Source organism: Impatiens glandulifera, chromosome 7 (genome assembly GCF_907164915.1).
Source record: "Impatiens glandulifera chromosome 7, dImpGla2.1, whole genome shotgun sequence".
Lineage (NCBI taxonomy): Eukaryota > Viridiplantae > Streptophyta > Magnoliopsida > Ericales > Balsaminaceae > Impatiens > Impatiens glandulifera.
Window position 1 is genome coordinate 28,444,502 of NC_061868.1, and position 144,179 is coordinate 28,588,680.

At 31.2% G+C, this 144,179-nt stretch overlaps 8 protein-coding genes across 17 annotated transcripts; 2 read left to right on the forward strand and 6 right to left on the reverse strand.

The window, feature by feature from the left end:
- Positions 1-33,540: 33,540 nt before the first annotated feature.
- On the forward strand, positions 33,541-37,704 carry LOC124910772 (putative disease resistance protein RGA3). 2 transcript variants are annotated; one of them, XM_047451448.1, is made up of 3 exons: positions 33,541-37,033; positions 37,199-37,361; positions 37,581-37,704. In XM_047451448.1, the coding sequence occupies exon 1, from the start codon at positions 33,569-33,571 to the stop codon at positions 37,022-37,024; it is 3,456 nt and encodes a 1,151-aa protein (XP_047307404.1). In that variant the 5' UTR covers positions 33,541-33,568; the 3' UTR covers positions 37,025-37,033; positions 37,199-37,361; positions 37,581-37,704. The 2 variants fall into 2 exon arrangements, with proteins under 2 accessions (XP_047307404.1, XP_047307405.1); XM_047451449.1 differs by having other exon boundaries at positions 37,549-37,645.
- Positions 37,705-42,535: 4,831 nt separating this feature from the next.
- On the forward strand, positions 42,536-43,613 carry LOC124945200 (thioredoxin-like 3-1, chloroplastic). 2 transcript variants are annotated; one of them, XM_047485590.1, is made up of 4 exons: positions 42,536-42,940; positions 43,032-43,173; positions 43,250-43,267; positions 43,368-43,613. In XM_047485590.1, the coding sequence occupies exons 1-4, from the start codon at positions 42,612-42,614 to the stop codon at positions 43,479-43,481; spliced, it is 603 nt and encodes a 200-aa protein (XP_047341546.1). In that variant the 5' UTR covers positions 42,536-42,611; the 3' UTR covers positions 43,482-43,613. The 2 variants fall into 2 exon arrangements, with proteins under 2 accessions (XP_047341546.1, XP_047341547.1); XM_047485591.1 differs by having other exon boundaries at positions 42,543-42,940; positions 43,380-43,613.
- Positions 43,614-43,686: 73 nt separating this feature from the next.
- LOC124945198 (deoxyhypusine synthase) lies at positions 43,687-47,103 on the reverse strand. The gene is made up of 10 exons (XM_047485589.1): positions 46,956-47,103; positions 46,238-46,456; positions 45,997-46,051; positions 45,688-45,913; positions 45,411-45,578; positions 44,907-45,125; positions 44,545-44,631; positions 44,331-44,436; positions 43,981-44,216; positions 43,687-43,892 (listed from the first exon to the last, which is right to left on the reverse strand). Exons 4-10 carry the CDS (start codon positions 45,892-45,894, stop codon positions 43,806-43,808), a joined length of 1,110 nt encoding a protein of 369 aa, XP_047341545.1. The 5' UTR covers positions 45,895-45,913; positions 45,997-46,051; positions 46,238-46,456; positions 46,956-47,103; the 3' UTR covers positions 43,687-43,805.
- Positions 47,104-47,922: 819 nt separating this feature from the next.
- On the reverse strand, positions 47,923-49,865 carry LOC124910206 (putative B3 domain-containing protein At5g58280). 4 transcript variants are annotated; one of them, XM_047450817.1, is made up of 8 exons: positions 49,756-49,865; positions 49,360-49,527; positions 49,201-49,266; positions 49,016-49,111; positions 48,874-48,932; positions 48,605-48,770; positions 48,310-48,516; positions 47,923-48,221 (listed from the first exon to the last, which is right to left on the reverse strand). In XM_047450817.1, exons 2-8 carry the CDS (start codon positions 49,432-49,434, stop codon positions 48,063-48,065), a joined length of 828 nt encoding a protein of 275 aa, XP_047306773.1. In that variant the 5' UTR covers positions 49,435-49,527; positions 49,756-49,865; the 3' UTR covers positions 47,923-48,062. The 4 variants fall into 4 exon arrangements, with proteins under 4 accessions (XP_047306773.1, XP_047306772.1, XP_047306774.1 ...); XM_047450816.1 differs by having other exon boundaries at positions 49,734-49,854; XM_047450818.1 differs by having other exon boundaries at positions 49,360-49,519; positions 49,756-49,813.
- A 12,920-nt stretch (positions 49,866-62,785) lies between these two features.
- On the reverse strand, positions 62,786-63,946 carry LOC124909680. The gene is made up of 2 exons (XM_047450336.1): positions 63,577-63,946; positions 62,786-63,381 (listed from the first exon to the last, which is right to left on the reverse strand). Exons 1-2 carry the CDS (start codon positions 63,944-63,946, stop codon positions 62,786-62,788), a joined length of 966 nt encoding a protein of 321 aa, XP_047306292.1.
- A 7,440-nt stretch (positions 63,947-71,386) lies between these two features.
- Positions 71,387-75,948, reverse strand: LOC124944657 (sodium/hydrogen exchanger 1-like). The gene is made up of 15 exons (XM_047484969.1): positions 75,762-75,948; positions 75,287-75,580; positions 75,011-75,129; positions 74,184-74,281; positions 73,938-73,997; positions 73,810-73,856; positions 73,445-73,639; positions 73,183-73,229; positions 72,969-73,035; positions 72,753-72,853; positions 72,541-72,642; positions 72,302-72,440; positions 72,149-72,211; positions 71,992-72,075; positions 71,387-71,901 (listed from the first exon to the last, which is right to left on the reverse strand). Exons 2-15 carry the CDS (start codon positions 75,458-75,460, stop codon positions 71,551-71,553), a joined length of 1,647 nt encoding a protein of 548 aa, XP_047340925.1. The 5' UTR covers positions 75,461-75,580; positions 75,762-75,948; the 3' UTR covers positions 71,387-71,550.
- A 21,417-nt stretch (positions 75,949-97,365) lies between these two features.
- LOC124945015 (probable serine/threonine-protein kinase At1g54610) lies at positions 97,366-101,698 on the reverse strand. Of its 5 annotated transcripts, none has more exons than XM_047485377.1 (9): positions 101,406-101,698; positions 101,286-101,319; positions 100,766-101,207; positions 100,382-100,666; positions 99,961-100,278; positions 99,297-99,524; positions 98,271-98,371; positions 98,015-98,132; positions 97,366-97,913 (listed from the first exon to the last, which is right to left on the reverse strand). In XM_047485377.1, exons 3-9 carry the CDS (start codon positions 101,144-101,146, stop codon positions 97,752-97,754), a joined length of 1,593 nt encoding a protein of 530 aa, XP_047341333.1. In that variant the 5' UTR covers positions 101,147-101,207; positions 101,286-101,319; positions 101,406-101,698; the 3' UTR covers positions 97,366-97,751. The 5 variants fall into 5 exon arrangements, with proteins under 5 accessions (XP_047341333.1, XP_047341334.1, XP_047341332.1 ...); XM_047485378.1 differs by having other exon boundaries at positions 101,278-101,319; XM_047485376.1 differs by lacking the exon at positions 101,286-101,319.
- A 15,865-nt stretch (positions 101,699-117,563) lies between these two features.
- LOC124944861 (THO complex subunit 1) lies at positions 117,564-135,210 on the reverse strand. Its single transcript, XM_047485208.1, has 22 exons — positions 134,991-135,210; positions 133,915-134,001; positions 132,874-132,957; positions 132,062-132,136; positions 131,790-131,886; positions 131,088-131,233; positions 130,883-130,954; positions 127,934-128,006; positions 127,775-127,840; positions 127,626-127,672; positions 127,270-127,341; positions 127,053-127,178; positions 126,891-126,956; positions 122,896-122,937; positions 122,378-122,494; positions 122,177-122,259; positions 120,596-120,662; positions 119,985-120,056; positions 119,782-119,832; positions 118,823-118,882; positions 118,577-118,726; positions 117,564-118,093 (listed from the first exon to the last, which is right to left on the reverse strand). The coding sequence occupies exons 2-22, from the start codon at positions 133,915-133,917 to the stop codon at positions 117,845-117,847; spliced, it is 1,818 nt and encodes a 605-aa protein (XP_047341164.1). The 5' UTR covers positions 133,918-134,001; positions 134,991-135,210; the 3' UTR covers positions 117,564-117,844.
- Between the last annotated feature and the right edge of the window lie 8,969 nt (positions 135,211-144,179).

Below are 144,179 nucleotides of genomic sequence, written 5' to 3' on the forward strand. Positions count from 1 at the left end.
TATCAAATTCTGTTAATGTTCTTTCAGTTTGTTTTCTTCTTTTGTGTTTCTGTCAGAGTTTTTTCCCAACACAAACTATATTAATTTGGTCTATCGGCACAAAATTTTCTCGTTGCACTATTTTTTTCAATGTCAACATTGAGAAACTCCTTTACATCTATTTTGATGAAGCTCCATGTCAAAATATGCCCATAAATTTTCCTTAAAGAGTCATTCGATTAAATTGAATTATCGCAAAAACACTTAATTTTGAGGTCGTTGAGTTTGTACTTAATGAATTTGATCAACACTTTCTTGTTACTCTTGATTTCTTAACTTTATCATCAATATGAATAAAATCCTTATCAATTTCAAAAACATTTGAGATATAAATCAATTTCATCAATTGGAATTATTAATCTAAATCATTTTCAAATACAAAATCATTTCTCCTTCAAACTCAATATCCTCAATACACAATATTGCAGTCTCTTCTAAAGAAATATCTTTAACCTGTCATCATAAAAATTATAGTCATTAATAACTTATAATATTCAATGAAGTGGTAGCAACTAAATTCAAATAATAATTTATCTTATCTCAAAATACTTAATACAACATTAATATCAAGTCTTTGGACAATAATATTAATTGCTAATAGTATTTTAGTGTAATAATTAAACATTAATAATAATAGATGTCAAATAATCAATCTATCTTTGAATGGATTAATTATTCACATAAATAAGACTTTATAATTATTACATGTTTATCACCCCAAGTATTTATACAATTTCGTCAATTAATTAAAAGCCTTTGGTCCAAATAATATTATTATATTAATTACACAATACAACCATTCATAAATTTTCTTGAATTAATTTCAACAAACATTGTCACTTTGGTGATTATTTATATCAATTAATACAATCCAAATAATGAACAATAATATCATTATTTTGAATTTAAATGTCATATTATTATATATAACCCAAATTAATAATATATAATTTACATTTAATTTATTTTATTATAAGAAATAAAATTATACCAAAGAGAGTTACTTAGTATACTACAAATTATATATAAAAAATGAAATAAATAATAATTCTTAAAGATTTATTTAATCAAATTTCAAAAATCCTTATAGCCCAATACATGAGAATTTAAATTTCATTTTATTAATTCTAAATTTAAATAAAAAATTGATCGTAATTTTTTTAAATTCTCAAACAAAGAATATAATAAAATATTTTCTTAATTTAAAAATGTGATCCTTAATTCTCATAATTACTTAGTCAACATAAAGAATTTATTTATCAAATAACATCATAAATAATTGTACTATGTACTCAATTATTTGATAACATGCTTTTAAATAATCTATAAATAAATTCACACACATATATATGGTTGTTGAAATATCTATAAATTTAGAAATTTTTATATAATAATAATAGTGAAATAATTCCTCTTTAACTTAAAGAGAATCTAAATATTCATAAATCTAGGATCTTAATGGCATCAATGAATTATCATCTTTAGACATTCCTTAGAATGATTTTCTCTTTGTTGATGGGGACGTAAAGGAGAATTGTCCATACTTCAAATGGGGATCATTACTGTTACAAATAATCAACATTATGTTAGTTATTATAGTTTGATCATTTCTAATTTAAACCTTTCAATAAATTAAAAATGTTGTATCCTCACTTTATATTCATGACAAATATACTCATAAGTTATAAACTTAATTTCACATTATATTACATTATTTTGGTTTATATTAAATATGACATTTGCATAATTATTTATTATGTTAGTAATCTTATAAATTCCAACAAAATCTTGTGATGATTGTAAAATACTGATAGTGACATTTTTAGAAATAGCTAAATGGTTCACCACATGATCGTAGCTAACTATTGAATGTGTTTAGTTTTAGAAGGAAATTAGATTTTTTTAAGTCATCCCATGTACGAGGAAGATCATCAACATGTCAACAATCGATTATCATGATAATGAGAGTCATGATCATGAGGAGCTAAACAAAATGATTAATCCTGGGTGTGTCTTTGGTTTGGTTATGATTTTCGGTTTGACGTTGTTCTTCTTCAGGCTTTGGGCTGTTGATATCACAACTCCTTCCTATGAAGTTAAACTTTTTAGACGATTTTCATTTTCTTTTAAGTGGACTTGAGTTTTTTACTGGGATGAAGCTAGTGTTATTTTATATTAATTGATGAATTATTCTTTCTAGGATGCAGTTTGATCTTGTTAATAAAGAAGCAATGGACGAATCAATTGAATGGAGATGCAGAAGTTGAAAGGAGTTCCTGTTGGAATTATTTCCAATATTTGGGTACATATATAATTTAATAATTGTATATTAGTTGTTATCATAATAAAGATTAAAGCCCAAATAAAGTGATCTATTAAAGTATAAAGGTTATGGGCTTATTTGGACATCTATAATAAATATAGGGACATATTTGTGTAGAAGCAGAAATACTATTCATTATTTCGTTGATGGGCCGAATAATAAATGAGTATATTAGGGCTAGGTCCCCAACCCATATAGATAGCCAACCTATTTGTTTCTCTCATCGAACAATAAGGTTTATGTTCATCTCTCAAGAACACTAAAAAAGAAGGCTATCGATATAGGGTTGGAAGACTTAAACCCCACCCACATCTGACATTCCGATCCAGGTCCAGATCCAGAACAAGAAGATCCACATTCAGATTCAGGTCCAGATTCAAGATCAAGAGAAGATCAAGAAGAAGAGAATAACGAAGAACGACTTAATGAACCGTTCTGCATTCAAGATCTAGGTACGTTTCCGCAATTACAGGTTATCTCGATTTATCGACATAGAGTATATAGATTATAGACTTAAGGATTAAAGATCTAGACTAAAGATTCTAACAAGTGGTATCAGAGCCTCTCTATGTCGATCTATTGAGATTTAAGTTTATAAGAATTTTTAAGAATATGATTAGACATTTTTTTTGTTCTTGATCTAATTTGGCTAGTTATGTTCTTCATCTAATTTGGCTAGAACGGATAATGATAGAATGAATTAATGAATAGTAACAACAATATTTGATGTATATATTAATCTAAAATTTTGGATTAGATTAAAATAAAGAAAAGACATCAAGTATCTAAATAATTTTAGATATTCAGATTAATATATTTTGTTTAAAGAATTATGATTAAAGAATGGTTCATATTCTTTAATCAGATATAATATATGAATATTTAATTAATTAGAAAGATATAATAAAGAAGTTAAAATAAAGAACTGATCATATGTTATAAAGAAAGATATCAAATATTGAAAAGGATTTGTTAAAGAATATTTGTTAAAGCATGAGGAAGATGAACAGTTTAGAAACGATCTTTATTAAATTATATGTTATAGTAAAGAATTAAAGACTCTAGACATCTAAACGATTTTTCAGAAATAATAAACGGTTTTAGAATCATAAAGAATAAAGAAGATGGAAAAGTTTTATTTCAAGAATTGGATTTAATTATTAATTTGAAAATAATAATTCAAATTAATAACCTGAATTTAAGTCATAAAGAAAGAAATATATGGTAAAGAAGTTGAATTTGTTTTTAAAGAATTGGTGAAATTAATATCTATTTATTATTAATTAGATAATTAAAGAGATATTAATAAATATATTATATATATTTCGGTTATATATATATATTTTGAGTACGAATTAATTAAGGAAATTTGAATTTTAGAATAATAATTTATTAATATTCTAATTATATAATAATTATATAATTATATAAGTATGCAAGGAATTAAGGAATTCAGTTTTGGAATAATATTATAATTAATTTAAGGAATTAAAATAATAATAATAATATATATAAGGAATTAAGGAATTCAGTTTTGGGATAATAATTAATTATTATAATTAATTTAAGGAATTAAAATAATAATAATAATATATATAAGGAATTAAGGGATTCAATTTTGTTTTGGAATAATAATTAATTATTATAATTAATTTAAGGAATTAAAATAATAATAATTATATAATTATGTAAAGAATTAAAGAATTCAGATTTTAGAATAATAATTAATTATTATACTTATTATAATTAATTTAAGGAATTAAAATAATGATAATATTATTTTAATTAGTTAAAGATTGAATAAATATTTATTCCTGAAATAATTGTTAATGTATTAATACATTTATATACAATTAAGAATAAAGTAAAATATATTATGGAATTCTAGAATTTTAAAACTTTAATATATATCTATGATATAGGTTATGATTTGAGAATTAAGTAAAGAAAAATAGTTACTTATCATGTTTATAATCTTTTATAAATATTGATTACATTAAGTTTGTAATATATTTAATGAATTAGTATAAAAACGGATGTATCATCCATTTAATTTATGACTTAATTAATGTATGGAATATATTCAGAAATTAAGAAAAAGTCAATTTATATAAATATATTCAGAAATTAAGAAAAGACAAGAATAAAGAGATTATTATTTTATTAATAATAATAATTTACAATTAAAGAATAAATAAATATCAATAACTTATTTATCCAGAATTAAGTTATTTATTCAGAATTAATGAAATCAATTAACCTAATAATTGATAAATTTAGAATTTTGAGGAATCTGTGTAATTGATTATTTAATTATTTATTATATTTGGATGAATAATCAATAATGTTATATTACACATTTAAATATATATACATATTTCGGTCTTTATGTATATATTGTGTTGATTGATATTAAGAAATAATTGAGTGATTAGTAAAATCACAATTATTTGTTTTGTGTAACACATATGGAATTTATGCAATTTTGATACATAAAACAACATTCGGATTTTCGGTGTTAATAACACATTCAAAATTTGGTACAATTTTAGGTCCACTTAAATTTGTAATTATGCGGTTGTTAATCGGCCCAAAGGAAGGTTAATAATTGGTCGTATTGCAAATTTAAATAATGTACAAATTATTAATTTATAGAACATATTTGTTTTATAAGATTAAGACGGTTGTGTTTGTAACTATGCGATTATTAATCGGACAAAAGGAAGTTTAATAATTGGTCGAGTTACACACTTAAAGTATGTACATAAGTCATTAATTTATTAAATCAATTAATTGAAGCAACATCCTACCAAAGTAGGCTCTCTTGTGAAGGTTAATATGTTTTATAAATTAAGAAGGTAGTGTGTATGTATTTCATGCGGTTATTTAATCGGCCCAAAGGAAGATAAATAATTGGTCAGAATAACATTATGCACATGTGGTAATAAATATGTAACAATTATTCGGTGGGCCATGTGAATAATTGGAATATCCAAAGATAACCAATTATTTGACAGGACTTATTGTTAATATTTGATTACTACAAAAGAGTACCGTTTGCAAGTTAATATTTAATATCCAAAGACTAAATATTAATGTTGCGTTTGGTATCTTATGATGAGACGTACCATTATTTTGAATTTATGTGATTATTAAAATTTTGTGAGTATGGTTGTTCATTTGTTTTGTTATCTAATCAAGTTAACACTTCTGCTTATACGGATTATTTTTTTGTCAACATCTTAAGTTCATTTTATATGATATAATTTTTAAGACATATTTAGAATTTGTTGTATTTTTAAGAATTATATCTAAAATGGTTAAAATTGCTAAGGGTATTATTAGAATAAAGATTTCATAAATAATATATGTTTTATTTTGTTTCAAAAGTAATACATTAAAGTCAGAGTTACAATAATGTATTCTCATGCATCTAATTTGGATTTTCTTATTTACACTTAAGTTAATTGATGTGAATTGTAGTTGTCTAAAGGGAGACATAGTCTCTATATGAACTCACATCAATTGTGTGTAAGAAAAATAAAAGATTGAAACAAAAATAACATAAATAGTGTTCACTTAGCAAATACCTTAATACATAATAAAGAAATGAAGTTGTAAGAATTGTAGATATTGCACCTAAAAGAAAATTACTAAAGAAAGTGGTGCATAAAAGAATACATATTATAGTTTGTTTTGTTTGTTCTAAGAGTAATTTAACTTCAGTACTCATACACATTTAATGGTAACTTCAGTATTACTAAAGTAAATGTGTTGATGTACGGTTGAGTTAATTGTCAAAAGTCAATTGATGGTGAAAGAAACATCGGCGTGGGCATTGACAATTCATATTAAAGATGAAGAAATAAAGAATTACTTTAGATACTTTTTTTTTATTTGGAAACAAACATTTATGGAATATCTTCATGTAATTGATTCATTTGGAAGGAAGAGTTAAGAATTACAACTTATATATGGAATAAAGATTCAACTAAAACAACTAGTAAATTCTTTTGGGGTTGTCCAGTTAAGGTCAGACCTTATAGGTCTAAAGAAAATAAACTAGACTAAAGAATTTCTAGATGTTAATTATTGGATATTTTGAAAGAGCTAGAGATAAATTTAGTCTCATAAGTACTTCAAGATTAGCCTTGAAAATAAATATATATACATAATACTCCTTAAACAAGAGTTTAATGTATGCTCTAGATTATATGAATCAAGAAATTAAGAATATTTATGATGTTGGACAAATACTTGAAGGATCCTGGTTTGGATCATTAAGAAAGCAACCAAACAACTAATGTGATATTTTAAGAACAAAACATTGCATACTCATATAGTGAAATTGAATCGGATAGAGATCATTTGGTATATTGATTCGAATTTTGTTGGATACTAAAACAGTCGAAAATTCGTGCCACATCATTTTAGTTTAAAGAATTAATTTTTGGAAGAGTGTTAAGTAGACACTCGAATTATTTCAAGTTGATGGAAGAATTTATTAGGTGTTTTGTGGTATCCAATTAAAGAATCTGACTGCAAAATTTTGTCACGAGGTTGCAAATTATGAATGATATAGAAAGACCACTAAAGTTATTACGTGACAATAATTTGCAGTTCTTTTACTTTAATAGTAATATGAGTTTGACTAAGTCGAACTATTTGGAAAATAAAGAATTCAGAATGTTTATTTATCTATTGAGCATATTTGGACAAACTCTAAAATTACGGATCCGTTCTCTAAATATTTGCTATCCGAGGTCTTTCATGAACATATTGTTCATATGGATATTACATATTTAGATGATATACAGTTTTAGTGGGAGTTTGTATTGTGATGCTTGTATAGATACAATTTGGAATTTATGTGCACATTAAAGAATTAGTTTCTAAAGAAATTAAAGATTTAGTTTTTAAAGAAAATCAAGATTTTAAAGTTATTCAGATTGATCTCTATAAGGAATAAAGGAGGATCAGTTGGTATTAGACATGTTAAAGATCACACTACATGTTAATCCACACTACACACCCATGTTTAATCTATGTCATTTGATTGTATTGACATATGTGACTATTGAGGGTTTAGTTACGAATTAATGTAACAAAAACCGCTTTAATCCTATGTTGTTATAATTGATGGACGAGATTGATATAGATGTATTTGTAATGATAACAATATTTTGAGCTCTTAAGGTTATAATATACAATTGAAGGAAATATTATATGACCCAAGTGGGAGATTGTTGGAATTATTTCCAATATTTGGGTACATATATAATTTAATAATTGTATATTAGTTGTTATCATAATAAAGATTAAAGCCCAAATAAAGTGATCTATTAAAGTATAAAGGTTATGGGCTTATTTGGACATCTATAATAAATATGGGGACATATTTGTGTAGAAGCAGAAATACCATTCATTATTTCGTTGATGGGCCGAATAATAAATGGGTATATTAGGGCTAGGTCCCCAACCCATATAGATAGCCAGCCTATTTGTTTCTCTCATCGAACAATAAGGTTTATGTTCATCTCTCAAGAACACTAAAGAAGAAGGCTATCGATATAGGGTTGGAAGACTTAAACCCCACCCACATCTGACATTCCGATCCAGGTCCAGATCCAGAACAAGAAGATCCACATTCAGATTCAGGTCCAGATTCAAGATCAAGAGAAGATCAAGAAGAAGAGAATAACGAAGAACGGCTTAATGAACCGTTTTGCATTCAAGATCCAGGTACGTTTCCGCAATTACAGGTTATCTCGATTTATCGACATAGAGTATATAGATTATAGACTTAAGGATTAAAGATTTAGATTAAAGAAACTAACAGTTCCATGTGCATTAAGAAATTAATCGAGGTTTGTATCATCTCTTTAGTTACAAACTCCTAATTGTTTTTTCATTAATGTTGGACTATTCCATTTCCTAGGAAAATGATAGGAGATTCTTAGTATTACAAGTATTTTTGACTCAGTTCTAGTCTTTTAGAAAAGAAACTTATAACTTCAAAATTTATTTTTGCTAATACACTTGGGTTTTGTTGTTTACATTGGATTAAACAAATATTTGTTTTTCTCTTTAATTAAAATAAAATGGCTGATGAAAAGGAATTCAACTTTAAAAAGGATAATGGAGGAAAGTGGTGCTAATGTAAAAACGTTCTTTTAGTTTGGATCCATAATGATCAAAATGAAAGATATCAATAAATGGGAGATATCCCATATGAAAAATAAAAAATAATACTTTGCTTATCTAAAGATTAAACTATTATGATCTCCTTCATCAAAAATTTGTTTATGTTGATATATTTTCAAACAATGCATTTTTTTTAAAGAAAAGATAAAACAATTTCATTAACATGTTACAAAAAATAAGACATCATGAGGGAATAAATGTAAATAAAAAAATTAATAGAAGATGTTAGAAACAAACCTTAAATTGAAGTTATTTTTTTTTATGATTACAGTGAGACTTATTATTAACGAATTAGTCTCTACAGGAGGAGAGGAGAGATTTGGTTCTCTTATATTTTGAAAAGTTTTTATTTTGTTTTTAAAATATTCTATAATATTGATTCCATTTTTATTACCCATCATGATATAAAAGAGAGGACCATTAACTTTTTATGAATGTATAATAAAATATTTATTAACTATTAAACATTTATACATGGCAATTTAATTTTTCTATACAATTGTTGTCCATTTCTTGGTTCACATATGGCATGTGACAGCAGTTGTATACACTTTATTGTTTTTTTATTATACAAGTTCTTAAACTTTATTTTTATATTTTAAGGTCTTTAAAACTTTAAAAAGAATTAGAAAACTTTAGCTTAGACTAATATTTGTCTTGACAACCACTTTCTACATTGCAATTTATTTATTTTTAAAGAGTTTTTATCATTTTTGGTCCACGCGGCATCTAGTTCCATTAAATTGAAAAATAAATTAATATTTTTTATTGTTCAAGTTATTAAATTTTGTCTTTCTAAAAAAAAGTATTGTCTATTTCTTATTTATTGATTTGCGCCATATTTAAGTTAATTGAAATTTCAGACATTTTCTCTTAAATCTCACAATTAGCACTTCTTATTGTTAAAGTTATAAAAAAAGAGATTTTATTTTAACGATTTCAAACGTCGTTAACTTAATATCTAGATGGTATTTATTAATAAATAAAAGATCTATTTCAGTAATTTAACTACAAAAGGTTCTATTTACAACTGTTAAAATCGGCTGCGAAATTACTAATCATACTAATTGTAAATTTGGTCCCTAAAATCCATTGCAATTTAATTCGCAAAATCTGATACTCATTAGTAACATTGTTTTGTAGGTCTCAAGAAATGTTGTAAAATCATATACAAATGTTAACTATATATGGTAACATTTATAATTATTGTTTGTTACAAGTCAATTGTATTCATTTTATTAACAACTAAATTATTGTTATTTTTTTGGGGAAAAAAATTATAGTTATTTTATTAGACACTATGAGTAAATAAATGAAACAACTAATAAAATATAAAAAATATAATGTTAATATATGATTGTGAAAATAAGTTATTTGAGACAATTACACAAGTTTAGTAGACAAATTGAGCTAAACATAAATCTACAATGAAAACTAATGGACATGGTATACCTGATTAAACTTGAAAACGTCAACAAAGAGATTCCTCCTAAATTCCTAATATGACAAAAAAAAAAAATGTATTTGACCCGTTAACAATAATCGGTCTAACCCACCATCGGAGTTAAAATGACAAAAATAGTGTCTAAAAGAAGTTTTATTTTCATTTTGGGGTAATGTTAACTTCTAAATTAAAATAAAATTGTCGGTCTAATTCATTTATTCTAAACTTTTGACACTTTAGTTACGATTAACTAACGAGTTACCCATTTAATTTATTTTGTAATTAATATTTCTTGAATCCCATGTATTTAGGGATATATTTGATTTGATTATAAAGTAGGACGAATTTTGAAGCATATGAGGTTTTACTATTCCTTCTTAGAATGTGGATTTGCTTTCCTCTTGCTTAAATGACTTCATTTTTATTTTAAGAATGGACCATTTAAGTAAATTGATCACATGTCCCGGATTTCAAGTTTTAATATAATACAATCTAATTTTCTTTTGGTCAACAAGCTACTTGTATAAAGATCTATTTATTTTATTTTTGTCTTTACTACTAAAAAAAAAAAGTCACCAATAACTCAATTTTTCATAGCCACCCACCTACTAAATAAGATTATTTAAATAACCTCATGTTATTCAATTAACCCAAATCCAAAAAAACCTAAGGAATGTAGGATTGTTTTATACTTAAATGATCAGATTTATTGTATCAATATAATCATTTTCTAGTCTAGAGACAACAATAGGTGAATATCCCCAGACTCCTTGAGAGGTCTTGAGTTTGAGTCTGTCAGACGAAAAGTTCTGGATCTGATTAAATGGTTAAGTGTGTTTACAAGTTATATACTTACCCCTTGGAGGCATATATTTTTATTTTATCAACATAATAAAAAAAATTAATCACCAAAATAGTAAATGATTGAATCAATTTTAAGACTTATCGATTTATTAATATTTACTAGAATCTGTTTACAAATAACCAACATTATGTTAGTTATTATAGTTTGGTTATTTATAATTTAACCCCTTTATATTAAATATAAACTTTGCACAATTATTTATTATACTAGTGATCCTATAAATTCTAACAATCTCCCACTGGGTCACGTATATACAAAAATAAATGTATCAACCATAATGCGCCTGAAGTTTTATGTCATCTCAATCATATATTGTATAAACAATTTTATCAATTAATCATATCAATATAGTTCCAAAGAGTTTGTCATTGTATTTAAGCACGACTAGACCCAACAATGATCACATAAATCAATACAATTAATTGACAAATCATATTATGAATGTGAGGAATTAAAATTCCATGCACTGTGATCTTTTAATGTCAATTTTCAACTAGCCCTAATTGACATTAGTGAGATCATACTTTAAACATAATTATACAAAGTGTAATGAACTGAATAATAATTAATTTTTTATCAGAATAAAAGTTTCATAAATATCTATAAAATAACTAAACTGAAAGACAACCAAATTATAAACTCCCACTGAAGTTAGAGATCGTCGATCTCTACAACACTCATACGAGCAATATTTCATGAAAGACATTATGTGATAAACTCATTGTTAAGGGGTTTATAACCACAGAGTTTGTACATAAATATTTTATAGAAAACTTTCAACTTTGTATCATTTATTTCACAACAAAAAACTTTATTTCAATATCACCTAATTTGATGTCTAGTAACATGTTATAAATTCCACTGCAATAGTGGATGTCGTTGTAAGTATTTATTTGACATTTCTTCAAGAAATGACAAAAGCAGCTAGCAAAAAATATAACATGAAGTGTATTTCATACTGTATTGACATCCCGTAAGATTGGAGTTAGAATACCCAATGATCTCAAGACTATCTGACCTCCTAATTAGAAATGCCAATTAGGTATTCTCACTTTATATTCATTAAAATACACCCATAAGCCATAAACTTAATTTCACATCAGATCATATTATTTTGGCTTATATTAAATATGAAATTTTCACAATTATTTATTATACTAGTGACCTTATAAATTCCAACAATCTCCCAACTAGATCACGTATGTACAAAAATAAATGTATCATCCATAATGTAACTGAAGTTTTATGTGATCTCAATAATATGTTGTATAAACAATTTTATCCATTAATCATATCAATATAGGACCAAAGAGTTCTTCGTTGTATTGAAGCAAAACTAGACCGAACAGTGATCACATAAATTAATAAAATTAATTGACAAATCATTTCATGAATGTGAAGAATGGAAATTTCATGCACGACAATCTTTTCATGTCAATTTTCAACTGGTCTAACTTGACTTTAGTGAACTCATATTTTAAACATAATTATACAAAATATAATAAACTAAATAATACTTAATTTTTAATGAGAATAAAAACTTCAAATTTTTTTATAAAATAACTAAACTGAAAGACAACCAAATTACAAACTCCCACTGAAGTTAGAGATTGTCGATCTCTACGACACTCATATGAGCAATATTCTTATGAAATACATTAGGTGATAAACCCATTGTCAAGGAGTTTATAAACACATAATTTGTACATAAACATTTTATAGAAATATATCAACTTTGTATCATTTCTTTCCCAACAAGAAACTTGATTTTAATGTCACCTAATTTGATGTCTAGTAACATATCATAAATTTCGCTGCAATATTGGATGACGTTGTAAGTGTTTGTCTACACTTATTCAAGAAACGAAGAAACAAGCAAACGAAAAATATAATTTGAAGTTGATTTCATACTATTTTGGTATCCCGTAAGATCGAAGTCAGAATATCCAATGATCTCAAGACTATCCGACCTCCTAATTAGAAATGTCAATTAGGTATCCTTAATTTATATTCATAACTCATAAGTCATCAACTTAATTTCACATTAGATCACATTATTTTGGCTTATATAAAATATGACATTTGCACAATTATTTAATATACTAGTGACCCTATAAATTCTAACAATCTCCCACTAGGTCACGTATGTACAAAAATAACTATATCAACCATATTGCGCTTGAAATTTTATGACATCTCAATCATATGTTGTATGAATTTTTTTATCAATTAATCATTTCAATATAGGACCAAAAAAGTTCATCGTTGTATTTAAGCACAATTAGTTCCAACAATGATCACATAAATCAATATAATTAATTGACAAATCAATACATGAATGTGAGGAAAAAAATTCCATACATGGTGATCTTTTAATGTCAATTATCAACTGGTCATACTTGACTTTATTGAGATCATATTTTAAAGATAATTATATAAAATGTAATGAACTGAGTAATACTTAATTTTTATCAGAATAAAACATCATAAATATCTATAAAATAACTAAATTGAAAGACAACTAAATTATAAACTCCCACTAAAGTTAGAGATCGTAGATATTTACGATTAGGGGTGTAAACGAGTCGAGTCGAGCCGAGCACCATACTACTCGAACTCGACTCGAATTGTATTGTAAATACTCGAACTCAAACTTGATCGAGTACCAAAATATATATACTCGAACTCGGCTCGATTACAATTCGAGCTACTCGAACTTGAAAACTCAAAAAAAAAATTAATTAAAATTATATTTTACAACTAAATAATATTATGAAATAGTGAAGGGCTGAAGATAATGAATAAACTGTTTCATTAATAGTAAATCCAAAAAATAGATGCTTCAAGGTTTATTATGAAGAAAAAATATACTAGATAAAAGAATAAGAAGAGATATAGAAGTTTGACCGTTTGAAAATGAAAAGTGAAGAGAGATAGAAAGATTGAATAGAAAGAGAAGAGAGTGATGAGTTTGACTGTTGGAAATGGAAGGGTAGAAAACGGGAATGGGATGAGAAAACAAAGATATCAAGTTTGGTTGTTTGAGAATGGAATGAGAAGAGACCGGGGATTTGAGAATGAAAGTCTTGGAAGGCATAAGGAAATTAGTTTTTATTTTTATTTTTATTTTTTATATATATTTATATATATAATATATATTATATTTATATATATATAAAAATACATATAATATATATATATATATATAAATATATAATATATAATATATAATATATAAATTATAATATATAATATATAATATATAATATATAATATATAATATATAATATATAATATATAATATATAATATATAATATATAATATATAATATATAATATATAATATATAATACATAATATATAATATATAATATATAATACATAATATATAATATATAATACATAATATATAATATATAATATATAATATATTAACGAACTAATCAAACAACAAATATAAAGACTCGAACTCGGTCAAACTGAGTTCGAGTCGAGCTTTGACCGAACTACTCACGAACTACTTACGAACAACTTGACTCGTTTACAACCCTATTTACGACACTTATATGAGTAATATTCTCATAAAAGACATTAGGTGATAAACTCATTGTCAATGGGTTTATAACCACAAAGTTTGTATATAAATACTTTATAGAAATTTATCAATTTTGTATCATTTTTTTCACAACAAAAAAACTTTATTTCAACTAGTAAAATTTCCGATAAGAATAAAAAACAAAATAAATTAAAAAAATATAATAATATCTATTCAATGTTTAAAATTCTTAATAAATCACGAATAATATATTAAAATAAAAAAATATAACGCTCTCATTCCACATTTTATTAACTTTGGTAAAACAATTTATTTTCTCACATATTTTTTTCGAATTAATCTCTCATCTCGTGACTTTACACTTTCACTTTGTCAATCAAACATTTGATTCATATTTTTTAATAATTAACATCGTGACATCACACTTTGGTCAATCAAATATTTGATTCATATTTGTTTAACCACTTTCAAATGATATCAGTCTATTATCCATCGACAAACCACATCTCAATCACACTTGGTAAAAGATTGTACTTGTTTTGTTAGGTTGTAAGTTCGAAACATACAAATAACATTTTTAATTTTATTTTTAACCGTTTTAAATTTATGGACGGGTCAACCCACAATCCGATTCAAGTATCCATTTACTCTCACATATATATCTAAATTAACCACAGTTCTCGACCCGACAATCCAGACACTTTAAAAATTAAGCATCATTATATATATATATAGATTAGTTAGTTATAAATTTGAACTTTTATTGTTAAAACGTCTTGCATTCATCAAATTTGGTGTTGAATCTAAAATATAAAGTGTTGTTAGCTTAGTTGGTTAAAGGGTTGTACTTATTTTGTTAGGTTGCAAGTTCGAAACATATAAATAACATTTTTAATTTTATTTTTAACCGTTTTAAGTTTTTGGGCGGTTCAACCCACAATCCGACCCAAGTATCCATTTACTCTCATATATATATATCTAAATTAACCACAGCTCTCGACCCGGCAATACGGACACTTTAAAAATTAAGCATCATTATATATATATATATAGAGAGATTAGTTAGTTAAAAATTTGAACTTTTATTGTTAAAATGTCTCGCATTTATCAAATTTAGTGTTGAATCTAAAATACAAAGTGTTGTTAGCCTAGTTGGTTAAAGGGTTGTACTTGTTTGGTTAGGTTGCAAGTTTGAAACATACAAATAGCATTTTTAAATTTATTTTTAACCGTTTTAAGTTTATGGGCAGGTCAACCTACAATCTGACCCAAGTATCCATTTACTCTCACATATATATCCAAAATAACCACAGCTCTCGACCTGGCAATCCGGACACTTTAAAAATTAAGCATCATTATATATATATATAGAGAGAGATATCACCTAATTTGATGTCTAGTAATACGTCACAAATTCGACTACAATAATGGATGACGTTGTAAGTGTTTGTCTGACACTTCTTCAAGAAACGACAAAACCAGCTAGCGAAAAATATAGTTTAAAGTGGATTTCATACTATTTTGGCATCCCATAAGATCGGAGTCAGAATACCAAATGATCTTAAGACTATTCGACCTCCAATAAATGAGAATTTAATTCTTAATTCTTTTTAAATATCTGATAACAATGTCTACTTAATGTCAAACAAAATTTGTAGCAAACAAAATGTCGCCCACATAAACCATAAATAGACGTTTAATCACACTAAACTTGTGATACACAAATAATCAATTAAATTTACCTTGAAATCAAAAGAAAGAATTGTTATTTTGTGAAAGTTATGCTACAACTGACGAAACGCTTCTCCATAGATTAATTTATTTAATTTGTAAACCATATTAATTTAGTCTCTCGGCACAATTTTTTTTGCACTAACTTTTTTTTAATGTCATCATTGAGAAACTCCTTTACATCTATTTTTATGAAACTTCATATGAAAATATGCAACAAGTATCATAAATTTTCCTTAGAGAGTCATTCGATTAAACTGAATAGTCGCAAATACACTTGATTTTGAGGTTGTTGAGTTTGTACTTAATTAATTTGATCAACATTGTCTTGTTACTCTTAATTTCTTAACTTAATCATCAATAGGAATAAAATCCTTATCAATATCAAAGACATTTGAGATATAAATCAAAATCTACCTCAATAGGAATTATTGATCTAAATCATTTTCAAATACAAAATCATTTATCCTCTCAAACTCAATATCCTCAAAAACAATATTAAAAACTCTTTTAAAAAAATATCTTTAACTTGACATCATAAAAATTATAGCTCTTAATAATTTATAATATTCAATAAAGTAAGAAATTAAAAGGAATCAATAAACTCAAAGATCAAACAGTTGTAGAAGAAAACAAGAAGGATTCTGGGAAAAAGGAAAACAGTGAAGGAAAAAAAAGTAAAAGGAATCAAGGTGAAGAGGAAAAAAAAAATTTTGTAATGCGAAGGATCATGATGGAAAAGGAAGATGAACCTCAAGTTGTTGTTGAGGAAACTCAAGAGAAAGACACCCAGAATTTCACAACTGAAATAGAGAATTCAAAAGTCGATGAAGAAGATTCCAAAACTGATGTGGATTCTGAAGCTGAAGCCGAAGATAATGAAGACAAAAATACAGAAATTCAAGTTGAAGATAACAAAGGTAAAAGCCTTGAAATTCTCAGAAATAATTCTTTCTATCAAATCAGAACGGGCTCGTACAAAGAGAGAATTCAAAATGAGAAACAACAATACTCATCATCCTCTTCAATACAATCTCCTTACATCGTTAGAGGAAGAGGAAGAGGAAGAGGAAGAGGAAGAGGAAGAGGAAGAGGAAGAGGAAGAGGAAGAGGAAGAGGAAGAGGAAGAGGAAGAGGAAGAGGAAGAGGAAGAGGAAGAGGAAGAGGAAGAGGAAGAGGAAGAGGAAGAGGAAGAGGAAGAGGAAGAGGAAGAGGAAGAGGAAGAGGAAGAGGAAGAGGAAGAGGAAGAAGACCTCTCAATGAAGATAGATGGCATGCGAAAATCCCAGGCTGGGATAGTTAGGTTTGAATGTAGTCTTTTCTATTTGTAATCTCTGTTTTTTTAGAAAGTATGAATGCTACTAATTAGTTTTTTAAGGTCTTTTGATTGTCATCCTTAATCATAGCTAGGGTTTGTCTAACTTTGATTTCTGACCCTCCCACTTTTGGGATTTTAATGAAATGGTTTTAACCGTTTTCCCAAAAAAATATTCAATAAAGTAGTTGCTCGTATTTATAAACTTAAGTAGTAATTAAATTCAAATAATGATTTATCTCATCTCAAAATACTCAATACAACATTAATATCCAGTCCTTGAACAGTAATATTAATTGCTAAATTATTTTGGTGTAATAATCAAACATTAATAATAATATATGTCAAATAATAAATCCATCTTTGGATGGATTAATTATTCACATAAATAAGACTTTATAATTATTACATATTTACCATCACAAGTATTTATACAATTTCGTCAATTAATTATCAGTCTTTGGCCAAATAATATAATCACATTAATAACACAATACAACAATTTAAAATTTTATTGAATTAATTTCAACAAATATTGTCACTTTGGTGATTATTTGTATCATTCAATACAATCCAAATAATGAAAAATAATATCATTATTTTGAATTTAAATGTTATATTATTATATAGCTCAAATCAATAATATATAATTTATATTTAATTTATTTTATTATAAAAAATAAAATTATACCAGAGGCCAAATCTTAAATACCCAGAGTTGACTGGTGTAACTTAGTATGGTTCTCTAAGGCTATTCCAAGGCATGCTTTCATTCTTTGGTTGGCCATTAGAAAGAGATTAAGTACACAGGACAAACTCAAGCTTCAAGTGGGCAACTTTATTTGATAAAAGGTCTCTGTACACAAAGGTTCTGGTACCTGAATCGACCCTGATGTTGTAATGTTTGAAATTTACCTGAATTTGAAATTTGTAATGTTTCACATTAATTAAACAAAATAAAGAGAATTCCTTAGTATATTACAAATTATATAAAAAAATTAAATAAATAATAAATCTTCAAAAATTACCTAATCAAAGTCTAAAAATCCTTATAGCCCAATACATGAGAATTTAAATTTCTCTTTTTTTAATTCTAAATTTATTTTAAAAATTGATTGTAATTTTTATTTAATTTAAAAAATTTATCCTTAATTCTCTCACAATATATATTGAGAGAATCTAAATATCCATAATTATCTTGATAATTACTCAGAAAGAATTTATTTATCAAATATCATAAATCCTTGTATTATCGTACTTAAATTATTTGATAACATGATTTTAAATAATCTACAAATAAATTCATGCATATATATATATATGATTTTTGAAATATCCCTAAATCTTGGAATCTTTATATAATAATTGTTTAATAGTGAGAGATCTTTATATAATAATTGTTTAATAGTGAAAGAATTTCTCCTTAATTTTAAGAGAGAATCTAAATATTCATAAATCTATTAATTTAAAAATCCATAAATCTAATATCTTAATATACCAATTGTTAGAAATTGTGAGAAATTAAAATCTAAAGAATGTGGAAGGTACCTTAATTGTAATCATGAATATTCTCTTTCTTAAGAATGAAATTGTTCTTTAATCTTCTATTTCCTTAAATGGAATGGTTCTTCCAAATTGATGAGTGCATGAATGATTTTCTCTCTCTGTTGATGGGGACGCAAAGGAGAATTGTTCGTACTTCAAATGAGGACCATTACTGTTACAAATAACCAACCTTATGTTAGTTATTATAATTTGGTCATTTCTAATTTAGACCCTTCATAAAATTAGAAATGTCACTTAGGTATCCTCACTTTATATTCATGACAAATACACTCATAAGTCATAAACTTAATTTCACATTAAATCACATTATTTTAGCTTATATTAAATATGAAATTCACACAATTATTTATTATACTAGTGACCCTATAAATTCCAACAGAATCTTGTGATGATTATAAAATATTGATAGTGAAAATTCTAAATGTTTTGGAAGGAAATTATATATATTTTTTAATTCATCCCATGTACGAGGAAGATCATAACATGTCAACAATCGATTATCATGATAATGAGAGTCATGATCATGGAATGATCATGGAATGATCATGAGGAGCTAAACAAAATGATTAATTTTGGTTGTGTCTTTGGTTGTGGTTATGATTTTCGGTTTCACGTTGTTCTTCTTCGGGCTTTGGGTTGTTAATATCACACCTCCTTCCCCATGAAGTTGAACTTTTGAGACGATTTTCATTTTCTTTTAAGTGGACTAGAGTTTTTTACTGGGAGGAAGCTCGTGTTATTTTATATTAATTGATGAATTATTCTTTCTAGGATGCAGTTTGATCTTGTTAATAGAAAAGCAATTGATGAATCAGCCGAATGGAGATGAAGGTAAGATGAAGAAGTTGAAAGGAGTTCCATGTGCATTAGGAAATTAGATTTTTTTAAGTCATCCTATGTACGAGGAAGATCAACATGTCAACAATCGATGATCATCGTGATAATGAAAGTCATGATTATGGAATGATCATGAGGAGCTAAACAAAATGATTAATCTTGGTTGTCCCTTAGAGATTACGAAAAATATGTTTAATGCCATTTCAATGTCATCGAAGGGCAATAACTAAATTTTTCTAATAAATTTACAGCCAACGCAATATCTAGTCACGTGTTATTTGTAAGATACATTAAGTGCACCAATAACACTTAAATAAGGCACTTCAGGGCTAAGTTCTTCTTCATCTTCTTCTTTTGGCTTAAATGGATCTTTTACAGGATCAAGTACTCGGACGACCATTGGTGTACTTAGCGGATGAGCAAAATCCATCCGAAAATATTTCAATACCTTTTGGGTATAAGATGATTGATGGATGAACATTCCATTTTCCTAATGCTCAATTTGTAATCCAAGGCAAAATTTAGTTTTCCCAAAATCTTTGATTTCAAATTCCTTTTTCAAATATTCAATAGATTTTTGCAGCTCTTCATGAGTTCCAATCAAATTTAAATCATCAACATATACTACAATGATTACAAATTCAGATCCATTTTTTTTATGAAAACACATGGACAAAATGGGTCATTCACATAACATTTTTTAATCAAAATTTCACCAAGACGATTATACCACATTTGGCCAGATTACTGAAGCTCATACAATGATTTTTGCAATTTAATAGAGTAAAACTCTCTGGGATTTGATTTGCATAAATCAGACATCTTAAATCCTTCTTGGATTTTCATATAGATATCAGTTTTTAAAGAGCCATAAAGATAAACAGTTACGACATCCATTTATCTCATTTCAAGTTTTTCTCGTACTGATAGGATCACAAGATACTTGAATGTTCCCATCCATGACCAGGGAATATGTTTCCTCAAAATTAACTCCTGGTCTCTGGGAAAAACTTTGGGCTACAAGCCTTTCTTTGTATCTAAAAATTTCATTATTTTCATTTGTTTTTCTTACAAACACTTATCTGTAGCCAACTGGCTTTACATTTTCCGATGTTTAGACTATTGGGCCAAAATGTTAGAATTATCCTAATTAGATCCTAATTTAATGTGTGAGAAATTAAAATCTTAATGCGGCGGAAGCGTACCTTAATTAATCGCATGAATAGTGAATCTTTTGTTTCCTTAAACTTGGCATGGATTGAATGATTCTTTCCTTATATGGAATGGTTCTTCCATTTGATGAGTAAGTCAATAATTTTCTCTCTCTGTTGATGGGGACGCAAAGGGAGAATTGACGTTACTTCAAATGGGGACCATTACCGTTACATATAACCAACAATAAGTTAGTTATTATGGTTTGACAATTTCTAATTTAGCCCCTTCATAAAATTAAAAATGTCACTTAGGTATCCTCATAAAATTTCATTATTTTCATTTGTTTTTCTTACAAACACTTATCTGTATCGTCGTTGTATTTAAGCACAACTAGACCCAACAATGATCACATAAATCAATACAATTAATTGACAAATCATATCATGAATGTGAGGAATGAAAATTTCATGCAAGGTGATCTTTTCATGTCAATTTTCAACTGGTCCTACTTAACTTTAGTGAGATCATACTTTAAACATAATTATACAAAGTGTAATGAACTGAATAATACTTAAGTTCTGATCAGAATAAAAAACTTTATAAATATCTATAAAAAAATTAAACTGGAAGATGTCAAAATTACAAACTCCCACTGAAGTTAGAGATCGTTGATCTCTACAACACTCATACGAGCAATATCCTCATGAAAGACATTAGATGATAAACTTATTGGCATGAGGTTCACAACCATAGAGTTTGTACATATATATTTTATAGAAATTTATCCACTTTGTATCATTTATTTCATAAAATAAACTTGATGTCAAAATCACTTAATTTGATGCCTAGTAACATGTTATAAATTTCGCTGCAATAGTGGATGACGCCATAAGTGTTTGTTTGACACTTTTTTAAGAAATGACAAAACCAGCTAGCGAAAAATATTAACCGAAGTAGATTTCATACTATTTTGGCATCTCGTAATATCGGAGTCAGAATACTAAATGATCTCAAGACTTTCCGACTTTCTATATGTGAGCATTTAATTCTTAATTCTTTTCAAATATCTCGTAAGTATTGGCTACTTAATGTCAAGCAAAATTTGTGACAAACAAAATGTCATCCACATATAAAACCAAAAATAGACGTTTACTCCCACTGAACATGTGATACACAAATAATCAATTAAATTCACCTCAAAACCAAAAGAGAGAATTGTTATTTTGTAAAATTTGTGGTATCACTAACGAGACGCTTTTTTAAGTCTATAGATGAATTTCTTTAATTTGCAAACCATATTAATTTGGTCTCTCGACACAAAGTATTCTCATTGCACCAAATTGTTTTTCAATGTCTCTATTGAAACACCTCTTAACATCTATTATGGTGTATATCAAAATATGAAACGAGTACTATAAATTGTCCTTAAAGAGTAATTCAATTAAACTGGATTGTCATAAAGACACTTGATTTTGAGGTTGTTGAGTTTGTACTTAATGAATTTGATCAATATTGTCTTGTTACTCTTGATTTTTGAACATTATCATTAATATCAATAAAATCCTTATCAATGTCAAAAACACTTGAGATATAAATCAAATCTTCCACAATAAGAATTATTGATCTAAATCATTTTTAAAGACACAATCATTTCTCCCTCAAACTCAATATCCTCAAAAAAATATCGCAGTCTCATTTAAAAATAACTATCTTTATCTTGACATAATAAAAAATTATAGCCCTTAATCACTTAGAATATTTAATAAAATAGTTGCTCACATTTATAAACTTAAGTAACAACTAAATTCAAATAATGATTTATCCCATCTCAAAATACTTAATGCAACATTAATATCAAGTCTTTGGACAGTAATATTAATTGCTAATAGTATTTTGGTGTAATGATCAAACATTAATAATAAGACATGTCAAATAATCAATCTATCTTTGGATGGATTAATTATTCACATAAATAAGACTTTATAATTATTACATATTTATCATCACAAGTATTAATGCAATTCTGTCAATTAATTATCAGCCTTTGGACTAAATAATATAATCACATGAATTACACAATACTACCATTCAAAATTGTCTTGAATTAATTTCAACAAACATTGTCACTTTGGTGATTATTTGTATCAATCAATACAATCCAAATAATGAACAATAATATCATTAATTTAAATTTAAATGTTATATTATTGTATATAACCCAAATCAATAATATATAATTTTCCAAGAAACATATAATTTATTTTATTATAAAAAATAAAATTATACTATGCCAAATCTTACTTTGAAATTTGTAATGTCTCATTTTAATTAAATTAAATTAAATAATAAATCTTCAAGATTTATTTGACCAAATTTCAAATATTAGCCTAAATCCAATTATTAATTAATTTATTAATAATTATTAACCTTAATCTTTTAATCCTAAAATAAAGGATATAATTAAAATTTTTATTATATATTAATTTATATATATATATATATATATACTTAACCTTAAACATTATTCCTTAATTCTCTTCTCATTTATAATATATATTATATATTATTTAATTCCTTAACAACAAATATTAACCGTTAATCTAAAACGGTTAATTTAAAAAAAAAAGAAAAAAGAATTTCTCCTTTTAACGAGAAAATCTAAATTAAAACAGAGAATTTCTCCTTTTTAACGAGAAAATCTAAACCAATATCAACCGTAAATTTAAAACGGATAATTCCTCTTTAACGAGAAAATCTAAACTTTAAAACAGATAATTCCTCCTTTAACAACTTTAACGAGAATATCTAAACGAGAATCTAATTTATCCATAAATCTAGTAAACATTATTAAATAATATCATAAATCTTTATATTCTTTAATCAGTTATTCCATATTATTGGAAAAATCAATATATCCATATATTCCGAAATCAATATCCATATATTCCGAAATCAATATCCATATATTCCGAAATCATGAGAGAGAAAATTCGAATATTCATTTTATCTTAATCGTAAAATTCAAATATTCCTTAATTTATCGACTTCATAAAATTTAATCTAAATTCAAAACAAAATATATGAATTTAATGAAAGATATATCTTTCCGATTAAAATTTTCATAATCTAAGATATATATATATATGATTATCAAAATCAATATATTTGTTAATCCCAACAAAAATATATTTTTAAGTAATCTATAAATAAATTCATGCATATATATTCTTGAAATATACATAAATCTAGGAATCTTATATCTTAATGATAATTGCTTAACCTTAATCTATCTCAAGTCAATCTTGATGATATGTATAACGATTACTATTTAAATGTAAAATCTTTATATTATCATACTTTGATAACATGTTTGTAAATAATTTATAAATAATTCAAGCATATATATATATATATATAATCCGACTAACATACATGCTTTGAAATTATCTACAAATTCATAAATGAATGCATATATCATTCCAGAGAATCTAAATATCCCTGAATCTAGGGATCTTATCTTAATAATATAATAACTAGTCAAAATAGATAATTATAATATATCTTAAATCTATCGTAAATCTTAATTAATCTTAATTGATATATAATCATTTATATTTAACCAGACTTACCGAGAGAATCTAAATATCATAAATCAATAAATCTTTATATCAAATTAATATATATATATATATATATATATATATATATATATATATATATATATATATATATATATATATATATATTTCTAATAACATGCTTTTATTTTGATTATGAATTGCATTTTCATTCATATATCTACACCGATATAATTTTCTCACATAATTTAAATTAGGATGGCTCTGATACCAATTGTTAGAATTATCCTAATTAGATCCTAATTCAATATGTGAGAAATTATAATTTGAATGCGGCGGAAGCGTACCTTAATTAATCGCATGAATAGTGAATCTTTTGTTTCCTTAAACTTGGCATGGATTGAATGATTCTTTCCTTATATGGAATGGTTCTTCCATTTGATGAGTAAGTCAATAATTTTCTCTATCTGTTGATGGGGACGCAAAGGGAGAATTGACGTTACTTCAAATGGGGACCATTACCGTTACATATAACCAACAATAAGTTAGTTATTATGGTTTGACAATTTCTAATTTAGCCCCTTCATAAAATTAAAAATGTCACTTAGGTATCCTCACTTTATTTTCATGACAAATACACCCATAAGCCATAAACTTAATTTCACATTAGATCACATTATTTTGGCTTATATTAAATATGACACATGCACAATTATTTATTATACAAGTGACCCTAAAAATTCCAACAATCTCCCACTGGGTCACGTATGTACAAAAATAAATGTATCAACCATAATGCGCCTGAAGTTTTATGTCATCTTAATCATATGTTGTATAAACAATTTTATCAATTAATTATATTAATATAGGACCAAAGAGCTCGTCGTTGTATTTAAGCACAACTAGACCCAACAATGATCACATAAATCAATACAATTAATTGACAAATCATATCATGAATGTGAGGAATGAAAATTTCATGCAAGGTGATCTTTTCATGTCAATTTTCAACTGGTCCTACTTAACTTTAGTGAGATCATACTTTAAACATAATTATACAAAGTGTAATGAACTGAATAATACTTAAGTTCTGATCAGAATAAAAAACTTTATAAATATCTATAAAAAAATTAAACTGGAAGATGTCAAAATTACAAACTCCCACTGAAGTTAGAGATCGTTGATCTCTACAACACTCATACGAGCAATATCCTCATGAAAGACATTAGATGATAAACTTATTGGCATGAGGTTCACAACCATAGAGTTTGTACATATATATTTTATAGAAATTTATCCACTTTGTATCATTTATTTCATAAAATAAACTTGATGTCAAAATCACTTAATTTGATGCCTAGTAACATGTTATAAATTTCGCTGCAATAGTGGATGACGCCATAAGTGTTTGTTTGACACTTTTTTAAGAAATGACAAAACCAGCTAGCGAAAAATATTAACCGAAGTAGATTTCATACTATTTTGGCATCTCGTAATATCGGAGTCAGAATACTAAATGATCTCAAGACTTTCCGACTTTCTATATGTGAGCATTTAATTCTTAATTCTTTTCAAATATCTCGTAAGTATTGGCTACTTAATGTCAAGCAAAATTTGTGACAAACAAAATGTCATCCACATATAAAACCAAAAATAGACGTTTACTCCCACTGAACATGTGATACACAAATAATCAATTAAATTCACCTCAAAACCAAAAGAGAGAATTGTTATTTTGTAAAATTTGTGGTATCACTAACGAGACGCTTTTTTAAGTCTATAGATGAATTTCTTTAATTTGCAAACCATATTAATTTGGTCTCTCGACACAAAGTATTCTCATTGCACCAAATTGTTTTTCAATGTCTCTATTGAAACACCTCTTAACATCTATTATGGTGTATATCAAAATATGAAACGAGTACTATAAATTGTCCTTAAAGAGTAATTCAATTAAACTGGATTGTCATAAAGACACTTGATTTTGAGGTTGTTGAGTTTGTACTTAATGAATTTGATCAATATTGTCTTGTTACTCTTGATTTTTGAACATTATCATTAATATCAATAAAATCCTTATCAATGTCAAAAACACTTGAGATATAAATCAAATCTTCCACAATAAGAATTATTGATCTAAATCATTTTTAAAGACACAATCATTTCTCCCTCAAACTCAATATCCTCAAAAAAATATCGCAGTCTCATTTAAAAATAACTATCTTTATCTTGACATAATAAAAAATTATAGCCCTTAATCACTTAGAATATTTAATAAAATAGTTGCTCACATTTATAAACTTAAGTAACAACTAAATTCAAATAATGATTTATCCCATCTCAAAATACTTAATGCAACATTAATATCAAGTCTTTGGACAGTAATATTAATTGCTAATAGTATTTTGGTGTAATGATCAAACATTAATAATAAGACATGTCAAATAATCAATCTATCTTTGGATGGATTAATTATTCACATAAATAAGACTTTATAATTATTACATATTTATCATCACAAGTATTAATGCAATTCTGTCAATTAATTATCAGCCTTTGGACTAAATAATATAATCACATGAATTACACAATACTACCATTCAAAATTGTCTTGAATTAATTTCAACAAACATTGTCACTTTGGTGATTATTTGTATCAATCAATACAATCCAAATAATGAACAATAATATCATTAATTTAAATTTAAATGTTATATTATTGTATATAACCCAAATCAATAATATATAATTTTCCAAGAAACATATAATTTATTTTATTATAAAAAATAAAATTATACTATGCCAAATCTTACTTTGAAATTTGTAATGTCTCATTTTAATTAAATTAAATTAAATAATAAATCTTCAAGATTTATTTGACCAAATTTCAAATATTAGCCTAAATCCAATTATTAATTAATTTATTAATAATTATTAACCTTAATCTTTTAATCCTAAAATAAAGGATATAATTAAAATTTTTATTATATATTAATTTATATATATATATATATATATACTTAACCTTAAACATTATTCCTTAATTCTCTTCTCATTTATAATATATATTATATATTATTTAATTCCTTAACAACAAATATTAACCGTTAATCTAAAACGGTTAATTTAAAAAAAAAAGAAAAAAGAATTTCTCCTTTTAACGAGAAAATCTAAATTAAAACAGAGAATTTCTCCTTTTTAACGAGAAAATCTAAACCAATATCAACCGTAAATTTAAAACGGATAATTCCTCTTTAACGAGAAAATCTAAACTTTAAAACAGATAATTCCTCCTTTAACAACTTTAACGAGAATATCTAAACGAGAATCTAATTTATCCATAAATCTAGTAAACATTATTAAATAATATCATAAATCTTTATATTCTTTAATCAGTTATTCCATATTATTGGAAAAATCAATATATCCATATATTCCGAAATCAATATCCATATATTCCGAAATCAATATCCATATATTCCGAAATCATGAGAGAGAAAATTCGAATATTCATTTTATCTTAATCGTAAAATTCAAATATTCCTTAATTTATCGACTTCATAAAATTTAATCTAAATTCAAAACAAAATATATGAATTTAATGAAAGATATATCTTTCCGATTAAAATTTTCATAATCTAAGATATATATATATATGATTATCAAAATCAATATATTTGTTAATCCCAACAAAAATATATTTTTAAGTAATCTATAAATAAATTCATGCATATATATTCTTGAAATATACATAAATCTAGGAATCTTATATCTTAATGATAATTGCTTAACCTTAATCTATCTCAAGTCAATCTTGATGATATGTATAACGATTACTATTTAAATGTAAAATCTTTATATTATCATACTTTGATAACATGTTTGTAAATAATTTATAAATAATTCAAGCATATATATATATATATATATAATCCGACTAACATAACATGCTTTGAAATTATCTACAAATTCATAAATGAATGCATATATCATTCCAGAGAATCTAAATATCCCTGAATCTAGGGATCTTATCTTAATAATATAATAACTAGTCAAAATAGATAATTATAATATATCTTAAATCTATCGTAAATCTTAATTAATCTTAATTGATATATAATCATTTATATTTAACCAGACTTACCGAGAGAATCTAAATATCATAAATCAATAAATCTTTATATCAAATTAATATATATATATATATATATATATATATATATATATATATATATATATATATATATATATATATATATTTCTAATAACATGCTTTTATTTTGATTATGAATTGCATTTTCATTCATATATCTACACCGATATAATTTTCTCACATAATTTAAATTAGGATGGCTCTGATACCAATTGTTAGAATTATCCTAATTAGATCCTAATTCAATATGTGAGAAATTATAATTTGAATGCGGCGGAAGCGTACCTTAATTAATCGCATGAATAGTGAATCTTTTGTTTCCTTAAACTTGGCATGGATTGAATGATTCTTTCCTTATATGGAATGGTTCTTCCATTTGATGAGTAAGTCAATAATTTTCTCTCTCTGTTGATGGGGACGCAAAGGGAGAATTGACGTTACTTCAAATGGGGACCATTACCGTTACATATAACCAACAATAAGTTAGTTATTATGGTTTGACAATTTCTAATTTAGCCCCTTCATAAAATTAAAAATGTCACTTAGGTATCCTCATAAAATTTCATTATTTTCATTTGTTTTTCTTACAAACACTTATCTGTAGCCAACTGGCTTTACATTTTCCGATGTTTAGACTATTGGGCCAAAATACTTTTCTTTTATTCAGTGAATCTAATTCGGACTGAATTGCTTCTTTCCATTTTGTCCAATCATTTCTTTTCTGACATTCTTCAACTAATTTTGGCTCAGAATCCTCATCATTTTTTATTACATCAAGTGCAATATTATATGCAAATATATTATCAACTATAATCTCCTTTCGGTTCCAAGTTTTTCTAAAAGTTATATAAATGAAAGATATTTCAATAACTGCATTATCTTCTAGATGAATATTTTTAATCCTTTTCGATAACTCCATCTTCAGGGGATATATCTTTTCAAAGAACTTTTTCGGAGTTTTGATCATCTATTTGCACACTCCTTTTCTTTCTTAGATTTTTGTTTTTGTAACTTAAAGGTCTACCGCATTTTTTGCGTTTAGTAGATTCATTAGCACTTAGAATTTGTCCTTCATGGACATTCATTTTAGCTAGTGCATTTGTTGCCGCAATATAAGATTTTTTTAACTTTTGTAGCATCATTGAAAGCATCAGGTAATTGATTTACAATTCTTTGTAAATGTATAATTCTCTGAACTTCTAGTTCACATTGTTTTGTACGAGGATCACTGTTATCAAGTGGAATTTTCTACGAAATTTCTTTTTTCAGTTGATTATTGTCTCTCCTTAATGCCGGGAAGTGTGATTTGTCAAAAGGACAATCTACAAATCTCGTAGTGAATAAATCACCCGTAGTTGGTTCAAGATATTTAATAATTGAGGGTGATTCATACCCGACATAGATGTCCAACCTTATTTGAGGTCCCTTTTTAGTTCTATTAGGTGACATAATTGGTACATGAGTTGCACACCCAAAAAATTTCAAATAGGAAATATTTGGTTCATTTCTAGTTATAATTTGCATAGGGGAGTAGCTATGATAGCATGTTGGTCTTATTTTCAGAAGTGTTGTAGCATGCAATATAGCATGTCCCCAAGCAGAAATGGGGAGTTTTTATTTAATTAACATAGGTTTTGTAATTAATTGCAATCTTTTAATGAGTGATTCAGTTAGACCATTTTAAGTATGTACATGAGGAACATGATGCTCTATTGTAACTCCAATGGATGTACAGTAATCATTAAATGCATGTGATGTAAATTCTTCAGCATTATTAAGGCGTATTTTCTTTATTAAATAATCTGAAAATTGTGCTCGCAATTTAATAAATTGTGCAAGTAGTTTAACCAAAGCTAGATTGCGAGTTAACAATAAACAAACATGAAACCAGCGCGTTGATGCGACAATTAGTACTGTAAAGTACTTAAAAGATCCACATGGTGGATCAATTGGTCCACATATATTGCCTTGAATTCGTTCTAAAAATGTAGGAGATTCAACTCTCACTTTGGCTAGAGTTGGCCTGGTAATTAATTTTCCTTGAGAATAAGCAGCACATGTGAATTCATTTGAATTAAATATTTTCTGGTTTATTAGAGTATGGTCATTTGAATTTTCAATTATTCGCCTTAACATTATGCTACTAGGATGCTCAAGTCTGTCGTGCCAAATAATAAATTCATTAGTAGCCTTTAGACCTACTATATTATGTATTTCAGTCGCATATATTTTTTTGTATAATATAGGTCGGATGAGAAAGTACGTAGTTTTTCAAGTACCATTTTCTGGCCATCTATTATTTGAGTAATTAAGATATATTCATTTTCTTCTTCATTTTCCGTTTCAGTATGATATTCATTTTTCCGATTATCATTAAAACTTAGCAGATTTCTTCGAGCCTTGCTCGAGAATAAAGCATTCTCAATTGCAATTTTGGTTCCTTTAGGGAGAAATATAATTGTTTTGCCTGAACCTTTAATGCAATTGGCATTACCGCTTATGCTTTTTACCACGGTCTTTCCCATCTTAAGGTGGGAAAAAAAATTTTGCTTTTCAAAATATTGTGCGTTGTCCCACTGTCAATAAGGCAAATGTCGTCTTCAATTTTGGCATTCATGTCTTTTGTAAGACAAAAAGAAGGTAACACCAATATTAGTACAATATATATTATAGAAAATTACAATGTATGGGGTTTTGCCAAAAATATTATAAGTACATAAGCACAAATATATTAGAATTAACAGTCTAAATTATTCATTTAGATGCCATCAATGAAGTCATTGACTTCTAGATGCGTGATATATTTATTTAGGATGTCATCTCGGGTTGCCAGATTTGCTTCAGCTTCGACCCTTTCTCTTTTCTTCGAAGCCTGATACAATTCAGCTAAATGACTAGATGTGTGACAGACTCAGGCCCAATGACCCTTAATCCCACATCGATCACATGGTTCATCATTTTTAGGCCTAGGATTATACATTTGTTGAGGTCTATTTGACATATTATTATTCATTCGATTTTGATCAAAATGGTGCATGTTTTTGTAGTCATTTTTGCGTCCCCGGCCATGGTGTTGATTTCGGCCATGGTCAACACTAGTTGGTCGAGTTTCATGATTTCAGTGATGAGCTCGGAGCTCGGAGTATCTTTTGAAACTCCTTTCATGGTACTGTTATTGTAAGACCGTATTTGAGGCATGGAATGTAGAGAATGTCTTTTCTAGCATGTCTTTTTCAGTTATTTTTTCTCCACACAACTGGAGTTACGATGTAATTCTAAACATTGCGGAGTTATATTCTCAGACAGATTTAAAATTCTAGACCCTCAAACTGTGCCATTCACTCCGAGCTTTGAGTAGTACAATCATTCTAAGATGATCATATCTCTCTTTCAATTTCTGCCATATCTCTAGAGGAGATTCGAGTGTAACATATTGTAATTTAAGTGCTTCATCGATATGATGGCACAGGAAAATCATGACTTTTGCCTTTTCCTAGCTCGATGGCTTTTTATCGGGGACAATAGTTTCCTCTAATCCCATGGATGCAAGATGCTGATAATGTGTTGTAAAACAACGGACTATTAGCTAATAAAAATACTAAATAAGTAAATAGTTGGAGAATGATATTCAAATATAAACACAGTGCAGAGAGTGCAGAGAGTGCAGAGAGATTAAGAGAGAAAATTGAGAGATCTATATATTATCCATCATAGAAAAGCCTATTTATAAGGATGGAGGGTTACATACATATTGTCACATATATGCTCATGTGTTTGAGAAAAATTAACATCCACTTGTTAATATGTTGTTTCATAACAACATACATAATGACACATTAGTATACACTTGTAAGATACATTAGTATGTGTCATAATTAAATCATCACATGCAAATATTATTAACATCCACCTGTTATTCTCTTTATTTTATAACAGTAAAATCATATACAAATGTTAAATATATATATATATATATATATTAACATTTATAGTTATTTGTTTGTTACAAGTCAATTGTATTAGAGTTATTTCATTAGACCCTATGAAAGTAAATAAATGAAACAATTAATAAAAGATTAAGTTAATATATGATTGTAAAAAATAAGTTATTTGAGTCAATTAAACAAATTTAGTAGACAAATTGAGCTAAACATAAATGTATTTTTACTAAATTCCTAACATGACAAAAAAAAAAGTAAAATATGTATTTGACCGGACTCACAGTTCAAATGACAAAAATGGTTGCCTAAATGACAAAAATAGTGTCTATAAGAGGTTTCATTTTCACTTTGGGGATAATGTTAACTTCGTTCCTTCACAAATTAAAATAAAATTGTCGGTCTAATTCATTTATTCTTGACTTTGACACTAGTTACAATTAATGAGTTACCCATTTAATTTATTTTGTAAGTAATATTTCTTGAATTGCATGTATTTAGGGATATATTTGATTTGATTATAATGTAGGAGAATTTTGAACCATATGAGGTTTTACTATACCTTCTTAGAAAGTGAATTTGCTTTCCTTTTGCTTAAATGACTTCAATTTTATTTTATGAATGGACCATTTAAGTAAATTGATCATATGTCCCGGATTTCAAATTTTTATACATTACAATCTAATTTCTTTTGGTCAACAAGCCACTTGTATATAGATCTATTTATTTTATTTTTGTCTCTACTACTTGGCCCACAATTAAAAAAATACATAGTCAACACATGCTTACAAGTCAGAAAGTGCGGCCATTTTGTATGGATTGATTTGAACTTATTCTCAGATTTCATTTGAGAGAGAAATCACCATGGTTGATGCAGCTCTAATAAGAGGTTTGCTTTCAAACTTGGTACCTCTGATTAAGGATGAATTCTCATTGTTTTGGAGTTTTAAGAAGGAGGTTCAAAAGCTATCGAGCACGCTTTCTTCAATTTGTGTCGTACTTGAGGATGCAGAGAGAAAGAATGTGCAGGACAAGGACAAACAAACGGAAGATTGGCTGCGGAAACTCAAAGATGTGGCGTATGAGGTTCGAGTCATCATGGAAGACTGCACCTTTGAAGATCTTCGTCTTCAAGTCAACATGCGTAACTCTTCAACCCGGATCAAGGTAACCAACTCAATAATCCATCCTTTTAGCAGTACTTGGACACGTCTAAAAGTTGGTCACAAAATTAAGGATGTTCAAGAGAAGCTAGACCAAATTTCTTCAGAGCGCCAAAAGTTACATTTGCGTGAATCTATTCGTGACTCAAAAGTAGACAAGTTCACTAGTAGTTGGCGTGAAACCATGTCTCTTTCTAGTTGTAATCAAGTATATGGGAGAGATAAGGAGAAGAAACAGATTATTGATATTCTAGTCAATAATACATCTATGGCTTGTGTTGATAAAAAACTATCTGTTTTTCCCATTGTTGGAATTGGGGGTCTTGGTAAAACAACACTTGCTCAAATGGTCTTCAACGATGAGGAGATTTCTAAGCATTTTGAAACCAAAATATGGGTTTGTGTTTCTGAAGAATTTGATATTAAATTGGTGATCAAATCCATCATAGGAGCAACAAATGAAACTTCCTTAGAGATATTGCAGAAAATGATTCAAGATAGATTGAAAGGGAAAAGATATTTGATTGTATTGGATGATGTTTGGAATGAAAATGTTGATGCATGGGATCAGTTGAGATCTATATTAGATTGTGGGTCAAATGGTGCGTTCGTTCTTATCACGACACGTAAAAGAAATGTGGCAAGAATCATGGAAACGATTCAACATTTTCAGTTATCATTACTCTCTAACGATGATTGTTGGCTACTCTTTGAAGAGCGTGCATTTATGTGTGGAACACCAAAAACTCCAAACTTTGTTGATATTGGAAAAGAAATAGCAATAAAATGTAAAGGTGTTCCCTTAGTTGCCAAAACATTGGGAAGTCAATTGGGTTTCAAGAGTGACGTGAATGAATGGTGTGAAATAAGAGATAGTGAGATATGGGAGATGTCTCAAAATAAAGATTTCGATCTCTTATCTATTCTAAGGTTGAGTTACTATGACCTCCCTTATCATTTGAGAAGATGTTTTGTGTTTTGTGCTATATTTCCCAAAGATACTATAATTGAAAAGGAGAGAATAATTCAATTGTGGATAGCCCATGATTTAATTCATACGGTTAAAAATCAAGCAGTTGAAGATATTGGGAATACAATTTGGAAGGAGTTGTGTTGGAGATCCTTTTTTCAAGACGAGAAATTAGATTGGTCTGGACTTCATGAAATATGTAAGATGCACGATCTTATGCACGATCTTGCCCAATCTGTTATAAAAGATGAATGTTATACGTTGGATGCTAATAGCTCTCGTCATGTATCAGTAAAGGTTGAGGAATTTGTCAAAACATCAGTTCCTTCTCTTAAGAAATTTGGAGGGTTGCAATCAATAATGCTTTATGAAAATGTCTCAAAGGAAATATTGAGTGTCTTGAAGGAACTTCCGGCTTTACGTGTCCTTGAAGGCAATGTACAATATCAAGATTTGCGTTACGTGGGAAGTCTAAAATATCTTAGATACTTGTGCATTATCAATAGTGAGATAATAACATTGCCTAATAGTATTTGTGATCTCTTGAACTTACAGACTTTAAACCTCAATCATTGTCCTAAGCTTAAAAGTTTGCCGAGAAATACAAGGGACCTTATTAACTTGAGACATCTTCATTTGGCGAGTTGTTATGCATTAAAGTATATGCCTAAAGGGATGGGGCAATTGAAGCATCTCAAGACGTTAAGCTTGTTTGTGATAGGCAAAAAAGAGAGAGGCTGTCAACTAGATGAATTAAAAGAATTGGATATCCGTGGATCATTGAAAATGATGAACCTTGGAAGAGTTAGTGATGCATCTATTGCAAGAGGTGTAAGTATGGCTAAAATGTCGAGTATCAAAAAGCTGGAGTTGTTTTGGAGATCTAACGATGAAGTTGATGATAATGAGAGCAAGAGTACTAGAGATGAGAAAATTGGTGAAGCTCTAGAGGTTTCATCTGCAAGGCTGAAGATATTGGGAATGAGTGGTTACAAAGGTGTGAATCTCCCTAAATGGGTGGGAAAATCACATCCTTCTCTAACACGCCTTGAGCTTTGGGACTTGGACATTGTGAGTATTATTGCTAGTAGTAGCAATGACAATGAAATGATAGCACTATTCCCTTTGTTAGAGCAACTTTCAATTAGTAAGATGATGAATTTGAGTGAATTGGTGTCATCTAGCTGTTGGAGTACTGGAGCATTTCCTAATCTATGCACGCTGTATATATCTGATTGTCCAAATCTAGGGAGATTGCCGACTCATCTCAAAGCACTCAAACATGTAACCCTTGAAGGTGAATGTTCGGATGAATTGTTATATAGCATCGGGAATCTTACTCACACTCATCTCAGACTAATTGGATTAAATAATGATTTGGAGCACATATTCACAGTCAACAACATGAATGGAAATGAAGTAGTGTTATTCTCTTCATTAGAGGAACTTTTCATCAGTAAGATGATGAATTTGAGGAATTTGGTGTCTCCTACTATTCTTAGTCTCGGAGCATTCCCTAATTTATGCAAGATTGAGATACGTTGCTGCCCAAAGCTAGGGGCCTTGCCACCGCATCTCAAAGCACTCAAAGATGTAAGTGTTTGGGGTGAATGTTCGGATGAGTTGTTATATAGCATCTCAAACCTTAGTGCTCTCACTCAGCTCCATTTACAGGATATGGAAGAAAGAAGTGTTTTATTCTCAGCTGGTAATGAGATACCAACCTTTGCGGACAATAATAATGAAGCAATATTAGTAGGAGTATGCTCAACTTTCCAATCTCTTCAATCCCTGTCTATTTGGCACTGCTACAAGTTAAGGAGTTTGTTTGATGAGGGAATGATAATGCAAGAGACATTAAAGTTTAGTGCCTGCCAGAACCAACAAAAACATCATCATCTTCTCCAAGGACAAACAAAAAGAACAAGAGGTCTCATTAACTCTCTCACGGAATTGGATATTCGTTATTGCCCGGAGTTGATGATATCACTTGAGGAATTTGAAAATCTCAATATTAATAATTCACTACAGAGATTGTGTTTAAGACGTTGTACTAAGTTGGTGTCTTCAGAAGAAGCGGACGATTTTATCACACTCCTACGTTCCCTTCGAACAAGACTTGGTCGTGAGAAGTTCAGAATAGATACTCTATTGGAAGAGGAAGAGCAGAGCATAGTGGCCATATAAGAAAATTTGGTATGTAGCTAAACAATTACATTCTTCCATTGCAGAGCTCTGTTTCTATGAGTTCAGAGTAAATATTCTTCCATTGCAGAGCATGTGAACTCTTTTGATGGATTTTCTTACATTTAACTATAGTTTTCCTAGTTTTTTTGATAATGGAAAGAAAATGTGTATTAGGTGTTGTCCTAAGTTGGTGACTTCAGAAGAAGCGGAAGATTTTAAGGCATTCCTACGTTCCCTTCGAACCAGACTTGGTCGTGAGAAGTTCAGAGTAGATATTCTATTGGAAAAGGAAGAGGAAGAGAAAGAGCAGAGCATAGTTGCCATATAAGAAAATTTGGTATGTAGCTAAACAATTACATTCTTCCATTGCAGAGCTCTGTTTCAATGATTTTATTTTTATCATCAACATAATTCTAACTTTCTATCGCTTTAGGTGTTTCTTTCACCATCTTCTTTCCACTTTCGATTCCATTATATAATGTCATATTCACAATATAACATATGTTATAATGTCATATTCACAGTATAACATATGTTATATAATGTTTTGCATCAGGAAAATTCAGGAATCTTCTGCTGGTAGAAAGTGGAGAACTTATTGTTGATGCATCAAACTATGAATAATCGAGACAGATAAGCCAAATATTGTATAAAAGGATTTGATCTAATTTTCTTTGCACTTTTAATTTTATTTACATATTTGATTTGATGCATATATAATTAAATCTTTGTTGATCAGAAAATGTGTACAGTTTGGTGAGCTGTTATTGAGACTCTTGATTTATGTTTGATAGCCATGAATCTCTTACAACATCTAAAATTTATAGTTTTTAGATCTGTAAAAAAAACTGTTTATACTATTAGATCTTAAATGATTTGGGAGAACCTCAATGAATCTACATTCAAATGACATTTTAATGAATGAATATCTCAGTGCTTCAGATAATCCTCTTGTAACTCAAGATGATAGCTTTCTTAATAATTCTTAATGTCTAGACAATGACTCTCTCTTAGAGCTGTTTGATATAGGTTTTCTTTTTTGAAAATCTTCCTTTGATGAAAACAGGTAAATTATTTGGGTAAATGGATAGAGGATCTATTGCAGTATTTTAGTTAATGATTTGAAAAATAATAATTGATCTAGAACTTGAAACATATATAGGTTTGTCTTTCTGAAAATTCTTTTATCATATATAGTCTTCAAATATTACACTTTTCACTTTTCAATATCATATATACATTCAAATCTAACCTAATTGTTCAGCTTATTTGTGCAGGAAAACAATTATAGTCAAGAACAATGTCAAATTTCTGAAAAATCCAAATCTGTCAGTCTTAATAATAATAGAAATTGCAATGAAAAGAAAAAAGTATGTAGAAGACATAAGATAGATTTTAATGTGAAATCGAAGATGAGTTATAGATTTTGAAATGGTCTTAAAACTCTAAAGTGAGCTGCCATTGCTAGCCAATTCATTATAATTCAAAATTACACATATTTTTAGTACGCAATAGTGCAATAGTAAACTATGTATCCAAAGGCAACCATTTCCTAAATTGCTTTCATGGCAACAATCCACCTCCCTCCAATAACAACACAAATTCTGAATTCAGACTAAAACTCTCAAATCTTGGTTTGTGTTTAACCCACAATGTCTTTAAGTATTGATCATATAGAAATATTAAGAAACTATCCATAAATTTAGAAAATGAGACTAAGTTAAAGTTTCTAAAATTTTAAATATGATATCATCTGAATATGACAAAAAAATGTGTTTCAAATTATACATCATGTTAGGTTCACAATCAAATTTAGATACACCTTGAATATAAAAAACTTAACAAAGAAATAGGGAACATTAATGTTGCATGTCTAGTGATCAAGACATTGAACTCTAAATTCCCTGAGTTTAAGTCTTGGTGGGACCTTTTTTTTATAATCTTTTTGGAAAATGTCTCTTTACATCCGTGAATTGGGAGCGATTTTTCAAATCCATGGGGTTTCTTAATTTTCATGTGGAATAGAAAGAGATCAAGTAATTGGCGCTTATTAAAGCAAAGGGTACTCGGGTTTCTTCAAGTGTTTCTTCGCTACAATTGTGTATCACATTTGAATGGAGCGAAATTCACGAGCTTTAACAAGAGTTCGAAGCAAAGGGTACTCGATTTTCTTCGAGTGTTTCTTCGCTAAAGTCGCGATAAACTCTTTTTCGTTTGTTTGATATCCGATTGATTTTAATTTGGTATTTTTTTTTCTTCAAGTGGTTGTATGTTTCCATTTTTATTAGGGTAAAGGTTATTTGACTTAATTTCAAAACTCTATGTTTTGTTTTATTGTGAGTTTTTTTTAATAAATAACTTACTCGTTTTCTAAAAAAAGAAAGATTGAAATATTTTAAAACTACCTAATAAGACTAATCATAGAGACATTTTGAGTAAATATTTTATATTATTATTTTATTATTGTATTAGATAAAATTAGTATTTATTCAATTTAAAGCAATTTTTGAAGTGAAATAATTATTATTATTATAATTCATTCAACATTTTTCGATATGAATTATTCCATTTGAGATTTTACTCGGTTTAACGCGAATTAGATAGAGCTTTTATTTTTATCCCCTAACTTGATTTTGTCTAGAACACTAATAAACGCAATTAATATACACTAATCTTTTCCTCTTTGACTTCTTACTATCATTTATCGGTTAACCAATAATATCATTTCTTACCTAATAAATCTCTCATATTACTAATCTTGTGACCTCACTTCTGCACTTAGCCATCTCAACAGTACCAATATTTTTTACCATCATTTTTGACAAACCAACCATCTCATCATATCACAAACCTCTTAACTCTCACTTTTTTGTTAAAACAACAAATTCATTCATATATTTAACCATCAATATTTTTTGTTCTCCAATGAATATCTCAGTACTAATCTTTTGACCTCACTTTGAGTATTTTGTACCTCAACAATCTCATATCATTATTGCGACCTCTTTACCCTCATTTCAGCAAATCAACCACCAATCCAATTGACATCTCATTTTGTGACCTCACTTTTACACTTCAGTCAACCAACCATCTAAGTCACATATTTAACCACTAATATTTTTTTCTCAATGGACAACTCTTATTAATGTCTTTTATCCCTTACCAAACCAACCACCAAAATCTCAATTGATTTCTCCATCTCATGACCTCACACTTTCAAATGTCTCTTATCCCTCGGCAAATCAACCACCAATCCCAATCGATCTCTAATATTGTGATCTCACACTTCGGTCAATCAACATCTCATTCACATATATTTTTAACCATCAATCACAATCGACCTTTAATCTCGTGATCTTACAATCTTTTGTTATTGGATTCTTATCTTTTAGAACACTAACCACCAATCTCAATCTTACCGGTTTTTTATCCTTTGTCAAACTAGTTACTAATCTCATCGACCTCTCATCTAGTGACCTCATACTTTCACATGCTTCTAATCCCTCGACAAACCAACTACTAATCACAATTGACCTATAATCTCGTGACCCTACGATCTTTTGTTACCGACCTCTTATCCTTTGGCAAACCAATCACTAACTCCAATTGACATATCATCTCGTGACCTCATTTTTTCACACGCCTTTTATCTCTCTTCAAACCAACCACCAATTACAATGAACATCTTCATCTCGTGACATCACATTTTTACACGCCTCGTATCTCTTGGCAAACCAACCACTAATCTCAATCACACTTTCACACGCCTCTCTTATCTTTCGGCAAACCAACTACCAACCTAAATCAACCTTTTATCCCTCGATAAACGAACCTCCAATTCAAATGTTATTGGCCTTATTCATTGGTAAACCAATTACCAATCTCAATCGACCTCTTATCTCGTAACCTCACACTTTCACACTACATGTCTTTGATCCCTCAACAAACCAACCAAAAATCATAATCGACCTCTAATCTTATGACTTTACGATCTTTTGTTACCGAAATTTTTATCCATTTGTAAACCAACAACCAATCTTAATGTTAACGACATCTTATTTCTTGGAAAACCAACTACGAATCCAAATCACATTTCCACACGTCTCTTATTTATCAATAACTCAACCGTCAATCTCAATTACACTTTCACACACCTCTTATCCCTCGGCAAATAAACCACCAATCTCAATCTACCTCTAATTTTATCACCTCATGATTCTTTATTATTGGTCTTTTATCCCTTAATAAACCACATCTCAATCACACTTTCACAAGTATCTTATCTCTTGACAAACAAACTCTCAATCTCAATCACACTTTCACATGCCTCTTATCCATCGGTAAATCAGCTACCAATTCCAATCATATTTTCATACGCCTCTTATCCCTCGGAAAACCAACCACCAATCTCAATCAAATTTTCAAACGCCTCTTATTCATCAGAAAACCAACCACCAATCTCAGTCACAGTTTCACACGCCTCTTATTCTTCAGTAAACCAATCACCAATCTCAATCATAGTTTCACACGCCTTTTATCTTTCAGCAAACCAACTACCAATCTAAATCGACCTCTAATCTTGTGACCTCACTATCATTTGTTATTGGTATCTTAGCTCTCGACAAACGACATCTCAATCACACTTTCACGCGTCTCTTATCCCTAGGAAAACAAACCACCAATTTCAATCGACATTTAATCTCGTGACCTCACACTTTGGTCAATCAAATATTTGTTTCAAATTTTATAACGACCCTCATTTGTTACCGACATATTATCCATCGACAAACCACATCTCAATCACACTTGGTTAAAAGGTTGTACTTGTTTTGTTATGTTAAAAGTTCGTAACATACGTATAACATTTTTAATTTTATTTTTATCTATTTTAAGTTTATAACGGGTTAACCCACGATCCGACCAAAGTATCAATTTATTCTCACATTTATATTCAAACTAACCATCGCTCTCGACCCAACAAACCAAGGAAATTCAAATTAAGCATTATTTATATATATATTAGTTAGATAAAAAATTAAACTTATTATTATGAACGTCGGACGACATTCAAATTTGGTGTTTTTAAAATATAAAGTCTTACTTATTTAATTAAAGGGTTATACTTGTTTTATTATGTTGTAAATCTCGAAACATATCTAACATTTTTAATTTTATTTTTAACCATTTCAAGTTTATGGGTGGTTCAACCCACGATTCGACCCAAATATCAATTTACTCTTAAATCTATATATCAAAATTAACCACAACTTTCAACCCAAAACCAAACAAATTCAAATTAAGCATTATTAAATATTATTATTATTATATATATATATATATATATATATATATATTATTTTTTTTGAAAGAAAAAAATAATATACAATTCAAATATGATTTGTTATGGTGTTAGCTTTTTAAATAAAATATAATAATATGACAAAGAAATCTTATGATCTAGGTTGATTTGTGAAATAAACTGGATGGGTGCTTGCTCAGTCAACCATTCATTTCTGAAATGTTAAATCTTATCTCCATTCATATTTCCTAGACGAGAGAGAGAGAGGAAGAAGATAAAAGAAGAAGAATGTCTATAGTACTAGTGTTAGCTCCAAATACTCACATATCGTACATGGTGGAATCGAACGACAATTGGTTCAACCAGAAAGAGCAACAATCGTTTGTTGGTAGTAAAAGAGGATTACTAGGATCTTCTACCAATTATAATAACAAAACTTGGTCAGGAAACAGGAAAAACAAGATTAGCAGCAGGAAATTATTAGATTGGAAAACGCATGCTTTTTGGCCGGATTCCAAGCCTGTCGTGTTAGAAATGGAGTCCATTCTTGATTCTGAGCAGCTCGACCAAGCATTGCTCATGGCAGACAATCTCTCTCAACCCATCATCATCGATTGGTCGGTCTGCCTGCTCTGTCTGTTGCTCTGCTTAATTAATTAACTCATCATATTCTTGATTCTTTTCTAACTTATTCTCTCTCAACTATAGGATGGCATCTTGGTGTCGTAAATGCATATACCTGAAGCCTAAATTGGAAAAATTGGCTGCAGAATATGATACTAGGATTAAATTCTTTTGTGTTGATGTCAACAAAGTACCTCAAACTCTAGTAAAACGTGGAAATATATCTGTAAGTCTACTTCTGTCCAATTATAATTATAATTCTTTCTTCCCCAACTGATTTTGTTCACAATTTTATTATGCAGAAAATGCCAACAATCCAGGTCTGTTCATTCCATTCCTAACCCTTGTATTAATTAGTTAAATGAAGAAGTAAAGAGACTGACTTTGAATTTTTTGTTTCTATTTTGTGGCCTGGGGGAGCTGGTCATCCAGCTTTGGAAAGATGGGGAAAATAAAGCCGAGGTTATTGGTGGGCATAAAGCTTGGCTTGTCGTGGATGAAGTCCGGGAAATGATGGACCAATATCTAAAGTAGTTAGCAACCACTCTCAAATCCAACTTCCTTTTGAAGAAGGCAAAGGCAAAAGCAAAAGCAAAAGCAAAAGACTATTGTTTCTATCATGTATAGTTTTGATTTCCCAATCCCATGCTATTTCATTGCATTATCCATCGTCAAATTGCAGATAAGATATAGAGTTACCATCGTCTGTACATTTTAAAACTACACTTGTCAAAACTGGTATTGAACCAATTAATAGACTAAAAAGAATAGCAGCCTCCAGAATTTGCTCTCAGTTCTCACTTGGGTGGACAAATAATTCATGAAAAAAACAGTTACACATAAATATACAGTCTCCACTTAGATGGTTTCGGCCTTTTTCATTCTTTTTGTTGCAAATGTTTCCGCCACTAGTAGAGGAAAAGCAATAGTTGCATCGCAGTGTACCTGTTTGGGAAAAAATAATTTAGTGGAGAAATATAGCAGTGTTGGGATCGTAATTGAGTAGTAAATGAAAGTAAAGACAGATAAAAACCTTAACGGACTTGGCAGATCCTTTTATTTTACCCCATGACACTGCTTCATCTGGACGGGCTCCAGAATCACTCCCATCGAACTCCTGTGCTGTATTGATGAAGACAGCAAAATCTGCACCATTTCGCATCATATTGGCATTGCAAATGTGATGCTTTGGCAGCCCACCTCCAAGAATTATCATTCCTGTTTTTCTAGAATTTGCATGGACAGCTTCACCATTTATAGCCCTAATATCTGTTCATTTACAATATAGATTATGTATTGAAGGCATGCGTGTTTACTACTTATTACAAAACCTAAGATAATATTTACCAAATATTGTTAATTTGTTTCTTCATGCATGTTTACCTTGCACAATGTCAATGATTAGACCAGGGTTTCGGAAAGAATGAAAATATAACATATCTCCAAGAGATCCATCAGTTAATCCAGGACAAAATACTGGAATATTATTCTGCAACGCACACAAAATGTAATAAAAATCTTAAACGATATACAATCCAAGAGATGGGAGTCAAAAATTGATTGTCATATTAACGATATGCAGAGAGAAGATACCAACCTTGTATGCCCAATAAAGATATGAACTTTCATTGTTAATTTCCTTTCCAAGACGTGCAATTACTTTAGATGGTGTCCAAGATACGCTCTATATGCAACAAAGAAAACAAAGTATGAAAATACATTATTAGGACTAAAGTGCAACTTCATATTCTTTCAAAATACTCAAACAAATCATCAACTTATAGTTAGAAAAAAAAATGATTTGGAAAACTGTCACATGATTATCTTTCCTTTATATCAATCTAGGCAAAGAAACTAATTTCTCCTTTATGACCATACAAACTCTAAGTTAATAATGATGAGCAAGTCAAAGATCAATGACATAAACAAAACAAAAAATAGTGCATGAAAGTAATAAACCTTTGACTTCTGCTCTTCCAGCATCTGGTCAAAAATTGGGATAATCCAATCCTCAAATTTGCAGTAGTTTTCATTAGGAACCAACAAGTTACCAATGCGGTTGAGACCTTTTGAGCGCAAATGAACTCCAGGAAGAGAAAAATCGCCTTTGTATGTTGGAGCAAGGCACTTTATAAGATCCTCTTCTATGCCACCTGCAGTGGTAACTACAACGTCGACCTGCATTTAAGGCATCCATTAAGCAAGGCAACATAGTTCAATTGGTTGTCTTTGCCAAGCCATTCTGAGTATAACCACTGGTTTTACAGATTTGAAACCTAAAAAGTTTTCTTATTCATGATGGTCAACTACTTAAAGCTGGTGTCTTAATCCAAGCACTAAAATTGTATTTGTTTATCTAGTTCTCTTTCTTTATTAAGCAAGTAAGATTTAACCCACTACACCTCAACAAAGAATGTAAGCAATTGGAATAAACAAGGTAGAACATTTTTCTTCACAACTAACCATATGATGCTCAAGCAGGAAACGAACTGTGTCTCGAACGCCAGATGAAATCAGATTGGAAGTAAATCCTAGAAAAACCTTGGTTGTTACAGATTCTCTATATGCTGGATTCATCTCCTCAGCACTGCAATCTTCAGCCAGTGGCTCGTTAGACAACCTCCAATCAAGCTTCAATATTCAAGGAAAACCAAATTCAACAGAAATAGAACCCGTATTAATTTCAAAGAAGGAAGATCGATAAAGAAAATAAATAAATGAGAGACAAGACAATTTAAACCATTTGATTGATAAGTTCAATTGCATCTCCGAGGTTGGAAGCCTGAAAGCCAGTGGAAACCATTGATTTAAGAAGCTCGTGGTAGTTCACACCTTTATTGAAGTCATACCCCTCTATCTTAATGCAAGAGCCTTCCAAAGACTCTGATTCTTTGAAAACAACAGAACGAACAACGTCTAAGAGAGGCTCTTGTGTTGCTCCCTCCATCTTTATTAGTACAAATGATCTACACACAAGTGGGTCGTAACAACTATCAACATCAGGATCCCTATATTTCGAAAGTAATCATGGCCGGAAGGATATACTTACTCTAAGAGAAGGAGGCAACTGCACAAAAAGTGGACGACCCTCAGCCTCCGCCTCACTGCAGGGGATCAGATAAAACTAATTAAAGTTTCGATGTGTAATCCAATTATCACATAGAACATACACAATCATGGAGAGTGGTGCATTTAAACCTTAAACCATCATATTCAATCATCTAACCTCAATTACATAAGAAACAGTATCTACGACGATATGAAGATTTGCATTGGAAGATATCTAATACCTGATTCCTGGTCCTGTCCTAGCGGCAGTCAGCAGCAGAGTCGATTGTGAGGACAGAGTGAGTTCTCGGAACAGGTCCAAGTGAGTAACCGGGGTGGAGAAGATTGACGGAGATTTATCAAGTAACGACAGCTGAGGAAAGGCTGTCTCTGAAGTCTCAACCTCAAGTCTAGCTTCCAGGTAAGGTTAAATTTACTTAATTTGTCTAACAAATGGGTCCCTGAAGATCAAAGAGAAACATTTTACCCATTCAAACATAAAAACAAAATTAGGTGAATGAAGAGGGTTGAGAGATGAATCGAGCTGCCACAATTATACATCAAAACTGGGCCGGCCATGGTGATTGAACTGCCCTTGTCTCATTTTCTTCATTAATTGTTTTTTCAACTTGACTAAAAGGGAGAGAAGTTTGATTTTTTGCATTAAAGATTGAATCTACTAAAGATTTAAATTAACATTGCATCAAAAACAGACAAAACCTCACTCAATTATCATTCTTTGTCCTAGTACCTATAATAAAAACAAGTTTCTTTCTTTTCTTATTACATACACATTATTTGCATTTAAACATAAACTAACCTAATCAACTAAACAAGAACTAATTTAACCTAAACTAACATAATTACAACAACCCAATTAAACTAATCAGGTAATCAAACAATATATAGAGCTTATAGACACAAAATACAAACCATTCTACCGAAGGAGAATACAGTTACCGCAGGAATGTATGGAGGATCGGATGTTGAAGTGGTTCTTGTGAAATAGATGGAGGGGTTGCGAGAGACACCTTTGACGGCAAGTGTAAGTTGCAGTCGTCCGGATTTCAGCTGTTAGCCGGCCCTATATAGGAAGAGGAAAGAAGGAGAAAGACACAATTTTTATTTTAAGATTCGCACATATATATATATATAAATAAATAAAGAGAGATCAATTTATTTATATGATGATTTATACTCTTTTTTTTCAAGATTTAATTTTTAAATTGCTCTTAAAGTTTAAAAAAATATCTTTATATTAATTTTAAAATTAATATTTTTGCTTAAATTTATTTTTAATCTTTATTTATTTATTTGTTTTTTTTAATAAGGTTTTTTAATTGATTTTTTTTTAATAATATAAAGATGTTTTATTATTTATTAAAAAATATTAATATATATAAGAGTATATTTAATTTTGTTTACTATATTAATAGATAATGAATAATAATTTTTTAATAAATATTATATATAATTAAACTTTAATATGCATAATTAGAACATAATTTTTTTTTATTTATTAATTACACACATAATACAATCAAAACATATATATATATATATTTTGTTTCTCTAAATATTCAAAAATCAAGAATTTATATTTATCATTTATAAATTTAAAATTTATTTTAAATCAAGAATTTATATTTATCATTTATAAATTTATTTTAAAACGAGGGAAGTGGAGATTAACGTGACACTCACGTCATTCCTTCACTAGCACTCTTTTTCAAATTCTCTCTACCAATCATTTCTTTTCTTTCATAAAAATTATTTAAAATAAATATAAATTACATATTATTATTTTATAAATAATTTAAATAAAATAACATCTTTTGAATTTAAAATTATAAATTAATTTTTTTTTCAAAATAAATCATAAATTTTAAATTTAATAAAATCTTAAAGATTTAAAGAATTTTAAAAGACTAGATTTTGTTTCAATCTGATGGGCTAATGCAGATCATAAAAGGAAACAAGAAGAGTATTGACTGTGCATGCAAGCAAATTCATGTCACAAAATAAAAAGAAAACACTACTGATAGAGTTGAAGTATTATCTTCACACTCAGTTGTTGTTCTTCTTCCTAGTTGAAGTTCTTCTGGTAACTTCTGCTTTTTCATTACTCTTTATTACTACAAGCTCCTCCTCCTCCTCCTCCTCCTTGGTTTCAGCTTCAGGAGTCTCATCTCCATTCCAGCAATCAAATGCCCTAACTATGTAAACCTAAAAAAAACACATTTATTGAATTTATTATTAGCTCATGTAAGTTACATAACCATTAAACAATAAACATGAAACAGCAAGCAGTTACCTTGAACCTTTGGGGTTGTACCAATTGGAAAATTAGAGCATCACCATCATCAAGTTTGTGTTCTAATGCAAATCCTCTCCACCCACCACTAAGACCTGCTCTTTTTCCAATATAAACTGCATTATACTCTTCCCCTTTCTCATCTTCCAATACTATATCCACAGTATCTTTAGGCAGATAAGTTTCGCAGAATCTTGATGGCAGACCCTTGTAAATCAATCACAACAACAACAACAAATTGAGATTCATTTATTCATTTTTCATTCATTCATTCATTCTTCTAATCAACACTCACCAACCAGAAGCAACTATAAACATGAGACCGGACCATGGATTTCACAAAAGATGGATCATTCGAAGAAGAAGACAGCTTGATTTGCAATGAATCTGCACACTTGATTGCCTTTTGCCTTTCTTCGTATGAAGCTGTTTTTATTTCATCCAATGGCCTTGCTATATAGCTGGAATTTCAATTGCATATATAGTTAATAAAAATACTATTTCTTTTTTCAATATCTATCTGCTAATATTCAAACAACAACTGCCCCCTTCTAATCTACAAACCTTGCCCAAGAAGAACTAATCTTTGATCTTTTTCGCACTTGTGGAAGCGCTATATCAAGCTGGAATCAAAATGTATAAATATAAATTAACTTCTGATGAAGAATGGGACATGGGAGATTAAATTAGTCAAAGTGATACTAACTTCTTCACAATACGAAGGCACTGGATTGCGTTCACGGCAAGAACGCCTTGGCTGTTTTGCGTAGATATTTTCTGATCTCGACTTTTGAACTCGTTGCTGATGATGGGTAAGTAAGTAAGTAAGCAAGTAATCAAAAAGATTGAAGAAGAACATGGATTTCTTTCGTCTTTGAACTAAAAACTTACCACAGATTTCTTTTCTGGTGTTTTGAGATTCGATAGACTCTTTGCAATTTTCAAGATGCCTAAATCCTTGAAAATTCATACAAAAAACATAAACTTTTCTCAGCTAGCATGAACCTATTAATTTGTAGCACAAAGAGAATCCATAAACCATTCCATTACCTGAAAACGCTTATTGTTATCTTCAAGACGCTGTTTACGAGCTTCCTCATAGGTGTTAATATTTTTCTTGTCCATTGTTTGCAAGACTTGTTCTAAAAATAATATATATGCTTCTTCCTTTTTGTTAACCTAGTCTAGACTCTAGATCGTCATCTGCGACCTAAAAACCTTCCATAGCACCAAACATCAGCTTATGAAACAAGTTCTGCAACCCTCTGAAGGACGCTTAAAGAAGAACAGTCAACAGTATCTTATGAAATAAACTTTATGAAGTGAAAACAGAACGAAACCCGCTCTAAGTTATGGCAAAACACAGAACAGAAGAAAGTGGATATATAAATGAAGAACCCAAGACTTCAAATAATAAATCAAACCTGAGAAAGGATGGAGGATTACCAATGGCTGCTGCATACAGAGATTGAGACGGCGTGGCGGTAAGCTGGACTAAGGGTTTGCTGCTTACTAGGAGACCTGAGCTGACTAGTGTCGAGTGTGGCAAATTAAGGTTATTATAACCTATATCATGTTTTTTAATTCAACTAGAACAATTTATTACATACTATAATAGTTTAAAACAAAATTAGAACTAGGTTTAATTTATGACTTTAAAATAAGTAATAATGGAGTGAATCCAAACTTTTGAATTATTGAAGAACTAGGTTTGGTAGATAAAAATGACAAGCTTAATTTATTTTTGATGTGTATATAAATTTTTTTAAATAATTTTTTTTAATAATTAGATGCCTTAAAAGAGTAGATAAAAGAGTAATGATTGAGGGAACGAAAACTTTTGAATCATCGAATAATGAGTCATATTAAACTGAAAATAACACGTGTAATTTATTCTTTTATCGTAATATAAATTTTTAATTTTTTATAAATTATTAAATTATATTATTTTAAATATATTTATTAATTTAACAATTTATAATATACCTTAATATAATAAATATTAATAATTAAGAGGACATTTTGAGCCTAAAACAATATGTTGAACTTACTAAATTTATATATAATAAATTTACTCTTCTCTGGTTTATATAATAAATTTTATATTTATTACAATTTTTATATTTTATATTTTTTAAAATTTTAAAATATATAATTTAAAATAAATTATAGAAAAATTAAATAATTAGACAATTTCTAATATACTTGAATAGTTAAACAAATATAGCAATCTATTGTGTCAAAAATAATAACTAATTAAGGAACAAAATAACAAGTGTAATTTATTTTTAATACAGTTTTTATATTTTTAAAATATATATTTAGATATTTAATTCAAATAAATCAGTATAAATTATATAATTTTAAAAAATATTTATTAATTAATGATTTATTAGATATAAAGAAACTTTTGAATAATTGAAGAATGAGTAAGAAAATAATTTTTAACTAAAAACAAAACAAAATAGAGTAAAATAAGAAGTATAATTTATTTTTATTTTGTTTATATAATAAATTTTTTAATATTTTTTAATTGTATATTTAGATATTTAATCTAAAATGAATTATGTATAAAGTATATAATTTTTATTTTATTAATTTAACCATTTATACTATAATAATTATAACCATTTACAATTAAAAGAGTAATAATTGAGGTAAATGTAATTTATTATTCTTTCAGTTATAAAATAAAAGTAAATAACAAGTGGAATTTATTTTTCTCTCAGTTATATAATAAATTTTTATATTTTTTACAATTTCAAAATATATATTTAGATATATAGTTTAAAATAAAGTATGTATAATTTAATAATTTTAAAAAAAGATTAACAAAACAAAATAAATAACACTTGGAATTTAATTATCTCTTGTCTATATAATAAATTTTATATTTTTTAAAATACTTAAATATATATTCAGATATTTAATTTAAAATAAATTATGTGTAAATTATATAATTTTTTTTTTTATTAATTTAACAATTTAAATGATACTTGAAAAAAACTTTTTAACATATAATAATGAGTTGACTTTGTCTAACAAAATAAATAAAGATCATTCTCTTATAAATTTTAATATATTTTTTAATATATATTTAGATATATAATTTAAAATAAATTAGGTATAAATTTAATAATAAAAAAATAATTTCCAACATAATTTAATATTAAATTAGAACAAATATAATAATTTATTGTGAGAACAAAATTTTTAGCTAGAAAGCAAAACAAAATAAAGAATAACACAATGTAATAAAATTTTAAATATATATTTCAATTTTTTTTAATAAAATATATCCAAAATAAATTATGTCTAATTTATATATTGATATATATATTTATATATATATATATATTATTAATTTAACAAAAATAAATAATAAGTTTATATTTATTTCTCTTGGTTATATAATATTTTTTTATTTAAAAATATATATATATATATATATATATATATATATATATATATATATATATATATATATATATATATCTAAATATATAATTTAAAATAAATAATTTAACAATTTCTAAAAATCTTTATTAATTACAATATATATATATATATATATATATATATATATATATATATATATCATTTTTGTTTCAAGTAGATAAAAAAATAAAACAAAATAAAGTAAAATAACAAGTGTAATTTTTTTGGTGTGTATATAATAAATTTTTATATTTTGTACAATTTTAAAATATATATTTAGATATATAATTTAAAATAAATCATGCATAAATTAAATACTTAAATTTTTATTTTTTACAATTTCTAACCATCTTTAATAATTAGAAAAAATATAATTTTTTATCAAATAATAACTAAGCGAACAAAATTTTGAGAAAAGAAATTAAAGTAAAATAACACATGTAATTTTATTTTTATGTTGTGTATATAACACATTTTTATATTTTTTAAAATTTTAAAATATATATTTAATATAAAATAAATTATGTATAAGTTAAATAATTTTAATAGTTTATATTAATTTAATAATTTATAAGATAATCTAATAATTAGTAATTAAAATCATTTAGGATATTAAAATATGAATAATTGAGGAAACGTAACTTTTAAATTATGAAATAATTAGTTGAACTCGTTAGATTAAAATAAAAATAAGTAACATGTATAATTTATTCTTTATATAATAGATATTTATATTTGTAAAAAAATTAAAATATATATTTAGATATATAATTTGAAATAAATTATGTTTAAATTAAATAATTTTAATTTTTTTTACAATTTCTAACATATTTTAATAATTAGAGTAATAACTAAGTGAATACAAATTTAAGCTAAAAATAAAACAAAATAAAATAAAATAACAAGTGTAATTTATGTTTTTCTTGTTTATATAATAAATTTTTAAATTTTTAAATTTTGTAAAATTTTAAATTATATATTTTGATATTTAATCTAAAATAAATTATGTATAAATTATATGATTTTTTTATTAATTTATAATATAATCTAATAATTAGAATAATTTATAATGTTAAAAAGAATAATTATTGAGGGAACTAGCTTTTGAATTATCTAATGATGAGTTGAACTTGCTTGATTAAACTAAAAATAACACGTATAATTCTTCTTCTTTTGTATATATATAATAAAATAGAACAAATATAACAATTTATTGGGTCTAAGAGTAATAAATAAGTAATATATAAGAGAACAAAATGTTGAGCTAAAAAACAAAACAAAATAAAGTACATGCGTAATTTATTTTTCTCTTGTGTATATAATACAAAAATTAAAGATAAAATAAAATATATATTTAGATATTTAATCTAAAATAAATTATGTATAAATTATATAATTTTAAAAATATTTATTATTTTAACAATTATAAGATATCTAATAATCTAAACCATTTACTATATTAAAAGAATAATAATTGATGTCACTAAACTTTTAAATCATTGAATAATGAGTTAAACTTGTTAAATTAAACTAAAAATAAAATGTGTAATTTATTGTTTATATATATATATATATAATATTATATTTAAAATATATATATATTTAAAAATAAATTATTAAATTATATAATTTTAAAAATATTTATTAATTTAATATTTTAAAAGATACTCTAGTAATTATAACCATTACAACAATTTATGATATTAAAAAGTAATAATTGAGGAATCAAAAACTTTTGAGCTAAAAAAACATAAAAATAGTAAAATAAGACTTGTAATTTATTCTTCTATTGTGTATAACATAATTTTTATAGTAAGAATAATTAAACAATTAATATAAAAATTTATGATGTCAAATAGTAATACTTGATGGAATGAAACTTTTGAAGCATCATGAATTGGACTTAAGAGCTAAATAATAATAATAAAAATAATTCGTCTTGTGTGTATAATTAATTTTTATAATTTTAAAATATAGATTTAGATATTTGTTTTTGTTACTCGCGGATGAACAGTCCATTTAAGGTTGGTGGAACAACTGTGTTGTTTGGATATTTTTTCTTTGCAGATTTCTTCAAATCCTGGAAGGATATATCATAGATAGTGGAGATTCATGTTACAACATGGTTGCGGGAATGATGTCATGCCTTTGGTGTTCGGGCCTAAGCCCATGCTAGAAAAATATCTCATTCGACGTATCATTCTAATGGAGGGAGGCTAACATACTAAAGTCAAGATGTTTAGATGGATCTTTACATTTTGAGAGAATTGGACATATATCGAACCCGCTTAGTTCAACTTCAAGGGTGTCAATGTGAGTAGACATATTGATTGATGCAGTGTCAGTTGCGTCGTTGACTGTGATGACTTGGTCATTGACGATGAACCTGAGCTTTTGGTGTAAGGTAGATGCTAAAGCCCTGACTTGATGAAGCCATGTTCTTCCTAAGATCAAGTTTTAGGAAGGTTGCATGTTGATAACACAAAAGTCAACTTGAAAGGGGATGTCGACCACTCGAACGGTGCCCTTGAAGCAACCCATTATCTCGAGGCGAGAGTTGTCGAAACCTCTGACACACATGTCAGATGATATGATCTTGTCTCGGGATACTCCCAACTTCTCAAGAGTCCTCCAAGGACATATATTGAGAACGGATCCATTGTCTATCAAGACCATTGGAATAGTCTTTCCCTCCATTTGCACAGAAATGTAGAGGGCCTTGTCATAGTTTGATTTAGTTGACGGAAGATCCTTGTCTTTGAAGTTGATCATGTTGTGTTGTGAACTAGCGAATATGATCCATACTAGTTCTTCAAGAGTGATGTTGGTAGGGATATTGTCCTTTCTTAACTCATTGATGACTACTTTCATATGCTTGATAGAGTACATTAGGATTTTCCAGATGAAAATGTTAGCATTTTTCCTTTTTAGTTGGTTTAGGAGACAATCTCCTAGGTTAAAAACTCTAGACTCATTCTCTCATTTGGTTCCTACAGAAAGAAAGTTGGGAGGTGGATGACACATTAACCGGTGTAGTTTTTCATGAAACTGGGTTAGAAATTCGTTCCACCACGTGTTGCCGCGATGTCCATCGAGGCATAAATATGGGGAGTCATTTTTTACATCCACCATTCAGAAGTCTCACTTGAGCGGGTTTGAACTTCTTTTTGGGCCAGAGATCGATCATGTTGATCTCTAGTTTAACGTTATGGATCAGGTCTAGTAACACGTTGGAGTCAAGAGATGATTTTTCAATGGTGAGCATGTTGACTTTGTGATCCGATAGCAGACTGTTTGCTATTACTGGCTTGGCGATGACGTTCTGATCAGTCAAGTCCTAGAACATGTGTTTGAAGGCACTACAACTGTTGGTAGTGTGGCCCTTGGCTTGGTGATAGTTGCACCAAGCATTCTCAAACTTTCCCAAGAATGGTCTATCTATTCTTGGGGAAAGGGGTTTGATGATATTATTTTCCTAGAGAATTTTCATCACTTGACTTAAAGGTATTATTAGGTCATCAAAGACTCTATGGGTCTTGGTGCCTTTGGAGGTGTGACCTTGATAGGGGTGGTTGTACTTACTTTAGTTAATGGAGACTTACTTGGGCTCGCCTTTTGAGGTGATTGCTCCTTCCAAGAAGTGGTTACCTGGTGTACTTTTGTCTTTTCCTTTCTCGGGAAACGACTTGGAGGTGGGGTAGCTTTGACTACTTGTCCCTCTTTCCCCTCTTTCTTGTTAACATCATTGATGTTATTGTCAGTCTTTACCAATTTCTTCATATTTTGGAAGGTTTTCACGGCGAATCCAACATAATATCATCTGTTAATATTTTTCAATATCATATTGATTTGTTGTTGTTCACTCGGGAGGGAATCAATTTCCTCGGTGATAGTTTTACATCTTTCGATAAACATGAAGAATTTCTTATTTTCTCCGTGTTTGACGTTCTTCAACATATTTTCTGGTCGTTCAAGGTTGAGATGCATGAGAAGCGTTACATGAATGCTGCAACCAGTTCCTCTATGCTTTGTAGATAGACTATTTTTTGCTGATAATACTTGTGTAGAGCAACATTGTCAAGGTACTAGGGGAATAAGTGGAGAACAATTGGTTCTCCAAGTCGCAATGGGGTCATTGCAGAGGCGTGTATTTTGAAAAAGACTGACGGGTTTCTTTTTCCTATGTACTTAGAAAGAGCTGGAAGTTTAACGCCTACCAGAATAACTACTCGCTCGGAAGCTTTCATAACGTATTTTCAGTCATGATGTTCTTCAGTGCTTTTTCCCTTAACTAACTTGTTTAGCTGGACTTGCATTTCTGCCTTCATGACTTGAACTTGAGCCATTTAGTGCTCGTATTCTATTAGTGGTGGTTGATCATCCGCTAGAATTTGTTTTTCCTGTGGTCCCAGAGGGTTGATTACCTCATTATTTTGTACCCGTGTAGTTTGGTCGATACCCTCTTCAGAGTCTTCGTAGAGAGAGACTTCTTCTTGAGCTTGTTGACCAGTAGGACGAGAGTTAATGGGAGTAAACATAGTCGGATGGCCTAGTTGGGGAATCGAGAAAAAGAAGGTATGTTTTGAGATGTAGACGAAAATTTCTGATTAGTTTAAGAAGTTGTGATCAACACGAGTTGCTCCGCTACATGCTGCAAAGCTGCATTCATTTCCCTGAATTTAGTCGTAGAGACCATTTCAGGTACTAGGAGTTCTTCGTCCATCTGGTGGCATATGAACGTCCGGTTTTTTTATCTCTCTTTCTAGGGACCGTGTCAGCCGTCGCGGTCGTGGACTGTTGCGAAAAGAGAGATGTGAGAGTTTGCAAATTGTAATACATTACAATGCAATGCATATACACATAAAGTGAATCCTAAAGAATGATCATCTCTTTTTTGTGATTCGATCAACAAACAAAGAGTTGTTATATAAATATACTCGTCGAGTTTGTTACAAACAAGAATCTCTTGTTGATATTTTACGAGAGAGTCTAAAAGGGAAAAGTTCGGGATTATAGACTAGTAGTCCTACTGTAGTTTGTTCCTACACTAGAAGCTTCATCTTCTTCATTTTTCTCCACCTTCTCGTATTCTTCTAAAATGACGGTCATGTAGTTCTTTTTCTCTTTTGGAATACCCATTTGAGAGGCGTTGTGCCATTTCACAAAGTATCTCGTATAGGCCTTGTGATCAATTGGAATATCTATAGTGATGACATTTTCTGTATAAGGGGACATAAAGTCACAACCAAACTGTTTGTAGAGGTCGTGAGTGTAGTAGAACGTAACCCATTCTAAGCCCATAAACATTATTATGGGTTCGTCATTCGTAATGTATGCAATTTTCTTAATGGGATACCATGGGAGCAAATTCTTGACTTCATCGTCATTTTCCACGAGGGGTCCTAGTGAAGCCTTCCTCATTTTTTGGTATTGAAGAGAATGGGACAAGATGTCTCTGGGACATACGGGCGCCAGGCGCCCTAGCTTGTCAAGTAGTCAAATATAGAGGATTAGAGGTGAGCCTCTTCTACTCATGTTAAAGGTTAAGAACGAGTCGTTCAAACCCATTAGTGTTTCAACCAAGATGATACCATAGGGTTTTTTGTTTTCCCTACGCGTGTGGTATGCTACCTCCAGGATTTTGGAGGATGGTTTATTATTTGTTGGATCCATGAAGAAATGGGCCAACGGGACTATCATCGTCATCAGGAAGGATTCCATAGTTAGGGGGACTTGTCCATCTCTAATTTTCATCTTTGTCCATTTCTGGAAGTCGATGACATTGGTTTTTAGGATTGTTTCGGATGTGGTCTTAGTATATCTGTATTCCTCTTGCAAGATCTTCCTTAAGGACATCGCTTCTAAACGTGGTTTTATGTGCATAACATTCTTGTTGTCCATCATAATGATGACTCAAAACTCTTCTATGGTTGGGAACATAGACCTCTATTCCACATAATAAACTCGTCATGTATGGCTCCACCTTCTTTGCATTTGCATCATGAAGTTGAGATTTATTTTAAAATTCGTGAAACCTCATGATGAGGGTCAACCGGTAAATCTTATGGTTCCGCTCATTTTCGTAGAAACTTTTAATCCATAGGATCAATTCAACATTTGTCAGCATGGATATTGTCTGTGTTTGAAATTTCAAAACATTTATAAACATGCGCTTGTTTTGAAAAGAAGGAACATGTTTGAGATGTTCACTTAGACTATAAATGCATACACATAATACATATATAGTAGTCACATAAGGGTTGTAGTGACGAGATTTTGGCTGTTTGGGCACGACAAATAATTGGCTTAGTGATAGTAACCGGATTTTTTTATTCTAGGGGAATCATAAGAGAGTTTCATTCACTAATAGCGGAAGGGTAAAACTGTTGCCACTGGGAATTTCCCCCCAACTCCACAATGCATACATACTACCGGATGACTCATCGCCAAAGGGTTGGGTCGATCCCATGCATTCAAGTTTTTCCTCTCGCAACATCACTTGGTTTGTAACAAGTTGTCATTCCTCATTGACAATCTTTGCACATAACATAAGTGTAGAAGTATCGACTTCGATCGGTTTGTATAACATTTTAATTTTACCGATTATTCTTTCAGTCCTAGTCATGCTTCTAGGTTTTAGCGTTATTTAAAATATTGAAACGCCAATATTTAAATGATGGTACTTGCTGCTGACGACGTTGACTAGGGAGGGAAATACCTGAAGAACATCATTTATTTTTAAGGATGTTATGGCTTAGAAATAAACACCAAACATGCCTTAGTCAAAACATTTTTTCGTGGGAAATATCCCAAAAATATTTTGAAATTATTTTTCAATTTTCGGGATTTTTAGAAAATGGTTTGAGGGTCCAAAAATTACAAAAATAATTTTGGGTTTTGAAAACTGGAACCAAACAGGTCTTAGGACCGGAGTCCTAAGCCTTGGGTTCATTTTTATCGGTCGGAGTCCAGAGACCCTCAGTCTGGGTGCTAAGGACTCTCGGTCCTTGGCTGAGATTACCGGTCTAGATGTATAAACCCATCAGTCCTTGTTAGCCCTGGGCTAAGTTTCTCGGTCGAGGTGTATAAACCTCTCATTCCTGGCTAGCTTAGGGCTAATGCCCTTGGTCCCGGGTTAGGTCTTGGGTAAGGATTCCTTGGTCCTAGGTTTGGACCTCTCAGTCATATGTTGAGATTCCTCGGTCTTAGGTTTTGAAATTCTCGGTCCTAGGTCAGACCTCTATGTCTTGGATTGGACCTCTTGGTCTTGGATGAAAATCCTCGATCGGATTTCTTAGTCTTATCTCAAGAATATCGGTCGAATCTCTCGTTATCGTTGAAATTCTCGGTCCTAGGTTCGAATTTCTCGGTCATAAATTTCGGTATGCATAGAGGATTCTTGGTCAGATCTCTCGGTCATAGGCTAACAAGCCTCGGTCCTCAAGAACACAAAAATGTAGGTTTTTAAATTCGTTTTTTAGTTTGGATTCTTTGATCCAAGTGTTTGGGTAGCTTCACAAAGCTCATAGGAATATGTTGATCATCATCTCAAGGTATCAATCAACCTGGATGACAATCAAATCGTTCAAAACAGTTTGTAATCAAAAATTGGATTTTTAATTTTAAGGCTCTTTTGAGGAGAAAAGAGTTAGCCAATAGCTTCCTTATATCTCATATACTTGATTGGTACAAAAACATTAACATTGTCTGTTTGTTTTGACCAAATCAATAACTAAAAATTTTCATTTTGATCAAACATGACAGGATGGATCAAACATTATTCAAACAATTGCCCAACATCTTTATAATCATGTTAAGAAGCTTTTTGGTTGTGATTCAACATAATTAGCCCAAAAACAACAAACATGATTTTTGGATTTTAAAAATTCAAATTTGGGTTTTTGTTTCTAAGACCGATTGATCGGTTCTATCTTATCCAGATAGTTTCTAAATGATCATAAGATCAATATTTCAACCATAAAACACCATAAACAACAAGCATACAAGCTTATACAATTTGAACTATAAAAACTTCAAATTAAACTATATATATGAATTAGAGGGTGATTGAAACCTTAACAAGGATTGAAGAACACTCATTGATCCTTAGGGAAGCTTTTAGGATGCTTAGATCCAAGCTTTAAGGACTCAAACAGAAAATTCGAAAAATCCAAAAGCTTCAAGCTTTAATGACAAAATTTTGATTTTTTTCGATTTGAATGTGATGAGTTCATTGGATTCATAATGACTTAGGGGGAGTATTTATAAAATCCCTAAGTCAGTTGTGAGCTTTAAGTGGACTAAATCAGCCAAAAGCAATTAATGGCGTTTTGGCTATTCTTCCAACCACTTGAACATATACGGATGAATCACCCCTATCGTTGTAGGAGAATGATCACCGTGGTAGGGTGAACATTTCGGCCTTTAAATCAGCAGAAATGGTTGACTATTGGCTGAGTTCCAAGAAGAGAAGATCAAAGACGGGTCTTTGATCTTATCTACTTCGGCGACGCATTGTTTGGGTGTTATGTCTAATGTTGTTAGCGTTTGGGCGTTCCGTTAGCATCCAAGCTAACGGGGAGTTACCCAATCAGGTGCGGCGTCGACGCGCGTTCTTTCTGTTGCAACGGGCACGCATGGGTCGTTGGATGAGATCTCATCACTCATCTGATGGTCCTACCTTCAGCTGTAGCTTTCTTCCACTAGTTTTAGCTACACCCGATCACGATTATTATTTTTATTTTAAAACTTTAAGGGTTTGTTTGAAATTGATTTTTTCACCTTTTAAATTTAATTTTGATTTTTTTAAATACACAAAATATTAAAATAAATACGGCATATATTTTACCATTTCATCCTAAATAAATAATTTTGGGAGATGAAATGGGTACCTCATTTCATCCTAAATTATTTATTTTAATTCCTGATTTTTTCTAAATTATTTTAAGATAAATGAGTACAACATTTATCCCAAATAATTTTAATTTTATTATTTCGACCATTTTTCTTAATTAATTAGGCTCTAATTATCACAATAATTAGTCTAATTAATTGTTTTAATTAGATTTTGTCCATGGGATTAACTATTTTGATTTTATTTATTCAAAAACAATCAAAATAATTATTTTATTTTCATAAATTGGTGTGTAGATTTTTAGTGCTTACACTATAAGCACTAAAAATCTACACCCCAATTTATAATATTAAAATAATTATTTTGATTTATATTTAAATATATAAAATCAAAATAATTAACTTCATTGCCAAAAACTAAATTCAAACAATTAATTAATATTGTGATAATTAAATCTAATTAATTAAGATAATGGCTAAAACAAAAAAAATAAAATTATTTGGAATAAATGTTGTGCTCATTTAATATTAAAATAATTTTAGAAAAATCAATGGACCAAAAATAAATAATTTAGGATAAAATGTGGTATCCATTTCATCCCCAAAAATTATTTATTTAACCCTAAACTATAAAAATATTTATATATAAATTGGCAAAATATTTGTCATATTTATTTTAATATGTTGTGTATTTAAAAAATCAAAAGTAAAGCCAAAAGGGTGAAAAAAAAAATCATTTTCAAATCAAACCTTAAGCTTTAAAATAAAAATAAATAAATTCGCAATCCGATGTAGCCGAAATCCAGAAAGAAATCTACCGCTGGAACCTCATTTATCGACTGATTCAAAAGTGGAACTTAGCCGTTATTTCACCGTTTTGACTAATTCAAAAGTTGAAATGATCACTCTACCACGATGATCATTTCTCCTACAATAATAAGGATGATTCATCCCTATCCCAACAAATAAGATGAAGAACAACCAAAATACCATAATTGGATTTTGGATGATTCAATCCACTTGAGTCATCCAACCGACCTCAGGAGGCTATAAATAGCCTCCCTAAATAAATCTAAAACCAAGAGATCTACTCTCTAGCTTCAAATCAAATAAACTCAGAAATCCGCCATTAAAACTTCAAACTTTCAGATTTTTTAAAATCTTTGCACGAGGCATTAAAGCTTGGATCTGAGCATTCCAAAAGCTTTCTTAAGGTCCTAGGAATGTTTTCCAATCTTTGGTAAGATTCTAATCACACTCTAATTCATATTTCTAGTTTGAATTTGAAATTTTTTAATTTCAAATTGCATAAGCTTGTAGGTCATCTAGTTATTGAATTTTATGAATGGAAACCGATCATATGATCATTTACAAATATTCATTATAGGTAGAGACAATCAATCAACCTTAAAAGGAAAAACCCGAATTTGAATTTTGTAAAATTCAAAAATTATGTTTGTTGTTCTTGGACTAATCCTCTTGAATCATAGCCAGAAAGCATTCCAACATGATTGTAATGATGTTGGGTAACTGTTTGGATCATGTTTGATCAAATTCAATTTTTTTCAAAATAATTGAAAGTTTTTAGATCTTGAATTGATCCGAACAAACCGTTAGTGTTCTTGTTTTGGTATCAATCAAGTATATAACGTATAAGGAAGTTGTTAGATGACTCATTTCACCTCAAAACCAACAACCTGATTTTTGGCTACAAACTATTTTAAACAAATTGATTATCATCTAGGTCTATTGATACCTTGAGATGATGATCTACATATTCATGGGGGCTTTGTGAAGCTACCCAGACCCATGGATCGAAGGAATCCAAGATCCAATCAAAATTAAAAAACCTGTAATTTTGGTGTTCTTGAGGACCAACAAGTCTGACCTAGGACCAATGATCATCGGTCAAGACTAATGAGTCCGACCGAAAAATCTTAACTTATGACCAAGAATTTCGATAGGACCGACATGTTCGACTAGTGTTCTTCACCTAGGACTGAGAAGTGCAACCAATGATTTTTAAATCAAAGACCGAGATGTCTAACTTAGGACCGAAGAATCTCGACCCAGATCGAGAATTCTCAAACCTTTGACCGATGAGATTAGCCATGGTGGTTCTTACACCTCGAGCGATAAACTCAACCAAGGATCGATGGTCCTTAGCACTCAGGACTGAGGCTTCTTAGCCTAGACCAATGGGTGCGACCGAGGGTTTTGGACCCCGACCGAGAAAAACGAACCCAAGGCTTAGGACCCCGGTCTTATCATTTATCACTTGAATAGAAGGAAGTACAACCACCATATTTTTCTGTTTTAGCAAATAAAGTCCCCGTTGATTTAGATGACCATGTCGAAGATGCCAAAGTTTAGACAAATCTTCATTTTCCATTTTTAATGCACAGTCACTTTTCAATGGAAATGTGAGAGAAAAGGTCTTATCTTTCATTTCGACAGTTTCCACAACCACATTCTTCATTTTGTCAAATATTTTGCATCTTTCATAATCAAAATATACCGAGAAGTCCTTCTTAATAAGTTGTCCAATACTAAGAAGATTATATGAAATATTAGGGACATATAGAATATCCGTGAAAGGCTTTTTGTTACCTCCCAAAGTTGTAACACCAATGGTTCCTTTTCTTTTCGCATCTTGATAAGAACCATCTTCAAGAACAACGGTTGAAGTAATGTCCGAGTTGAGCTCCACAAATATATCTTTATTGTTTGTCATATGGTTGCTAGCACCGCTATCAAGATACCATTGACTTTTTGACTTCTCTTCACCATTTAGAGAAACAAAAATAACATCATAATCTTCTTTCACAAATTTTGCATCATCTTCTTTCTTCTCCTCATTTTAAAATTGACAATCCCTTTGAGAATGATTAGGGATTTTGCATCTTTTGCATTTGAAATAACAATCTTTTGACTCGTGATTTGATTTCTTGCAAATGATACAAGAATAAGAATTACCATTGTTGTGGTGCTTTGCCTTTCCAACCAAATGTCTTCTCATTTTTCTTACCAAATTTGTTGTGATGACTTCTTGAAACGCTTCTGGTACTTGATTGGATTTGAAGGCTTGATCAGTTGATGGAGTAAAAAAGTGATCAATTCTTTGCTCATGTGCTAGAAGAGATCCAGTCAACTCATATATTGTCATCTTGGATAAATCTTTCGATTCTTCAATCGCAGCAACAACATGATCGAACTTTTGAGGAAGGTTTCGAAGAACCTTTTCAACAACCTTTTTATCTTTGATTTCATCTCCGCTGCTTTTTATTTGATTGACAATAGTGGAAACACGAGAAGAAAAATCTTGTACCTTTTCTCGATCCTCCATCTTAAATTATCAAAATCTTTCTTTAAGGCTTGGAGTTTTAATGCGATCGTTTTCTCCGTACCTTGAAATTCATGTTTCAATATCACCCAAGCATCTTGGGCCTTTTTTACTCCAAAATATGAGGGAATATGGTTTTCCCAACTCCTTGTTGAATATAGCGCAAAGTTAGTGCATCTCGTTTTTTGAGATCCTTTTTAAATTTCTCGTATCCTTCTTCGTTTTCATCGGGCACATCGAGTTCTTCTTCATCTATCACATCCCAAAGACCTAGGGATATGAAAAATGTTTTCATTTGACTGCTCCAGAATTCATAGAATTCGCCTTCAAATATAGGAACTTGACTTGGAGAGTATGAGAATAAAGTGATAAATAAGAAAATAGGATTTTAATGATAGAAATTTTAAGTAGTTACAGTTCACTCAATTTCTTATATTGAAAAACAAATGAGTGACCCTTAATTTAAAAGATAAGGTAGAAGGATCTAGAACTCAAAGTAAATACAATTCTTGACATTAAACAATGCATCTCTTGAGCTTCATCTTCTTCTCACGCTTCATCTTCAACTCTTGAGCTTCATCATCACATTTATGTTTTCCAAGATTATTAATTATTTATTATTTTTAACAGTTTCCACTTCCAACTTGTAGAACTTGCAAATTGGATCCGCCACCATTTTGCGTTTCCTTAGGTTCTCAAGATTTACAATTTCGTTATGACTTACCCTCCAAATAAAAAATTATACTTTGGGGAGGACTTTGTTATTCCAAATAAGCTTTCAAAACTCTTTTTTAACCTGTATAGATGAAGATGCTCATTTAATAACAAAGTTAGAATTAGAACACGGTAAATCGAAAATCAGATTTAACAGAGTAATTGTTATCTGACAATGTGGCCAAATTAAGTCTTATAAGACACCTTTGATCAAAAATATCTTTCCTATCTTGATTCAAGTATTTAATTTTCTATCCATTAATTTTGTTTTCCAATCTTTTCAAGATCTCAAAAATTTCTTTTTTTTTCTTTGCTCCAAGATAAATACTTGGAACCCTCAAGATGTCAACTAATTGTGTTTGAATGTTGATTGATATATTTTTTGAAAAAAAACCCATTGATTTGTTAAGATTAATTTGTTGTCCTGAAGTATAACAAATCTATTAACACAATCATGAAGTGCATCACATTCAGATTCCTTTGCTTTTAAAAAAAAACATAGCATCATCAGCAAAATAAAATAAAATTAGTAATCGCTAGACAATTTTTGCTTAATTTTAAACCTATCAAATTTCCTTCAGTTTGTGAGATTGTCATTAAATTTAATAGAGTATGTGTAAAATAGTATGTTAAGTTTGTTCTATTTATTAAGTTAGGTTATATTTTAATACAATGTGTTGTTCATATACCTAAATGTAAACAAAACAATCATTTAGGGATTGCTTTGTAATTATTACATTTTAATATTAAAAGGCAGGGGAGCTAATAATCCTCATTGTCGTTTCTCATTTTTCTCTCTGTAAACCCTAATTCAACATTCTCTCATCTTGTTGATTCACCATTGTCAAGGATTCTTTCATGGTATCAGAGCGCAGGGTATAAGGTACTCTTGGTGCAAACATATTGTGGTTAATCCAGTCATGGAGACAGGCGATAGTTTGTCAACAAATCAGAAGAGAAAATATAATCTTGATCCTTTGTTCCTTCATAGCGCCGACAACCCCAACTCAATCATCTGTTCGACAATTCTAACAGGTAACAATTACTTTTGTTGGTGCAAATCGATTAAGCTAGCCCTAACTGCAAAGATAAAGTTAGAGTTTTCTAGATGGGTCATGTCCTAAGCCAAAAGATCCTCTTGAAGCTCAACAATGGAATATTGTTGATGCTATGGTTCGATCTTGGATTATGAATGCGATATCTGAAGATCTAAAACAAAACTTTCAAGAAAATGCTACTACACAAGATCTTTGGTCTGAACTTAAAGGGCGTTACGAAAGGAATAATGGACCAAGAAGATATGAAGTTAAGAAAGAAATTAGCAGCATCAAACAGGGTTCTCTAACCCTAGAAAAATACTATTCAAAATTTAAAATGTTATGGTAGGAGCTTAGAGGACTTAAACCTTTAGCCTCTAGTAAGAGAGAACAACCAAGCTCAGATGCTATTGAGGTTGGATAACAAGTGATTCTTGATGATGAAGAAGACAGACTTCTTGAGTTTTTGATGGGTCTAAATGAAAGTTATGAACATATCAAAGACAACATACTGACTACAGATCCATTACCTAGCATCCACAAAGCTTTCACGATCCTTTTAAATGTGGAAATCAAAAGGGAGGTAGACATGGAGCGCACTGAAAACTTCAATGTTATGTTCACAAAAGACAGTCATGGGTACAAAGAACAAAACATTGGAAAGACTACTGCTTCTGAAGGGAGATCTTCTTTTGTTAAGCAAAAAAATGGAACTGATAAAGGTAAGAATCCCTACAAAAATGCAACATGTCAACACTGTAACATGCAAGGTCATGTTAAAAAAGGTTGTTTCAAGATAATAGGATACCCTGAGTGGTACAAGCAACCAAAGGATCAAAGGAGGAAAAACTTTGTTAATGCAACTGCCTCCAATCCACTTGATGCCAATAGTAGTCCAGAAAACGCATCAGATTTGGATTTCAAACTTTTCAAAACCTTCATGAAGAACATGAAAGATTTAAAAGTAAATGAAGGAAACAACTCCAACTTCAACTCAGGTAAACTTTTTTCATATTCTCAAGAAAGTACCCCAACAACTTATTTTAAACAAATTAACTCTGTTATGAATTACAGTTTAAGTCTTAATGATTTGAACAAATTAAATACTACATGGATTATAGATTCTGGTGCTAGTATGCATATTTGTAATAATAGAAATCTAATGCATAATCTCCATGTTATTAAGAAACCTCTAAGTTTATATTTACCTGATGGTACTAAGAAAACCATTACAGAAATGGGAGCAGTTTTGTTAAATAAAAATCTACACCTCATAGATGTTATGTTTGCACCAGACTTCAAATATAATTTTTTGTCTGTGAAACTAATGAAATTCAATGCAATTTTTCTTTAAATGAATGTCTTTTGCAGGACTTTAAAAGAAATGTTATTTTGGGAAAAGGGACTAGGAAGCAGAATCTATTTCTTTTTGATAATGATCACTCTTATGGAGAAGTTTTTGAAAATGAGAATCTAGTATCTTGTAGACAATGCAGTTTAATTCCTGTTGCTAATGTAAATGAAAGTCTTTCATATGAACAACAATGTACTTTTGAACTTTTGGCAAATATCAATGAAAGTCTTTCATTTTGTGCAAATATTGATTGTAATATTATTCATAAAAGACTTGGTCATCCAACTGATATTGTTTTAAAAAAAAACATTTCCTTTACTTAGTGGAAATCTACAACATTGTGAAACCTGCCCTATTTCCAAAATGACTAGATCCCTTTTTCAAACAGCATTTCTAAAACAAAGTCTATTTTTGATATGATTCATATTGACTTATGGGGTCCTTACAAAGAACTTTCCATTATTAATACTCCATATATGCTTACTTTAGTAGATGATTATAGTCGATCCACTTGGACTTTCATGCTTAGTGACAAAACTATTGTCTTTAGCACTATTCAAAATTTTATTAGACTAGTTAAAAACAAGTATAACAAGTCTATTAAAATAATTAGAAGTGATAATGGATCGGAATTCATTAACACTAAATGTCGAGAACTTTTCTCATATCTTGGTATTCAACATCAAACTTCTTGCGCTTATACACCCCAACAAAACGGAGTGGTAGAACGCAAGCATAGGCATCTTACCCAAATGGCAAGAGCCTTAATGTTCCAATCTCACTTACCAATTGAATTTTAGCCTTTCTCTTTACTAATGGCAACACATCTTATAAATAAACTTCCTACTAGTGTTCTTGATTGGAAAACACCATACTTTATGCTCACTAATGAGAAACCTGAATATGAATACATGAGAATTTTTGGTTGTTTATGTTACATTGTGAATGTCTTACCATCCAAAACTAAATTTGACCCAAGAGGCAAAAAATGTGTTTTTTGGGTTACCCATCTGATAAGAAAGATTACATTGTTTATGAAATTGAATCAAAAAAGATCTCAACATCAAGGGACGTTAGATTTTTTGAGGATATTTTTCCTTTCCAACAAACACAATTAACTAATGAATCTCCACAAAAAAGTGTTTCAGAACCTCTTTCACAATATTTTTTTGAAAATGATGATGATTCATTAAATGAAATTATAACTACTTCTAATAATACAGAATCTGATACATCAAACCAAAATCATATTCCTTTATCAGATAATCGAAGAAGTACTAGAACAAGACAAACACCTAATTGGTTTCATGACTATATTGTTAACCAATCATCAACCGGAAAAGAAAAACAACAAACAAAATTCACTCCACCTACATTTGCCTTTACATCTTCTTCTCATGATTACGAATATAAATGTTTTCTATCCAATATTTCTAACTCTTCAGAGCCACGTAGTTTTGAAGAAGTTAACCAGAATTATAATTGGATAAAATCTATGAAATCTGAATTTAATGCCTTAGAACTTAATCACACATGGGACATTACTAATTTTCCCAAAGGAAAGAAGGCGGTGGGTTGTAGGTGGATATACAAGGTTAAACATAAATCTGATGGTTCAATTGACAAATATAAAGCTCGATTAGTCGCAAAAGGCTATAGTCAAATTAATGGTGTTGATTACCATGACAGTTTTGCACCGGTTGCAAAATGTGTAACTATCAGAATTCTATTTGCTATAACCGCTGCCAAACAGTGGCACTTACATCAAATCGATATTGATAATGCTTTTCTAAATGGAAAACTTGATGATGAGATTTATATGTCATTACCTCCTGGTTATATTAATGATAAACCTAATCAAGTTTGCAAGTTGAACAAAAGTCTTTATGGTCTTAAACAGGCTTCGAGACAATGGAATATTAAAATTAATCAAACCTTTTTAGAGATGGGTTTCTTGCAATCATCTCATGACCACTGCCTCTATATTAAAAGAGCAGAATGTGATGTTACTATTGCACTTTTATATGTTGATGATATTTTGATTGTAGGTAGCAATCTGAATGAAATTTCTAGTGTTAAAAGACAACTTAATTCTAAGTTGTCAATTAAAGATTTAGGTGATGCTAAATTCTTTTTGGGACTTGAGATTCACAGGAACAAAAATGGATTGTATGTTAATCAACGAAAATATGTTTTGGATATTATTGATGATGCTGGACTAATGGGAGCAAAACCTGCAAAAAATCCCATGTCCAAAGGCATTAAACTTGAAATGCATGATGGTGATCACTCATTGGCTGAACCGGAAAAGTATAGACGACTTATTGGTAGATTAATCTATCTAAATTTGACTCGTCCTGATATTACTTTTGCGGTTCAACAGCTAAGTCAATTTATGCAAAAACCTTCCATGAAACATTGGAAGGCAGCCTTGCAAATTGTAAGGTATTTAAAGGGTTGTCCTTCTCTTGGGACATACTACTCTACTAATAATGATTTGATTCTTGAGAGTTTTTCAGATTCAGATTGGGCTTCTTGTCCAGATCCAAGACGATCAGTCATAAGATATTATATTAGATTGGGTAATGCAGCAGTTTCATGGAAAACCAAGAAACAAACAACAGTCTCACGATCATCTGCAGAAGCCGAATATCGTAGTCTTGCGACTACGGTATGTGAGATCCAATGGATATGTTATCTTCTAAATGACTTGGGAGTCAAAACAACATTTCCAGTCAGACTTTGGTGTGACAATCAAGCGGCGATCCACATCTCCGAAAATCCAGTTTTTCATGAAAGAACGAAGCACATTGAAATTGATTGTCATGTTGTACGAGACAAATTTAAAGCTGGAATTATTTCGTTGCAGCATATTCCGTCCAAGTCTCAGCTTGCTGATATTTTTACAAAAGCATTAGACTGCCATCCATTTTCAGAATTAAGGAACAAACTTAGTCTTCAAGATGTCCATCTTGAGGAGGGGATGTAAAATAGTATGTTAAGTTTGTTCTATTTATTAAGTTAGGTTATATTTTAATACATTGTGTTGTTCATATACCTAAATGTAAACAAAACAATCATTTAAGGATTGCTTTGTAATTATTACATTTTAATATTAAAAGGCAGGGGAGCTAATAATCCTCATTGTCGTTTCTCATTTTTCTCTCTATAAACCCTAATTTAACATTCTCTCGTCTTGTTGATTCACCATTGTCAAGAATTCTTTCAGTATGTGACCTAAGTCACACAACTCATGACCAATTTAACCACGTTCTCAGAAAAACTCATTTTGATCAATAAATTTTTCAAAAAATTTCACTCAACCTGATCATATGTTTTATTCATATCAATTTTCATAGCAAAATCAGAGTTTTTTTTTTTCCTTTATGGCAATTTTTACAGTTATGAAAGAGTTCTTGAACCATAAATATGAAATTATATATATATATATATATATATATATATATATATATATATATATATATATATATATATATATATATAATACTTTTATCATTTTTAAAAAATATATATTTTATAATTTAAAAAATATACATATGATATACATATAAATTAAATTAAAAATAATATTTCAAAATAATAATTGATCAGATTAATTATAATAAAAAATGATTATTTGAGTTGTACTTAAAATAAAATTTTCATTCTTTATTTAAATTTTTTACTCATTAATGATAGATTTTACAATAATTATCCTACCGTGCTTGGTAGAAATAGTTGATATAATACAATAAAAGATCACGGATTCGATTTTTATTGAAAGCGTTTTAAATGAAAGTGAAAGATTATAACGTGGAATGTAATTCTAGTTATACTTAAATTAAAAAGAAAAAAAATTAATGTATAATATAAGACATAATCAAATAACATAATATAAATATTAAAATGCCTATTTATGAAAGTATCTCACTTCTGTACTTCTAAATACAATTACCTAGTGAATGTGAAAATAAAAAAAAACAACAAAAATATGAAATGAAACTCTCTATCTTGAATCAGTTTCAGCTCTGTAAATACTGCCAGAGAAGAAATAATGCGAGATTCAGAAAGATTATTTTTATATAATATTTTAGCCTATATATTTTTTTTTTTAAATGTAAGAAGATACACAAATCTATAATTTTTTAATTTACTTCACTATTAACAAATATTCATTCAATTTTTTATTCGTATTGTTTTAATTCCACCCAAACTATTTTTTAAAATCACCCTAACTCTAGTTTCTTAATCGACACAACACGATAATTTAAATAAATTTATTATAATAAAAGATGAATATAAAGTTGAGGGTAAAGAAGACTCAAATAATGACAATTGAGGGGAAAAAAATGAGCTTTATTCCCAATTTTTAAAACTGCTCAAATAAAATACAAATACATTATTGATTATGTATTGTTAAGAAGCTAAAACATAGTCCCCTTCATTAATTGAGGGAATAATAAACTAGTTCTACTACTACTATTACTATTACTATTTACTTCTTAATGGATGGCTGATGATGAAGTGGTCGGATTAATTTCGGTTGGTGAACCTGGTTCATATGGAACGAATCCACGGCCACCAAAGACAGGTCGCATAAAAGAGTCATCAAATTGACGCCAAACGCGATGGACCATATGGGTTGGAGTGGTCAAGAACATGCGCAGGCTGCTAGGACGTGTTAAAGTAATTATTCCAATATCAAACTCCACATCTCTACTCTCCTGACCTTGAAGTAGTGGAACCGAAACTGATGACTTTGGGGTGTTTGGATCTGATATTGCATCAATGTGTCCCATATCATTCGGATTTAGCATATACCTTATAAGAGGTTTCGTCAGCAAACCAAACACCTAATGACCAAATCAACAATATTGTTAAATAATAATAATACAAACAAAAAAGAAGTAAAACTCTAGTTCAGTAGTCAGTCAGTCACTTACTACTGTGCTGAAGAGAACAACTGAAATCGTGCTTGTTATTAAAATCGCATTTGCTTGCAGATGTGTATGCCCTGATCGCGTGAACTGCATGCATTTTTATATATTTACATGACTTTAATTTCTGCACATATTACCTTATAATCTGATCAGACATTACCTTATTGTAAGCAAGTGCAATGGACACTGCACCTCTCATAAGACCCGCCCACCATATCACTATCTGAAAGTTATGAAAAAAAAACAAAAGAATTTTAAAATTGAAGACTGTCATGAGGAAGGAATATTATACTCAAGAAATGTTTTTAACTACCTGCTGCTGTAAGTTGATCCTTTCATTTGGAGATTTCTTGACTAAATTTGACAAGAACGATAAGGGAAACACGAAAGCTGCTCTTCCAATCAAGATTAGGATTATCAATATCGAGCTAAGGGCAAATGATTTTTCTGGCCTGACGATTTTAATTAACACCACAACAACATGTTAATGTTAGATTATATATGTATGGTAACTCATGTGGTGGGTATAAATATAATTAATTTATGACTTACGTATCTCTAACAATTCTCCACTTCTCTATGTCCAAGGCATCCATACCAACATAGAGAAATATAAATGTTTCTGCTAGAAAAGATAATGTCGCAAAAGTATGCCTGTAAATGAATTCATTCATTGTAAACACTATATTATGACCCATCCAACCAGCACCACAAACTCTCTAAAGTATGTATGAGAGGAACTTCCAAATTGAGGTAAGGCATACTTGGTAGTTATTCTTGAGCTCTCTGTCACGTTATGCCAAGTGTAGTGGGACATCACGATTCCACAGAAAAATACAGTCAGAATGCCACTCAAATAGAAGAGCTGTATATATGTGATGAAGGGATTGGTTTTGGGGAAAGAAAGATTATCATTAGTAATATTTATGTAAGAAGAATAGGTACATTTAGGGAAAAGAAGGGTTGATGAAATCACTTACCTCTGCCATCATATATGAAAGATAAGCCATAAGAATCAGAAGCGCAACTTCACGATCGGTTGAGTGCCTAGATTTTGATTTAATGGCATATCATCATAGTAAGATAAATGATTCATGAGAATATATATGATTAATATTCCATAACGAAGTTGAGCAATTTTTATGTTGATTAAGTCGGAAAGCCAGCAAGTAAGGATTACAGTTGGATGTATACCTGCCAATGTAAAGCTTTCTGATAATATAAGCACTAAGCAAGCCAGTCTGCAGGGTAAAATGTCACGCAATCATTACAGAATAAGGGAAATTATATGGAAGAATATGAGAATTTGAGAAAAGACATATAGAAAGAATGTCCCAAGGTTAGGTGAGAAACAGATCTTCAACTATTTTCCACTTCATCAATATCATTTCTTAGTTCTTTTGTTCTATATTCTACCATATATCTATTATTATAAATTTGAAAAACAAGTATTTACCATGACTCCCAGCAAAGTGCTTAAAAAGAACAAGTAGAGGAAACTTCCAATGAAATGTAAAACGAGTGTGGGATCAAGATTTGTAAGATCAAAACTTTGAAGCGCATTGAAAAGGACAATTGATGTTGCATCGTTGACTACACCTTCCCCAAATACCAAACTGTAGAGTAGGGGTGTCTCATCTTGATGAAGCACCTGCAGGGCAAAAATAAGATTTAGTTTTTTCTAGTTATAAGCCCATGACAATGGCAGGGTACAGAGGGACAGCGATCAAACTTGGTTTCAAAAAATGAAAAACGAATACTTCACGCTTTAAGGCCTTAATATATATGGTTGTTGACAAACAGTTAACACGTATTCAATACCTGTAATGTGCAAACAGAATCTGTTGCAGAGAATATAGCACCAATTGCTGAAAATATCGAGTCAGATAATCAGGGAAAGATGGGTATGGAATCAATGAGAAGAAAAAAGTAATATAAACTCATGTTACCTAAATAGTCTCCAACATCCAATGATCCAATATCCATTATTCTAAAGAGTTGAGTGGTACCTGAGTGAATCAAAAAGAGTGAATAGTGAACAAGATTAGTTATGTTGTGAAGCAGGATGAATAACTGAATCTTTACAATAAATGACAATGATCCGTTCCAGACTGTGTTCCATCAAATATTTGGGGATTAATATGCTTGTAGAAAGTTAGGGCTTAGGAAACCCGTGAGGAAATATTTATCCATACCTAATGAAATAACAGCACAACTGATAATTGTACCAATAGCACCAAACATCATAATTGTAATGAAGTTACGGAAAAATTGCTTCTTTTTAACCTGAAACCTGAAATGTGCAAGATTAGTTACATTCAAAGAAAATTTGTGTTATTCTTTGATGAAAAGATAAAGCGGTTATCGATTGCTATCAACTTCTTTGTAAATTGAATACATAAGACACTCTCACTTTTTCCACGAAAGTTCTCACATTTAAACAACAATATAACTTTCCTGTTTTATGGTTTCCCCTATTAACTTACTATTGCATTAAGTGTGAAATTTTGTTTATCATTCTAACTTGTACAATTTTAGTAACTTATTTAATTTTCCAAGTTATCATTCATTAATTATCCTTTTTCCTTCCCAACTAGAACTTTATTCCTGACTTAACTATACTTGAATGTTGTGAACAAACAATATGTACAAAAGTTTACAATGACGAGATTAGACAATTAGTATGTGATTAGACAATTACCAAGAAACAATGCAACTATAGAGAAAATAAGTTTGACATGAAGAAGACAATAAAAAATTCCCTGTCCCTAAAACAGCATCAACTGGCCAAACTTGTCATGGATCCTTTACTTAATGGATAAAAAAAAGTTTGAGGGACAAAATCAAATTTGTCAATGAGAAAAATACCAATTATTTGTAGTCAAATTATATATGTAAACACAGGTTTCAGTGTCAAGCCACACAAGAGAAACAGAAGCAACATTTAATAAAGGGTGTCTCAAATATGAACTACTGAAAAGTTCATAGAAGGAAGCAAAAACAGAACATGGAAGCAAGTTACCCAGCATTGAATATGATAGGTGGAAGAACATATATGAAGAAAAGATCTTCACTGAACACTAGAATACGCGAACTTCTCCCTCCACTTGTCATTAAGATAATGAAGCCTGTGAACAGACCCTGCAACATTCCGGTGTTATGAAATATGCGATGAAAGAAAAACGACGGTTGCATAGTCTGATTGATTTCAGTTTCTAAATAGACATTTTTGATAAAAAAAAACGTGTAGTTATTTTCAGAATTCGAAACAAGCACATTGTTTATACACAAATCTCACAATGATAAGAGCAGTGATTGATTCATTGATCCACCGGGTCTCCTCCAACAAGTGACCAAGCACGATACAAGCACAAAGGAGGGCAATGAAAAGGTTTATGGACACAACAGAAGCATGATCAGACATCACTACAGATTCCGATTTCTCTAGTAACCATTCCATAGGGACAGCCATTTTGTAAACCTATACTTTTTTAACTAACAGTTATAGTTGAGTCTTGACCACATTAATTCAAGCTTTTGGGCATCAAAATTTTGCCATTCCCAGGATGCCCATTATGGAATGTTACAACACCTGAATCATAAATAGAAAACAAATCAATATGATTGATTGATTAATCCAACTTGAAGCGTTTGAATTTAAGAATTTGTTTCCTGAATTCATCATACTAATGTATAGATTAAGATTCTGTTTCATCATCTTCTGTTGTAAATTAAAAACACTCCAAATGCTATAAAAGAAAACAAAAACTTACAACAGTTCCCCAGATCTTCGACAAAATTAATGATTAATTTCCTCCCTCAAAATAAAACTGAAGAGATTAGAAAGGTGGAAAGTCTTTGTGAAGAGAGGCGAGAAATGAAATTGTAGAATCCAGAGAGAGAAAGGAGGAAAGGAGGAAACAGAGGAGAGGAGGCGCGAAAACTATGATTAATCTCCCGTCACAATGTGCTATGCTATCCGTTTGTTAGTTATTTAGCCATTTTAATTGTTATATAAAAAAATTATGCTTAGCACCACAATAATTTATATTGTCATAATTATGTATAATCAGGTCATCATGTATTAAATTTTGTTTATATAATATATATTTTACCCTTATATCATCAAATTAAATATAACCAATTTTTGAAAGAGAGAGTAAAAATTATATATAAAAAATAAAAACAAATTAATTAAGAAGAAAAAATTAATATATATAAATTTGATGGGAAATAAACTTTTAAAGTTAATTTTTAAATAAATTAAATATGTATAATATTTTATTTTATTAAAAATATATAACATAAGACATTATTTTTTTTAATCTTTACATCATATAAATAAGAGAAAGTCAAAACCTGTATGCTTTTTCAATTTGATTATATTTTAGCTTATAAATAGAATTTGAAGAGGGACAATAAAATTTTATAACATATAGAAATGTTGGTCAACTAATTATAATACTTTAATTTTAATTTAAAGTTTCACAATATTTAAAACGTCAAAACAGTGGTCAAACAAAACTTAATAGGAACACAAAATTAAAGTACCATTTCATAAAAGGGCCGGGCACTTCATATCCAACCTTGATGTTTATTCAAAATTCTAAGATAGGTTATAAATTTATAATTATTTATTAATTATTCTTTTTTTTCTTTTTTTTAGATAAGGTAGTTATCCGACATGATCAACACATAATGAGATTAGCCTATTAGACTAAACAGAAAAGCATTATTGTATTATTCAAATAATACAATAATTAATTATAGCTTTAAAAAAAAAAAAGTAATTAATAAATAATTATAGCCTATCTTAGAATTTTGAATGGACATCAAGGTTGGATTTATGAGATGGTACTTTAATTTTGTGTTCCTATTAAGTCCGTTTAACCACTGTTTTGACGTTTTGAACATTGTAAAACTTTAAATTAAAATTAAGTATTATAATTGGTTGACAGTCAATTTTATATGTTTTAAAAATTTTTGTCCCTCTTCAAATTTTATTTATAAGCATATATATATATATGACAGAAAATAAAAATTAAAAATAATTATAAAATATATATTATAAAAAAGAGAGAAATACATATTAAATATTAAATATTATATATATATATATATATATATATATATATATATATGAATATTATTTAGAGAAATTTTTTATAATTTAATTGTGAGATTATCATATTAATAGTTATTATATATAAAGTATTATTTGTATTATATATATTTATATAATATATATATATATATATTATTTTATTAATAATTATATATATAATAATACTATAATATAATATAATATATATATATATATAATTTATAAATACTAATACTAATAACTAATTTTTCTTTCATTATTTTCTTATATAAATTCAAAAATAATTTTATATTACATATTTTCTCTCAAAATATATATATATATATATATATATATATAATATTTTTCTTAAGAGTATAAATAATTTATTTTGGTTAATATAAAAATTAATTAATTAGTAATAAATATTAAATACAATATATATATATATATATACACAAAATAATAAAATTATTTTAACAATCTCAAAGGATCTAAAGTTAAAGTGTTCACATTTAATACTTAAGAAAAGAGTTATAAGATTTTCAAATATGCATTCTTGATTACAATATGTGTTGACACAACTTTTAAACAAATAATACGAGGTATCCGAAAGTGTGAGGTCAAAATTAGTGGTTGGTTTGGAGAACATTTAAAAGTGGAAGGTCACGAGATGGAGATCGGGTAATGGGTGGTTTGTTGAGTGTGAGGTCGTAAATAGTTGTTGGTTTGACGAACATTTGAAAGTGTGAGGTCACGAGATTGAGGTCGAGTGGTGGGTGATTTGTTGATCGAGGGGATAAAGAGACGTGTAAATGTGTGAGTCATAAGATGATGGTCAATTGGGGGTTAGTAATTGGTTTGAAGTTGGATAAGAGGTTTGTGATCAATTGTGATTGGTTGTTGATTTGTTGAAGTGAGAGTAAAAAAAAGGTCGACTAAGATTGGTGAATGGTTTATCGAGGGATAAGGAGACATATGAAAAAGTGAGAGTCATAAGATGAGAGTCAGTTGGGGGTTAGTGGTTGGGTTTTGACAATGGATAAGAAGTGTGTGATCAATTGAGAGTGGTTGTTGATTTGTTGAAGTGAGAGTAAAAAAAGAGGTCGACTAAGATTAATGAGTGTTTTGTCAGGGATAAAGAAGCATATGAAAAAATGTGAGTCACAAGATTATGGTTAGTGTGTGATTTGCCGAGTGGATAAAAAGACATATGAAAAAGTGTGAGTCACAATATGAGGGTCAATTAGGGGCTTAGTGGTTGAGTTTGACGAGAGATAAATAGTATGTAATCAATTGAAATCGATTAAGATTGATGGGTAATTTGACGAGGGGATAAAATAGACATATAAAAAAGTATGAGTCACAAGATAATTGTCAATTATAAGGTGAAGTGGTATAGAATGTATAAAATATATGTTAACATTAAAAAAGTTTAAATTAAACTTAATTTTTACAAACTAAAATCAATTTTAAATTAATTAGATTTGATTAATATTAATTTTATAAAAAATATTTATAAATAAAAAATATTTTTTTATATATATATTTATATATAAGCACTGAATTCATGTTAGTTTAATTAATTATTCTTCTATACAAAACTAACTGGAGAAAATATATTTTAATTGGACTAAATATGAAATTTTTTATTTTTTTTTATGATCTCATATGTTATTTAGTTTTAATGTTTTATTGACTTATTCAACAAATTTTTAGATTTTGTTTACAAAATTCAGACTAAGTTTCCTATTAAAATAAATCATGGTTTAACTATTTTTTTTTTTTAATTTTTTTTAATATAGAAGTATAAATAGTTTAATATTTAATAAATATAAATGAACTAGTTTTACAATTATATATTTATAAGAATTAATTTTTAAATTTATATATAAGTTTATAACTTAGATTTATATGTTTTAGTTACAAAATGGTTAGGAATTTTTTTTATAATATTTTAAATAAAATTAAAAAACTCAAATAATTTTTATATTAATTGTTTAAAATATAACTCTAAATAACATAAATCTTTATAAAGAAAATATATAAAATTTAATATTTAATATTAGAGGAGTGGTAGAGAGAAGGAATTTGAGAGAGGGAATAGGAGAATGAATGATGTGTCACTACATCACTAGTTGGAAAAAGGATAAAAAAAGTGAAGAAAGAAAGAAGAGAGAGAAATTTTATTATTTTTTAAATTGCGCCACATCAATCCCTCCCTCTCTCAAATTCCATCTCCCAATCATTAATATAATAACATGATATATCATGATTTCAACTAATTTTCTAGACATATATATATATTTCTAACAAATATAATTTTTTTGAATTTTTTAATAAATTCACCGATAACATCTAGTATTTATTAACATATTATATATATAATAATAATAATGTTTAAAGTCAATCACCACATTAATTCATGTTATCATGTATATAATCCATGTCATTAGTATTTTCTCTTCCTTTCTCTCCTACTCTTTCTTTCTTAATTCAATTTTATTTTTCATTAATATATATATATATATATATCTAAAAAATTATCTATATTACCATATACTCTTTCTTTCTTTTTTTGGTTATAAATGTACCTATCTTCATAATTTTTATATTTATTTTATATATATATATATATATAAATATATATATATATAATTAAATGCACCTACCTTCATAATTTTATATTTATTTATTATCTTATATATATATATATTATTTTTTATTAATTTTATATAAATACATTTTATCTTTTATCATACATCTTCTCTCTTATCATATATATATATATATATATATATATATATATATATATATAATATTTTCTTTATAAGTATAAATAATTTTTATGTTAATATACAAATTAACTAATTGATAATAAATATTAAATACAAAATATATATACATACACAAAATTATAAATTATTTCAATAAACATAAGTGGTCTAGCGATTTAAGTGTTCATATTTCATGTTTAAGACCATGGTTCGAATCCTAAATTCATGCAAAGTGTGAGGTCGGAATTAGTGGTTGGTTTGATGAGCATTTGAAAGTGTGAAGTCACGAGACGGAGGTCGGGTGGTGGGTGATTTGTCGAGTGTGAGGTCGAAATTAATGGTTGGTTTGGCGAGCATTTGAAAGTGTGAGGTCACAAAATAAAGATCGGGTGGTGGGTGATTTGTCGAGTGTAAGGTCACAAGATGGAGATCGGATGGTGGGTGATTTGTCGAGTGTGAGGTCATAAGATGGAGGTCATGTGGTGGGTGGTTTGTCGAGTGTGAGGTCGGAATTAGTGGTTGGTTTGGCGAGCATTTGAAATGTAAGGTCACGAGATGGAGGTCAAGTGGTGGGTGGTTTGTCGAGTGTGAGGTTGAAATTAATGGTTGGTTTGACGAACATTTGAAAGTGTGAGGTCACGAGATGAAGGTTGGGTGGTAGGTGGTTCGTCGAGTGTGAGGTTGGAATTAATGGTTGGTTTGACAAGAATTTGAAAGTATGAGGTCATGAGATTGAGGTCGGGTGGTGGGTGATTTGTCAAGTGTGGGGTTGAAATTAATGGTCGGTTTGACGAGCATTTGAAAGTATGAGTAAAAGAGAGGTTGACTAAGATTGGTGAGTTGTTTGTCGAGGGATAAAGACATATGAAAAGTGTGAGTCACAAGATTAAAGTCAGTGTGTGGTTTACCGAGGGGATAAAGAGGCATATGAAAAAGTGTGAGTCACAAGATAAGGGTCAATTGGAGGGTTAATGGTTGAGTTTGACGAGATATAAGATGCGTGCCATCAATTGAGGTCGACTAAGATTGGTGGGTGATTTGCTGATGGAATAAAAAATGTATATGAAAAAGTTTGAGTCACAAGATGAGGGTCAATGGAGGGGTTAAGTAGGTGACGAGGGGATAAAATAGGGGCGGAACCAGGATGAAAAATTACCTGGGGCTGACTCATTTGCCTAGTTTATTCACTTAATTTGCCCCATTTTTTTTTTAATTTAGGTGGGGGCTAGAACCCACCCTAACCCAAGGGCGAATTCAGGAATTTCTTTTTCACTGGACTGTAAGATTTTTGGTATTATACTATTACGTGTAATACGTGAACATATTAATCAAATTTTTCTACAAATACCCTTAATAAATAGATCTTCGACCAACCCTTCCTAAAATAAAATAAATAAACGAAATTTTAAAAGTAATTAGAATACTCGATTTAAAAAACAAAATAATACATGTTAAAGAAAAATTAAGTTAAGAAAGTGTGAAAAATTAAATTAATTAGATTTTAAATAAGTAAAAACTAAATATATAAATAAAGAAAATATAAAAATAATTGAAAAAATAAATAATATATAAATTTATTTATTTAAATAATTGAAACAAATTAATATAAACTTAATCAGACTAAATCCAAAGCCATCAGGATAAATGGTTACATATTTAAACTTAATATACATATATTTAAAACTTTACCCTCGGCTACAACCTAAACATTTTTTAAATTTAAGTGGGGCTGAAGCCCACCCTAGCCCAAGCGTGGCTCAGCCCCGGGATAAAATATATGTTAATATTAAGTTTAAGATTAAATTTAATTTTACAAACTAAAATTAATTTTAAATTAGATTTAAATAATATTAATTTTATCTATAATATTTATAAATAAATAATATTTATTTATTTATTTATTTATTTATTTATTTATTTATTTATTTATTTATTTATTTATTTATTTATTTATTTATCGGTATAAATTCCTAGTTAGTTTAAATTATACAAACATAATTACCAATTTAAAACTTTATAAATCTCAAATAGGAAATTTACATAGATACAATTTATTCAAATACATATAATATAATATTGTCACATTATCATGGATTGCATGAGACTATTTATAATTGTTGAATTTTATTCATAAATTTTATTACTATAAATTTTATAATAAGTGACCCACTAGTCTGTATATTAGATTAAATTATACAATAAAATATAAAATATAAATCCCACAAATTAGCACAAATTTGAACCCCTCGTGTGAGAAATAATGTTTTTTTTTATCAATATAAAAAATAAACTTGATAAAATTTATTATATGTTTTGCCATTTTAAAATCGTGTGACTATAACTTAGAGAATAAATTAGCAAGAATCAGTGATCGAACCCAGTATATAAATAGATACGGTGTTTGATAACTTGATTTATCACTTAATTTAATATATTTTGAACTTATTTAATATATGACAGTTTGATAACACATATTTATAACTTATTTTTACCTACTTGTTGGGTCAAATTATTTTAACTAAGTGTTGAAATAATTTAACCACTGAGATTTTGATGATGAAATAACTCATGAGTTTTGATACAGCTGTATTGAAACAATATTTCATAAGACTTGGATCTAATGAGGGTCATTAGACCGATTTTTGGCATTCAATGCATAGAATTAGACGTACAGTCTAACTCATCGGAGTTAGACGTGTAGTCTAATGAATGCACAGAATTAGACGTACAGTCTAACTCATCGGAGTTAGACGTGTAGTCTAATGAATGTAAAGAATTAGACGTAAGTCTAATGAATACGAAATTAGACGTACAGTCTAACTCACCGGAGTTAGACGTGTAGTCTAATATATTTGCAATTATACGGGTAGTCTAATTTATGCGGAATTAGACGTGTAGTCTAATTAGTGAAAGTTAGACGTGCGTCTAACTCCTTCAGACAAGTCTGAGGTAGAACCGGAATTAGACGTGTAGTCTAACTTAGTGGAGTTAGACGTGCAGTCTAATGGTTATTGGATAATTAGACGTGTAGTCTAATTAGTGAAAGTTAGACGTGCGTCTAACTCCTTCAGACAAGTCTGAGGTAGAACCGGAATTAGACGTGCAGTCTAACTTAGTGGAGTTAGACGTGCAGTCTAATGGTTATTGGATAATTAGACGCGAGTCTAATTCTATTAGACCAGGCGGTCTAATAGACGTTTTCTATTAGAAGGAGATGTTTTATTTCATTAGACTGATTTTTACAATCTGTCTAACTGAAATACGTCTAATGCTCAGTTTAAGCAGTACGCTTGAATCTAGCATTTCACCTACCAACGTGTTATAGCTGTACCCTACTCCTGCTCCACTTTCTAGTGAAGATTAGTACAACAGCTATATGCATCCAATCAAGGAATGCCACGTAAGAAAATTTTCCTCACATTACTTGTTTTGCAGGTACATCCCTGATGGAATATTCGGCGCACTACCAGTGATGTACGTCCACGATCCTTGTGCTCAGAACCTGCTGTGTACAATGGAGGCTTTCCAATGGAAGAGTGCCACGTTTCATTCTAAAAATTCGACCGTTAGCTCCTGCTCAGTATTTAACAAATCTTAAGGACAACGGACAAACTACCTTACGAATTAGCCTCATACAACGAACAAGCAATCTGATTTTGCAGAGAGAGAAACTACTCAATCATCTTGCTTACTGAACTTATAATGTGAAGCTGCTTTCTGATTGTACTGTGTGTGAATCAAGAGAGAGCTAGAATCAAAACACCTTTAGCTGAGTGATATTCTTCATCTTGTAATTGAATAGAAAGTGTTCTGTTCAATAGTGAGCTAAGTGTGTGTGTAAACTGTATTTGATTCGAATCATATTATAGTGAATCCTTCCGGTGGTTGGAAGAAGGGGTGACGTAGGAGAGTTTCTCCGAACATCCATAAACAAACTGTTGTGTTCTTCATTTCTGTCATCTTTTCATATTTCATCTTGTGCTTCAAACCCAAGTAAACAATTCCGCCTTGAATCCGTTTCAAGTGTTTACACAAGTTTGCGTAGAATAGAAAGCGAACTAAATCTCTAACAGGATTTCTTTCAAACCGTTTTTTATAAGCCTTCATCCTTAGTCAGACCCCCGTCTCTATCGATCAAGCCGATCCTATCAATTGGTATCAGAGCCCTGTTTCTATTCTCAAGACTTTCCTGAAATATGTCAACCATATCCAAAGATGCCAGTGCTACAACCATTCCAACCTTCTCTCGTGAAAACTATATTGTTTGGAAGAAAAGAGTTCGTGCTCATCTCTCTTCTCTTCATGATGACATGTGGAGCGTTGTCACAAAAGATACTATCAAGATTGATAAGGAGAAGGGTGACTGGACCGCTGATGAAAAGAGGAAGAACAACCTCAATAACATGGCTCTTGATGTTTTGTACAGATCTCTCGATGATAGTATGTTCAACTACATTATCGAATGTGACACTGCCAAAAAGGTATGGGACAGACTTACTCAACTGTGCGAGGGCAACGAGCAAACTAAGGAAAACAAGATTATGGTTTCCACTCAACAGTTCGACAGCTTCAAAATGCGTCTTGGTGAAACAATGAACGATTTCGACACCAGATTCAGCAAGATCGTCTCGTCTCTGTCCATCCTAGGCAAGACCTATAGCAACCGGGAGCTTGCTATCAAGGTCATGTGTGCTCTTCCAAGAGAATGGGACATAAAGACTATGGCAATGAGAGAATCCAAAGATCTTAACAAGATCTCTCTCTTTGATCTCTTCGCTGACCTCAAGGCCTATGAGTTCGAGCTGAACTGTAGGATGGAAGAAGATCAACCCACGTCCGTTATCATTGCCAAGGCGCTGGTGACTGCTGAAGAGCCACCAACCGCTCCGGATGTGAAGATGACAGCTCAGCAGTTGAGCATCGATGCCATGTCTCTCTTTGTGAAGAAGTTTGGTGACTTCATGAAGAAGAGCAACTCTAACTCAAACTCTTCAAATTCTAATGAAAATAGAAAATTTAAAGCTAATGTTACTTGTTTTAACTGTGGTATTAAAGTTCATTATGCATCGGAATGCGGGAAGCCAAAGCGTGAAGATGCCCAGGATGATGTAAAAGAGCTAAAGGATCTTATGGCTGGTGACAGAAAGAACAGAGGAAGCAGCCGTGGCTCTTACTTTTCATCCAGTGAAAGTGATGAAGAAGACGTGGCTTGCTTCATGGCTAGAGAAGATGAAGAAGGAACTCAGGAGACTGAGGTATTTGATTTCTCTTCCGAAAGGTTTTCAAGGGAACAATTGGTAGCTGCACTAGATGACATGGTCATCGAGTACAGAAAGCTAGAAGAATCTCTAAATGAAACTAAATCTTCATCAGATTCAAATAAACCAAATCTGTCTAAAGGGGAAGAGTCAAATGATTTTGAAAAGAAGATTGAAGAGATCTCATCTAAGAATGAGATGCTCAAGGAACAAATTCAAACTCTTTCATCTGAAAACAAAAGGCTTAACTATGTTGTTTGTGCATGGACAAGGTCTGGTGATGCTGTCAAATATCAGATCAGCATGTTGATACCTGCTGGATCTAGATCCAGATTGGGATTTGATAGCAATGACCCTAACCTGTCATGCAAAAAGTCAAAACCAAATGACAAACTTAAGCCAATAAGTTTTGTTAAAGGAAGTGTGACTGATATTGAATCTGATCATATTCATGAAGAAGTTGCTTTCAAAAATGAAATAGTTTATGTTCCGCCGACTGTTAGCTGGCTTAAGAATAATCTAGAAAAAGCTAATAAGTCTGGTAATTTAAAACCCGACTCTAAGTCAAGGAGTTTTAAAAGAAAACCTTCTTCAAAAGTTAAATGATCAGTGGCTAGTAGAAAGTCGCCTGCTAAGTCAAAAACATACGCATTAATCACGGCACAAAATGATAAATCCATTAGAATAACTCAAATATGGATTCCTAAAGGACTAATTGATTGAGGACCCAATTGAGTATGAGTACCAAAATGTGTAAATAGTTTATTTTGTAGGTGATGCAGGAGGATCGCATGAAGGAAGCTAGAAGAGTACTCCTCTGAGTACACAGCTTGGAAGATCAACAATGACATTTGCTATTCTGGAAGAATAAATGTTTTTATTTGTTAAAAATGTTTTTGGTCTTTGGACCACAAAAATTGTTTATTAAACTCTAATGTCCATATTCATAATGAGAGGGAAAAATTACTTGGAAGTAAAGATATTCTCTAGACGAATATCCTTAATCGGTCTAATTAGACAAGGATGTCTAAAAGAAACAGTGTGTACTTAGACGTATTTTTGCTCATAATCTATACATCTAAGTCTATATGTTGAGGTGTTATACCTACGCCATTAGACGGACACGTCTAATAGACGTTAGACGTTTTTACGTCATGAGCAAGTGGATGCTCACGTCTAATCAAACACACGTCTAACACGTGGTGTTTAAACAAACTGCTGTGTTCTTCATTTCTGTCATCTTTTCATATTTCATCTTGTGCTTCAAACCCAAGTAAACAATTCCGCCTTGAATCTGTTTCAAGTGTTTACACAAGTTTGCGTAGAATAGAAAGCGAATTAAATCTCTAACATGATTTCTTTCAAACCGTTTTTCATAAGCCTTCATCCTTAGTCAGACCCCCGTCTCTATCGATCAATCCGATCCTATCACTATTTAAATAAAAAAATGTTAAAATTAATATAATATAAAATTTATTTTAAAACTGAAAAATATATCTAAAAAATTTAATTGAAAAAAAATCAACAAAAGATCATTTTATCCTTATATATATAATAAGATTATGCTATATATAAATTTGTATGCTATTTTCCTTTTTTTTACAATTACAAATACAACCAACTTTCAGAGCTTTGGAAAACTTCCTTAAGATCATAGGAGTGTTCTCCGATCACAAGAAAACTTCCAAACCACTAATGATTCATGTTGTGATTCAAAATTGAAAATTTTCAATTTCAATCGGGTTGAACTTATTTCTTGTTCAATTTTATACTTTCTATAGTCGAAATTGATCCTTAGATGATTTTTAAGCTTTTTGTCGAAAAATATTTCATCAATTTAACCCAAATAAAAAAAAACACAAATTTGATTTGAAAATTTGAAAATTTTTATTTTCATGTTTTTGAGTTTTTAAGCTTAAATTTTTATTCAAATAGCTGCCTAACATGTTAAGATGAATTTCAAATCATAAAACATACATCCCGATTATGTTTGATCGAACTGAAAATTTTCAAATCAAATTTTAAAACTTGTTACAGAACTTGATTGATATAATTATTTTATCATATTTTATTATAAACATCATTTGGAAGTTGTTGGAACAAGAATTAGACCATGAGATGGCCTAATTCGAAAATTCTCAAATCTTTCCCTAGAAATCATTTAGAAAAATTGATTATCTTAGGGCTCGATTGATCGGTTCTAGGATTATGGATTGTGATCCCTACATCTAAGAGAGCTAATGGCAACTTTAAATCTGTATCAAAATTTATAAATCTATAATTTCAGACCAAATAAAGAATACTTGGTGTTCTTGGACCGTGTTCTATAGGACCGAGAATCCTTAGTCTTGTCCAAAACCTAGGACCAAAAAAACTGACCTAGGACCGAGATGAAGGACCGATGTTCTTGAGTCAAGACCGAACCCTAGGACCGGTGTTATTGAGCTAGGACCGAGAAATCCGACCAAGAATTTTCACCTAGGATTGAGAAATCTGACTTGGGACCGAGACTCCCAGATCATAGGACCGAGAAGTCCAACTTTGGGAACAAGTTTCCCAAACACTGGACCGAGGATCTTAGCTCAGAGCTACCCCGGACCGAGAGGTTTCTACACCTCAACCGAGAAACCTATCCCCATATTAGTCTAGGACCGATTGGCTTTTACACCTAGACCAATAATTTCAGCCAAGGACCGAAAATCCTTGGTACCCTAACCTAGGGAACCTCGATCCTCCGACTGAGAATCTCGAGCCTCGATCGAGAGCTCCCTCGGTCTAGACCGAGTCATCTGGTCCCCGACTGACAAAAATGAACCAACTCTTAGGACTGGAGTCTTAAAGCCTATTTTGTTCAACTTTTTAAAACTCAAAATTATTTTTGTAATTTTGAAACCCAACCCATTTTCAAATGATCACGAGAGGTTGGAAAAATGATTTCAAAATATTTTCGGGATTTTTCAAATAAATATTTTGACTAAGACTTATTTTGGTGTTTATTTTTAAACCCAACTCCTTTATGACATCTTTCAGGTCCTTTAAAAAATCTCCGCTAAACCGTAATCACAAGTACACACATTTAAATAATTTTGTACAATTATTTATATAATCCAAACTTATCTTTGTTTAATTCCCCCAGACTACTAATTTAAGGAAATAAATGTTATAATTAAATCTTTTAATACCCAGGCTTTTAAAAAATAAAACCGTTTTCAACGGGCGCGAGGACATAGTGCGCAAGCCCTTTCCCGAGCATAACTAAACAAACAGACCCCTTATGGAAACTCTAGTGTTATTATGTTTTTTATACGTACATCAAAAGATTTATTTTTAAATCTTTTAATTAAGTGCCAAAGTTATATTTTTCTATTAATCCTTTTCTTAAATAATTTTTTATTTAAAAGAGATTTTGGCGTGTAAACCGAGGTTATATTTTTATACCTTTGACCAACTCATTCCGGTTCGAATTTTCAATCGGAACCTTCAAACACGATGAACTAGACATAGGGGCCGGTACCACCGGGCAGGACGCGTACAATACCCGTTAAAAAATGGTCTATACTTTATAAACTTGGCTTTTTGAAAATCAGTTGTATAACGTTTGAGTTTTAACCGATTATTCTTCCGTTCATATTCATGCTTTTTAAGTTTTAGCATTATTTAAAATATTGAAACAACAATATTAAATGATGATACTTGTTGCGGATAATCGCTAAGGAGAATTATATCTAAAGAATATCATTCATTTTTAAGGATGTTAGGGTTTAGAAATAAACGTCAATAGAACCTTGGTTGATATATTTGTTTGGAAAACATTAAGAAAATATTTTAAAGTAATTTCCAATCTCTTAGGATTTTTAGAAAATGGCTTAGGGTTTCAAAATTACAAAAATAATTTTGAGTTTTGAAAACTGGAACCAAACAAGCCTATAAGAGTCCTAGGGTTTTAGTTCAATTTTATCGGTCTTGATCCGGAGATCCTCAATTGAGGCTTGGGAGCTCTTAGTCGGAGTATCGGAGTTCCTCGGTCAGGGTGCTAAGGACTCTTGGTCCTTGGCTAAAATTATCAGTCTAGGTGTAAAAACCTATCGGTCCTAGGTTAGCTTGGGGCTAAGTTTCTCGGTCGAGGTGTATAAACATCTCGGTCCATGGATAGCTCTAGGCTAAGTCACTCAGTCCCAAGGTTAGACTTATCGGTCTTGGGTCTCGGGAGTCTCGGTCCTAGACTCAAAACTCTCGGTCCTAGGTCTTAGGAGTCTCGGTCCTAGATTTGGATTTGTTGGTCATGAGTCCTAGGGTCTCAGTCCCAGGTTAGACAACTCGGTCCTAGGTCCAGATTTTATCGGTCCTAGATCAAGAACAATGGTCTTATGTCTCGATCTTAACTCAAAAACATCGGTCATAGGTCTCGGCTAGGACCGAAGATTCTCGGTCGGACCTCTCGGTTCTCAAGAACAACAAAGTGCAGTTTTAGTAATTCGTTTTTTTAGCTATGATATTTTAATCTAAGAGCTTGGGTAGCTTCATAAAACTCCCAGGAGCATGTTGATCATCATCTCAAGGTATCAATCAACCTAGATGATGATCAATTTGTCCAAAACAATTTGTGATCAAAATTTGAGTTTTTGATTTTAAAGTTGTTTTGAAGTGAAAGATGCTATCCAATAGATTCCCTATATCACATATACTTAAATGGTACCAAAACAAGAACATAGTCTCCTTGTTTTGACCAATTCAAGAAATCAAAATTTCATTTATTTTGAAAATTTTGATTTTGAGAAAATATTATGGAGATGGATCAAACATGATCTGAACATTTGCCCAACATGTTTACAATCACGTTGGGAAGCTTTCAAGGATGTGATCAAACATAATTAACCCATGAATAACAAACCCGTTTTTTATTTTTGAAATTCAAATTTAGGTTTTTGTTATCGAGATCGATTGATCGGTTCTATATTATCTAGATAGTTTCTAAATTATATAGGGATGAATTTTTAACCATAAAACACCATAAACAACAAACATACAAGCTTATGTAATTTGAAATATAAAAATTTCAAATTTAATCTATAAATATGAATTAGAGGGTGATTGGATCCTTACTAAGAATTGAAGAACACTTCTTAGACCTTAGGGAAGGTGTTATGATACACAGATCCGAGTTTAAGGTTTCAAACAAAATTTTGAAAAATATAGAACATTTCAGCTTCAATGGAGGATTATTTGTAAATCACAATTTAAGAATGGAGATTGAATTTTATGATTTGTCTATTTATAGCTTCCATGAGTCGGTGAAACCTTCTAGTGGCTTAAATTAGCCAAAAGCCATTAATGGCTTTTAACTGTTCTTGGATGAAGTCGTTGGAATAGGGATCAATAATCCCTAATTTGATAGAGAGAAATGATCACCACATAGGGTGATAATTTCAGGCTTTAAATGATACGAAATGGTGGAATAACAAAGGAGTTCCAAAAAGGAGAAATCGAAGAAAAATCTTCGTCCTTATCCCTCTAGATTCGCGTTGGAGATGGTGTCGCTCAAAACAACGTTTTTTTTAAGCGCGTCAGAGCGTTACGTCCAAGCGTCGTTCTGTCTGGGCATTTTGTTAGCATTTTGGCCAACGAGTGTTAGACAATCAACTGCCTCGCGCGCGTGCTTCTCCCTGGCTACATCCGGTTACATGGAGCGCTTTGATGCATTAAATGAGAGTTTAGCGTCCATCCAATGGACACGGCTCCTTCTGTAATTTTTTTCCTTTTTTTTTGCTACACCCAATTACAAATTTTAATTTTATTTTAAAATCTTTTGTTTGAAATTGATTTTTCTTTCACCCTTTTGGATTTAATTTTGATCTTTTTAAATACACAAAATATTAAAATAAACATGGTAAATATTTTACCAATTTTTTTTTGTATATTTTAGGGTTAAATAAATAATTGTTTTAGATAAAATGGATACAGCAATTCATTCTAAATTATATATATTTGTCCCTTAATTTTTCTAAATTTATTTTAAGAAATGGGTATAACATTTATCCCAAATAATATATTTTTTTTTATTTTAGCCTTAACCCTGAATTAATTTGATTAATTATCACAATAATTAGTCATAATTAATTATTTTAAATGAGTTTTTGGCCATGGTTCAAAATAATTATTTTAATATTATAAATTGAAGTGTTTATTTTTAGTACTTATAGAGTGCCCCTCTCAGATCGAGTTTGATTACAACAAACTGGTTTTGAAAACTTTGATTCGAGTATGACATCTAACACTAGGTTATGTTGTCCAATTTATAATGAGGGAGTTAGGAAAGATGGAATATGTAGCGTGTCACGGTTGGATTGACATGTTGATTCTATACATAGTATTCGTCGAGATGTTTCTGAGCGTTGCTTTAGGAAATTTTTTCCTTAGTGTTTATCCTAATAAGGATAATTATTTTGGGGAGTCATGTTTCACAGATCTTAACAAAGTACTCTTAAAATTCATGGCATGATGATAATCATAGGTATTGAAACATTAAATTCCTACTAGGCATAAATACCAACAGATTATCCATGTCTTAGTCATGTACAAATGGTTAAGGGTCATTGTTTAGGAGATATATATGGTACATTAAAGCTTTAGTAACTTTTCATGTGGGTAAGTAACAAGTAACATTCAGAGTGATCATATGGTAATGAGACTATCAATAGATGAGTCCTCGTGTAAGTTAATAAGCTTTCCTAGAAGTCTTACTAACAAGTAATGTCTAGGGCGATCATGTATAAATGATCGGGGTATCATATGTGTTTTTGTGGGAGTTAACAAACTTTTCACGAGGTTACTAATAAGTAAGGTTGAGAACAATCATATACAAATGATCGTGGTGCTTTCAACATATAGACTTTCGTGACTTAGGATGATAGTACCTATTGACAAATATGAATTTTGTCGAGAATACCTATTGAGAGATAGAGTTTACTTGAGTATCTATCAAGAGATAGGGTTTTTTAATTTATCTATCGAATGATAGAGTTTTTTTATGATGACCTATCGAGTGATAGGGTTTTGTAGGGATCATATACGAATGATCGTTTACGTTTGGGGACCTATCGAGAGATAGAGTTTTTTTAGAGACCTATCGAGTGATAGAGTTTTGTAGGGATCATGTATGAATGATCATTGTGCTTGTGCATAAGGATTTGTTTTTGAGTATTGAGTAATGTTGTAAAAGGAGATTCCTATCAAGAGATAGAGTTTTGACGTACACCTTTTCGGAGGATAGGGTTTCTGTACTTAAATTTACATCAACATTACTACCGATTTAAATCTTATAATTTCTCAAATAACACGTTCAAATTTACACAAAATATCTCTTCAATTACATATATTTCATTTAAATTTACACCACATATACCACAATTATACCATCATTGTACCACTTATGATAGTTTAATTTTATCTATAATTATATATATATATATATATATATATATATATATTTAAGTAAATTTTTGACCCCATATTTATGGGGTATATTGGCCCAAGTTAACTTATAAAACCAAAATCTAAATTATTATCTATTTTTTTTTAAATATAAAATTAAACTTGACCAAATCTATTGTGTATGGAATTCAAATTGGAAAAAAAAATAAATAAATCCAATAATTTGATTGTCGTGTAATGTCATGTGTATGCCATTTGGTCATTTTTTTATTGACGTATTTTTATTTTATTTTATGTTAATAACGTGAATGTCGCTTGTTTTTTCTAATTTTAGACATACAAAAATGATCAAATTTAATCCCTCAAAATTTATGTCCTTATGTCATCGTCCTTTTAAATCTATAAATATATGAAATAATTCGCACTTTAGCCTAGATGAGATTCAAACTCTAATATTGAGTATAATATAAATACTTTACTCATTAGACCACTTATATTTGTTAAATTTTATTTATAATTTTTATTAAATATATATTTCATAATAATTTTTTAACTCATAAATTTATTCGTATTTTTGACTTACGGATTAAATTGTATAATAAAAATATAAATTATAACTCTCTCAAACTCACATAAGTTTGAATTTGATCCCTAGTATGAGTGTGAAATAATATATTTTTTTTTGCATAAATATGAAAAATAAACTTACAAAATTTATTGTGTGTTTGACTATTTTAAAATCCTACTACTACAATTTATAGAATAAGAGAGTGATCGACCAATAAACTATAAATCAGAAGAGCTTAACCCCGCAATTTAAATGCTATACCCAATATAAAGATTGATTTCTCAACGTTGACGACACATATAATTTTGCTTCACAAGAATAAACCCTTAGTGTTGCGTCCATCATTGGACAATACAATTTAGCATGATGGTGACAAATGAGGTATCTAGAGGTGGTAACACCTTAATATGCGTGCGACTAGAGAAACTTAGTTGTATTTAAACGTAGAGTTAACCCCGTAGAGTTAACCCCGCAGGTTAAATGCATTACCCAAAATAAAGATTGATTTCTCAACGTTGACAACACATATAATTTTGCGTCACAAGAATAAACCCTTAGTGTTGCGTCCATATTCGACAATGAGAGGTCACACTATGAGAAGTTTGATTAGGCTGTGGAATGAGATGTGGTTAGTTAGCCGAAGTGGGGATAAAAAAAATCAGGTTGTATATTATAAAATATATGAGGATATGAGTCACGATATAAGAGGTCGGTTGGGATTGATGACCAAAGTGGGGAGAGTAAAAGAGATTGGTAATGTTAGAGATAGTTGATTTGACCGAAGTGAAAGTGTAATGTCATAAATGAGAGGTCGATTATTATGGTGAATAAATGTGGAATGAGATGGATGGTTAGTTGAATTGAGGAAAAAAGAATATCGGGTTGTATATTGTAAAATATGTTAACGAAGTGAATGTAAGGTAAATATATGATAGGTCGATTGAGAAAGAAATTGATATTGGTGGTTAAAATATACGGGAAGATTAGTTGTTTGATAAAAAGTTAATGTCAAGAGATAAAAATTTCGATTTAAATTGGTAGATAAATGTGGAATGAGATGGTTGGTCAGTCGAAGTATTTTAAGATCACAAAATGAGAGGTCGATTGAGCATTGGTGAGCTAAAGTGAGGGTAAAAAGAGATTTGTAATGTTTGAGGTTTTTTATTTGACCAAAGTGGAGGTGTAAGGTCACGAGATGAGAGGTCGATTGGAAAGAATATGTAATGAGATATGTGAGAAAATGAGTTGTTTTGTCGAAGTGAATAAAATGTGGAATGATAGTGTTATATTTTTTATTCTAATATATTATTCGTGATTTATTAAAATTTTTAAACATTAAATACATATTTTAAAATAATTATATTTTTTTATTGAATTTATTTATATTTTTATTCGTGTTTATCGCGAAACCTCCTAGTTTAATCTAATAATTACATAGGAACGTGACAACCATTTTACATTTTTATATTTAGACCTACATATATGTTTTTAATAAATATTAAAATTTGAAATTTTCTTTTAATAAAATTTACAATTAACATTTTAATATTTGTTAACAGATTAAAACTCTTTTTTAAGTATAAAAAATATTATTTATCATCAAATTCACATCTAATTAGTTCAAAATTGCACAAACATCACTACAAACTTAAGTTTTTATAATATCTCATTTTACACCCACTGTCATTTTATATATATATATATATATATATATATATATATATATATATATATATATATATATATATATATACCACCGTCACAACCTTCAATAATTAAAAAATGTTCAAATATTTATTATAAAGTTAAAAATTATTTGCATTCTACTCTTTTGAATTTTAATTTTAATTTTCTCGAATAAATGAAAAATATATGTGACCAAGAGAAGTTAAAGGTTAGGTATTCAAAATTGTAATTTGCGTCATCATAATAATTAATATTTAATGTGGAGTAATGTATTTTATTTTAATGTAATATATTTTATTGTAATTTTTATTTAATTATAAATATTTAAATTAATTTATGTTTTATTTTAATAATTTAATTTAGTATATTTTATTTTTAATATTATATGCATATTAAAAAAAAGAAAAAGTTTAAAAAGGAGAATCATTAGATTTATAAAGTTAATTATAATTTATAAAAATAGTATTTTTTTGAATTTATTAAGAAATGAAAAAAGAATGAGTGTAGTAAATAATATAATTAAATATAGGGGAACAAATTAAAAAAAAACGTACACCGTACGTTTCGTGATTAAGTAAACGGGAAAATACGTAATTGGGCGGTTGTAATTATTAGGTTAGTTTAATTGGGTTGTTTAGTTGATTATGTTAGTTTATATTTATGTTTAAATGCAAATAAACGTAATAAGAAAAGCTATTAATTAAGAAGTTGATATAGCTCTACTCTCTACGTACGTGCAGGAAGGATCGATTGGAAATGGTGAAAGTTCGTCAGTTGCAGAATCTGAAGAAAAAAACTATGGAATTATCGACGTTGTGTAGCGTTGATGTGTGCATCTTATCTTTCTCGGCCAACGGAAGAGAAATGAAGACTTGGCCGGAAAATCCTAACCAACTCAAACCCATTCTCAGGCGATACAAGGAACACCGATCCAAATTACTTAATAATAATAATAAGAGCGGAGTTGGTGTTGGAGTCGTAGGAACAACTGATCAATTTCGACGACGAACAAGTCTCGGGCCTGTTCTTGGAATAGAGATTCTATTTTATCGTTGGTTAATGGTTTGTCCTCAAATTCTTAAAAGATTTTTTCCGACCAAATCGCAGCAAAGCTTCAGATCATCAATTCCAAAATGGAGTTCATCAAATCGCAGCAGCAAAGCTTCTCGAATCTTTATAATTCAGAAAATAATGCTAGTTATCAACCCTTTACTCCTGATCCGCTGTCGGCGACATCTCATTTTTATTCCGACGACATTGATTCTAATGAAATAATATCACTTCTTGATGATCTACCCATAGTGTCAAAAACTATTTGCGTTCCTCCTATTATTTCTGATGATTTGTTGTCATTGCCCTGGGCAAGGGACATTATTAATGATGATTGGCAGATGCAGATGGATCAATATCTCAATTTCAATCCTCAAGTCCCCTCCTCCTCAAATACAATAATAAACGAAGCATCATGAAACTGGCTTTTGTCATTTCTTTGTTCCGATGATCAAATGCAATTTGCACCGCCCGCGCAGCAATCGCAACAGCTCTCTGCATTAATGGACGAGTTTCTGCGCGAATGTTCTTAAGGCGATCCATCCATCTCTTCCATGTTATTAACTTGAAAGAGGATCCAAGTTTGATTTTTTTTCTGTACGTTGTTGAATGTTGTATTATGCTTTAAGACATTGTAAATTTTCTTCTGATCATAGTTTTATTTGGATTAATATGTTGTAAAGGCGTTTAACTAAATCAATTGCTTTTATTTGAAGTGTATGTATTGTAGAATGTTTGACTCAATTTTAATGAATGTTACTATAATATTGATGAATTGAACTAAATAAGTAGAATGTTGGATTAAAACATAAAACTACACTTCAATTTTGAAATTAATTTAAGATTAAAAGATTAGGAACTTGGTCTATTATCATAAAAATAAAAATTATCCCAAAAAGATAATATTTTGAACTCTTATATTGAGAGAAGATCTAAGCACTTTGAATTTAAATAATGTGATTTTATAGAATTTTTCTTATTTTATTTGAAATTAAAGTGGGAGACAATACAAAATAAGTGTAAATATATAAATATTACAATAATATTAATATTTTGAATAATTATTGAATAAATATTTAGTGTCAAAACAAAACAAAACAAAAAATAAATTCTTATTTTAAAAAATAAAGTTAAATTTAACATCAAATAAAATTCTAAAATACTGATATTAACAATACTATTAAAAAAAAAATCAGTTCATAAAACTAAAATGAAAAGAAAATTCAAAATATGATATAAATACTTAATTATTTTTTGAAAAGCCACATCACTAATTTAAATATTTAACTACCATATTAAATTTTAAAGTTAGTGTGATATATGATTTTCTATTTATATATTAGTATTAATTTGAAATAAAACCAGATAGGATGGTACTCTTTCAAGAATAATTTGTCAATTAAAATAAAATTAAATAAAAATGTCCAACATATTCACAATAATGCAAACACCAATTAATGAAAAATCTAAAGAAATAATTTTAAGTTTGCTTTCAAAAAGATTCATCCAACTATTGAGCTAGAAGATGGTAAAAAAATAATGAGATTTAAAATTCTGTCTTTTTAAACACAACATCTATGAGAAACTACAAAATGTGTTTGGGGAATCTTTTATTCTCTCACAAGGAAAAGGAAAGTGAGATAACATGATATAGAAGAAGTCAAAGAGCCCCAACCCAACAAATAAAGAACTCTAGAGTAATTTATTCTCTTTTTTTTGTGTATATTTAAATGGAATGAAAGAGAAAAGTAGACTAGAGTTTATTATTACCACCAGAATAATCATGCATGTCCCTTGATCTTCTTTTCTATGAGGGAGGGAGGGATTGAATAAATCTTGTGGAGGAAACAACTTAATAATAAGATTTTTACCTCCACTTTTGAACAATTAATTAAACAGCAACAGAAGGATCACCAAAAAGGCCTACTACGCTCAAGGGAAGGATCAAAGCGGTGTGAAGCGCCCAAAGGAACCATCCCCTCAAGTAATTGACTTCCTCCATCTTGATGAGGTGGAGGAAACTTCTCACTTTTGCTTTTCGCGTTTGCATGGCTAATAAGACGCCTACGCTGCTTCACATATAATCATTAATTCATGAATGTGTCAGCAACAAGTTTCCTTCCTTTTGAAAAAGCTAACCACCCAAAACAAATCAAATCAAATTAAAACATACATCAACATTGGATTGAAGCTCAGCATTAGCTTCCGGTGCAGGCATTGCACGAACAGCCCTGTCTCGTGATCTTGCTTTCTTACCACCATCTACCTGCCCTTTTTTTGCAGCTCTCAGCCTGCATATACGGTACCCCACACAAAAATAATAAAATAAAAATGTACATAGAGCCTTGTCAAAAGAGATAATGTTTGAAGCACGGTGTCCCTTTCTTTAGTCATGTGTTAGATTAACACAGTTCAGTAAGAAATCTAACCTGCGTGCTTCTTCGTCACGTCGCTTTGCATCAATCTCTTTTGTAGGGGGATATTTTGGGAGCGTAGATGGATCACAAGCATAGGGTTCAGTGGTGAAAAACTACACGAAAAGAAAAGAACACGTAACATTTAACTTAGAATTGCTTTTTAATTTTTAAAAAGTAGTCAAATACTAAAAAAAAATATCATGTCATTCACTGGAATAATTAATACTCTGTATGTATTCCAGATCTGGAGTCAAACATCTTGAAATTAGTATGTAGAAAAATCTACAGCTTTCCCATTAGGTAGAATCAATAGTTCATTTTAATACATGCCAGTTATAGGGTAAATGTGAGAAAACTTTAGACATTGTCCATCAAATTCATGCAACTTCATTACCATTTATTTGTTTCAATTGTATAAAGACAACAATCTTGATTCATTACCATTTTTTCTAAAAATAAAAATAAAATAATTATTACATCTTTAGTTCAGTTTAGGAAATCATAATTGCACCTCATCTTAATTGAGTGCAAAATGCAGAATCCCACTGAAGACGAAATAAAGCTCACTAAAATAGGTGAAACTTAGGCCTTGTTTGGAGAAGGGTTATTTTCCTTATCTCACCATCAATCCCTTCATCAATCAAATTATTCAAGTCACCAACCAAATTACTCTCACTTTATATTTTTATTAACATTTTAAACATTAAATACAAATGATATTTTAGTTATTCAACCCAAAGACTCCACTTATTCATCAAACAATATACTTTTCAAATAAAAATAACCCATATTATTTCCAAGTAACCCTACATCAAACAAGCTCTTATTAAAAAGGACATCCAATTAGAAGTTGATGTTGTTATGAGACCAGTTTTCTGCCATCTCACATCTATCTTTTCATAGATGCAAAATATTTTCATCAGCATAACATCAAATGAGTAGAAAAAAGTAAAAAAGTTTGTAATCATAAATCTTCCATCTAGAGAACAATGCATAAAAAGCTTCTAAAGAAAAGACATTTTGTTTTCAAATACTTACTTCACTTCTTAATGCATCTGTTGCAGTTTCTCGTTCTGTTGGGTCAATTGAAAGAAGCTTTTCAATCAGCGGAAGAGATGATTGTGGAAAATGATTGAATGTCTCAGAAACACAACGCTTGTAAGGCTGACGTGGCTTAAACACAGTTGCATTGGGAGACCTAAACTTTTTCCAGTAATCATCAGAAGGAGAACCACATAGTTTGTATATCCTGTGTAATTGTTCTATCTTGGAGACATAAAGGAGTAATTGTTAACAGAAAATAGAGATATGTATAGCATAAGGGAAACAGTAAATGAAGAAACATAAGCCAATCCAAAGAAAGAGTGATCAACTTTTTGCTTCAACAAGGAGCAATTTCAAAAGACCTTTTTTTTAAGGATGCAACCGTTCCATTTCATTGATCCACATTTTTGTAAAGGTTGCAAAAAGACCCTTTTGTTATTGACGTATAAAAATGATACAGTAAAAAAACATTACCTAATCAATTAAGCAATAACCCTTGAGAATAATCAGTTCAGAATAAAATCTCAAATGAGCAGGTAAAATGTTGACAAAAACTGAAGTAGCTTTTCCAATTGGGGATCAATTTAAAGGATTTCACTTTTCAGAAACAAGAAAACAATACTCAAGCAAGCAGCCAACAAGTAGAATTTATAGTTACCTCTGTATGTCCAGGCATAATAGGTTTCCCAGCTAATAACTCAGCTAAAATACAACCAGCACTCCACAAGTCTATGCCTACACCATAATCAGTGGCTCCAAGAAGCAACTCTGGAGCTCGATACCACAATGTAACCACCCGACTTGTCATGGGGTTCTTGTGGTTGGGGTCTACAATAGTTGCCAACCCAAAATCGGCTATTCTAAGAATACCATCATCATCAATCAGTAGATTTGATCCTTTAATGTCTCGATGAAGCACGCCACGGCTGTGACAATGCTCAAGTCCAGACAACAGCTGCTTCAGGTAACATTTCACCTGTTGTGACATGAAATAGTCAGTCATGTCAGTCAATAAGGAAGACCAAATTTTGCATATATTGTATATAATACAAGTCAAGATAATAACTTGAAAATTTAACCTGTTTCTCAGTGAACCTGATGTCTGGGCTGGCAGCAAGACCAGCCAAATCATGCTCCATATATTCGAATACCAAGTATAAACTGCATGACATTCTCGACGTAACTAAACCCTCCAACTTTATTACATTTGGATGATCCAGTCTCCGTAAAATGATAATCTCCCTACACATGAATCTCACGCTTTCAGGTTCTAAATTATCAAACCGAACCTTCTTCAGCGCAACAATTTTCCCTGTAATGGTATCTCTTGCCTTGTAGACGTTGCTATATGTTCCTGACCCAATCTATAGCCATAAAACCAGGATATTACGACAACTTTTCTAGCAGCACTCATCATGGAGAAACCAGAAGAACAAGAGACTAAAAGAAAGAATGGCACTTACCTTGTCAATCTTCTCAAATGTGTCTGCCCGTCGAGGAAGCCAACCATCAATTACTTCACCTACATGAGCAGAGAGCCATGATGGCCATCCTGCAGCTACTTGTTCTCCATGCTTATGCTTTGGAAGATTGCGGAGTATAGTATTAGGTCTTGATCTTCTCTTCTCACCCATTTTCCTGTTATCTCCATCATACTTCTCCTCATGGACAACATTATTGACAGCTTGATCTTTGTCATCAACAGTTGGTGCTCTCACCTGCGTCACCTCCCTAGATTCCTCGGCCACATTCCTGCTTTCCCTCTCAGCCTGAACCTCTTGTTTCTGTTCCTTTTGCTGGCGAACTACACCAGAAGAAACCTCTCGACCAAAAACACATCCCATCTATTGAATCTAGTACTCATTAGCCAAGATATTTTCCCTAGTCAGTGCTACCCACGAACAACTAACAACAGAAATGAGTAGAGTTGATTAGCACGCAAAGCAATCAATAGTATCGACAGACAGAAACACACGTTCTCACTATTTGATTCACGAAAGGACATGACAGCAATTTCCTGTTGTACATGAATTTTCCAGTGGATATAAGTAAAATGAAAACCCTAAAATTCAGAAAAAGCTGATTCATGGCTCCACAACACACCTGGGACAGTAAGAAAGACAATCTTCGCGAATCTAGCAACTAAAGACAGCGAAATTCCAGAAGTAGAGAATTAAAACTTCCGTCACTTTCCACACACACACACAGAGACTCTTCCCTGTTATGAATGCGTTGTTTCTTCTTCTTCTTCTTCTTAAGCTTTCGTCCAAGCAACAGAGGGAAGGAAGAAAGAAGATGAGATCGTGATACCGTAGTAGGTGATTTGAGTGTATCTGTGTGTAATCGTGGCGGATCACTTCAAGTCAAACTACCAGTGTGTCCTTTTTAGCTGTTAGATGAAAAAGGAAATGAGTCCAATTCATAGAGTACGACCTATTTAAGAATTTTTATTATTTTTGTGTTATTTTGAATGGCATTAGGTAATTGACAAGACTGCGAAAAAAACCGATAATCAAACCGAATCGAACTTATAGTTTACCGGGTTGTCTAATTTATTTTATATTTTAAAAAAATTATTTTTAATTAAAGAAAATGAATAAATGTGAAAATATTTTTGATAAAATTACTTTAAGGGTATTGATATGTAATAATAAAATAATAAATAATAATTTAAATTAGAAAATATTTTAATATTTTTGATAATGAATTGAGTAATGTGATCGATGAGAGAAGGAGTGAAATGATGTTTGAGTGGATTGAGTTATTTAAATAGTCTAAGCCGTTAATTCTTGAAGATTATAAAAAAACAAGAGCTTATTCAAAGTCATCATTATTCTAAACTATCAATCTATGTATTAAGGTCTTCCTCCCCTCTAGGGTTCAGTTCTATACCGACGAGTTTTTATTCAACAATGATATCTTTGTTGTGTTTTTATTCTTCTCAGTATTGTAATTAAGATCAACCTAAATTCTATCTTCTGATTATGAGAAGTATAATAAGTGGGACTTTCCTTATTAGATCGTGTATTTCATTAAAGTTGTACTAGTGTTCATGATCTAAGTTGTGTCGCAAAGGAAAATTTGTCTCCAAGTCTTGAATCAATATTCTCTTTATAATTTCTCGATGATTATCAGTTTAGTTAGTTGGTAAGATTCTCTTTGTGAGATTTGACTGACAATTCATTGTCCTGTCATGTCGTTGTTCCTTTCGATTAATTCATGATGTTTGAAGTCCTAAATTTTGATTAAATATGTTGTTGATGTCGAACCTCATTGGTCTTGCAATCCAATATAATTTGTTGTGATTCTTTCTTTTGTAGATCACTACTACAAGTGACATCATTTTTGCGAACAATTTATTAAATTAAAGATATTTTTCTAAGGTAACCATCATTTTCATTTTTTTTATTTATGCAATTACAGCATGTGTTTCGTTAATGAATGCTATTCCTCCTAAGATGATTTTTCACCTCGTCTTTACAGAAGATAACTATGATGGAGATCGAATTTTCTCTATCGTTAATTGTTGGATCCACGAATGTAAAGCTTTATTCATGATGGATCTATTTTGCATTTGCACGTACTTACTGAGTTTGTTCAGTTGAATTAACATGATTGAATCCGTTAAGTCCATGAAATAATGATGTGAAATTGGATTTAGGATTTTGAGACCCAATATGGTGTGCTTCAATGTTAGGTACAAAATGGGGAATGAAGATATGTGCGATTATTTGTTAGATTCGAAAATGCATAAAATCACATAATGGTGAATATATCAATCAAATCGTATTATTATGGAAATGTCAACTAAATCGCCACGAGATCATATCATGGTGGAGATGTTAAATATATCACATTATCTTTACCTTAATTATGAATTCTAAAAGCCTATATATACATTATCAACAAGAAGAGAGTGTGAGACTAAAAACCTAGAAAAAATAGAGAGTTAGAGTTTGTAATCCATATTATAACTTTATTGAATCGATTCTCCGAAAGTAGGACGTAAGACATTGTTGGTCCAAACCTAGATAAGATTCTTGTGTCGTTATTTCTTTATTTCTTACTTTTACGCTATTATTTTGCATTCCACTACGGTTGCTATTATTTCATTTTCATTCTTAAGGTGATAGTTTTTCACCACAAACTAGTTTCAGAGCCAAGTTGGGTTAAGGTGGTCGCTGTTTGATTTTTTGGTGAGATTTCTTGATTCGGTCAATTATTTTGAAGATTTGAGATGGGGTCGACTTCTATGGTCATATCGAGAATTTCGATGGGATGAAGGACTTTGGGTTATGGAAGATGAAGATAAGGACACACTTAGGCAATATGGGAGTTGTTAAAGCACTCGAGGGGGAATCACAATTACCGGTCTTAATGGACGCGGAGAAAAAGATGAAGGTGTTGAAAAAGTTCTATAACACCTTGATTCTTTTTGTTAGTGTCACAACGACAACAAAAATGTGGCTTTAGTTGGAGTCTTTGTATATGACTAAGACACTATCGTCTCACATCTACATCAATTATAGATTCTTCAAATTTAGAATGGATGAGGGGAAGGACTTGTAGACGCATCTTGACGATGATGTGAAGATTCTCCTTGATTTGGAAAACATCGGAGAGATATACAAGAATGAAGATATGACGCTGATGCTTTTTAATTCTTTACCAAAGTCGTATGAGATGTTCATATACATACTCGAGCATGAGAGGGAGGAGCTTACCCTCGATGATGTGATAAGTGCGTTGAGATCGAAGGACCAAAAGAAGAAGACTGAAGAGAGAAATGTAAGTGGAGATGGACTCTAGGTTCAAGGGAGAACCAAGAGGAGAGACAATAAAATCAAGAAAACGAGGCATTCAAAGTCTCTTAGAAAAAAATATACTAAGTGCTACAATTATGACAAGGAGGGACACTTTAAGCAAGATTGTCTAGATTTAAGTAACAAGGGGAAGAAGAGCGGAGAAGCAGTGGTTGTTCAAGAGGTCGAGAATGGGTATAAAATTGCGGATGTTCTCGTTGTCTCCACTAATCAGTCTAACAAGCGTTGGATTATGTATTTTGGGTGTTTGTTCCATATGACACTTAACGAGAACTGATTTGACACCTATGAAAGGACTTCAATGGGTGATGTTTTGTTATGTAACAACAAGTCTTACAGGGTGATGGGGATCGAAACAGTACGTTTGAAGACGCATGATGGAATCGAGAGGGTATTGACGGACGTACGACACGTCTCGGACTTTTAGAGGAATTTAATCTCTCTCGGCTCACTAGACCAACATGGTTTTGCATAGAATAATGGGAATAACGTATTGAGGGTCACAAAGGGGTCGATAGTGGTAATGAGAGGCGTGCAAGAGAAAAGTCTTTACTTCTTTCAAGGCAACACATTAGTTGATGATATGGTGGTAATGGTGGAGCCTTGAGATGTATCACCCACGAGTCTATGACATAAGAGATTGGGACACGTGAGTGAGATAGGCTTGAAGGAGTTGAGTAATAGAGGCTACTTGGAAAGGATAAAATTGATGATTTGAAGTTTTGCAAGAACTGCATATACGATAAAGCTGTGAGGGTGAAGTTTAGGCGTTCAATTGAGGTGACTCTAGAGACACTCAGTTATGTTCACTCAAACTTGGGGGACAATGAGGACTGCAAGTCTAGGTGGATGTCGGTATCACCTTCATTGATGATTGTTCATGCAAGGTTTGGGTATACATCTTGAAGAACAATGATGATGCATTTGCTAATTCAAGGAGTGGAAGAAGATGGTAGAGACTCAGGCCGGGAAGAATGTTAAAAAGCTCCGAACATATAACGGTTTATAGTATCTAGGAGAACAGTTCAATTATTTTATCCAGGAAGAAGGGATGGTTCGTCACAAAACCGTCCGACAGACACCACAATAGAATGACTTGGCGGAGCGAATGAACAGAACGTTACTTGAGCGTGTTTGATGTATGTTGTTTAAGGCTAGTCTACCAAAGTAGTTTTGAGGTGAGGCGGTTAACATTGTGAATTGTCTTATCAATCGTTGTCCATCGATAACATTAGAATGCAAGACACCAAAAGATGTTTGGAATGACGCTCCTCCAAAACTCGACAATCTGAAGGTATTTGGGTGTGTGGCTTACATGCACCAACGGGATGGAAAACTTGATCCGAGAGAGAATAAGTGAATGTTTGTTGGATATCCTGAGGGAGTAAGGGGTTGGAAACTATTTTACAAGGACTGAGAGACAATCAAGTGCATCATTAGCCGTGACGTGGTCTTTAAGGAAACCGAGTCCTATTATGGAACAACACAATCAGTCAAAGCTGGCAAAGTCGTTAGAGATGACCGAATTTGAGGCGGAGTTCCTAGGAGGGATTACTAAAGAGTTTATAAACACAGGGGATGCTAATGAAAATGATGAAATAAATGGTTAGATAGAGGAGGAATGTATGAATCCAAAAAAGAACCTTAACTCTTACTAGTTAACGCGAGATAGAGACTATAAGACAACCTGAGCTCCAAAAATATTTGGTTACTCCGATTTGGCAACCTTTGCATTCCTTGTGGAAGACGTGGTCTAATATTTAGAGTCGAGATCGTTTAGAGAAGTGATTGCAAGCAAGGAGAGAACCGAATGGAAGTGTGCTATGGTAGAGGAGATATCATCGCTTGACAGAAATGAGACGTGAGAATTGGTGGACAAACTCAAGAATTAGCAAGTGGTTGGTTCAAAGTCGGTGTTCAAGTGCAAAGAAGCTATAGTTGGTAGTAACAAGCTAATGTTTTAGGTAAGATTGGTAGCCAAGAGCTTCACACAAAGTGAAAGGGTCGACTTTAACGAGATATACTCCCCGGTAGTGAAACACACATCCATTCGTGTGTTGCTCGCTCTAGTGAATTAGTTTGAGTTAGATCTCGAGCAAATGGATGTGAAGGACAATATTTCTTCATGGGAACTTGGAGGAGAAGATCTTCATGACACAAAATGAGGGTTTCGTCAAACCCGGTGATGAAGGCAAGGTATATCTCCTTAAATGCTCTCTTTATGTTTTAAAATAATCTCCAAGACAATGATATTTGCGCTTTGATGAGTTCATGGTTCGTAACGATCTTGTGAGGAGTAATTTCAATAATTGTGTTTACATCAAGTGGGTTGATGGTTGCGGGATCTTCCTATTGTATACATGGATGATATGTTGATCGCATCGGGAAATAAGAAAGACAAGATCAAGAGTTTGATAGGTAGTGAGTTTGAGATGAAGGATATGGGACCGACAAAGAAAATTTTGCGGATGGTGATCATGTTCGTGCCTCAAAGAGTCTACCTCCAAAAAGTTGTCGCCAAGTTTGGGATGTCTGACGCTAAGGCGGTTCAAACGCTATTAGTTACTCATTTCAAGCTCTCCTCAAAGATATTACTGAATACCGAAGAGAAAAAGGTGAGAATGATAAACACCTATATGCGAGTATTGTTGAGAGCCTAATGTATGCCATATTATGTACGCGAATTGATCTTGCTCACGTGGTTAGTCTTGTTAGTCACTTTATGGAGAATCCATGGAAAGAAAATTGGGAGGCGACAAAGTGGGTTCTTTGTTACGTTGGGGGATTCTTAGATGTCGATCTTTGTTTTAAGTGGGCGGTGTAGGTGATGATAAATTGAGAGGATATTGTTGGGAAAATTAAGAGTTAATTAACTTAGAAAAAATTGTTTGGAAAACTAAGTAAAAAGTTAATTAATAGAAAAGTTCTAAATATTAATCAATTAAGTTTTGATGATGTTTAGATATGAAAGAAGATAAGTCGTCTAATTGTTTCTATGCAGGTGCATCAGATTTGGCAAACTTAGACGTGGTCTAAGTAGACAAATTAGACGTGTTACATAGTTAGACGTGTCAGTCTAATAAATACGTAGTTAGACTTGCTAGTCTAACAGATACGTAGTTAGTCGTGCTAGTTTAACAAATATGTAGTTAGAGGTGTCAATCTAGCAGATACGTAGTTAGACGTGCTAGTCAAACAGATACGTAGTTAGACGTGCTAGTCTAACAGATACGTAGTTAGACGTGTCATTCTAACATATACATAGTTAGACGTACTAGTCTAACAGATACGTAGTTAGAAGTGTTAGTCTAACAGACACATAGTTAGACGTGGGCGTTTAACTCCTTCAAATTAGTCTGAAGTGATGTAAAGTTATACGTTGTAGTCTAACTCCATTAGACGTGGTAAGTCTAATGGGATGCGAAGTTAGACGTTGCAGTCTAACTCCATTAGACGTGGTAAGTCTAATGGATATCTCTGATAGATGTTGGCGTCTAACTCCCTTAGATTTGGTAGTCTAATGGAGCACGTCTATTGCCTCGCTTCAGCAACCGTCTGAAGTTAGCATACGTCTACCCACGATCAACTAGTTGTACACTACTCCTACTCCATTTTCTCTTGCAGACCAGTACGCCAACTATTTGCATCAAATGAACGGCCACATACGCGAAGACTCCTCCCACTACTTGTTCAGTACAGGGCAGTTGCAGAAAGATATCTCGCGCACTACCGTTTAGTACGGTCACATTCCAGAAGCACAGAGTCTGTTGTACTTTCTCCTTTAAGCGACCATCCTATGGGCGCGTGCCACGTGTCCAGGAAGAAGATTTGACCGTTGGTGTCCTTCTACTACAAATAGATGCTTAAGGACAACGACCAAATCACCGGTTACTCTGCTCATTTTTACAATTTTACTCATCTGCTCTTGCACTTACTGATTATACATCATATTCAAGTTCAAGAGAGGGAATCTAAACATTGTTTTAGTTGAGAGATATTATTAATCATATTGTAAGTTGAATAAAATTTGTTCTGTTCAACAGAGTGTTAGCTATTTAGTAAGCTGTATTTGATTCAAGAAGTATAGTGAAATCCTTCCAGTTGTGGAAGAAAGGGTGACGTAGGAGAGTTAGCTCCGAACATCCATAAACAACTTGATGTGTTCTTCACTTTTAACCATTCATCTTTCATTGGTTCAAAAATTCAAACTCAAACAAACAATTCCGCACTTGAATCGTTTTAAGTGTTTGTGAAGGTTTGCAAAGAATAGAAAGAGATATTAATTTCTCTCAGGAATTCTATCATTTCATTAATCCGAAGTTGTTATCAATAGCCAGACCCCCGTCTCTATTGATTACACTAATCCTATCAATTGGTATCAGAGCTCTTCTTTCTATTCTCAAGCAATAAGAACATGAATCATGTCGAAAGATGCTAGCTCCTCTAAGATTCTGTTACGACTTATTTCGTAAGGTGTGTTTTGGGTTCAAGAATCAAGTTCTTGATCTCTAAGACCGGTGAACATTCTACAATCAAAGGGCAGCGGAAGGTTTTCAATAGAGAATTTGGGGTGAGGGGATAGAAGAACCAGGGGTGCGAAGAGAAATAATGTTGGTCTATACCAAACAGTCCATAATAATAATAATAGACGAATAGGGGCGAAGTCACATCTTCATCATTCTATTCATGGGTCCTTAGGGAAGAAAGATCATCCTTATATAGGTGATGTCTTGCCCCAGAATATTCGGTTACAACAAATACTAGAAAATAACAGAATTCGGTTTGTAAAATAGAAAAAAAAGCAAAACAAAATATTAATACAACAAAACAGAAATCTGGCACATGTGCACACTAGGACCGAGATCGGGTGCCGAGGAAGGTTGCTGGAATTTATTCTAGGACCGAGGCTTTGATTTTAGACCGTAACAATATCCCCCCTTCAAAGTTCGCCGCCCTCGACGAAAAAGACTGTGGTCTGCCGAGCCTCCCGAGCATCTAATGCGTATGCTCAATATTTCAAAGAATTCGGTCGGACTTCAGCAAGTCCAGCAAGTGTCGGAGTCTAGGACCGTATTTCTTAGAATCTCTTGGTCTTTAGTCTTCGGTCTTCCCGCTCCGCAATTAGTCCCTCCTTCGTCCCAACATGCCAGGTGCAGCAAAATGACCATTTTTCTTCCGGGCATACTCTAGAATGTCTTCAAACAACCAAGCCCTGTCTTTTATCCAGACCAGCAACACATGTGCAACAATATAGCCATGTCTTCCGACTTCCTTCCTGGCTGGTGGTCGGTTGTTGGGTTGCTGGGTTGCTGGTTGAGCCCTTTGATTATTTGTTGGAACTTTTCTAGAGTGTCTTCCAAAACAAGTGAAACACTTTGGCATTCGTTTTTTCTCTTTATTTGTACCGTGTAAGCAACATTATAATTATCCAAGGCCTTTTCTAGCTGGTTGCCTTTTATTATGTTGACCCGCAACCGAGGGGTACCGTGTTGGACCGTGAAAGTGTGCAAGATAATGACACGTTCGTCCCTTGTCTCAAGCAGCAAAGGTGGGTCATAAAAACCTGATTCTTGGACGGGTTCTTGAACGCGTTCTTGGACTTCTTGATGATTAGCCGGGGCCATGAACAATCTGGATTTGCACCTATGATTGGGCTCCCAATTATCATTGCAAGTGTAGCGCCGGTCTTCCTTGGGATCGGTCGTCCGGTTTGTGCTCGGCCAGACTGTGTTAACACTACATGGTTTGGGCAGTAGCGGCGGTTTGGCGTTGTACAAGGGTCTGCGACCGAATCGCAGCAAGAGATCCCTCTTGAATGCATCACACATCAATGATACCTTTTGGTTGCGATTACATAAATATGATTCATTCCACGCTCTTGCCTCTTTTGAGAAGTGAGTGCGGACAATGTCTAGCTTTGTGGCATAATTCGTCTTGCTCTCCCTAAACACTTGCTCGGCAAATAAGAGTCATCCCTCCAAATCAGTCCCATCAAATTCAGGAATATTAACATTTGTGAGCCGGGTTGGAAGAAGGTAGCAATAAGCAATATCATAGGGTCGGGTGCGGGAATTTTGGCCATTATTAAACGCAGCTTTTTCAATGGCAGTCAAACTTTTTCCAGCAGCATACCTTCTGTTCATATTTTGCAGAAAAGCATTGTGCAAAGCAGCTTGTTCGGTCATGTGTTGTTGCACGGCAGCATTCATGGAAGCATATTGTTAGGTCAGCCCTTCGAATAAGGTCTTAAGATCGTCCATGTCTTGTTTACTATCGGGTTTATTTCATTTGAGGATCGTCTTGCTCTGATACCAAGAATGTTACGACTTATTTCGTAAGGTGTGTTTTGGGTTCAAGAATCAAGTTCTTGATCTCTAAGACCGGTGGACATTCTACAATCAAAGGGCAACAAAAGTTTTTCAATAGAGAATTTGGGGGTGAGGGGATAGAAGAACCAAGGGTGCGAAGAGAAATACTGTTGGTCTATACCAAACAGTCCATAATAATAATAATAGACGAATAGGGGCGAAGTCACATCTTCATCATTCTATTCATGGGTCCTTGAGGAAGAAAGATCATCCTTATACAGGTGATGTCTTGTCCCGGAATATTCGGTTACAACAAATACTAGAAAATAACATAATTCGGTTTGTAAAATAGAAAAAGAAAGCAAAACAAAATATTAATACAACAAAACAGAAATGTGGCCCATGTGCACACTAGGACCGAGACCGGGTGTCGAGGAAGGTTGCTGGAATTTATTCTAGGACCGAGGCCTTGATTTTAGACCGTAATAGATTCCTATATATTCGAAAGAAAACTACATGGTGTGGAAGAAGAGAGTTCGTGCTTATTTTTCCTCCTTGCACGATTTCATGTGGAGTGTTGTCACTGAAGGACCTATCATGATCGACAAAGAAAAATCTTAGTGGACAAATGAAGATAAGAGAAAGAACAACCTCAACAACCTGGCCATGGATGACCTGTACAGATCACTTGACAATAACATGTTCAACTACATTATATCTTGCGAGTCTACCAAAGAAATTTGGGACAGACTCACTCAACTCTGTGAAGGCAACGAGTAAACCAAAGAGAACAAGATTACGGTAGCCACACAGCAGTTTAACAACTTCAAGATGCGTCTAAGAGAGACGATGACTGAGTTCGATGCAAGATTTAGTCAGATTGTCACCACCTTATCCATTGTAGGCAAGACCTACAGCAACAGAGAGATTGTTATAAAGGTCATGCGATCTTTACCCAGGGAATGAGACATCAAGACTATGGCGATGAGGGAGTCCAAAGACCTCAATAAGATGGAGCTCTTCGACTTGTTTGCCGATCTGAAAGCCTATGAATTCAAGTTGAATTCAAGGAATGAAGAAGAGCACCCACATCCATCATCATTACCAAGTCTTTGATGTCTTCCGAGGAGTCACCAGTTGTCAACGAAGAAAAGTCATCTGCCCAGCAACTCAGAACGACGCAATGACTATTCTCGTGAAGAAATCCGAGAAATACATGAAGAAGAGCATTCCTAACTGAAGCTCTTCAAATTATACTAATGATGATAAATCTAAATCAAAAGCTAATGTTAAGTGTTTTAACTGTGTTATTCTAGGTCATTACAAGTCGGAGTGTAGAAAGCCGAAACGTGATGAGAAGAAGAAAGACAATGAAGGCGAACTGAAGGCCCTCATGGCGGCAGACAGCAAAGCCAAGTGGATTCAAAGAAACTCAGATTATTAATCATCCAGTGATAGTGATGATGAAGAGGTTGCTTGCTTCATGGCAAGAGAATAGGAAGACTCTTAGGAATCTAAGGTAGTGAATTTCTCTCCAAAAGACTTTTCATGAGATGAACTAGTTGCTGCACTAAATGATATGGTCTCGGAGTATAAAAAATTATTAGAATCTAAAAACAAAACAAACTCAGAATCTGAAATGATGAACCATCTTTTTCTCAAACCTCCGAGCCAAAAGTTTTTGAAAACATGGATGAGCTTTAATTTGAGAATGAAATGCTCAAGGAAAAGATTCAAACCCTTTCTTCTGAAAACCAACGCTTAACTTATATTGTAAGTTCTTAGACAAGGTCTGGAGAAGTTTTTTAATATCAGATCAGTCTGTTAAAGCCTGCCAGATATAAATCTGGTCTAAGATTTGATAGCAATGACTCAGATAAGTCTTATAAGAAGTTAAACTCAGTAACTAACAAGTTTAAGGCAACAAGTTTTTTCAAATGGAGTTGAACTGATACTGGAACTGATCCAAGTTGTGATGAGTTAACCTTAAAGGATGAAATAACTTATGTTCCACCAACACTTAGCTGGTTGAAACTTAAGTTAGATGCAGCTAGCAAGTTTAGTAAACCAAAACCTGACAATAAGTCAAGGAGTTTTAAAAGGAAACCATCCTCTAAAGTTAAGGGATCAGTGACTAACAGGAAGTCGTCTGCTAAGTCAAAATCATGCGCTCTTATTACTACACAAAGAGGGAAGTCCATCAAAATAACTCAAATATGGATTCATAAGGGACTGATTGATCGAGGACCCAAGTGAATGTGGGTACCAAAATTTGTAAACATTTTCTTGTGTAGGTGATACAGGAAAACTGCAGGAAGGAAGATTGGAGGATAATCTTCTGAAGATTTGTTCTAGAGGATCAATAGTGGTTCATGCCACTTCAAAGGACTAAGTGTTTTCTCCTTTAAAAATATTTTTGGTCTTAAGGACCTCAAAACATTTGTTTATTTCTTTTTAAATTGAAAGGGAAATTTATTGTGTAAATAAAGATGTACGTAGACGAAAGCTTTAATTGGTCTATTAGACGAGGACGTCTAAAAGAAAAGCAAGTACTTGGACGTATACATACTTACACAATCTAATGTGAAATGTCTTGGTGAAAAAACTACGCGGTTAGACGTCGAAGTCTAATAAACGTTTAGACGTTTATAAGACAAAAGCAGTTGGACGCTCACGTCTAACCAAACACACGTCTAGTACGTGTTGTTCATGCGTAATTAGACGTCTACATCTAATAGATGGATAGACATCTATAAGACAAATGATTAGACGTCTGCGTCTAATAGACTCATGCGTCTAACAGACGTTCGATCCACACATAATGTAGAAGTAAGTGAAACGTCTAACTACGTGTGTTATTAGACGCTTCATCTTCAAATTCATTAAGGACAACTGTCCTTTATGCGCTGTCATCTAACTTTCCTGCTCAAAATATTGAACATTCACTTCCTAGAAACCTGAAGACGCGTGTCTCTCAAGAATAAGGAAAATGACTAATATACCCTTAAAATTAATGATGACTACCTTTGGGAAAAGGTGTCTAACATTAAGTGGTGGGTGCCCGTGTGTTAAATGTGACGGTTAAGCCATGCGACTGTTGGGATTCTATTTAAGGACAATGTGCATGTGTCAGATGCCTTTTACGATCAAAAATTTCCTAAGAACCTTAGTTTGCTCTAACTTCTCTCTAAGAAATCGTTTCATCTCCTTCATCTTTTCTCAAATGGCTAATAAGAAGATTACTCTTGATCACTACACTCTACATGTGGACTTCTCTTCAGTTTATTCTTTCGATCAACAGACTGTGGTTGATATGTTCTGATCCTTGGAATATTGTGGTCTCGAAAAGTATCTCGGCGGTCCATTTATATTTTACGAGAAGGAAGTTCGCGAGTTTTTCAAGACAACGGTCTTGGTCGGAGAATCTATTACGACGACTATGAACGAATCGCCTATATCTTTCAACGAATCTGCCTATGCGGAGTTCTTTGAACTTTCATCGGAGGGTCACAAGTTCAATCTTACTTTACCGGCAGAGACTATCACAGAGATGAAGACGGTCTTTTCCAACGACGGTTCTAAGATAAGGCTAAACGGGAAGAAGAAGGCTTTAAAGCCTCATTTCATCTTATTAAATGACATTATGGCGAAAGCTCTCCAAGGTAGAGCAGGCTCTTTCGATTCATATAGTCAGGATCGCTTCGACTATATGAATGCTATTTCAAAAGGTATTCAAGTAAACTGGGCTTTGACTCTTTTTTTAATCTCTGTGAATCGATCTATTCTAAGAACAAGGAGAGTGTGAGTTTCGCAGCCCAACTCAGTCGATTTCTGAAGCATTTGGGTGTCTCTATGGGCGAGGGTGAGGCTATTAACACGAGTCGCATATACACAAATTTCTCCGTGAAGAGCGCTCTTGCGAGAATGAAGCTCTCAAAAGAGATGGTTTCTAGCTCTTCCAGCCAACAGACTAGTGGTCAGTCGGTCACTCGTTCTAAAAGACAGGCCGCTTACATGCTGTCTATGGGGGCTAAACGAACCAAATCGATAATAGAGTACGCGGCGAGCAAAAACAGCTAGAAGAGCTCCTTGAAGAAAAATTCTGGAGTAGTTGACTCCATGGCAAGAAGAAATCTTCCTCCTATTGTCGTTGTTCCTATTTCATCTCTATCTCCATCCCCCAGCCCGTTGAAGAAACCAGCTAAGTCATTTGGTCCTGCTGTAGATCAGAAGAAGGCGTCCAAGGCGTCTAAAGCATCTAGTGCGTCTAAGGTGTCTAAGAAGACTAAAAAGGTAACCTCCTCCTCTCTTTTGACCTATGTGCCCATTTGTGATGTTCCTGTGATGGAACAAGTTGTCAGACTGACTGTTGAGCTAGTCGGTCCAACTATTGAAAATGTTGACAGGTCTCGTCGCTTGTCTGTCCCGTAGTGCCAGCAACCGTTGTCGCTGCTAGTGTTATTGAAATGTCAGTAGTTGTTGAGACTGCTAGCATTATCCCCTTTGAAATAGAGCAAACCACTGTTCCAATGTTTGATGTTGTTATTGCATCATCTAAGTAGGGTCCTACTCTACCTATTGTCGAGCCTCTCGCTGCCAAGATTACTGAAATATAATCTAAGTTTATTGGGAAGGGCGTTCTGTCTGTTCTTCCAGATGGAGAAAAATGCACAATGTGATGGTAGAATGTGGTCGATAATATGACGAGTCGCGGATAGAAAAAAATATTCAAAGTTAGGATATATGAGATGATCGATATGACTTGTAGGTTGTGCTTAATGTTCAAAGTAATAGTTGGTGATGGTCAATAATGTCAAGTCGGTTAGACATAATTTCCTTTTATGATAAGGTCGGTAATGTCGAGTCACTTGAGGAAACATAATTTTTTAAGTATAGCTAGAACGATATGTTATCAACTATATATTTATTAAGCTATCAAAAATTTTAAAATAAGATAATTTTAATATTTTGTTAAGTTATTGTATTATAATTTTTTAAATGTTTTAAATTAATTAGTATGGACGAATAGGTAAAATATTAATTGATGATAACATTCATTATATTATTATATAAAAAATAATAATTTAAATATATAAATATAATTAAATTTATAATACATTTAATAGAATTAATATAATTTTTATATGTATCTCATCGTATCTATTATTTATATAACTAATTTTTTATTCCTTTATTAATTTGTTTGACCATATAATAATTTTTAATTTAATTAAATATAAATTAAATAAATTTTTAAATATATGTTTTTTATCATTAATTTTAAATCAAAAATATATAAGTTTAAATTATAAAATAAATTAAGTTTTGAAACACTAGGAACATGCTAATATTATATAATAATAGTTATATTAAGAGTTAAAAATTTCGCGAGTTCGATTTCCACTAAAAGTGTCTTGAATGAAAACGGAGTGTCATGACTAAGGTGTGTTATGTTAGTTCTCATTAATAAAAAAAATTAATTAATACTTAAAAGACATTTAAATAAATGATTATTAGACCGAAATTGGATGAGAGATTATGGCAATACGGTGGATCGGACCATGAGTGTAGTGAATTTAAATTCATGTCCTAATATCATTTTGTCTTGTTCGATTTTAAAAAAAATCTTTGTGAGTTAGGCACTGTTTATATCATATTTTATAAAAATATAAATTTTTTATTGAATTAAATGATTTTTTATATAATATATATATATAGTGTCATATATTAAAATTTTATATTATTATAAATAAATATTTAGAATTTTTATAAAATATAAATAATAAATAAATATATTAATAATGTTATATAATTATAAAAAATTAAGATGAAAAAGAAACTCACGTGTCTAACGTTTTAATTGGGAATCTAACCTATAAATCTTTATTCTCTCTTAACCACCATTTTGATCACTTATATTGGATTTATATTTTGTTCAGGTTCATTACTTCTTTAAAAATTTATTCTTACTTTTCATTTATCTATTAACTTCTTATATTTTATCCTTTATTCTATCTATCTCTTTCTCTTCCCGATAGAAATAGAATTTAAAACAAAATAATTTTGATTCAACCAGCTCTTTCTCAACTTAACTTGTCTGTTTAAATTGTCTATCAAGTAATCCCTTACTAATCTCATAATGAATATCCCCAATTTGTATCTCCTTTGTTTTTTTAAGATTCAGAAATAACCGACTTTAAAATTTTCTAAGTCATTTTTTTATTATTAATCAATGATTAATTCTATAGTTATAACTACCCTAAACCCTAAATTGTGAAGCTATAGCGTGTCATCGTTTTACTGGAATTGAAATATCTGCCAGATAGGGATCACAATTTGTATCGTTGTCTGTTAATTAATCTTTATCAATGGTTCAAGAGCACAAAACCTTCACCTTTCGACAAGTTCAGTTTCACATCTAGGATCCACCTTCATCTTTAGTTGCTGGAAGAGGAAGAGAATTCATCTATGACTGAACTGAGATGAAGGAAAAAGATGATCTGAGGAACAAATGCATTGGAGAAGGAGTATGATGAACAGTGCTTATGTCTGTTTGTTTGGAACTTATGATTAGTTTTTAGCTTGGGTTTTGAGAATTTCAATTCCAGACCTATTTTGTCTAGAATTCAAATAAAAAAAAAAATACTCCCAATGCAGAGTTGAGCTCTAAAGTAATTGTCAAGGAAGAAAAATATTGAGAGTCAAAAGTGATGGAAAAAATGATAATTTTAGGATACAATAAATAATTTCAGGAAACAAAAAATATGAAACTTATAAAGCATATTGAATTATTGATTCATTGGAAGAAAAAGCTCATGGGAAGCCATTGTCATAATTTTTTCATCAATCAACACCCAAAAGATTAGTAGGGAGTGGATATAAAAGAGAAACAAAAGTGAGATGCTATCCTAAACAAATGCTTTAAAATAATAGTAGCCACAGTTCTAGCTAAATTTGAAGACATTTTACAAAGGCTACACAAAATCATTGAAGAAGATAGAAAAATCGATAAAATGGTGAATAAATATAAACAAGTCCATCGGCAATTGAGTACACCCAATCTTAAATACTCTAAATATTTATTAACGGTAGCCATTTTAAGTAGAAAATTACTTTAAAAGCGAAAGGTATGTTGTCTTGTAATGACAAAGTTAGACCAAGCTGGTATTAAAGTAAACTATTGTTTAGGACACAACATAAAAAACTACTAGATAACATGATTTGAGAAATCAAAAACATTCATATCCAGAAACAGGGATTTCAACAAATATAAAAATTTGATGATTCTAACTAACATCATCAGAAAGAAGCGATGAGAAAGTTTACACTTAATTAGTTACAGTTTTACCAAACATCATTTTATGATATAAATGTTTGCTTCAAATAAATCATATCCAAGTCATTTGAACTATCAGATTGCAGTTTCAAAATCAATCTCTGCATCAGCTTCCCCATATATCATTCCTGGCTCTGCCTCCACATCAGCTTCAATCTGGCCGGGCTCCTGCCCCCCGTCTGTAGTATCTGAGCTTATATTGTGTTGGCCATCTGGAGTTCCATTGGCAGTTGCAGTATCAGTATCCATTGCTGTTGTTGAGTCTTCAAGATCTGGCCTACTTCCTTCAGCACCCTCAGTTTCATTGGCAGGAGGAGGTGCATTCTTGCATAAAACAAAATTACATAAACCACAGAACCAACACAACAAATATGCAGACAACACTTATATACGAGATAAGACATATTTTGGGGACATGAAAATAAAAGATATGCTTCTATTTTATGATGGATCATGGAACAAATTGTACGTGATAAATAAATTGCTAACTAGTAATCAATGTTATGGAGGCTTTTATGCAAAAAAAAAAAAATAAGTGTTATAGAGAACCAAGATTAATGTCTAGTAGTGTAAGCGGTTTAAAATTATTTACAAGTCAATTTTCTAAAATATTTTGTTCCGAGGTGGGGTCAGTTACCTAAACTTCATTTACTACCAAATTGAGGCTTAAACCTTTAGCATTTTGAAATGAACTAACTTTGTATTTTTATTTATTTTGTTAGGAAACTGTGTACGAATAAAATTGAGGCTTATTTTCTCACATTTCATTTCTCCGCACCATAAGGATTAGCTATTCAAATTACGTACCTGATTTTCTTCTGTTTGGTGTGCAACACCTTTAGTTTCTTCCTTTTTAGCTCGTTTAGACCTTTCATTAGGTTTAGCTTGATATTTGGATCTCACATCAAGAGGCAACAGTTCAAGGGGCACAACTCCCTCTATTCCATATTCAGTAAACTGCAATAAAGTAGAAATCAATTCCAGATTATGTTCACCTTAAAAAAACAACAAAAAAAACTTAAGATTGTAGTTTACAAGAAAATTATATCGTACTCTAGAAAATCCTTCAAGATCGTGTCTAGCTGAAAATCTGAGGCCTTTCCAACAATAAACCTACAATCAAGTATGACACTTTTTAATGAAAGGCAGTAGTGATATAAAATATCATCAAGACGAAAAAATATTAGGCGCAAGCAATGTGTTCAAATAAAACAATAACCTAGGGGCACATACAAAAATGATGGATGCGCCCAACATCAAAAGATGTGCATGCAACAAAACAATAGTAAGACAAGATAAATACACTGTACTACTCAAAAACCAAAAGACACCTTCAAAATTGCCGGATGCAAGACAAACTGAGCACCACAACATAGTCAGCATTGATCAAAAGTCGTACAACTCAAACCAAGGCCCAAGCAAAAGACAAAGCAACCCAAAAATAGGCAGAATCATTCCAAGTTGGAGCAAAACTTTCAACACACTTCTTAGGGACAAATCGCAACCCGACACAAACCCAGCAAAGGAAAACACTCCCCAAGTCATCCTGTATTGAGTAAAGTATTCTCAATCAATCCCCCACTCTTTAGGCAAAGTTAGTTGTAGTAAATGTTAGAGAATTACAAAGCGCATACTCTTCGTAATACAAAACATACCCATAGATGTCTATAACTACTAATCATATCTTCTAATTCTTCAAAACAGCATGTTATTTCTATCATGTCACACTTCAAAGATAAAAGCAGCAAAGGCACACTCTAGCACACTACATTTATAAATTGCAAAAGTTGGTTGCTATGACATAGGAACATCCCACTATAAGTCATCCAACAAGAATACCTAAGGTAAATAGGAATCATCATTGTTTAAACACATCCATAATCATTAATTTGAGCACAGTAAGTACTGATTTAATGATTTCTTGAACTAATGCTTCTGAAACTTAATTTGAGCACAGTAAGTACTGATTTCATGTACAGTTATATTGGATCTAATAAACCATTATAACTAACCCGGTTATTCTTGTGGTGGTATTCTTCCTCAATTCCAGCAGTTATGTCCATCTATCAGAACACAACAATTCTAGTAAGAGAAGCTAATTATCAGAAGCAACTAAAAGACACTCAGAACCTTTGAGCAATAATGAGAAAACAAAGGAATCCATCTAGAACAAACTAGACATGTTTGTGATTATATAGAGCATGCAGTTGCTTACATCTTCAGCCAAGGGTTTCCAATATTCAGTGACAGCCGGAGTACGCACTCGATGAGAATCAGTTAGAGCATTCTAGACATATTGGAAAACAACGAGGTATGAGAAAAGGTAAAAACATAATAAAAATATTAAGAACTTAAATCAAGAAAAGGAGAAATATGTCAAAATAATATTATCATTGGATAAAGACAAATAGATGTTCAGAATTTTTGTGTGAAGGAAAAGCTTCACTAAAGACCATGGTTAACTCCTTATTTTAGCCTCAATCTTCATATAGCTCGGTCCATATCATAACACATATAGTATAGAACAAATATAATAACTAGTATGTAAAACTCCCTGCAACTGGAGCACATATTGATCTACAATTTCTAGTCCTGATATAATATAAAATAGAGAGACAACAACAAAAGTTTCTTAAGCGGCACAAATCTTGAAGGTTTTAGGGAGTTCAAAACTTTTTTTGCTGAACAAATTACAAACAATTAGATACTCAATCTTAGTTTGTTTTGTGTTTTATATTACTTCAATATTATCATGTGTAAAAGTGCATAGCTGAAATAATTGTGCAAATTACATACTTTCCTAACTATAAACAAAAGATAATATACCGGATTTTGATCTGCCCATTTCCATAGCTGGGAAAGTTCTTTGTTCCCAAGTCTCCATCGTGGTCGCCTGTTGAGATATAAGGAAAGTAACTTTTTTTGTGAAAGGGATTGGAGCCAAATTTGAATGGAGTATGAAACAATATCAACTTCGAAGGAGCATGCCAAAAGAGACTGAAATCATGACTACGAAGATGTATCAAATAAAATTATTATGCCCTTTTTAAAAATAATGATATTTTATTATGTAATTAGGAGATTTATTCATTTCATATTCTAAGTTTGGCTTGGTTTAAGTGAAGTATAAGGATTGTTTGACAATTCATGTTTGGAACATAGATGTAAATTGGGTGATGTGTTCAAACTATTATTATTAATACTGCAAATGGGTGATAGAAGTTAGGGTTATACACTATAGAGGGGATGTTATAAGGATTGTTTGACAATTCATGTTTGGACCATAGATGTAAATTGGGTGATATATTGAAACTATTATTATTAATACTGCAAATGGATGATAAGAGTTAGGGTTATACACTATAGAAGGACAAAATCATTGTTTGGAACATGTAAATTGGGTGATGTATGGAAACTATTATTATTAATACTAAGCATTGGAATTCCACAGTGAGCACATGTGGTAAAATCTCCAATGAGAAATCTTCAGGAGTTGTTGAGCTCATACCATGTGAGAGGGCAAAAGGTTTTGAAAGGGGTAAAAAACTTGATTGCCAAATTTTGTATTATCATTATGAATACAAGATAGACTAATATATACTTGATATCAATGTTGAATGATATGACTACAAAAATAGACTAATATATACTTGATATGAATGTTGAATGATGTACATCGATCCTAATAAGTCGTAATGAATGCTCATTTTGAATTTGAAAATTAAGTCATATCAATTTATCCTAAAGACTAGGGATATTCCTTCTAAATTAATCTTTACCTAAATACTAGGGGGATGGACTGATCTCACAGCCTTTTAACCACTTAAAGATAAGCCTCAAGTAAATAATTACCTAACACTTAAATACCCTAGTTATACCAGGATTTATCCACTAATCAAATATTCCTCTTAGTAATTATCACTTGGCTAACAAATACTCTTTGCGATCTGGACAAGGAAATGGCCATCTACCCTTCTGCTCTATTGCCCCATGGCCAAAGATATATATGTACACTCCTTCAAACCATCTTACAGTTCCAGTGGATAATACAACATACAGTAGATGATTTTGGGGAGCAATAGGCTGGTTGGTGCTCGGATAAGAACATAGGTGCAGATTGGAAGCCAATCCCTCTAATAATGAGGTGGATGCTATGGAAAGAGCTCAACAGAATACCCTTATAAAATAAACACTTGCCCAAGTTTAGACAGCTTGTCAACACCCAAACATCTATGCTTACTTATTTGCTTATTAAAACAATTCCTCACAACTAATTGATATCTTAGTCCTCTATCTTAAGTAACCATCTACAAGTAATCACATATGAAAGCAATTTTCCTCCCATTAAAACCAATATTCCTACAAGATTAACAGCAATAAACATATAAATTAGTGTGCTGTTCATACCTCCTTTTAACTCCATCTTGTCCAGATTTCTTCTCCGTAGGTGGCTTTTCAAATGGTGGACAACCATCACGTTTCCACCACACCTAGAAAAGCCAAAAAGTGGGAGTAAAATGAAAAACATGGTGATCGCATATAGAAATTGTAAGATAAATTAGTTTACTTTTCTTCGCCTACACACGAAGGGAATAAGAGATTATATACCCAATTTCTTTCACGCTCCAAGATGTGCTCAATGCTAGAAAGAAACTCTATTCCTTTAGGTGGAGTCATTTCAAGAAGTTTCTTTACCCGATCCTCACATGATCTTATTTCTTCCTTCTGGGTCACCCAAAAATAAACAAAAAAGAAACATAAATTAAAATTCAGAAACACACATTATAATTGTGTATAAATACATTGATCATCTGAACACTAAAAGATAAGTTATGATGTTGAAATTAATCAATTGTTTTGGTCATAAGGGAGTAAACCTTGCAAATTTGAAGCTTTCATCATACATGTATCAGTACAACACTTTCACCAACATTCATACTGAAATACAACTAAGATTTACAATACAGGCACCCTGAAAGCAAAATGCTATCTAATGGACCTGTCTGCAGACTCTTCAGCTATGTTGCTCCCTATTACACTAAAAATCATCATCTGGAAAGAACGATAATGATAACTGGAAACACATGCAAACAAGATGTGTATAAATAAATAAATAAATCACTAACCATTGTTTCAGAAGGCAAATCCTTATCACTCTTTCCTGGGGCCTGGTAAGTATAGAAAAGAAACAACTGTTAAAGAAGGGAAAACAGTAAAGTAGAAACAAAGTGGAGAAAATTATGAATGCGACAGTACTATATAATAAATCATCATTCCCATATGCAAACAAGATCCATCTTCCTAGATCTTGTAAATCAAGATGTCATAAAAATAACAAGCATAAATTGACGTAAAGTATGATTCGACAATGTCGTTCATAAGTGCCTGAAAGGTTGAAGGATTATTTGATAACATGAATAGGATGACTAGGAATTGACAATTCCCTTCATGTGTTTCAAATCTTGTCCTTTATAGATACTCACTTTTACCCACACCACCAACAAGGTTAGAATTTCAAAAATCACAACAAAAACATTTATCTGACACTTGAACCACAAAATGCTAGAAATTTCCTTTTAAAATGTAAAATTAAAGAATTTTCATAAAAATTTAAAATAACATTCTGATATACCTTGAACTAGAATTATGTATAAATCTTGAATAGAGAAGTATAATGAATAAAATTATAGAAGAATTATATTGAGATGAAGAATGAAGAATGAATGGAGAGAGATAGAACCATAACTGCTAGGATGAATATAATGGGGATGAGAGAGATAAACTCTAACAAAAGAATTCAACTAATCATTTTCATAACTACTCTTAATAACTAATGTTCAATTTATACTACTATATTAATAAAGGTCATTTATCATAACCTAATACCCTTGTATTACATTCATTTGCATTCAAATTTGAATTTTGAATTCAAATCCTTTTTCATGTTAGATCCATTCACCCACTAGTTTGTGGTGAGGGGTGGTGTCCTTTTTATCTTTCTTCTCCCCCCCTCTCTCCAGATAGCTTTTCAAATAACCCCAAATAAAAGAAGCCTCGACTGATCTTTCACCTTTCAGTGGACCACAATGCAACAGATACAGAGAAAGGTATGATGTAATGGGTCGGACTTAACCCATTAGTATGATGTAATGGGTCGGACTTAACCCATTAGTAGTTAGTTGGTTTATTATAAATAGAGTAATAAAATTTTCTGTAAACTGTTTAGAAACATTTTTTGCATTCCACTCTCGATTTCAATAAAAAGCTGACCTTTTTTTGAAAAGAAAATTATAAATAGAGTAATAGTTAGGGATTATGATAGCAGATATTAAATGTTGAAACACAAAAGACTGTTTCTCATCTCTGGCGCTTAGGCTATTCAATTCTCATCTTTATTTACTTGTTTCTTCGTATTATTTCACTGTAAATCCTATATCTGAGCATAGAAATTTAAACCGTTAATAATCGTTGATCGTTCATTCCAGGGACCTTTCCTCATTACTGACTGATTATTATGAATTCAGAGTTCCATTCAATCAAGTTGGTTGCTGATGCATTAACAACTTAAGTACAAAAGATGGGAAGAGATGGTGGCTGCTAGGAACAAAAGATGGAAGATGCATGACTATCATGGAAGTTATGATGAAGATATTAGAAAATAGGACAAGCAAAATGGATTATCATTCAGATTTGCTCCAAATAGATATCAGTCGAGAATATCTGCTTCAAGAATCAAGAAGAGGAAAAGGAAGCATGCCAATCAACTTCGTATTTGAAGGTTGGCACAAAAGATGTTGGCAAAAATGAAGTTGAAATACCGGAAGAAGTTCGAGATGAAGCGGTTGCACCGTTGTTGGAAAAAGATCCAGATGAGACGGCAACGAACTTAAATGACTCCATAAAAGGTTCTATATTAAACATTGTACCTTCTCTGTTTTCATTGTCCAGTCCGTTTAATCAAAGTTTTGATAAACTGAAATCAAGAATAGTAGAAGGTAGATTTAGCCAAGTAGCAAATATTCATTTGATCTTGCTGCACTTGCCCTTTTTGAAAGTAAACTATTTAGAAAACTTTTAGTGGTGGAATCAACTCAATCTATATTGGAAAAATCGCGAGATGATAAAAAAAAAATCTTGAAGTTAGAGCAAGGTAGAAAAGTATCATCAATGTATGGCTGGAGTTAGAGCCATGCCTATGGAATAGAGACTTGTTGAAACCTATTCGGTATTTTGTGTGAAGGGAGAAGGAAGCACATGAAATGAAAACTCCGTCGAAACTCCCTTATTTGACTCCAGTGTTACAAAAAGTCATTGAAGAAGTCTATCATATCCGTATGAATATCTTTCAAGTTATATGAAATTGATATTAATAGACCAACATCAAAAGAAGTTTCGGTTTAATCATATTATAAAGCAAATGTACAATAGATTGGAAGTTGTATGGTGTGCTCAACTTCAAAAAGAAAAAGAATATGGAATGTCTAATCATATTAGCCTATGCGACTCTTCCGCTACTTGACTGGCCGAAATGAGTGACAAAGCAACTTTGGCTAACAAGGTTAATTGTTCTTGGTTTTATTTCAATCATTATAACTATTAAGTTGCAAAGAAGAAAAGAAACAAGACAAGAGACTCAAGGAAGAATACATAAAGAAATAAAGAAGAAGAAGAATGAGAGTTGTTATATTTTTATTTGGTAGAAGTTGTCTCAATTGAAGAGAGAGAAGGAGTTGATCACTTGAAATGGAGGAAAAGATTTCGGACTGCTCAATTTAAAAACAATAGGGCAGAAAAACTCTTATGTCTCTTAGAAGCTAGGTTAAAAGATTGGTGGAGGTGGCTGATGGATTGTAGAAAGAGATTAGTTGTCTTATTGGGCTGCACAGTAAAAGATTGAACTTACTTATTGGTATGGTTATAAGGAGTGGGGCTGACATAAATAAAAGAAGGAAATAAGAAAAGGACACATAGTGGGATGAGGAAGCGTGGTGGACCTCTGATGAGATATTTTCTCAACAAATGGGCAACAACTGATATTACACTTCATGGTTGACACTTGAGATTTTCAAATGGACCAAATGGGGAATCAAACTTGGTGGACTACTATGATGTCATTCCACTTTTTCAAGGTGAAGAAGTCCTAATGCAGAGAGTAATGTAGCAGAGACAGGGGATAGGTCTGATGTAATGGGCTGGACTTGTTGGTTTATTATAGCTTTATTTTAAATAGAGTAATAGTAAAGACTTATGATAACAGATGTTTAATGTTAAAAGACAATATTGTTTCTCATGTTTGACTTAGGCTATTCAATTCTCACATATATTCTCTTGTTTCTTATTATTTTTATGTAAACCTTATATCTGTTGCACAAACTCTCTGTCCTCTCCCTAATTCTCTTCTTTTTTTCAATCTTTTGACAGACAGCTTCCTACATTTCCTTCTTCACTAAGCATCAAACCCAATGATAACCAGACCAAAAAAATCAAACTCTTCCATTTTGTTTCAATTCTAGTTGCCAAGATCATGGTTGTGATAATGCCAAATTAGATGAGATCTCATTGCATAAAAAGCTAAATGAATTAGAAAATATATCAGCAATTAATATTCAAGAGTGGCAGGATATACTCTAACAAACTGCTCGTCAAACAACAAACTAACAACAATATTTTTTACTCCTGAATCAACCTTTTGGTTCCCGATCTTCACGTGCAGTCGATCAACCTCCTCCAAAACATTATTCTTGGCTACATGCCTAACTTAACCATCTCTGCTACTTTCTAGTTGTCTAATCAGTATAACCATCTGCCTCACGTTGATATTCATTAGGGTTATCTAACCCTCGAATTAGAAAATATGATATCAAATTAGGAAGATTTTATTTATTAGCATATTTGACTATATACTATTTCCTTAAATGTTAGATGTGAAGTGTATAAATAGAGGCTGGTACTCTAGTCTTAAATTATTCAAAAATAAAAGAATGTATTCTTCCTCGTCAGCTTTAAAAAATCTCACACTGAGCAAGCCATTGAAAACAAAAATAAGAGGTGGCTAAATGTTTCCATTTTCCATTCCTTATTAGTGCACAGTAACAAAAAAACAAGATACAAAATGATATACCTTTAGATAATCAAACAAAATAAGGCATTGAACAAGAACATGCCGCCGAAAACTTGGATCTTTCAGCTGTAATAGAACAAACCAAAGAAAAAAATTAATAAAACCAATATTATAACTATTAAAGTAATTTCAACCACTAGCTGTACTCATAAAATTCATTACTTCAAGACCCATGAGTTTACTGCTTGTAAGATATTTGATGCTAAAGGTTGTTGCTTCGTCCTCGAGGTTATTAATGGTTGCTTCTTCATCTCTTAAAGGTTGCGCCTCAAATGTATTCAAAATGACCTACAAATGCAAAAAGACATATATACTATAGATCACGCAGCATGCAAACATAAAAAGTCTAAAATAAACAAAGTTTTGAAAGAAAAGTTACTGCCAAACTGGATGTAAATTTCTGCCACTTGGATGGAGCGAGTGTTAAGGATGGAGGGTTCGAAAAATATTCCTGAAACCCATAAAGAAAGTTTTGTTATACAAGAATGAGAATTATTATCTCAACACCACTAGTTACACATCACTGACATTCAAACTTGCAAAGTTCAACATTTTTACTTGAATAGATCAACTATTAGAATAATTTCCTTCAGTTTTACAACACTGTTGCTAACACAAATTTCAAGTATTAAATAAGAGAGAATATATATTTTTCTTAGCGATAGAAAAGATAATATGTATCTGAATAAAGAGATTTGCAGTTCAACACATGTACAAGAAGTATGATGCATTTACCTGTAAACCCCAAAATGTCTCATAGAAGTTGAAATCAATTGAGATACCTGGCAAATTATAATAATGGCTAAGGTTATTATATAAATGACACGTCAATCTTCACAAATGCAGAAGAATGACATGTAAAAGTTGCAGTACTCATGTTTTACCATCAGGGGCTTCTTTCTCATACTTTGTGTCATTTGAAGTGTTAAAAACCCCCTTGATATTTACAGCTGAAAGCATAGAAAAAATAGCACAATGTAATACAAATAGTTAAAAGTAGACATAAGGCATAAAGAATGTGAAAGAATAGCTTTCACAAGTACCTGAACGTTCTGACAGTGGGAAAAAATGAGCAAGGAACATAATTATTCTCCCGCAAAACACCACATCATTTGCCTACAACATCAAATAACAATGCATTAGCTAAACAAAGTTGTAGTTCATAATGAACTGATATTTTTTTTTCTTTAAAGGATAAAACCATTTCATTAGTCCATATTTTGCGAATACCGTAAAAGAGTAATAGTAAAACCCGTCAAAAACAATTGAATGCATATTATAAGAAGATTTTTCATAAGTTGCAACAAAGAAAAACATCAAAGGACAACAATAAATAAATTAAAAAACACAGTCCGGGGTGACGATGTTCTGCGTTAACGGCTGCCCAGTCAGCTCCAACGACTAGTAATAGGCATCAGCGGAGGATTTATGGTTGCCATATGGGATTTGGGGAGTCACCCAATGGGTGCATCAACAAACAATTTCCGACATCAATCTTTCCACTCCAGTCAGGGATCCGAATAGCACTCAACATCACCCTCCAGTCCAGATCCAGTACTTTATTCATACGAGAAAGAAAGTCAGAACTGCACTAGGTGTCCCCAGATCCGACGACGGAGAGGGACCACCTTTGATTTCAGTTGTTCAAAAGAGGCTCTCCAAGGAAATGAAACTTAACTGTCAATTGGGGTTGCCATGTTCTCTAACCCTAGAGCAGAACTCTCAAGCCACAGGGAAAAGATGAGAGAAGTTGCTCAAGCCAAAATGAAACTAACATTGTTTCCCATAATGAACTGATATTTGGCCGGTTCTCTCACAATACTTGAATATCCTTTGGTTGTTATGCTAGCATAACTTCTTCATCCCCATGTAGTTACCATTCAATTGGAAAAGAACAATTTATACTAGCCCTAATAATTCTGACTATAGTCTTCTTTACTGTAGTGGAGATCATGACTTCAAGTTATAAACAACTATAGAGTCCCTCCAGTTCAATTGTAAAGGTGTACATGTGTCATCCTTTCATGAAACATTGTATTGGACAACAAACAAATCACCTACACAACAAGGCAAGATTTACTATGATATTATGCTCAGTGAATCTCATTGTAAGGAATACAAGTTTCATGTTCATAAAATAGTAATTCAAAGTCTCTCTCCAAATCTCCGAGAGTTCTCTCTCAGTCTCTCCTCTTTCTTCCAAGAATCAACAAATTCAATTAAGGGTTCGTATTACCTCTTCCTCGCACGTGTGCCTTGCCTCAATCCATCTTCTTCTAGTTATATTCTAATTCTTATTAGAAAAGCAAAAGAAAGCAAGAATGAAACTCATGTTTGAAGGTTTCCATTAAAGAAAGAATCAATCTCCCACACCAAAAGAATGTCAGAACTAGTCATAAATGCTAGATCACCACATATTGGAGTCGAAGTCACCTAAACCTTGATCCACACTGGATCCAATGTCTCTCTAATCGGTGTTGCACACTTGCACCAGAGTAGACAACTACCGCCACCCGTGACAAAGTACATTGATTCGTCATTCTCCTTCTATGGCGCAGAATATTTGAAGAAGAAGAAGAATTGTTTGCAAAAGTTCCTAATGCCCATCAGAAATTAGATTAGGGTTCTTTTCTATTCTTTTTGGTTCACAAGTCAATTTTATATATTTTTCTAAAAGGAAAGTATAGGAATAAAGAATACAAACAAATTTATATACTTTTCTGGTTCACAAGTCAATTTTTGGTTGCAATGTCTTCTTTGAAGCAAAGTAGGTGCCTTATGATTTCGAGTTTGCAAGACGTTTCACTGTTGTATGATCAAAGCTTTGTCTTGCTATGATATTAATGGGGAAATGAGTATGTTTCTTGAAATTAATTTGGAAGGTTGATGGCTTTATCGATTTCATGATTTGCCCAAGCTTGAGCAACTATGCATGCACGCAGCACATATTTGCACTCAAATGAAACAACTCCAACAACCAACACTTAAAAGAAGGAGAAGAACACATTGAATAACCGGTACCAAGAGTGAAAGATGATATTTCATGTATTAACTCCTCAAGATTGTCCCAAATATTACGAAAATAGAGCCAGAATGTCATTTTACGAAGATCGTTATTTATGGTCTTATTGTAAATTCTAAAAAGATTGACAAGAATTAGGATAATAATTATCTCATCTAGCAGATTGTTGGGAATATTGATACGAAAGATGGAATTCAAAGTCAACAATTATCATTATCGAGTACATGGATCTATTAAGAGATTCAATATGTTGATATATCCCATATGTTGGAGTTCATTCTAGAAAAATCATCAAATTGTGGAGGAAGGTTTTCATCTTGATCTATTGTTGCTTGACAATCTATTTTGACTAAAATACTCAGGTTGCAAGACAAAGGGTACACTCAGATTTCTGTTTGATCGAGGACGTAAACAAAGGTAAAAAACTTACGAAATATGGTTTTCCAAAACCCCGTGAAATAAATGGTTGAAATGCAAGTGAAGGACATCTAAATAAACCACTGTTGGGTTATTAAGTCATTTAATGTAATACATTAAATAGAATTATAGTTAGCCTATAAATAAGGGGAGAACCGACTGTAGAAAATCAAGTTTAGTTTTAATAAAATAGTAATTATAAGTCTTTTTCCTTCTCTCCAAGAAGCTCTCTTTCAATCTTCCCTCTGAAGGATTTGTATCTCATACTACTACTCTCACCCAAGCACATGCAGAATTTTGTAAGTTTATGAAGTATAGCATAAGGATATTTGGGTAAACATCCTGGCTAGCCTTAAAATAGAGAATATTATATATTCTTTTATAGATATATTCGATGATAGATATAGCTTATAACCATTGGACATCCTTATTAGCTATATATGTACGAATCTAATTTGCCAACTTGCAAAGAAAGGAAGTCAATATGAAACTATCATTATGTCAAACACATATAGAGAATATAGCCCAAAAAACTCGAAAGAAGACTACAAACCTTTGACAAACGGCGAAGCAGTTGATTGCATGTCCTCAACATTACAAGCTTTCCTCGAGCAAACAATTCTGCCTTCATGCATATCATAAATAGACAAATACCAGACATCATGATAATAAGGTACAGGTACTAGAAACCACTTGAACTATTAAAACAGCTTATAGAATAATACAACTTATTGTGACCATGAAGGAATCAAATTTACCTTTCCTAATATGTCTTGCTTGCTTTCAATGTAACCAAAGATATCTTTGCAATTTCTCATTGTAGACATTTCTGTCAAGTCTTCCAATAACTGAAAGATCATACCAGCTTCCACATGTTCTTTCTCACATAGATAGAGCACAATGTCTACAAAAAGAAAACATAACAAGTATATAATAAGTGCTCAAAATAAAGCATGAATCTATGTAATATTTTCAGATTCATCAATTCTAGGATATATATATACAAGGGTTTGATCCTCGAGGAGGTTGAGGGAATAAGAAGTTTAGTTAGTTTTGGATTACATTAATGATAGGGAGCACCATATACCCCACAATAAATTTTGCATGTTTTAGGCACTTCTCTTTGATTACATATTCAATCTATTTGATTTTATTTATAGTCGTTAATATCTAAGTTTGCAGATTTTTTCTCACATTTCTCTTTTTGTTTTACTCCCACATACTACCAAAACATTAGACAATAAACATCTTGGTAACATTGATCTCTTTCCTTGTCCAACTTGTTTCATTCTCTATCTGATCTATTATGTCAACACTACCTACTGATCTCTAACTGTTATTTTGTTTTCAATATTGTTAGTTTAACCATTTAGATCTTCTAAATAGAGTTATCCGTTTATAAATTCCGAAAGAAAAAAAGAATTTTAAAAATATCAAAAGGCAGTGCAAGAAAACACAACCAAGAAGACGAGGAATGTGAGCTTGTGTAACATCTTCTCCGCCAGCAATCAGTTGCCCAGATTCCATAATCTTCTCACCGGACTGAACTGCAGATGACTGTTACAGTAAAGCATATAATTAGCAACAAATTTTAATAAAAACATTGTTTCGGCAACAAACATTATGAAACTTTCCAGCATTATAGGTCTCATATAACCAAACTCTTACTCTTTGCTCCTTGCTTAAGAAAAATATAACTTAGTGGGGAAGAATATGGAAGTATGTAACTCACCACAAGCTCTTGAAGTAATGTCCTAAGTATATTTTCCAGCAATTGATTCTCATCTTGAACAAGTTTTGTTTGCTTCTGCGGATATTTTAAATCAACGAAAGGACATGTCCATAAGAATATCCAGAAACAACATTGGTCAAACAAAATTTGGCAATCTATAAAACAATGGGAAATTCAATCAAATGAGAATCCTCTATCCTAGCAAAATATCAAACTGATGAACAAAATTCTAAGGAAGGATTTCCTATGAAACAAAAAAAAAAATACTTGCAACCGAACTTAAGTAGTACGAACATCATGTGAATATAATAAGTCATAAATGAGATAGGCATTCAGCAACACTAAAAACAAGTTGTCAAAATGGAATAGAAAAATATATACACATTACAGTTAATGTTATTGGTATTACATGTATAAAAATAAATATGGCTTCAATGATACACTTTAGGTACCACTGAAAATATCATTTATCTATAACATTAAACAGAATTAAACTAAAAGAATTTTTCTACATAATCATTGTGTACTTCATAAATTTAGAGAGAAAAGTATCAATGTTAATAATATGTAAGTATTGGTATTTGATTTTTGTCACATTGACAAAAGTAAAAAAATAATCATTTGGCTAAAAGGTATGATCTAAAAAAAATTCAATAGCACAATCTAAAAGTTTTACAATGTTTTTACACATTTTACACTGAAAAAGTTCAATCACACTTTTCATACCAAATGCAAACAAATCATTTTCATTTTAACTTTGACAATTTTCAAAAGTGATGGAGATTGCTCTTAATATGTAAATGTTATACAACCTGTGGTTTTATAGCTTCTTGCACAATTTTAAGAGCAAAATTTTCAGGTGGTCCTTCCTCCAAAATTGCCCTCCTGAACAAATCCTGGCACAACAACCAGAGGATTGTATGTTAACCTTGCAGGAAAATATAATTAAAGCAAGGATAAAACAAAAACCAACACATCAGCACTAATGAAGGTTTGATTAATATAAACACAAACAGAGCTTGGCTTCAATCATCAATGTTAAAATGATGATGACAGCCAAACTCAAAAGATCCAGGATGCAAAAGAACTCCACCAGTAATTGAATCATTTACTTAAATGGAAAATTCAAATGAGCTAATGGATTTGGGACCTAAATAATTATTCATATTCACTTGAATAAACAAAAAAAAAATATGGTTACAATCAATTTTAAGAAATGAGATACTGGGAATGTTTGTTGGCCACCTTTATTATAGTTTGCTGGAAATTATAGAAGTATATGAACTTGAGGAAGTAAGAAAAGGGAGTGTGATCTTCTCACAACCATCTGGGCCTACACAAGAGAAAACCCTAAAAGGTGTGCAAGGACCAGCCAGGAACAACTCTAGACTAAAAGAAAAAAATGGGTTACAAAACTGTCAGGATGGTTCAAGTTCAACTCGGATGATGCAATGGTAACTTCTAATTCTAAAGCTGGGCAGGAACTGATAGGGACCAAAGAAAGATTGGTTTGTGGATTTATATTATTGGAGTTGGTCTATTCACCATAAATAACTATCGAGGCATTTAGAAACTTATGGAAATAATCAAGGAAAGAAAACTGAAACGGCTATTATGGTGTAAGCAGTTAATTGCTCATCAAGACATTGCATTTAAATTCAAGTCTTGCACTTAAAAAAATGCAGGGAAAGTAAATTGGTTCAAGAGATAACCGCATGTTGCAAAGCAAACAGAGAGGTTTTATTAATGGAAAGCAAGAGAGAGCCAACCACACTAGAGATATCCGTCCTCCAAATTTCCACACATCCTACATAAACTCTTTAGACAACCATACCATGAGAGAAAAGATTTACCATGATGGAGATGTGTTTCAACCGAACTATCTTAGAGTACCGGTCCTGAGGTTTGGGCTGCCCAAGACCCAACTTGTTTTCCTTTTCCTGAAAAAAATGTCATACAAGCAAAGACATAATAAACAAATTAAATTGAAAGAATTAATATACCTAGCAAATTCATATACAGAACAAATTCAAGCAAAGACATAATAAACAAATTCATATACTACTAGACAGAAGGCCATGTTATTACAGAACTAATACACATAGAAAATTCATACAAGAAATATTTTGATTTCACTTAGAACGCCTTAAATTGAAGTGGGGGTCATGACTTTGGGGTCGTGCTAACTTCCTAAATTAAAAAAGATAATAATAATATAAATAAATGTTTTGAAAGAATTTGCCATTTTGCATCTATTCCATCTATTGCTAGTATAATTAATAGACAAAAGGTCACCAATGTTATCAAATCATAAACATTGACCTACATTCATTTCACATTTTCTAAATTCTTGTTCTTTATCTCCAATAGTATTATTTTGTTCATCACTTGTTTTTTCATTCTATTGATTATTTTGTTCATCACTCGAATCAATTATGTTCTTAAGCTTCTTCATAGTCACATTGAGTAGCTATTATAAAAAACAATTTGTTGTTTTCTTAGCAATTAGTATGCATTTTATTTACATTTAACCTGATTCATAACTTTTAAACTACTTTACTTATTACATAACAAACCAGTTCAAATATACATTATTATATTTAAACAAGATACTATATCCATAAAATACTAACATTATACTGTATTTGAACTAAATACTGTATCCATTCAATCCTAACATACTAACATTATACAAACTAAATACTGTATCCAGTATATTTGAACTAAATACTGACATTATATTTGAACTAAATACTGACATTATAGAAATCAATCTCTATCCAATGAGTATCAAATACTGTATCAATCTGAACATAATAGTAATACTGTATATACAATAGGTATCAAATATACAAGAAAAATAAAAAAGATTCGGAAAAATGGCAAGGCGAGGAACTCGATAAAAAATGGGAAGACAAACGATTCCTACCTCAACGGAGATGCAGTTGTCCCGTGATGTCTTCCTGAGGTGAGGAATGAGGACCGTGAGGTTGAGGATTGAGCCGTGACGATGTTGCCGTGGGTCTGCCGAATCTTCCGTCTCAGTCTTCCGGGAACTTCCGAATTGGAGAAGAGACTAGAAGAACTGAAGATGAGTAGAAGACGGCCGGAGAAGAACGGAAGAAGACTGCCGGAATTTGAGAAGAACGGGAAAAGATGCGATAGACCGAAGGAAGTAAGAAAAAAGGGTTTTTGTCATGTAAATTTCGCTGAGTAAAACCGTTCGAGTTCACGAGTCAACCGGAGAAACGTTGCGAGTTAAAAAAACTGGTTCACAAGAAAATAGCGATTAACTCGCTAAACTCTTTAAATTCAGTAAAATTGATAGATTTATTTCTTTGTGTTTTTCCTATTTAAATTTCATATCTATATATATAATGATACTTAATTTTTAAAATGTCTGAATTGTCGGGTTGAGAGCTGTGGTTAATTTGGATATTTGGGTCGGATTGTGGGTTGACCCGCCCATAAACTTAAAACGGTTAAAAATAAAATTAAAAATGGTAGAGGTATATTTTAAACTTGCAACCTAACAAAAACAAGTACAATCTTTAACCAACTAAATTACTAATACTTTATATATTAAATTCAATATTAAATTCAATATTAAATTTGATGAACGCGGACTTTTTAACATATATAAGTTTAACTTTTTAACTAAATAATATATATATATATATATATATATATATATATATATATATATATATATATATATATATATATATATATATATATATATATATATATATAATGATGTTGAGTAAATGGATACTTGGGTCGGATTGTGGGTTGACCCACCCATAAATTTAAAACGGTTAAAAATAAAATTAAAAATTTTATCCGTAAATTTTTTTCACGATTTTTTATATTATTACTTATAATTTTTTTTTAGGATTTTTTATATTATTATTCGTGAAAATGCACGGGTTAAATACTAGTTTTTATAATAATTATACAGTAATGTAAATGAAAGAGGAATATATAAATAATAATATTTATAATTGAAATTATTAAAACATTGTTTTTCTCTAAATTAGAGTAATAGAATAATGTTTTGACTTAATTAAGTTCAATTATAATAAATTGGTTTGATTTTTTTTTCATTTGTACGATTAAAAATATAAATAAAATAATAAAATGTTCTTACATATTTAATTATAATTGTTATACAACGATCTTATCTTTAACCGATATCTTACCATTTAATTTTGGTCAACATACATCTTATAAAAAAAATATTTTTCAATTCGCTTAACCCTATCCCCTGTAGGAGTAATTTTAGTAATATATTCTATAGAATCATTAACCAACTTCTTACCATTTCATTTCAGCCAACCAACAGATATTTTAGTGATATGTTTTATATGAACTGGACGATCCTATTTAATAAATGTCTAGCCCTAACCGTCTCCTCTTTTACTAACCAACAAATCATATTGTTTTACTCAATCATCTCCTCCTTAATCAACATTTTACCATTTAATTTTGACCAACCAACATCTCATAGAAAACATTTTTCAATCCGCTTAGTCTTATCCCATATAAGGTATTTTAGTGATAATTCTATAAAATCCTATTTCATTTCAGTCAATCGACATCTCATAAAAAAAACTATTTTTGACACCTTTAGCATTATCCCCATATAGGGATATATTAGTGATAGGTTTTATAGGAACTCAACGATCCTGTATTTGGAACATATGCATAGCCTCAACCATCTCCTTATTTTATTTTCCCGAATTGAACTATTATCATTTTATTTCGGCTAACCAACATAACATCGAAAAGGTTTTTTTATTTGTTTAGCCTTCCCTATATAGGGTATTTTAGTGATAGGTTCCGTTGGAATTTGATGATCATATTTGGTCAAATGTTTGGCACAACCATCTGCTACTTTATTGATCAACAAATACACTTTGTTTCACCCAACAATCTCTTCAGTTACTAACCTTCTACCATTTCATTTTGGCGAACCAATATCTCATAAAAAAACATTTTTTCAATTTAGGGGTATTTTAAAGAAAAACTTTATAGAATCCTTAACCGACCTCTTACCATTACATTTCGGTCAACTAACATCTCATAGAAAACTATTTTCGATCCGCTTAGATTTATCCCGTATATGAGTATTTTATTAATAGATTCTATAAGAACTAGACGATATTGTTTGGTCAAATGATTGGCCTCAACCAACCATCTCCTCTTTTAATGATCAACAAATCTCTTTTCCCCATTTAACTAATATCATTATATTTCGGTCAACCAATATCTCATAGAAAATTCTTTTTGATTTGCTAATTAGCCTTACCCTCCTATAGGGTATTTTAGTAATAAGTTCTATAGAAATTAGACGATCCTATTTGGTCAAAGGACTTGCCTCAACCATCTTCTCCATTACTAACCAAAAAGTCCTCTTGGTTCACCCAACCATCTCCTCCTTAACCATCATCCAACCATTTCGGTCAACCAACATCTTATAGAATTTTTTTTGATTCACTTAGTCTTATCCCCTTTAGAGTATTTTAGTGATACGTTATATATGATTTTTAACCGATCTTTTACCATTTCATTTCACCAACCAACATCTCAAAGAAAACCATTTTCGACCCGCTTAGCCTTATCCCCATGTAGGGTCATTTTAACGATAGTTTCTATAGAAACTGGACGAGCATACTTTTTGTTAAGTGTCTAGCCATAACCATCTTCTCATTTATTGACCAACAAATCCTCGTGTTTCCCCAAATTGAACTATTACAATTTTATTTCGGTCAACCAACATCTTATAGAAAACCATTTTCTATCCGCTTAGCCTTATTCGCCTATAGGGGTATTTTAGTGATAAATTCTATAGAAACTCGACGATACTATTTGGTCAAATGCATGGCCTCAACCATCTTCTCGTTAATCAACATCTTACAATTTCATTTCGACTAACTAACATCTCATAGAGAATCTTTTTTGATCCGCTTAACTTTATCTCTCTTTAAGGTTATTTTAGTGATAGGTTCTATAGGATCCTTAACCGACCCTTACCATTTCATTTCGATTAACCAGGATCTAATAGAAAACCACTTTCGATCAGTTTAGCCTTATCCCCCTTTAAGGATATTTTAGTGATATGTTCTATAGGAACTAGGCGATCATATTTGGTCAAATGTCTAACCCAAACTATCTTCTCCTTTACTGACCAGCAAAACTCATTTTCTCCAAATTGAACAGTTATCATTTCATTTCGACCAACCAACACCTAATAAAAACCCTTTTCGATCCTCTTACCCTTATCCCCTAAGGTGGTAGAGTGATTTGACATCCTCTATGCAAGAATGTATTAAACCCTAGAATTAGGTTGCGATGTCATGCAAACAAATATTAAACCTTAGAATTAGGTCGTGATGTCATGTAAATTCTAGAATTAGGTCGAGATATAAAATTCCAACATATGTTGTTCGTTTCTGTTATTTCTTCACTTTGCCTATGTTGGGAAGATGTGTAATTGACAATGGAAGGCTAGTAATTGAGTCAATTCTAAGAATCATACAGCATAAAGAAAATATCTCTAGCAAATGAAACAATTTGCTATGAAAGTAGAAAATCTCACCATCAGAAGGGATTTTCATATTTGAATCAAGATCATCATCTTGACATTTTCTACACTTAACCATCTTACTAGGTGAATACACACCATTTGAAGAACAATCAACAGTTACATCAACAGGCTTTTCATCATGTTTGGATTCACTCTTACTCACAATTGCAGCATCAAGAGTTGATTATGTTAATAAACGATCAACCAACAATACAAAATGATCACCTATAGACTTTGATCAAATAACTTAAACCCTAACCACTTGGATAAATTCTACATAGAAAAACCCACTAGAATGCTCAAATGTTGAAGGAATAAGCGAGGAAGTTAGCTCCGCTCGTGGCATAGCTTAGAGTCTTAGTAGTAGTAGCGATCAGTCATTTTGCCGTTCACGACTCCGATGTTTTCGGGTGCAGATTAACAAGCGGTGTAATCTTTTCCAATTCATACCAGACGAGGGGTAATTTATTTTTGAGTGAAATGATTCTATTATTGAGACTTAATTATATATATATATCTTCATAGATTTCTCGAGATATCTTCTTAAGAAGTTTTGTTATAGCATCTAGAATACCAATTGGTCAAGGAAGTTTTTCTGATGGTATGCCTCTAGAAATCTCTATTTTAACAGGCCTACAAGTTCTTTGACGAGAATGGGACTCTTCCTGCCAAACAAATTAAGAAATTTTTAAGTAAATGCCTTAATTTGAAAAGGGCGAAACAGGAAAATGGAATCAATTTTCAATCAATTTCGTTTATGGGAATCAACAATGGAGAATAGGAATTTAACAAAAAAAAAATCGAAGGAATAAGAAAGGTGTCAGGCTGGCTACCTTTTGATACCTTCTGAAAATAAAAATAGGGAAGAGAATATACTAAAGGAAAGAGTTTTATTTTATTTGTTATATCACATTCATACCATCTTAGGTATTTATATAAATGAGATAAACTCTTCACATACCCTACAATTAAGTAGTACATTTCATATGTCTTCATCAATGAGTAGCACAATCTTTCATATTCCCTTCATTAATACTACTATTAAATAAAGAAACATTAATTTCATCACTTTCCTTAATATTTTTGTTGGTCCTGCCTAATAAATCTTGTAAGTAGACGAATTTGTTCCGAGGAAGTGTTTTAGTAAAGATATATGCGAGTTGATCTCTGGTTTTTATTTGTTTGATAATCACTTCTTCATCATCCACTGTTTCACGAATGTAGTGATGCTTGAAGTTGATGTTCTTTGTTCGACTATGAAATACCGAATTTTTAAACATAAAAATTGTCAATTTTCTGTCTCTAAAGAGAACTGTTGCCATGTCTTGTTTCTCCCCATATCTTCTAAAATCTTCAGTAACCCAAACCACATGTTTGGTCGCTTCGTTTGCCGATACGTATTCGGCTTCTGCGGAGGAATGTGCAACTCTCTTTTGCTTCTTTGATGCCAATGAAAAAATACCTGAATCGAGTGAAAACAATACTCGAACGTACTCTTCATTTCATCCATGCTTCCAGCCTAATCGCTATCAGAGAATCCAAACAACTCGATATCTTCACTGTCATTTTTTTTTAAACATGAGACCATACTTCATGATCCCTTTTATGTATCACAACAATATCTTTGCAACTCTAAAATGAATTTTGATTGGTCGATACATAAACGAGATAATAATCTCGTAGCATACATGATATCGAGTCTCGTAGTGGTAATGTACAACAAACTTCCAACCAAACTTCTATATTGTACCGCATCGGCATCACCACTACCATCATCTTTCACCAACTTCTCATTTACTACCAATAGTCATTACAAGATTACAATTCTCCATTTTAAATTTTGAATGAATACTTTGGGCATACACCTTTTGACAAATGAAAACACCTCCATCATTTTGATCAATCTCAATGCTCAAGAAGTAATATAACAATCCCAAATCATTCATCCCATATTTTTTCATCATATCAGTTTTGTACTCATGGATCATTTTTCATCATTTCTAGTAAAAATCAAGTCATTAACATAAAGAGATACAATGATCATACCAGATTCACCGTGTTTGATGTAGAGTCTCAGCTCACTAGGACTCCTAAAAAATCATCTCTTGGCGAAGTACTCGATAATTTCATACCATGCACGGGGTACTTGCTTTAACCTGTATAATGCTTTCTTCAACTTGTATATTTTTCTTCTTTACCTTCAACATTGAAGCCTTTAGGTTGTACCACATACATATATTCTTTCAACACTCCATTCAAGAAAGAAGATTTCACATCAAGTTAGTAAAGTTTCCAACCTTTGTGAGCGTCTAATGTAATCAACATCCTTATCATTTTGTGTCTCGCAACAGGTGCAAATGTTTCATGATAGTCGACTCTAGGTTGTTGAGAATACCCTTTTGCAACCAATCTTTCCTTGCAATTTTTAACCAAACAATTGGGACTCATTTTCGTCTTGTAAATCTACTTCAACCGAATCACATCTTTTTCTTTCGGCTTCTCAACTAACTCTCAAGTTTCATTTTATTCGATCATTTTGATTTCTTTTTTTATCGCGTTCACCCAAATCTCTTATTGAATATCTTGTTCAAAGATCTCGAGTTCTACAACACAAAAATTACATCGAGCATATATGTCGTTTAGATTTCTCATTTTACTAGAGTAGAGCTCGGAGAGGATGAACTCACCCCGGGTTGTGTTGTTGGAAATTGTTGATGATTACTTTCTTTATATCCACTTTTATTGACTCGTCTCGATTTCTCCATCTAATCTTCAAAAACTGGTATATGCACATTCTCAACAATTTTCCCTTTCCAATCCCATTTGTCTTTTTCATTGAAGATTATATCCCGACTCTCAATCACCTTGTTTTTCTTCAAGCTAAAAAGCCAATATCCCTTCGACTTGGTGCTAGAGCCAACGAACAAACATTTTTCGTTTCTCATTTCTTTTGGGACATGAGCATAGCAAATGGATCCGAACACTTTCAAGTGATTGACCGATGACTTTCTACCCCCGAACCATGCCTCGAATGGTGTCTTATTTTCAACCGCCTTTGTTGAACATCGGTTCAACAAATAAACTGTCGTATAAGTTGCTTCGGCCCAAAAAGTCAATGGTAACCCCCCTACATTCATCATGGTTATCGCCATTTCGATAATTCTTTAATTCTTCCTCTTAGTAACGCCATTTTGCTCTGGCGTAAAACTCGTCGTTGTCTTTCAAGGCCAATATCTTCACAATATTTCTTGAACTAGTTCAAGTATTCTCCACCTATATCACTTCTCAACATTTTAATCACCTTACCACTTTCTTTCTTGTTCATTCTTTGAAATCTCTTGAAAATAGAAAGTTCTTTCAATTTTTGCCACAAAAAATAGACCCAACGCATTCTTGAAAATTCATCGATAAAGTGATAAAGTATTAGTTACCTCTGTGAGAGTTTGTGGACATTGAACCACAAATATCGGTGTGAACAAGCTCTAACAATGCTTTTGCTTTACAAACTTTCTCTTTCGGAAACGTCTCTCGATGAATTTTACCAAGATCACATGTCTCAAAAACATCATGCTTGTCATCATTATTTGGAAACCCATACAGAATATTTCTTCTGCTTAACAATTTCAAGCTCTCAAAGTTCACATGCCCAAGCCGTTTATGAAACAACCATGACATATCTTCAACATCGACCTTCATCGATACACAACTTGCGTGTTTAAGATTTAGAGTAAAATTTCGATTTCTCTCCATTTTGACAACCGCCATCAACTCTCTATTAAAAATTTTACAATAATTATCATAGAAGTAAAGTGCATGACTATTTTGCATAAGTTGCCCTAAACTTAGCAAATTTTGAGCTAAATCCGGAACAAACAACACATCATGTATTAACAATTTACCTTTTTTTGAGTCTATGAAAATCATACGTTTTCTAATTGATTTTACCACAACACCATTGCCCATTGTGATTCAAGTTGTGTCGCTCTTGTCAAGTTTGCAAAAAATTGACTCGTCTCCAGTCATGTGATTGTTGCACCCACTATCAACATACCACTCGTTATCATTTTTTCGATAGCTGCTTGACATGCATAAAAATGTGTTTCCATCACTTTCACAATTCTTTTTTATCTCGGTATAATTGTTTCCCTTGAAAATCCTTTTACCTATGTGATAACAATTTTCTTCAACGTGACCCGATTTTACAATATGGTAAAATTTGTTATCATGGAAATTTCTACTTCCCCCTCAGCTACGCCCTCTTCCATAACTTCCATCGCCACGAGAATATTGATGTTTACTCGAGCTTTCAGTATAATCTTCTTTTACACTCACCTTCGATTGAAAGGTAGTATCGATGGAAACTTCAATGTAACGTTTCATCCGTTGTTCATGCATCTCAAGAGAACCTATCAAATTGTGAATACTACGTGACAAGAGATCTTTCATTTCTTCAATGATGGCCACCATATTGTCATACTTTGGAGAAAGACTTATCAAATTCTTATCGCAAACCGTTTTGTCGGTAAAGCCGTCGCCAAAATACTTGATTTGATTTACATCTTCGATCACCCTTGAGAAGTACTCTTTTAGAGTATATTTCTCCTTCATCCTCAGATTTTGAAACTCTCATTTGAGAGTCAGGAGTTTCACTATCTTCATGTTGTTAGTCCCTTCAAACTCCTTTTGCAATATATCACATTCTTCTTTCGATGTATTAATTCTTATTATTCTCGAAAAAGCTTACGAGAGATACTTTGTTGAATAATAAACAAGAACTTCGCATCTTACTTTTTGTTCTCCTTTAAATTTTTATCGGATAACCGATCTGATGATTATGTGGCATCTGGTTCTTTAGTGTATCTATTCTCCACAAAATTCCATAAATATTGTGAGAGCAATAGTGTCTTCATCATAACACTCCAATAATCATAATCTTCTCCGTCGAAAACGAGTTGAGCTTCTTGTATCAGCCAAGCATCTCCTAGCATCACCATGAATCAATCTCGAAGCTCTGATACCATATATGTTGGGTTTAAAGAGAAAAATAGGGAAAAGAAGATACGAAAGGAAAGAGTTTTATTTTATTTGTTATTGTTAGAATCTTTAGTCTAGATTTTTAATCCTTAAGTCTATATTCTATATACTCTATGTCGATAAATTGAGATAAACTGTAATTGCAGAAACGTACCTGGATCTTGAATGAAGAACGGTTCATTAAGCCGTTCTTCGTTATTCTCTTCTTCTTGATCTTGGATCTGGACCTGAATCTGAATGTGGATCTTCTCGTTCTGGATCTGGACCTGGATCGGAATGTTTGATGTGGGTGGGGTTTAAGTCTTCAAACCCTATATTGATAGCCCTTCTTTAGTGTTCTTGAGAGAGATGAACATAAACCTTATTGTTCGATGAGAGAAACAAATAGGTAGGCTATTTATATGGGTTGTGGACCTAGCCCTAATATACCCATTTATTATTCGGCCCATCAACGAAATAATAAATGGTATTTCTGCTTCTACACAAATATATCCC

What these genes read in the sequence shown, in the direction of transcription:
- LOC124944861 (XM_047485208.1), bottom strand. An exon ending in CAAGATGGAGTTAAAAGGAG is followed by an intron (nt 120,663 to 122,176) that starts GTATGAACAGCA and finishes ATATCTCAACAG; the next exon opens with GCGACCACGATGGAGACTTG. An exon ending in ACCAAACAGAAGAAAATCAG is followed by an intron (nt 118,094 to 118,576) that starts GTACGTAATTTG and finishes GTTTTATGCAAG; the next exon opens with AATGCACCTCCTCCTGCCAA.
- LOC124910772 (XM_047451448.1), top strand. Translation starts at nt 33,569, where the DNA reads ATGGTTGATGCAGCTCTAATAAGAGGTTTGCTTTCAAACTTGGTACCT.
- LOC124945015 (XM_047485376.1), bottom strand. Translation starts at nt 101,146, where the DNA reads ATGGGATGTGTTTTTGGTCGAGAGGTTTCTTCTGGTGTAGTTCGCCAG. An exon ending in CAGATGCATTAAGAAGTGAA is followed by an intron (nt 98,372 to 99,296) that starts GTAAGTATTTGA and finishes CTTTTCGTGTAG; the next exon opens with TTTTTCACCACTGAACCCTA. An exon ending in AGCTTCAATCCAATGTTGAT is followed by an intron (nt 97,914 to 98,014) that starts GTATGTTTTAAT and finishes TTATATGTGAAG; the next exon opens with CAGCGTAGGCGTCTTATTAG.
- LOC124944657 (XM_047484969.1), bottom strand. Translation starts at nt 75,460, where the DNA reads ATGGCTGTCCCTATGGAATGGTTACTAGAGAAATCGGAATCTGTAGTG. An exon ending in AGCTCAAGAATAACTACCAA is followed by an intron (nt 72,643 to 72,752) that starts GTATGCCTTACC and finishes ATTCATTTACAG; the next exon opens with GCATACTTTTGCGACATTAT. An exon ending in TTGCACTTGCTTACAATAAG is followed by an intron (nt 72,076 to 72,148) that starts GTAATGTCTGAT and finishes AAATGCATGCAG; the next exon opens with TTCACGCGATCAGGGCATAC.
- LOC124909680 (XM_047450336.1), bottom strand. Translation starts at nt 63,946, where the DNA reads ATGGAGGATCGAGAAAAGGTACAAGATTTTTCTTCTCGTGTTTCCACT. An exon ending in GGCAAAGCACCACAACAATG is followed by an intron (nt 63,382 to 63,576) that starts GTAATTCTTATT and finishes TAAATGGTGAAG; the next exon opens with AGAAGTCAAAAAGTCAATGG.
- LOC124945198 (XM_047485589.1), bottom strand. Translation starts at nt 45,894, where the DNA reads ATGGAGGGAGCAACACAAGAGCCTCTCTTAGACGTTGTTCGTTCTGTT. An exon ending in TTGAACTTATCAATCAAATG is followed by an intron (nt 45,579 to 45,687) that starts GTTTAAATTGTC and finishes TGAATATTGAAG; the next exon opens with CTTGATTGGAGGTTGTCTAA. An exon ending in GATCTGCCAAGTCCGTTAAG is followed by an intron (nt 43,893 to 43,980) that starts GTTTTTATCTGT and finishes TTTCCCAAACAG; the next exon opens with GTACACTGCGATGCAACTAT.
- LOC124910206 (XM_047450817.1), bottom strand. Translation starts at nt 49,434, where the DNA reads ATGGACAAGAAAAATATTAACACCTATGAGGAAGCTCGTAAACAGCGT. An exon ending in CACCAGAAAAGAAATCTGTG is followed by an intron (nt 49,112 to 49,200) that starts GTAAGTTTTTAG and finishes ACCCATCATCAG; the next exon opens with CAACGAGTTCAAAAGTCGAG. An exon ending in TGCCTTCGTATTGTGAAGAA is followed by an intron (nt 48,933 to 49,015) that starts GTTAGTATCACT and finishes TTTTGATTCCAG; the next exon opens with CTTGATATAGCGCTTCCACA.
- LOC124945200 (XM_047485590.1), top strand. Translation starts at nt 42,612, where the DNA reads ATGTCTATAGTACTAGTGTTAGCTCCAAATACTCACATATCGTACATG. An exon ending in CAACCCATCATCATCGATTG is followed by an intron (nt 42,941 to 43,031) that starts GTCGGTCTGCCT and finishes TCTCAACTATAG; the next exon opens with GATGGCATCTTGGTGTCGTA.